The sequence below is a fragment of the Chrysoperla carnea genome, chromosome 1 (genome assembly GCF_905475395.1).
Source record: "Chrysoperla carnea chromosome 1, inChrCarn1.1, whole genome shotgun sequence".
NCBI lineage: Eukaryota > Metazoa > Arthropoda > Insecta > Neuroptera > Chrysopidae > Chrysoperla > Chrysoperla carnea.
In genome coordinates, this window is record NC_058337.1 from 97434630 (window position 1) to 97578808 (window position 144179).

At 29.1% G+C, this 144179-nt stretch overlaps 9 protein-coding genes across 9 annotated transcripts; 6 read left to right on the forward strand and 3 right to left on the reverse strand.

The window, feature by feature from the left end:
- Positions 1 to 784: 784 nt before the first annotated feature.
- Positions 785 to 4302, reverse strand: LOC123292474 (reticulocyte-binding protein PFD0110w-like). The gene is made up of 3 exons (XM_044873157.1): positions 4171 to 4302; positions 3337 to 3929; positions 785 to 2177 (listed from the first exon to the last, which is right to left on the reverse strand). The coding sequence occupies exons 1-3, from the start codon at positions 4300 to 4302 to the stop codon at positions 785 to 787; spliced, it is 2118 nt and encodes a 705-aa protein (XP_044729092.1).
- A 1493-nt stretch (positions 4303 to 5795) lies between these two features.
- LOC123292477 (putative leucine-rich repeat-containing protein DDB_G0290503) lies at positions 5796 to 18053 on the forward strand. The gene is made up of 18 exons (XM_044873173.1): positions 5796 to 5873; positions 6049 to 6225; positions 6293 to 6447; positions 7046 to 7440; positions 9509 to 9933; positions 10240 to 10654; positions 10775 to 11014; positions 11420 to 11703; positions 12742 to 12988; positions 13058 to 13195; positions 13352 to 13734; positions 13963 to 14032; positions 14420 to 14599; positions 15373 to 15644; positions 16258 to 16350; positions 16478 to 16643; positions 17331 to 17510; positions 17950 to 18053. The coding sequence occupies exons 1-18, from the start codon at positions 5796 to 5798 to the stop codon at positions 18051 to 18053; spliced, it is 4002 nt and encodes a 1333-aa protein (XP_044729108.1).
- A 935-nt stretch (positions 18054 to 18988) lies between these two features.
- On the forward strand, positions 18989 to 23822 carry LOC123305338 (interaptin-like). Its single transcript, XM_044887024.1, has 5 exons — positions 18989 to 19299; positions 20252 to 20539; positions 21370 to 21738; positions 22405 to 23343; positions 23619 to 23822. The coding sequence occupies exons 1-5, from the start codon at positions 19111 to 19113 to the stop codon at positions 23676 to 23678; spliced, it is 1845 nt and encodes a 614-aa protein (XP_044742959.1). The 5' UTR covers positions 18989 to 19110; the 3' UTR covers positions 23679 to 23822.
- A 1175-nt stretch (positions 23823 to 24997) lies between these two features.
- Positions 24998 to 28079, forward strand: LOC123292482 (nucleoprotein TPR-like). The gene is made up of 4 exons (XM_044873187.1): positions 24998 to 25559; positions 26373 to 26561; positions 26811 to 28024; positions 28065 to 28079. Exons 1-4 carry the CDS (start codon positions 24998 to 25000, stop codon positions 28077 to 28079), a joined length of 1980 nt encoding a protein of 659 aa, XP_044729122.1.
- On the forward strand, positions 28077 to 32927 carry LOC123303610. Its single transcript, XM_044886295.1, has 4 exons — positions 28077 to 29801; positions 29914 to 30521; positions 30956 to 31127; positions 31945 to 32927. The coding sequence occupies exons 1-4, from the start codon at positions 28085 to 28087 to the stop codon at positions 32898 to 32900; spliced, it is 3453 nt and encodes a 1150-aa protein (XP_044742230.1). The 5' UTR covers positions 28077 to 28084; the 3' UTR covers positions 32901 to 32927.
- A 3537-nt stretch (positions 32928 to 36464) lies between these two features.
- LOC123302126 (integrin beta-PS-like) lies at positions 36465 to 42297 on the forward strand. The gene is made up of 6 exons (XM_044884925.1): positions 36465 to 36568; positions 37097 to 37524; positions 37953 to 38463; positions 38823 to 39210; positions 39874 to 40563; positions 41255 to 42297. The coding sequence occupies exons 2-6, from the start codon at positions 37370 to 37372 to the stop codon at positions 41473 to 41475; spliced, it is 1965 nt and encodes a 654-aa protein (XP_044740860.1). The 5' UTR covers positions 36465 to 36568; positions 37097 to 37369; the 3' UTR covers positions 41476 to 42297.
- A 1726-nt stretch (positions 42298 to 44023) lies between these two features.
- Positions 44024 to 48664, forward strand: LOC123290823 (integrin beta-PS-like). The gene is made up of 6 exons (XM_044871160.1): positions 44024 to 44221; positions 44300 to 44736; positions 45357 to 45882; positions 45997 to 46378; positions 47274 to 47948; positions 48305 to 48664. Exons 1-6 carry the CDS (start codon positions 44060 to 44062, stop codon positions 48508 to 48510), a joined length of 2388 nt encoding a protein of 795 aa, XP_044727095.1. The 5' UTR covers positions 44024 to 44059; the 3' UTR covers positions 48511 to 48664.
- A 728-nt stretch (positions 48665 to 49392) lies between these two features.
- Positions 49393 to 66964, reverse strand: LOC123292492 (neither inactivation nor afterpotential protein C). The gene is made up of 13 exons (XM_044873198.1): positions 66668 to 66964; positions 60528 to 60632; positions 56991 to 57199; positions 56647 to 56929; positions 55979 to 56254; positions 54781 to 55721; positions 54105 to 54397; positions 53727 to 54037; positions 53225 to 53667; positions 53001 to 53167; positions 52752 to 52939; positions 51539 to 51738; positions 49393 to 51188 (listed from the first exon to the last, which is right to left on the reverse strand). The coding sequence occupies exons 1-13, from the start codon at positions 66962 to 66964 to the stop codon at positions 50399 to 50401; spliced, it is 4503 nt and encodes a 1500-aa protein (XP_044729133.1). The 3' UTR covers positions 49393 to 50398.
- Positions 66965 to 76247: 9283 nt separating this feature from the next.
- Positions 76248 to 122903, reverse strand: LOC123292499 (protein Wnt-10a; the record flags this gene model as incomplete). The annotated part of the gene is made up of 3 exons (XM_044873211.1): positions 76248 to 76844; positions 88758 to 89086; positions 122648 to 122903. Coding segments are annotated over 3 exons (1182 nt in total), but the record flags the coding sequence as incomplete, so codon positions are not given.
- Between the last annotated feature and the right edge of the window lie 21276 nt (positions 122904 to 144179).

Sequence of the window (144179 nt, forward strand, 5' to 3'; positions counted from 1 at the left end):
TCTTTCAGTTTAATATAAAAATGTACATATCGCTTATAACAACTTTTGGCTATAATGACCAATATTCTTGACCCCTTCAATGCCGTTATAACCGATTTTCGATCAATTCTAATTTGTAAACTATTATCAAAGTTTTGATCATTCAATACATGTATTTCACCTCCTTCAAGTTTTATTTTCGAGACAAAAAGTAGACTGTCCTTTCCCATGCTCCCATCTGTTTCTATACAGGAATTATTAGTAATATCAAAATTGTAGTGATAGCAGAGAAGCAGGCAGACAGAGTTACTTTTACAATTATAATATTAGTTAGGATTTCTTGGAGCAAATATTAAAAACAGGGAAATTTTTGTTCTTTTTCAGTTTTTACTTGTAACTCCAATACTCTACATTTTATCAAAGTTTTATGCAAAGCTAAAGTAGTGCTAAATTTACTATAAATTTCATGTATAGTCTTTGAATTTAGAGTGAAAACGGGTATGACCTAGAGTAAACTACTTATTATTAAAATAAGAAAAACTATTTATGTTTAACATTTGTATTTACAAATCGTAATAATTTAAGATAATTAATACATTTTCAAGATATATTTTATGTATTCAAATTTTTAAGTTCTAGAAACAAATTTCTATATATAATCTATATCAATTATGTATAATTGATTGATTATACACATACATATAGATGGCTGGTATAATTTATAATTTATTATTTACATATATATTTATAATCTAAAATATGATAATGTTATACAATACGGCTATAATTTAGAAACATTTAACAATTAAATTCCATTATTTCTAAATAGAAAATCAATATTTCCTTCGAAATTATACAAAGGTATATTTGAATTTGGTGTAATATGAATATTTTCAGTACAAATTCGATTCGAATACGGTTCTGCTTTATTAAAATCATTATGGATTTTATATGATGAATGTTTTGAGTAAAATGGATGAAATATTGTTTCAAATAATTGTACAAAATTATCGTTATTGTAAAATGATAATAAACTTTTAGGTTTATTCAAAATTTCTAAAAATATATTGTTTGTATCATTAATTGAAAATTTTTCATACGATTGGATGCCATTTGCATCCATAAATGAGAATTTTTCATCGGATGGGCGGCTGCTTATTATAGTTTCAGTGTGGCTCTTATCTTTTGGTGTTGATAAGACGTTGACATTGTGTATCTTATCTTGTTGTATTTGTACAGAAAATAAATTATTTAAATTTTCACTACTAAAACTACTGTTGTTTTCACTTTCAGTCGTTTCATTTATATTCGAAGAATTTGATTCTCCATCATTATTTTCTAACAAAAATGTAGATAATTTGTTTTCTAAAACAAGTACGTCGGTTTGTCGAGTTGGAATATTATCATCACTTAAAATATTGCATAAATTAAGTGTACTTGTCTCTTTTATTGTTAAACACTCGTCAGATGATGATGATTCTTTGAAATTATCTTTATCAGAAAATAAATCGTTTCTGGAACCCGAATTTGTCGTATGATCACTATTCGTTTCACTTGTTTCATTTGAAAAATTTTCGTCATTAGTTAATTTATTTAATAACAATTCAAATTGTTTGAGCTTATTACAAATCAATCTTTTATGCCGACTATTCCGAACTTGATGTAAAGTTGTTATAAATTTATGATGGTCTTCTAAATGTTTTATAAAGGTTTTTTCCAATTCATAGACTAATGATGGACAATTGTAGCCATCATCCTCAATGTTAGTAATACAATTTGATGGTTTTCGTAAAGTATCTCCTTCGTATTGATTATAAAACTTTTGATGTGAATTATAGTTATATTTTGGAATTTTTGATTGATTTTTCTGTTTATTTTGTGTTGAGATGTTATTTGTGATATTATTATTATTATTCATGCTTTTTAATTTTGTTCGATTCATAAGTAACATATTCGAATGAGTCATTTTACATGTGTATTTGCCACGTTTAGTTGATTTACGTTGACGTTCTTGTAAACACATTTCCAATTCATTTAGAATTTTATTTTCGATGATACGAGATTCATTGATTTGTTTTAAATAACGGTCTAATTCTTTACATAAATCCTGCATTATCTTTATTGAAAATTCGTTTATTTGATGATGTTCATTTCGTTCTTTTATAAGTACTATTTTATTGCTATTAGAAGGATTGACGCTATGAAAATAAATTACATAATATATTACGATAATGATAAGGACATTGAAATTTGTCTTAGTTTGTGTTGGTTTTTTTACTCGTTATTAAAATAAAATGGAATATTTGCACCTCCAAATATGTATAAAAATAAAGAGAGTTTATCAAGATTAAATATAGTGTAGTTAGAAAGCACTCAGTGTAGATAGATATAGACCTATAAATTTGTGGTTGATAACTTTAGTTTATTTGTAATGAATGTAAAATTTGCTGACATTACTTTGAAGTTCATCTATCAGAAATTGCCTTTCTTGCTCCCAAAGTTTTGAAATGCTCTAAAAAGTGACGTTTCATGGAGTTAATGTCCCAATCCTTAGCTTTTACCGTTTATTAATTTAATAATTAATTATTATCTAAAAAATTATTAATCGATTAAAAATATTTTGACTATAGTGAAATTTCCAATATTCTGGGAGTAAAAAAGTAAACTCCTGATGAATAACGCTAGAGCTACAGTGCTTTCAATACAAGCAAAAATATTCTTTGAATCTATTAGTAGTATATTGGATCTACACTATTTTTAACCTTTATTAACTCATATTTATTTCTCAAAAATTTAAAATTGGTAAAAAATAATGGCGGACAAAGAACTAGATATATGGTAATTGGGAAATGCTTATTACAGCGGAAAGTGCAATTGAGACGTGGTAGGTATGGTGGCTTAGTATTTTTTGTGTCAAAATCATTGAAATAGTCATCAGTCACAATGAATATGAATTTATGTATTGAGGTGTTAATTGTAAATAGGGGGAGGGGGTAAGTCGTCTAACATTTTCTAAAGTAAACATCTAAGGGTTTTTTACCAAAATAGTGTCATCAACGCTTAGGGGTAATACTAAGTTTAAAGCAAAGACTACAGTTTAAGTAACGCTATAATTTTTATATTTTAAAAGTTATTTACTAATAATTTATATTAATTACTTTCGTCTTTATTTTTTTAAATTTTTCATTTCCATTCACTTTTAATACAAAACGAAGTGATATAAAAAAAAATTGTGATAAAATTTGTAAAAAAAAACTAAATACGTTAAAAGTAAAATTGAGTTTTTTTGAAAAATATAATATTTACGCCACAAAGTGGAGGATAGCCTTTTGTGATAATTTAAAAAGAGCAAATTACCTCATTGCTTGGCTAGTTGGTAGACCTTTATTGGGATGTTTGGAAGGTGTTAATTGTACTTGGCATTCAAATATTTGTAATTCGTTGCTGATATCACGGATCAATGAATTCTGATTTTTGTTATACATTTCAGTAATTCCATTATCGAGTAATTCATGGTTTTTCATTTTAAAAAGTCGACTTGTGTTATTCAATATAAATAATTTAATTTTTTCGGGCGTATTATAATCGTCGATAATTATATTTGATGCTTCCAATATTTGATTAATTGATTCAATCGATAGTGGATGCCTATTGGGTGATAATAACCCATTTTGAAGACAAGGGAAAGATGAGTAATTGGTAATGTTACTTATATGGTCAAAGCGATTTAAACTTATTGATGTTGTTGGTGGTAAATGTGTCCATAAACATAGAGCTTGAAAAACTCGCAATTTCTTTAAATGTTTTTTTTGCATTACAAATTTTTTTTGCCGATTCAATTCTTTTCTATTTATACAATTTTGTCTATTATTGTAATCTTTATACTTTTCGATATCTTTTAACGCGTTTACAATGACGTCTAATGGTATAATATCTTCAAGATTAATAATCTGTAATGAAAAAAAATTGTGTAGCTCTTAAGTTAGACGAAGTCTATCGTGTAAGTGTAAAATTTTCTACCAAACTGTACAAAAAAAATAAAAAATTCAGCCGTGTCTTGAAATAAACCTTTTCGTGCCGTTGTCAGCCCTCATACCAACATAGGTAATTTGAACAAAGTTAATCTTTTAAAGAGAAAAATGTTCTTACCTCAAAAGTGGAAAAAATAAAAAAACATAAAAATAAATTTACCTTCGCATAATGAAGATGCGAATAACATCTGTCGCCCATAAACGAAGGATCAGCTGAAGTTATTTGTATCGGATAATTTAAGGCATTTTCGGTTAAAAATGAGAAATTTGTTTTGGGAATATATGTCGGCATCGTTATTATTAAGTTTATTATAATTCAAATCAATCACTAAAATTTTTGATCCAATATTCATTTTAATTAACTAATTTTTCAAACAAATATTTCATTTCATACAAAGATTTTATTTATGTAGTATTATTGTTTTGTTGCTAAGAGTTTTTCATACGTACTTGAGAACTTTCGTAAGCTTTGATCCTATGTATAATTTAATTTTTGCGTTTCAGCTAAAATCCACGATAAGCGAATGAGTTCCATTTAACCATTTGTTTATTGAATTTTTTATTAAAATAACACTGTAAATGATTCTACACAAACTTCTATCCTCGCGTTTTGCGTTTTCTTTTTTGATAGGCTTATAATAAGTCGCTACTTAACCGTAAATTAATCGGGAAACAACAAATTTGTATTTTTTTTCATATCGGAGAAAACCCCATACGAAAAAATTATTTGGCAAAACTCTAATGAAAAATCCAAGTTTACCAAAAATTTAGAGCTAAGCAATTGATTCTAAAAAATATTCTCCAAGCAGTAGGTGAATAGACCTTTTTCACATTTTTTTTTCTTTTTTTTTAAATGAAAGTAAATGTCTTGATAAATGGGCTAATTTTTTTCCCCCGATTTTTTTGGAGCCATATGACCGAGAAAACAGACAATGAAAATCACTAAAATTCAAATTGGCGAAAACGATCCGGCAACACACGATGTTACACGAAGGTTGGTTTGACGTCATTTAAAGTTGATAATAATGATATATTAATACGACTGTTGACACTGTTTTATTGTCATTGCTTGTCGGATTGACATCACAGATCACGTGTGCGGTGGAGCCAAAAAAAAATCGTTTTAAATTATTTCAAATATTATGAATATTTTACAAGTTTTTTCATAGTTTTTTTATTGTTAAAAATGCGTAATTTTCGAGTTACAGACTCTACTCGACTTATATTTTCATAAAAAATTAACAAAAGCATTTCTGTTTTCCATGAAAAAGTTCTATTATAGGGATTATAATTCACCTACCAATGGGAATTATTTTAAGTAATACTAGGTGGAACCTTAATTTGACGCTCAAAGCTATCGTCAAGCGTCATCATGGGGTTACATCTTTTCTCATACCTCTGAGGAATAAATTATGCCTATTCCATTCTTGTAAATTATTCTTAATATTCTTTGCTTTATTTTAGTTAATCTAGTACTACTTTTTTAGAAATATGTATTTATATTTGGGGCTTCCCACCTATAGAATTATATTAATTTCTAATACATTCTGTAAACATTATTTGTAGAATTTTAAAAATGAAATTTCTAAATACATGACAATAATGACTGTCATTATGATATTTTTGAAATCTTTTATAACATACTATATTTTATATCTGGTATAAAAAATAGTAACTAATTGAATTTGAGCAAAACATTTAAAAAAAAATTAAATAATATTATATCGCGAAATAATAAAAAACCCAAGAATGAATTGTGATCTTAATAATAAATAAATTTGAAAAATGTCGTATGTACACAAACGAGATCGAGTATTTTATCCGGCTGGCGATGCTGCACAAAATAGTCCACGACCAAGGACAGCGGGTCGAATTAAAACAATGTTGTCTTGTACAGATACTAGAGCCTGGCAATTAGATAAAGAAGAACGCCGGCAACATTTGTTAGAAATTTTAAACAATCCTGGAAAAAAAGTAAATTTTTTATTTGTTTTATCAATAACTCAAATACTTGTTTTTTTCTTATTTTCATTTGCAGAACAATACACAATTAGGACAGTTAATACCAATCCATGTGCTACTTGAAACTTTAATTACGAGTCAAACTACCGAAATTGATAAATTAAAACAACAAAATAATTTTTTGAAAGAAAAACTTCAATTGTATGATAATTTGCAGTTAACAGAAACACAAAACGCTGAAATTGATGTGGCTGTAAGTTTAAACATCCTAAAATTTTAAATTGTGTAGTCATTTGACAGCTTTGTATGCTTGATTTCAGTTGAACCATCTTAACAAAAAAGAGTATATTAATTCAGAAAGCAATCTATCTGATTTAGAAGAAAAATGTAATATCTCTGATCTAGAAAAGTATTGTGTTCAACTTAGCGATAAGTTCCAAAATTATATTGATTCTTCAGACGATTCATCAACTTTGTAAGTAAAAAGTGATTAATTTACTCGCTTCTGCTTCGTATGGTGCTGAAAAGTATTTCAGCATTGACTAAAATGAGAAATAAAGGACGGCGCAAAAAACTACTTGTGATTTTATATATCCATCGAATTTTCTAAAAACCACATGCTTGGATAGATTTAACCCTTCTGAAAATATTATAATATAATTTCAGGTTTCTGAGGTACCTTGGGAGAAGAGGAAGTTCGTAATTATGATAATTTTGGCCATTGGGAAGGCCTTTACGCCAGTACTAAATAGAAATAAAAAAATTATTGACCTTTTTGTAAATATTTTTTGTTTATGTAGTTTGCTGGGGTTTTTTCAAAAAATTTGACAAAAACTTTTAAAATTCCAAACCGCGAAAAAAATCATTATCCGTCTTCGTATACCAATCCAATAAGTGCTAAACGAAGTTGTCGCTTTCCGCCTTCGTACAACAGAAAAATAGTATACATACCACGGAGAAGAATAAGAATGTCGCAGATCTCATGTTTCCACCCTCGACAATGAACATAAGATCTGAGACATTCTTTACTTTTGCTCCCTACATTTGTTATATATTATACTATTTTCTCACAGCTGTCAAGAGAATTTAAATTGTTACATAACTGACGAACAAAGTGTTTTAAAACCTTTACCTATCGATATTGAAGAAATAATTATTGAAAAAGAATCGTTAATAATTGCATTAGAACATAGAATTGCAGCATTGCAATTAGAAATGGAGGACGGATTTATGCATTCGGTAAAAGAATTAGAATCATTAAATAAAGAAATATCACAAAAAGATATACTCTTAAGAGAGGTAACATCATGTCAAGATATTATAAAAAAATTACAAAATGATTTAAATAATTCACAAATTAATCAAGCACATGAAAAACAAATTATTAAAGAAGAGATGGATTCATTAAAACAATATTGTAATACTATATTAGATAAACAAAAATATTATGACGAAATATTACACGAACGTGATCAATTAAAATTAGAAAATACAAAATTAAATCAATTATATAACGAATCGATTAATAAATTAAATTTATTTGAAAAGAAAGCATTTGATTTAGAGCAACGTTTAAAATTGTTAAAACAAGAACATTTACATTTGGATAAAGATTATCATAATATGAAAGATCAATTAAATAAATTAATTCAAGAACGTGATCATTTAAAAAATAGTAAACGTGAATTACGGAAACAAATTGATCAGGTAAGAAAATCTACTAATTCTTTCACTTATAGAAAGCTAAATTATCAAGGAATCGCACATTAAATTAAAACCCATGAAATTGTGAACAAAAGGGCGATACTTGAAAGCAAGGAAATTGAAGGCTATAACAACGCGACAGTCTTGTTTTAGCCTTCAAAGTTTAAATTCCCCATCGGAGCGGGTGGGTTACTGCTAGTTATTTATATATGGGCTGATAGGTTTTAGAATAAACATAATATGTATAAAATTAAAATAAATAATTAAATTAAAAACACGACTGCCCTGTCAAAACAACGAACTGAAAATTTTATTAGTTTTTAAAAGTGTTGCATAGAACGGTTCCCTGACTGCAATGACGATTTTCTTTATTTGTTTATTCTGCGAGTAAATTAGTGACCTTTCGCTCTATATACTATGGATTAACTAATACAACTTGTTTTTTAGTTTGTTTTAAACAGAGCAGACGAGTTTTAACTATTTTTATTGTTAGTTTTTTTTATACAAGGGTCCTTAGTATGAAATTATACAGATCTCTGCGATGAATTTTAAAGATTACAACTTGTTGAATTAGTTCTGACTTCAAAACTACTCCATCACATTTTTTACGTTCTAAAACATGGCGAGATAATTTGTTTCTACTCTTCTCTTTAAAATCCATTTTGAATATTTCAGTATCTATTATTTCCAAGAACATTATTTCGAAATATTTAATCTTGAAAAAGTCCGTTTTTATACCAATATATATTATTCGATTTTCTGGCGGACGAAAGAGATATTGAATAAATCTTCAAAAAATATTTTAAAGGCGGGGGGGGGTTCTGGAAACAAATTTAACAAAACGAGATTTTCAAATTTTGGTGTAATTTGGTGAGATTCAAATTCAGGCAACTGAAATGTAAAAAGAGACGTTAACTTTAAAAAATGAGAAACGAAGACTTGTGCTATTTTTGGGTAGATAAAATCAAATTCTACTAAGTTTTGGTAAAAGTTCAGTTTAGGAACTTTTCATAAAAATGCTCTAAGATCGTCAGTGAAAAAAATCAAATTAAAGCATTTTCTTACGACTTTGTTTATATATATTTTTTAATGTGAAATAGTTGACGCAGCTCTTGCGTTAGCGGATTTTTGATATAAGTATAATTAATATTTACGGCTAGTCTAAAGGTTTTCTAGTATCCCTTAACAAATGGTGAGAGTAAGCTCACTACTTTCAAATTGATATAATGGGTTTTCATAAAAAATACATGAAAATAATATTATTATAAAATTATCCGCTCTTGTTCGGTGGTTCGGAATATGCTCAATTATGTACATAATTTGTTTGTTTAAGGCGAAAAAAGCAAATAATAAATTAGCCTCACAAAAAAATGAAGCCTATCTACAAGATATAATCAATAATATAGAAACAGAAAAAACAAACTTGCGAGAACATTTAGAACAGTTAAAGTATGAGAATTCTGAAACAAAAAAACAATTAGAAATTTCTGAAAGTGATTTAAATGAAATACGCAAGGAAGATAAGAAAAACAAAGAAAAATTAACAACATTAAATAATGATAAAGATTTATTAAAAATTGAATTAAATAATTTGAAACAGCAAATATTAGAATTTGATTCAAAACAGAAGCAAACGACAGCTAAATTTGAAAATGAAATGGACTATTTTAAGATCAGAAGTGAATTAACAAAGACATCAGAAGATAAATTGCAATTAGAACAGCAAATACAAAATTTATTAAAATATCAACACGAAATTGAAGACAAATATAAAGAAATAATAAAGAAAAATGAAAAATTATGTCGAAAAATTAATGAATACGATATATTAGAGGACGAATACAATCGTATTAAACATGAATTAGATTATCAACGTGATATACACGATAAATATAAAAAAGTTTTGAGCGAATGTGATTTGTTACGTATTCAAGTTTCTGAGTATAATTCACTGAAAGATGAACTTAATAGTTTACGTTTTCGAGCTAAGGAAGCCGATTGTTTACGTTTAGAACGTGATCAGTTACAATGTCGAATTGAAAATTTAACAGCAATTGAATGTGAATATTTACAATTAGTTGATAAAACTAATAATTTTGATACAATTAAATTGGAACGGGATATATATAAAACGAAAATGAATGAGCTTTTAGCAACAAATCATAAAAAAGATTTAACCATTTCACAACTGCAATTAGAATGTAAACAATTAACGATACAGTTGGAGTATATGGCTAAAGAGCAGGATTCACAACAAGTAAGTATCAGCAATCAAAAATATGATTTTTCTGTTTATACGATCTGTTTGATAGTTATTAAAATACTTTAAATTGTTAAAATAACACAGGTCTGCAAAAAAAATTTTTTGTCAGCTGCATGAGATATTTTTACTAAATTATATGTTTTAGAATGCGCTGATTTCAGAAGTGATGGCCATTTTTTTTCTATCACGTTGTATAAGGAAATAAAAAACAGAATTTTTCAATTCACTATATACAGCTTTTCGATCGACTATTGATAAAACTTTTTAAAATTCGAATATCTCTAATTTCTTTATTTACAGAAACGAACGATAGATGCATTTAATGAATTACGTGAAGAAATTATTAAAAAAAATAAAAAAATTGCATTCTACGAAGAACAATTGCTTGAATTTGATCACATCAAAGAAGAAATGCACGATTTACAAAATCAAATTGCATGTACAATTGAAAGTGCTGAAATAGAGCATACAATTGACACTGAACATGAAGAGAAATGCGATAAACATTTTGAACAAGTACAAAATGAATATTTAAAACTACTTGATGAATTAAATGAAAAAAACGTACAATTAGAACATACTAAAAATGCATTAATCAAACGTATCAAAAATTTAGAATATCAAAACAGTGGACAAATTATACAAAATTATTTAGATGACTTAAAAAATCTATCACAAAAACAATTGTTGTTACAACAATCATATCTTGAATATGGCCAACAATTGCAATTATATGAGCCAGATTGTATCAATATTATATTAAATGATAACGATAATTCTACATCATTTTACACGAATTTAATTAAGAATTTAAACGATAAAATTAATGATTTAGAAATTTCATTACAATTTCTGTTTGGGAAAATTCATCCACAACAAGAATTATATATAACTGAAAAAGAATCGAATCAATTTGTTGATTTATTAAATAAATCTATTCATATAATTTATGTCAAACGTAAAAATTCCTCATCGAATTCATCATCAACCGGATTAACATGTGGAGCTCAACTTCCAGCTGCATCATCTAGTTCCAATTTTGATTTTTATAATATATTGGATGTGATTAATAAACGTAATTTGTCCATACAGAAATCAATCAAGCATGTTGAAAAAATTATTAATTCTCAATCACATCATCAAGAGAATACTGAAATTAGAAAACATTTTGAAAGAATATGTGATAAAAATAAAGAATTACAAAAAACTGTTGAATATTTTGAGCAACAAATTGATGAACAATTAAATAAAATTTTAAATGGTGTGGAAAAACATTACAGTGAAAAAATTGATGATTTAAATGAAAAAAATCAACAATTATGTGACACAATAATTGAATTAAAATATCAGTTAAATTTAAAAAATACTCAATTGGAAAAAATGAAGCATAAAGAACTAATCATGGAAGCAGAATTAATAAAAAATGATAGTAATAAGCAAAATATATTAAATACTGAAACTAAAAGAGTTACATTAACAGACGAGCAATCAAATAATGAATTCAAGGAATTACTAGAACGAATTATAATTTTGGAAGACAAATTTAACATAAAAAATAACGAAAACACTGAAATTGAAAAATGTACGCTACGTTCAAATAATCAGTTGAATTATGAAATTAAAGAATTAATAGAACGAGTGAGAATATTGGAGTATAAAAGTTCTTGTGTTAACGAACAATTAACATCGAATATTTCTGACATTGAAAAGGCTAACTATGATGAAATTGAATTGAATAATGAAATTAAAATATTAAATGACCGTGTAACAGCATTGGAAGAATTAAACATAAAAAATACCAAAAAACAAGAAATAACATTATATAACAATAAAATTGAAAAAGCTAAAACTTCAGAAGGAGAATATAATTACAATGTTCAAGAATTAATCGAATGGATGCTATTACAAGAAGAAATTAAAAGTAATAATAATAACGATTACTTAAAAAATTTCGAAAATGATGAAATTAAAGTTTCAAGTCAGAAATTACATGATTTAAATAAAGCATTAATTGATCGACTTAAAATAATCGATAATAAATTAAAAAATAAAATTAATAAAGATTTTTCTCAAAATTATAACACATTAGACGATCAAAACAAAAATTCTGAAAATTTTCAGAAAATCTTAAAATTTTTCGAACATAAAAATTTACAATTAAATAATGATCAAGAAAAAATAAATTTAAACAATATTGAAAACCTCTTCATACAAAATTCGGATTATGAAACATTCATTAATTTTTTTATCAATGAAATTCATTTTAATAAAGACTTCAAATTAAAATTAATTGAAATTCAAAATGTCACTAACAATCGTTCTGTTGAACTTCAAAATCAATTTGAACATTTCACTAAATATAAAAATGTACTAAATGAATTATCAAAACGCAATGATGAACTTTATGTAGAAAATAAAAAAAGTCTAATAAGAAAATCGATAAATAGACTATTAAAAAGTGAAAATATTGATAAGATTATTGAAATAATTGAACATTCGCATGAAAAAAATGAAATTATTGAAAATTTAATAGAATTAATAACGAATTTTGAAATTAAGATTGTTGAAAATATTAATTCCATAAAAAATCTTTATTCTAAATTAAATAATTGTTTAAAAACACAAAATAATTTGAATTCACAAATAAAAATTATTAATAAAACTTTATCTGAAATGGAAAATAATTCCAATATTCAAGACTTAATTTCAGAATTAAAAATATTAAAAAATAATTTTAACGATAGTACAGATAGTGATCAAGTTTTATACGAACAATTAAATAAACAAAAAATACAAATTGAGGAAAAAATTAAAGAAGATGAAACGGAGAATCTTTTAACACAATTAGAAAATCAAATAGTTGTACTAAAGAAAAATTCAATAACAAATTTAAATCGATGTCAACTAAATGATAAAGGGACAAATATACAACTATCAGTCAATCGCCGTCAATCATGCGATAAAGGTGCAAATGTTCAATTCGATTACAAGAAATATATTGTAGAATTACGAGAATTACAAAATATCATTGAAAGAGTGAAAGATGATTGTAAAATTTTACATGAAGAAAAATCTGATGATGAAAAATTAATTGATAAATTTACATCTGAAATAAAAGTTTTAACATCAGAAATTATACCTCTACATGTAATAAACACTGCTGAAAATATTGAATCGATTTTTGAAAAAATTAATCAATTATCGTCATTTAACAATTTAGAAACATTTGAACCAATTCTTTGTAATATTTTAAAAGGTTTGTTACACGATAAATTAAGTAAATTTGAAAATGAAAATGATATTACAAACGAAAATATCGAAAATTTAAACAAGAAAGTAAATAAATTAAATATTACAATGAAAATCCATCGCAATCCATCGTGCAATAAACCTACTTCATCGGCTGATCAAGTATTAGAATATATTGACTCATTAGAAACTAAACTAACTAAAATACGTGACCAAAATCGAAAGAAAACACAATTGATTAAACATTCGAAATCGTTAAACGATATAGAAGTTCTATACATGTCAAGCATACCAACAAAACCTAATTCCGAAAATTTTCATCAGATGCTAATCGCAAACCAAAATGATGAATTAAAATATTCAAAACAATGGTTTTTTGATGAAAAATCAACCCTCACTGATGAAATTGTTAAAGATATTTCGAATGATGAAGTTCAAACAGCTGATCCGCAATTTGATGAAAAAATGATTGGAACTGAAATCACATACACAGACAAGAGCTTACAGTTTTTTAATCCAATTATCATTATTGACAAAGAAGTTGAAGTAATTGATGTTGAATTCAATGAAAAATTAAATGAAATTCGTTTATTAAAAGAACAAAATGATCAATTATTTAAAAAACAATTGAATTTAACAGATCAAAATGATGAATTAAAAAATTATATTACACAATTAAAAGATGAAAATGAAAAATTTTTAAATAAATTACACAACGAAATTCATGACTTAAAAAACCAAAATTATTCATTAAGTAAATTGTATAAACCACAGACTATTGAAAGTGGTATAATGGGACCTAGAAAATCATCTACTACTAGTTTACCAGATTCCTATCGTAGAAGTCCTACAAAAATGAAAGTGTTGGAAAATGAATTGAAAAAATATCAAACTGAAAATAAGAAATTAAAAGAATTACAAATTATATCGAAAGAAAATAACGCATTACTTCAAAATGAATTACAAACTTTAAAAAATGAATTTGCTGGAGTACAAAAAATTTGTAAAAAAAAAATGGTCAAGAAAGTTTCTAAAAAATGTCAAACAGAAGAGTTGTTAACACAAAATAATGAAAAAACTTTAAAAGAACAACGAAATTTTAAAGGGCTGTCACAAAAACATAAAACCGAGAGCATAATTGAAAAGGACGAACAAATTTTCAATTTCAGGAATCAAGTTAAAGAGATGGAAATAAAAATTAATTATTTAACTAAAATGCTAATGAAAAAAGATATTAAAAATGCTGAGCAGCAAACTACTACATCCTTAATGGGAACGTCCTTTGTTGATGCGATGACAGGTGTATCTGAAGTTATTTTACCGATACACTCTGCAGTTCAAACTTCAACAATTCAAACAGTTGATAAAATTCAGCAAACTGAAGAGAATTTAACAATCGAAAAACGTGTCTGTATTGAACAGTATAATAAATTACAACAAGAAATTGAAAAATTAACAAAAGAAAATTATAATCTGAAATCAGAACTGGAAAGAACTAAAATTGAAAATACATTCTTAAAAAATCATGAAAATCACAATTTAATACAATTGCGTAACACTTTACAAGGTAAATATTTATTTGAAGAAAATAATTAATGCTTGTTTTTTTGTCTGAAATGTGTGTATATTATGAAGTGTAGTCATAAACAATCCGTTGTGTGGGTCTGGTGCAACCCTTGAATGTTACGAAATTCTTTTCAGATCATAATGCCGTTTATACGCTTCGATCGGCACCTCAACAAAATCGATAGTATTTTTTTGTTCGCGCGTTATCAATCAGGAAATAAAGACCAGGAACTTAAGTACATGCACGCACACCTACACGTACTTCTTCTCCAAATTGATGTTAGTCCCTTGTCCTGATTATAAAACGTAAAGATATGTTGAAAATTTCGATTTTCGGACCCATTACAATAACTTCTATATTCAAATCTTTCTTAGTATCAACCCTCTGAGGGGGGGGGGTTTGGAAATAACCTCAGAAAAAAACAATATATTATAACAAGAAATCGAACATTAATCAAAAAAATGGATGCTTTTGAACAAAAAAATTTTACACATCTTTATAAAGATTATAGACCTTGACTATAGTTGCGTTAAGTGACCTGTTAAAGGATTCCAATTTTAATCGGTAGATAGAATCTTCCTTAGCAGGATTGTCGGATATAACTTTTTATTCTTCAGATGCTGAACTGAATATACAAAAGTTAAAAGAAATATCTGTAGAAAATATTGGATCGTTAAAATCACAATACCATCGAGATCTTCATAATATAATGGCCAAGCATAATAACAGCGTTGCACGACTTCAACAAATGCATGAAGACACTTTAGCCGAATGTGTAAGAGAGCATGAACGAGAAAATGATAATTTACGTGAATATATAAAAGAATTAAGAACAAAGTTAACGAAGTATGAAATTTCAGCTGAACAAGAAAAAATTGATGAATCGGAAGTAATTTTAATACAAAAGAAATTAGTAACAATCCCTACACCTATTTATTTAAATTTAATCTGCGCCGTGTTGCCTTTTTTTCTATTTAATAAACTGCAACGTAATTTATATTTTTTTGAATGTGCATTAACGGAATTTATATTACCAGCATAGTGTTAAAAACGGATTGGTTAAATTTAAATAGAACGAATTATTCTTAAAATTTTCGATCCGATGTACTACTAATGACATTCGGCTTCGAAAATTGTCGTGCTTAATGTTGAGATTTCCGGAAAAAGTATTGGGAAAATTAAATTTTTATTATAAGCAAATTTAGAGGGAAAAAACTTTACTATAATTTTAAATTTTCGCTAGTTTTCTCTATGTTAATACGAAGAGAGTTATCTACATTCAAAATTTGAACTGTGAAACCTAGACACACAATTTTTCGGTGTATTTTTAAATGTGTATTTTTGAACCCAAATACATTTCATTGTTAATATTAAACTTAGAGAAAACACAAGAGCTTTTAACCCCTATTTGTATATTTTTTGCGACTATCTTATTGGTTCTTTTTAATAAAAGCTTTGTTGAAAAAATACGAATGTGACCTTACCAAACATTATTTTTCTAGAAAAGACTTTTAAGTAACAAAGATACTCAACGAATAGTTTCTTCACCTAATTTAGCAGCTATTGTGGATAAAATTTTGTATGAAGGCATAGAGGTAATTCAAACATTTTTTTCTGTTAGAATTAGATACCCGACAACAATGACGCCGGGTTAAACACAGGTGTACTACTTTAATTTGTATCATTTTCAATAAACTAAGTTTGTTTTATATATTATTACAGCAATTAACGATTCAAGAACTTACGTTATTGCATGCAAGAACATGTAAAGTTAATAAAAGGAAAATGACGAATGAAAATGGTTCAAGTAATAAGGATAAATATTTGACACAGTTACAAATTTTAGAACAAGAAATAATGCGAAAACAGAATAACGCCATTGAAGAATGTAAATATTTTTGTGAAACTATGTATTCTAGAGCTATTAGATTTAAGTTCTAGTGTAGCCAATTTCACTATTGTAGAAGTGAAAACTGATAGAAAATCATTAGTTCATTCCAATAGATTCGCCACAATTTCAGCACAAAGCCTCTAGATTAAAATATACATATATCTAATACTCATAGGGAAGAGTAGCCCGGTTTTTCTCATAGCTGGTGATTTTTATGAAAAATCTGACGATCGATTTATAAACTAAATGATAAATAAATAGGTAATATAATAATTACTCGACTATAGAAGTGAATGGGTACTCAAAGACTCGGTGGTCATATACTGAGTGGTCCAGGTTATAACAGCAGGACATCAAATTTTAGATTACGTTAACATGATGTTAATTTTTCAATTTCTAATAGTCGGGAAAGCGTCCTTAAACAAGATGTTAAAATTTTAGAAAAAAAAAGGATATTGCGAATATTGATAAAACATTTGCTTAAAAAATAGAAATGAGTAGAAGAAAATTAATAGCAAAACTCCTAAAGTTGTTTTATTAGATAGTAGTATTTATAACATGTTGTTTTTGTCCTAATAAAATTGACGGAAATGTGAAAAAATATTTGTTCGGCTTGTAGTTATTTTGCCCTTCAATTTTAGTTTCTTTCAAATCAATGCTGACCTAATTTTAATTATATTTCAGTAAAGAATTTAGAACATTCAATGCTTAACGAAAAAGAAGATTTGAATGAATTGAAAATTATGACACAATCAAATAGACGATCGTTATCTGAACATCGAAATAACAACAATGAACAGAAAAACAGTTCATTAAATTCTACACGTTCTTTGCAAGTCCATAATAGTAATTTACCTAATAAAGGTAATTTGAAAACAAAGTAAATGTATACTCTATGACCTTTTCTCTACAAGAAAGTAGAAATCGATTGTTTTTCGCAAAGATGTAGGTCTTTGATATTTCGCTAAAATTTGGGGTGTAAAAATTATGCTTTAATACTTTTGTTGAGTATATTATTATAAAAAATATTGTGCAATAATAAGAAATAAGGGCAAATGTTTGCTTTATGTTCCGACATATCCATTTGCTATATTTTCAACTATAGTAACTGGATGTATCGGAAGATTCAAAGTTACTAAGAATGACTGTAATTTAAATCCTTGATCATATTCTATTGAGGATTGTGCAAGGAATAGAAATTCTTTGGAGTTATAGAGGTGTCTGTCGAACCTAACAATACAGGTCATAAAGTATGCATTTAAAATAATTCTTTAGAAAATAATGAGAATATTTTGTTATTCAGTGACACTGAAAAGAGAAGGCAGAAAACCAAAAAAACTACATAATCAATTAATGACACGTGAGAGTTTACAAAATTCTGCAATAAGGAAAAAAAGAAAAACTTAAATAAGCTTACTACATGGTGTTATGTACTAATTTTGTTTACTAATTTGATCACTGTTGTGTATTTCATTGGATTTACTGTTAAATTAATAATTAAATGTATTTCAAATAAAGAAATTTTTCTATTTACAAAACATTTGGATTTTGAAAAAAATATCCCCAATAGTGGTTTTTTCAGTAAAAAACAGTAAAATCAAAAGTAAAAAGAATTAAAAAAAATACACTTATAGGTACTAGGAATCGAACCAGGGTCTCTTGGATTCATTCCAAGAGTCTTTTCCAGCTGGAAATGAGCCATATACGCTCTAGGCGAATTGTGAAATTTTTCAACTAAACGAATTCATTTGTTTATGATAGTCAACATTAATTAAATGATTATTATTATTTTTTTTTTACTAAATTTTGTATACAAATTTAAACATCAAAGTCCATTTACGATTATAATAAATTAATGTTTATGATACAATGGCGTAAATTATAAAGACAAACAACCTGTTGAGTTAATCCTAAGTAAAGAGAATTGTAAAAATACATGTATACCAGGAGTCACCAGGATCTCCTGGATTCATTCCAAACGCCTTTACCAACTAGGCCATATACGCTCTAGACATACTTTACAATTTTTTGCTAGGATCATATTTGATGGATTTTTCAGGATACTTTTGGAGATGTGCGGAAGGGGGTCCATTATGCCCTTGGATTTTTGTTTTAAAGTAGTTATTGAATTATATATAGAAGAAAAAATGTTCTTTTTGTGTTTTAAAGGGGTTTAGTGAGGAGGGGGCTGTGGTTTATGCTTTTAAATGTCATACTCTTAAGAAAATAAAATAAATCAACAAACCTGTGATCAAAAATTAATAAATATTTACCTGGACAACTCTAAAAACATTTTGTTTTTTTTATAATAAAATTTATAAGGACAATGTAAAAAAGTTAAATGGACGCATCTGTCGAAGGCACGGATTCTTATGAAAAATTCTAGTACGAATAAATTAAATTATTAAAAAAATTAGTAATAAACAAGACAATTAAAAAAATTAATATAAAATACTGATACAAAATGGCATCATATATAAATAAGAAGGATCGAGTATTTTATCCTGCGGGCGATTGTCCACCACTGCAATTTCATAGACAAAGGCCAGAAGCATGTTTAAAAACATATTATTCATGTACAGATACTCGTGTGTGGGAATTAGCCGAAGAACCAAGGAGACAACATTTACGAGAGATTTTAAGTACCCCAGTGGTAATAACTTTTTATAATTTGTATTTATAAGAAATATTCATCATTTCAAGTTATGAAAAATTTCTAAAATGTTAACGTAACACTTAAAAATAGCATTAAGCTTCAGCCTTTTTTCATAATTTCATTTATATTTATTATCAGTTTGAAGATTATAACTTACTATTTTTAAAATGAATAGAAACTGAAAGGGTGTGAGTCACATAAAAGTGGTGAATTAAGTTTTGTAGCAGAGCATTTCAAGTTTTGACTTTAAGCCTCAGTGATTTATTTTAAAAGTTAATTTTCTAGTTTTTAGTTCAGTTCATGTTTGCTAAAAATGATGACCGAATTGGGATTATAGACCTAGTTAGATATTTTGGTGAAATGTTAAAAAACCCCCTAGAACCAACCTTTTTCAGTTCCATTTAAGTTAGAAAGTTCGAGATTTTTCCATTCGACGTGAAACAGTTCTAATAAAAAACTCTGAAAATAGGAAAAAGATCCCCAAAACTATCCCCTGTTCTTCTATACATGCTAGACAAATTTTTCACTCAACGCAGAATAACTAAAACTTAAGAGGATAATTTTAAAAACTACATTTTTTCATCGCTACCTCTCGGATATGGTAATGTAAGACCTTCCTATTTTTTTTTTTTTTTTTTGGGGAATGCGACCGTAGATGTTACGATTGCCTTGTTAGAGTGCTAAACTCTAATAAAATTGAGAAAGTCCTTAAAATTTTGAAATCCACACTTTCTTCATTTGTTTCATCGATAAGTATATATAAGTTATGATTGGAAAGTTCGTTAAATATAGTAGTCTAGTACGAATAAACGCAGAAACCTACAAAACAGCGTCGATTTGATGCTGCGAGATATTTAAAATATTTTTAATGCATCGTAGAATATCTGCCTAGGCATACCCCCTCTGTTTGAAAATTGGTATCTAATTTAAAAACAAAATTTATTTCAAGGGTTTACAATTGGGCAATTATGTTCCTGTTGAGATGTTAATTAATATATTGATGTGCAGTGATGCTGAGGTATGTATTAAAGAAAAAGATTACGGGAGCAGCGTGGGATATCATCGTTCGTATGGCACTAATAACGAGGCATCAAATTGCTTTTGCTGTAATTCTTCAGCATCACGTCAAATAAAAACTTGTGGAACTCAATGTCCTCCAATGAAATCGTACACATCAAAGGAAACGGTTTGTTGTGACAGAGATAAAGAAATTAATAAACTAAATAATCAAATTGAGGTAAGTTTTAAGAATTTTTTGCAGTATAACCGTAATAACATCCAAGTTCAGGCGTAGTATTTCAGTCATTACACAATGGCTGGAAATTTTAGAATCAAGGTCGTGTCTACTGCCGGTTTTTAACTAAACCGACAGTTGAGTTTTTGTTTTTCAACAAAAACAAAACTGCTACAAACTGAAACTGTAATGGTCTTTACATTGCCAGTCTTCAAAAAGTTTGTAAAAAGTTGCAGTTTTATTTTTGCAACATAAGCGTGTTTTGTTTTTGTTTGTCCGTTTATTAAAAAACCAGCTTAACAACTTTTGACTGTACGAAAATTTTTATAGTTCTGTTTCTAGGGGCCTGGAATGGCAAGCTTGAAATTGATTAATATTCGTTGAGAATGATTTTCAAGGTTGTGGACTAAGAACACCCTGCTTTGTTAAATGTTGGATATTCAATGAATATTCACAACCTTCTCTTATATTTCAACAATAGTCTTCTTACATTTTCAGTCGGTTTGAAATGACTGTCTAAAACTACGTTTGACCTTAGATCTAGACCTAATAGTATATCCGCGAGAAATGTTTCTGATAAGGTCTGATAAGAGCTTATATGAATTCTTATCCTATAAGGTCTGATTTAGCCAGATCAGACTACAACACTGATTCGCTTTCTTAACATCAATTTACTTCCATTCTTTGGACAATTTAATAATATTAAAACAATAATTAACGGAGTCAAAAATCTTTGATAGAATCAGATATAAAAGGCAAAGGAGTATTCCTTAATTTTTCTGCTGTTTAATTACCTACTTTAGAACACCTTGTGTATAAAATATTTTTTACAGAAATTGGAATACGATATAAAATGTGCAAAGAAAAATATTTATGATAATGAGAAACTATTATGTCAGATGTCGAATGAAATAAAAGATAAAACTAGAGAAATATCAGAAAAAACTAATGAAATAATATCGATAAAGAAAGATTTATGTGAAAAAACCAATGAAATTGCATCATTAAAGAATGAGTCATGTCAAAAAAGTGAAGAAATCCAATCACTCAAGACTGAATTGTGTCAAAAATCCAACTTTGCCGCTGAAAGCTTAAAAAAATTGGAATTATTAAATAGAAAATTACATGATTCTGAATGTGAACGTAAAGAGTTGGAGCGTAAAAATTGTGAACATCAAAAAACCTTACAGAAACTGGAAGATGTTAGTAAATTATATATATCTAGTAATAAAATAGAAACATTTAACTTTTTACTATTTGCCCTGTGTGAGAAAGTAGTATAAAAAAATTATATAGAAAAATCAATCCCCTGATTTGATTTCATGAATCTGCAGACCATCAACTACGATTATTTTTAATTCAATTTACTTGCCTGCATCACTATAGATCGCACGATAATAGTTTTAGATTCTTCGAATTGGCTCAGCATATTTTTATTCGTATTTTTTGAGATATTAGAGCTATATTTGAGAATTTTCTTCCCACAAAATTTTAATGTTCCAACCACTTTATAGGAATAAATTATTTAATAGCATTCTTCTCATCAAACACTATATGTTATGTTACCATCAGTTTCCACTTGTTCGCATTTTTTGTAGAGTAAATTAATCCTGTTTCCTAAAATAATGGGAAAGAAAATATAACAGAAGTTTCTTTATGGACCTGAATGTCTGAACCTTATTATAAAGTACAAACACACGACTCTGTTTCAGGCTTCATATAGGAAGCTTATAATATTTTTCACTTGATAAAACTAGCCAAAATGTCCCGTTTTCTTCAGGGGAGGCCTGAAAAAATTATTTAGTAGCAAGCTTAATTTTAAGAAACCTGTTAATTTCTTTAATAATTTTTGTATTTGTGTGTAATAGGATTGTATAAAGCCTCAAAAAATGTGTGATTTGCAACAAGAATTGAATAAATTACGTGAATACTGTCAGTTCTTATCAAAAGCTCAAGAACAAGCTGAAAAACATTCAGAATGTCTCAACACAGAAAACCAAGGCTTGAAAAAAGAATTACGTGGTTGTCATCAAACATTAGCCGATCAAAGTGGAAAATTAGCTGAATTACATTCCAATGCTGATAATTTGAAACAAATGTTAATGGAAAAAGATGGTGAGATATGCCGTTTAAAGAAAGACGTTGCATATTTACAAGAAGATATTCGTTACCAAACTTGCCAATTAAAAGAACAACTTGCTAAAGCTCCAGAAAAATGCCAATGTTCTCACAATTCAGCTGAAGAAAAAGCACGAAAATATAAACAAAAGTTTAAAGAATTGGAAGCACAATTACGTGAATTATCATGTGCTTGTGGTAAAAATAAAAAAGATTTGCAACAAATGGAATGCTTGCAGAAAGAACGCGATATGTTACAACGACGTGTTGACGAATTGTCTTCAATTGAACAAGCATACAACTCATGCCGTAATCAATTATGTGATATGCAGAATATAATGGCTGAACGTGATATGTTGCGTATGAAATTATTAAATATGAGTTCAGTTGAAGAAGAAGTTGAACGTTTACGGTCTAAAACAAAAGAAATGGAATGTTTACGCGCAGAACGAAATCGTTTAAAACAACGTAATGAAGAATTAGAAGCAATCGAAGCACAATATATTGAACTGTTGTCTGTACAAAAGGAACTCGAAGGGGTAAAATGTGACCGTGATCGTCTTAAATGTAAAATAGAAGAATTAATGCGACAAAACTATGATAAACAACGACAAATATGTGAGATGGAAACTGAATTAAAACAATTAATTGCACAAATTGATCATATGACTGAAGAGGAATGCAAACAGGTGGGTATTTGTTTTATTTAGGTTATGTTAGGTTAAAACTTTTAGAATTTCTAACTTGCTGCAACTTTCATTAACGTTTTGATCATTGTCCTGCTTTGCCTGAATTATATGGAAAACTATGTTCCATTACTTAAAAGTAGTATTTGAGAACATTTTGTCCATTTTACATTAGCATAAAAATTGCGAACGATCTTGAGGACTGAAATTTTTTTAATATCGCGTCGTTAACACATCAGAAAATAATTCTAATAAGATTATTGCTTTCTTATTTTTAGGATGATTGTAATAATAGAAAGAAATACCATTATCCTCCATCAGGGAGTCGAGGATATTAAAAAACGTTGAAACAAAAAACCTTCATGTTTGAAATATGATTGAATTGTTTAGTATTTGAAGTAATTAAATCATTGAGTTTTGTATAATTAATCATTTTTGTAAATTTTTGGCTTGGTGTAAGAAATAAAAAATAAAAAAATTTGTGCCCGAAAATAAACTCGTCTTTTGATTTATAATGGTATTTTTTTCAGTGCAATCAATTAAAAAATTAAGGTAAAATATTAAAAAAAAATATCGATCTTGTTTAGCCAAAAAAATTAAGCGTTTAACGTTTAATAGGATTTTTTATGGGTTAGTACATTTTATTAGAAAGATAGGACCGTAAGCCAGTATCACTGAAAACAAATTCATAAATATATTTATCTATATGCATCACATGTCCAAAGGTACATGCAAATAGGTCAGTAAAGTGAGCTTCGATGCCGGAAAATGGAAAAGTAATTTCGAACTGTTTCAAAACTCAAAAGAAAAGTTTTAAAGTTAACTAGTCATAACCGCAACTAATGCCAATACCAAATAAAAAAAAGAATTTCGAAACAGAATTATCGAATAGCTTTTTCCAAATTTTACATTTCTCAAAGCTAATAATTAGTTTTTCAAGAATTTGTAAAGAGCGCAAATTGTATAGTATGTATGTTATGGCTATATCAGTTATATATATGGAACATGTATGTATGTGTAATGTGACAGAGTAATCAACACTGTCTATACATGGTATTTCAACAATTAACTTAGTCAATTGTATTGTTTGTTGTCACTTGTTTTTTTTAATGTTCCTTTTGAATAAAATTTTTTTAAATTAATTTATTTACCTGGTTTTTAGGAAATAAAAAAACTGAAAACTCAAAATGAATGTTTGATACGTTGTATAGATGAAAAACAACAGCTTTTAAATAATTATGTGGAGAAATTTGAAATAATTAACAAAACTAAAGATGAATTAAAAGATGTGCAAGAAGATGTAATAAATTCAATACGTGATTTTAATATTCAACAACAGTTAAATGATAATTTATATCAATTATTGTGTACAGAACATAAATTAAATTCAGAACAAACGGAAGCGGTCATCGATTACTTGACACAATTAGTTGCATGTGACTATAAAGATTCATCAATTCTTAAATGTAAACTAATAGAAAAAATATCAAATTTAAAGAGCTTATTAGATAATAACAATCAAAAATTTACTTTAAAAATCAATAATGTATTAAATTTAAATAATTATGTTCATAATGAAAATATTGATGTGTCACGATCGATTTATGGTAATGTTTTGGATGAAACACATCGACAATATAACAATGAAATTAGTAAAATGGAACAAATTATTATGAATTATGAAAATCAAATCAAATCATTACAACAATTACCATTAAAACTTGATCAAGCACAATATACGAACTTGCAACAATTAACGATTGATCGTAGCCAATGTACAAGCTTACAACAAATAGATGAAAGTCAATGTACAGCGGATGATAATAATGAATTCGAAAATGAAATTACTTGTATGTTGTTACATGATATTGAATATAAAACTGTTGAAATTGAGCACGATGAAGAAGAGCTCCAACAACTTAGATCACAATCAATGGATTCAACGTTTAATTCAATTTGTGAACAAATTAACGAGATTGTTATTCGTTGTGAATCAGAACATAATTCAGTTATGCATGTTGATCTTAATAAACAAATTATTGATTTAATAAAAAGTATTGAATATAAACGTAACGAAATTGAATACATTCAACATGAATTAAATGTTTTAATTATAAATAATGAGGATAATGAGCAGATTGAATGTAATATTAATGAAATTATACGTTTACACGATATCATTGAACAAGATTTACATGAATTAAACGATTTAAAAATACGTGTAAATATATCTGAATCAATTTTACATGAAGATGATCAAATATTACGACAAATAAATTTAATACAAAAGGAAATTCAATTAAAAGAGAAGAAAATTCATGAATTACAAATGAATTTAAAACGTTTATATGATAGTAACATCGAAACAGAAGATATGGAAGAATTAACAAAATTAATAAAAACACTGCAAATTGAAATTGAAAATGATCGAAATGCATTGAAAACATTATTTGATTTAGCATCAAATAATGAAAGTAATGATAATAAACAAAGTTTAATGAATTATTTAATGAGCTATTTTAAGAAAACTGATTCAATGGTCACAACTTTATTAAAAAATGAACAAACATTTAATAAATATTTATCAACAGTAAAAAAATTAAAAGAATTTATTGAAAAGAATGAAAATGAAATAAAAAATTTATATCATAAATTACAAGAAAGACAAAATGATCGTAAATTTATGTCACAAATAATTGATCGTATTAATCAATTACAAAATGGTATTAATAAATATCAAAATGATATTCTACGAATTTTAATAAATATACCAACAACGGTTATACATAATATTGAATGTGATGAAATTAAAGAATACATACTAACTGTTCAACGTTTAGCTAATGAAAATATTAAAGCGAATAATGAATTAAATTACTTAAAACAACAGCAATCATTATTTGAACTTAGTGATAACGTTGATAAATTGAATGAAATTGAAAATCAAATGAAAAAAATTGATCAAAGCGTACGAAAAAATCGTGAAAAAATATATACAATTAGTACATTATTAACATTATTCCCATTAAAAGAACGATTACCTGTTCATGGTGGAATATCATCAGTTTCGTGTATTAAAGGTGATAAATATATATTATCAATTCGTACTTTACAAGAATTAATTGAACAAAATCAAAAATATGTAAATCGTATAAAAGATCAAAAAACACAAATATCTCAAGATCAAATGCAATATAGAAATCGAGTTTATCATTTACAAGGTGTAATTAATAAATATATGAGAGAAATATTAAAATTAATTGAATTTTTACCAGATGTCGATATCTTGGCTATGATAAATGATTTACAATCGAGACAGTTGATTATTTTTAATGATTATACAAAGATATTAAAAATATTAGAACAATTAGAAAATGAAGATGACATTGATAAAGTTAATGAAATTCAACATGAAATAACGAATGCACAAAAACAAATATGTTATGATAAAATACAAAAAATAGTACGAGAAATAAATGAAAAATTATCGACTGGTTCAATATCAACACATCTAGATCTTGAGACAACAAAAATTGTTAATGATATTTGTGATTTATTGACAAAAGTTGAATCAGCTCAACGTAGTTTAGAGCATTGTGCAATACATTTATCACAGTTATTACATAATTATCAAACAATGAAACTTGATAACGCTAAAGAAATTGAACAAATGGAGAATGAAATTAAACAATTTAATCATATTATAAAAATATTAGAACGATGTAAAGAAATTGAAGAAAATGATGGTAATGATGTTGGCAAATATTTAACTGAAATTGAAAAATTAAAACAAAAAGTTGATGAATTACAAAAGAAATTGGAACAATCGGGGAATATGGTTGTTTATATGGATGCAATAAAACATTTACATTCGCATATTTCTAAATTAGATCAACAAAATCGTGAAAGGGATCGTATTGAACTTCATCAAGAAATGACAATGAATTATATACAAAAATTAACGCATGCTGTTGATAAATTACATCCATCTAAGAAAGGTGAATCAACATCAATCGCTCAACAAAATATACAAATTGATATACCAAAATCAGTTGAATATGATCGAGTAGAAATATCATCAGATATACCTATTGAAGTGTACAATTTAAGAGTTGATAATGAAGAATTAAAAACAACACAAGAAGATTTACTAACACAAATGAGATCAATTGAAGATGAGAATAGACAATATCGTGAAGATATCGATGCGTTACAATTGAAATATCAAACAGCACTTCAAGACAATGAAGCGTTACAATTAAAGTATGAAAATGCAATACAAGATCTAGAAAGTTGCAATGCAAATTCAAATAACATAACAGCACAATATGAGGAGAAAGAATCAGAAATTAATAAATTAAAAGAACAAATTTCACATTTACGAACACAATTAGATACAATTATCGAAGAGAATATTCATTTGATAAAAATTAATCAAAACGGACAAAGTGAGCAGCAAAATAATTATCCACAAGAAACACTTAGTACTGGCTATGATGCAGAGGAAAGTGTTAAAAAAATTTTATCAAATCAAACACAACATCAGAACTATATTGATGAACTAGAAAAACGTATTGAAAACTATGACTTTATAATACAAACCATTGGAACTGATGGACATTTTACTCATTTATTTTTAATGATCGGTGAATCGATTCGTGCTTTAGAAGGAAAATTACGTGATGCATATGATCAAATTGCAATATTACGTTGGAATGCATTAGTTGATGAGAACCTAACAAAAATGGCGAAAAATTGTTTAAAAGACATGCATGATAAGTTAGATGAAAATAGAAATGAGGTCACAATTCGAGAATTAATGAATACAATACATCAATTGGAGAATCAAATACAGATAATTAAAAAGGATAAAATGAACCCTAGCCATTATAGTGAAGCTCAAAAATCAGTTAACTATCACTTCGATCAATATTCAACAGGTTTAGGTAAAACATATACAACTGCTAATGTTCAAACTGCATCAATTAATTTGGTAACTGGAGATGCTTATATACAAACCGGCAGACCTGGCATAAGTAGTTTATCCAAAAATTTTGTTCTTGAATTGGACATAGAAGCAGATAACACTGAAGGTACCACCGTATCTCAAAGAACAGAAACTGAAATGTCAACATCTGACTCGGTGATGCATGATACGATTACTGCAGCACATGTTCAAATACATTCTGGAAAAATAATGGAAAAACAAAAAGAAAATGAGAATTCAAAACAAGATTTAAGTGGACTATCTCAACATTTATTTTCATTCAGATCTATGATTCAAACTAATTATAAATCCCATGGAAAAATAGCAGATACTGATATATTTCATGACTCAAATCTTGCAGAAAAGGTGTCTAAAAGCTCACACAATACTATTTATTCATCTCCATGTGCTTCTCAGTATATTATCCAACCTAGTACAAGCACTTTGGGAACATTAAATACAGATTCCAGGCCAGTGCGTCGTATTCATCATTTTGGTCGTGGATATACAAATCAGTCAACGCAAGAGGTACCTATGTCTGGGGTTTCTATGCCTCAACGGTATTCTTATCGAGGATCACCACAAAGACATATCATTGGATCACAACATATATCAAGCCAAGTCTTAGGAAATTTGACAAATATATCAGAACCAATTTCGAATTTGTCTGACAGTACACATATTGTGCGTAACCCTTCAAAGCCACACAGAATTTGTTCCAATAAGAGTAGCAGGCCTTCATCAGTCACGAGAAAAATTCCCTCAACGGGCAGACATTCATCCCGATCCATTCATATCCATAGTGACAGTGTTGATTCTGAAAATTCTGAACAAATTGATCAAGTAAATAACTATTCTATTTCACCTGGACCAAGACCAATTAAAAATAATTTATCGACTCTAAGAGGTTCGAGTCTTAATAAACATAATTTTAATCAGCCTGGCTACTCAAAGAATTATTCTTTGCGGGGAGCTTCAACTACTCCCGATGGTATAATATATTATCAACAGCCACATGCATCTCAATCTTTGGCGGGCGAGCAACAACAAAGTACCACTCAAACATCAGTACGTAATTGTGGAGGTTTAAGAGGTACTACCTTAGATCATCAAAATTATCATCAACGTGACTTATATTCTTGGCGTGGTTCTCCAAAAATCGATCATGGGATTCACAATAACGATTGCCGACCGAATACTCTTTCCGCTCAAAGTCATGTTGGAGGCTCAAATGATGATTCTGTTTATTTACAACGATATGTCAATCTCGGCGGCATTTATTCTTTCCCTAAAAAAACTTCTAAAGAACAACCACCCTTCAATGTTGATGACCAACTTCCTCTCAAAGAATCTTTGGCATACTCTGATAGAGGAATGGATGACACACCTTTAAGACGACACAGTTCTTCGCATTTACAGTATCCAGTAATGGATGCACTGAATGAAGTTATGGCTTTAAAACGGAAATTAGCAGGTAATATTTAAATACTACTTCAGAAGTCTGATACTAATTACCGAAAATTAGTATTCGAAATTAATAATTCGAATTATAACTAATCAATTTTTTTTTTTTTTTTTTGACAAAGATTTTGAAAATAAGGCAGCTCAAAATTTAGCAAATTTAAGAAAGCAGTATGAAAGAAATGCAAAAAGCCTTATCCATGAACATAATAAAAGCGTATCGAAATTATCTTTTATGCAAGATGAAACAATTCGACAGTTAGAAAATGAAAATGATAAATTACGCAATCAAGTACATCATTTATTACAAAAATTAACTAATCGTGAAAAGAATGTACAAAGCCTGAGTAGCGTGTCAACGGGAGAGATTGATATACCTCCTAGTCACACAACAATGCACGCAATGCACTTACAAAATAAAAAAGTTTTGGCAAAAACAGAAGGTGATCAGAAAATATCAGAAAATGTGAAAGGCGGTTGTGAAAATGTATGTGATCCTAAAAAAGTACAAATATGCGATAAGTTAATTTGTTATCATGATGATCTTAGTTGTACAGACAGTTGTTTCCCAGATGAAGGATGTGCCGAAACCTTCGGAGATTGCGGAGAAAAATGTGTATGTGTATGTTTTGCAGAAAAAGCAACACAAACGAAACCCACACCACGAGCAAAAATAGCTTCTACAAGAAGCATGGCAAACATATTAACTAAATTTTTATATGAAGGTCTACAGGTAGAGTTTAATTTTGAGAGAACATTGTCAAATTATAATGCAATACTTTTAGATATAAATTACAGTAACCCAGTCAAAGTAAATTTTGAAATTATTTAGATATGGTAGGTATCTTCTCACTGAATATTGTTTTGTTGTATATTCCCTCTCCTTTTATTCGTATATAAATTTTCCGGAAGGAACGAGAAAAACGATACCTACCTTGAAAACTGTTTTGCAAGTTTTCTGACTAAAGAATCAATTGTATCACTTCAAAAACCATATCATCATACAATTCAAGTTGTAATCGAAAAACTAAAACCTTTTTTACTGGTCTTCGATAATTAATTGTTGAAAAACCGACTTACAAATTAAATTAAAATTGCATCCCATTAATTCAAAACAGAACAGAAATACAGTGGAAAACAAGTTTTGAAATACATTAAATTTTTTAGAGGCTGGATATCTACGAATTGTCTAAATTGCATTCCCGTATTTGTTATGCGGCACAAACTTTAATTGAGAAGGAAAAAGAAAAGAAAATGTCTCAAGAAGAAAAAATTATCTACCAAATTAATAAAATGGAAGACAAATTAATTAGAAAACAGAAGAGTGCACAAGAAAAATGTAATGTATTTAAAATAAATTATCCTTAATGAATATTAGCCGAGAGTCCTGAACTTATCTACAAAGCAACAGACTTTTTTTTCAATTTAAAAACGTTTTAAGGCAGTTTTTCGTATCCATGAATTTTTGTTGTCGATTGAATTACTTAAAAATGGACAGGGTGATGCAGTGTTTGCCGCTATTTCTCCCATAAAATACATGTCGAAGCAAGAAAATTGCACCGTGTTAGGTCTGGTAAACGTCCATTTTTTGTACGATTTTCGAAAAAATTTCTATCTATAAAAAACCACCGTTGAATTTAATCAGCCGAAAGCGTTTTTCGTATGTTAGAGATACCTGCTTGCCCTTACTATTAACTTCAAATGTCGCATAAACTTTTAGACCAAACGGGTGACAGATGGGAATGAGTCATGAATTGGATAACGCTTTAGCCAACATGCCCGCCATTATTTGTTTTTTCCGCCCAACATTTTGGCGGAAATGTCTGCCAATCTGCAGAGACCATAGAAATGGCGTAAATTTCGAAAGAAAAAGAAGCTTTTATTATTGCTGTAATAGTAAACAAAGTAATATTTAGAGATGAAAACAAAAGCTTAAAGAAAGTTAAAAACTAAAGGTAAAAAAATGGTTTCAAGATTTTAAAAATTTGATTTTTGTAACACAGACTGGAAATTATAAGGGTTACTTTTTAAATCTTTAATGACGGAGCCTTGGTTCTGTTCATATTATATTGTTTACAATTATAGCAATTTACCTACATAAATCAAAAATCATATATATCCTAGCTCAAATAATAGAGCAGTTTTATAAATTTCAGTAAAACTATTGGAAATGTGTATGTATCAAGAAAAGCATAGAATTTGTGTGATGAGGGCAGAAATAGAAACTGAAAAATGTCTGGCATTGCCTCCATGTTCAAATGAATGCACTGAAGAACTTCATGTATGCCATTCAACGCAAGCTTGCAGCTTCCCGATAGATTGCACATGTAACACATCTCTAGAACCATGTGCGTCAGATCCATGTAAACCAAAATCAATTTTAAAAACATGCTTGGAGCCTACCAGACCAAAGTCAGTTGTTGTATGTCCTGAACCATGCACCACAAATCCCAGCTTAAGTTGTACACCTGAAGCGACTCCAGGATGCAATTCTACCAAAATGTTAGAAGATTCTCTTGAACCTTGTACACCAAAACCCATTTTAAAAGGTTGCGTTCTTTCCTCGACACATGCATTAGATTCGTATGATTCTCCAACTACACGAAAAATGGTTTCAGATCCTTGTAAAGTCAAAAAAATTCAAGAATTTTCTGACCAATGCGGACCTATAATGTCCTGCAAATCAAGTAAATCTACATCTGTATTGTGTCAACCACCAACATTATGCAAAAGAAGTACTGCATCGTGTGGCCCACGATCCACATCAATGCTATGTGGATTAACAAAGTCATGTGATCAATCAACAATAACACCAGATTACGTCAAATGTGCTGGCATTCTTCCAAAAATTCAATCAAAATTTCCGTACATTAGAGTACCAACAAAATATCAAATTGAAGACAAATCGAAAGACGATAAGCCTAAAGAATGTATTTGTATCAAGAAGGATAAATCACGACCAGCTTCTACAAGAACTTGTTGTGGTTGCCGCGACAAAGATAATAATAAAATTTCAGGCAAAAGTAAAAAACCAACAAAGCCAGTAAATTACGATTTTCTTGCAAAGTGCGCTCCAAGTTTATATAAGAAATTAAGTAAGCAGAAATCGTAAGTGCACAAAAAATTCAGTTGGTACGCATTCAAACCAAAAAAGTTTAATTTGAATATACAATATTTTTTTAAGAATCGGCATCAAATGCCAAAAAAATGTTGTTAAAAATTTTTTCAATAGATACGTTGTTAAATTGAAAAATGTTTTATTTTTTACTTCTTCTTACCTCTTGTTACTTCATTTGAAATCACTTAGCTGCTTCCATACTAATGATGATTCATAGTAGTTCAAATACGTATTTATATATCACAAAAAATTTTATTTGAAAAATCCTAGACTTTTCCTTCATTTTCTTTGATAACATTTATAAAATTAGTGTGATCAAATTAACTTTTTGAATATTTTAATTCTGAGTTCGGAGAAAAAAATTGAATTTAGTAGATCATTATGATACAAATTGAAGAAACTAAAATCTAACATTTTTTGATGTTCGGAAGGGGTCCAAAAAAAATGGTAAAGTGGCCTAATCCGGTCTTTCGCGTGAGACACCGTCGGATTGAGTTAAAAATAAAAAAGCGTTTAATAAGCTTAGGCGCCGTAAAAAGGCGAAAAAAATGAGCTGCGAATGAACCCGATTGGTCCATCGATGTCCCCACAAATTGCAAAAAACCATCGATTTTGCTCGAAATTTCAAAACTTCATAGCTCTTGTTGTTTTAAAGATTCAAAGCTGAGATTTAAATGGATTGTAGCTTTTGTGCCCATGAAGTATCACACACAATTTCAGCAAGATCGAATGTATACTTTTTGCAAGTCGTAGCTGAATGCAAAAAACAGGACTTTTGTAAAATGGCCCTAAAAAAGTTGTGGTGCGGTAAAGCGCTATTTTTTTTACGCGATCATATGCTTCAATAGTTAAAGTAATACATACTAAAGTGCCAACCTCTCATCTTTAGTAAAAGTTACTAAAATATTAATTTTAAATTACTATTATTTAAAATTATAACATTAAAAATAGGATGGGAGTAATGGGAGCAATTATTAAGAGACAGAAGTTATGTAACATAGTATGATGCATATGCATTTAATATTGTGATGCACTTACTATATTGAACTTTTGCTGCTATTTAGCTGCCTTGCTGGATTATGTTTTGCTCTTTCGTAAGGCAAGAGTAAAAATTTTATCGTATAATACCTTATTGTAACTGTACTTTTGATCTCGTTCTACTTGTTGTGTATACCAATCGCGACTTAAAACTTTATCACGTGCATCAATGAGACAAATAATATAATCATCTTTTATTTTGTACACAATGATGTCGTCGCAAAACAATAATTTCAATTTGTCTACTAAAAATCGCAATGCAGGTTGTGGCGTGATTGGGCACAGGCTCAAAATAAATTTTAAAGAAAACTGACATTCTTCGTCATGGGTTTGCAAACACTCTGCGACGAAGTCAATAACTTCCGACGACGATTTAGACATGGGACGACCAACAGCTACATTAGCTGGTTGCTTATAATAAAATGAACGTATACAGCGATCATGGTACCTTGCCTTCTTTTCGATTAAATCGAAGGCAGTTACACGCTCTAAAAGTGACAGTGCCCTTGTAGAATTATCTTCTCTCTCTCTCTGACAGATTTTTCAACATTAACTTGAACCATTGCGCTATTAACATATCGTACTCGAGATAAATGTAATTTGCAGCTTTGTTTTACCTTTTTCTCATACTCGGGTGATTGCATCTTCAGTGCAAAATAGACACAGATTTTCATAATCGAAATTAAAGTTCGGCTCGGGAATGATCTAATCGAGATGATGTACTAGCACTTTTCTGCTTCTTCAGGGCCAGCTTGATATTTGATTCACGTAAATATGATGCTCTGCAAGAATTGTGGACGATAATGGGGCATTGCTTCTTAAACTGTAATTATTCAAACTGTTAACGGCAAATGCAACAATTAAATTCACATGCAAAGAATACAGTTACAATGTGTTAAATACAGTTACAATAAGGTATTATACGATAAAATTTTTACTCTTACCTTACGAAAGAGCAAAACATAATCCATCAAGGCAGCTAAATAGCAGCAAAAGTTCAATATAGTAAGTGCATCACAATATTAAATGCATATGCATCATACTATGTCACATAACTTCTGTCTCTTAATAATTGCTCCCATTACTCCCATCCTATTTTTAATGTTATAATTTTAAATAAAAGTAATTTAAAATTAATATTTTAGTAACTTTTACTAAAGATGAGAGGTTGGCACTTCAGTAGGTATTACTTTAACTATTGAAGCATATGATCGCGTAAAAAAAATAGCGCTTTACCGCACTACAACTTTTTTAGGGCCATTTTACAAAAGTCCTGTTTTTTGCATTCAGCTACGGCTTGCAAAAAGTATACATTCGATCTTGCTGAAATTGTGTGTGATACTTCATGGGCACAAAAGCTACAATCCATTTAAATCTCAGCTTTGAATCTTTAAAACAACAAGAGCTATGAAGTTTTGAAATTTCGAGCAAAATCGATGGTTTTTTGCAATTTGTGGGGACATCGATGGACCAATCGGGTTCATTCGCAGCTCATTTTTTTCGCCTTTTTACGGCGCCTAAGCTTATTAAACGCTTTTTTATTTTTAACTCAATCCGACGGTGTCTCACGCGAAAGACCGGATTAGGCCACTTTACCATTTTTTTTGGACCCCTTCCGACCATCAAAAAATGTTAGATTTTAGTTTCTTCAATTTGTATCATAATGATCTACTAAATTCAATTTTTTTCTCCGAACTCAGAATTATCTAAAAATTGACGCCATTTTTTTTTATTTGATCACACTAAATGGTCTATTATTATCAATGGGGATCAAAAAATGACACTTATAGAAAAAATTAAAAATGAACTTGAAATTTTAACATATGGCCTTTTGGAAGCAAATGCAGCTAATTTTTTTTCAAAAGGGATTATAATATCAAGAAACGGTCTTGATATTTCCAGTTTTTTTTTAAATCAAACTATTCTATATTTTTTTGTAGCAGATTGTTTTTTTTTTGTTTGTCGCAAAAAAAGCTTGTATAAAAATTTTATTTCCTAGGCCTAAATTTTTGCCACCTGATTTTAGGTATTTCTAGGTTAAAAAGACATTCCCACAATAATTGAAAATTCAAAGTTGCGGTAAACTAGTAGTTATATGTTGGAGGGTGAAAAAGGAGAGTGTGAATTAAAATTTGGTTAAAGCTCGTAGGTTTAAAACAGTTTTTGCAGTCAAAACTTTCATAGTTTTTCGGAATACTCCAGGATTGCAGTTTCATTTTTACGGATTTTTTGTATTATAATTATAATTTATTGGAAAATGGGAATAAAAGTTAAAATACAATAAATTTTTAATAGTTAATGTTTGTCTTTGAGATATAATTCTAACAGCGGATGTTGTGTGGTTGATTGTCTTAAGGAAATGGTTACCACTAGTAATTTTAATTGATTTCTATAGAAGTGAAATCTCGTGATAAAAATAGCAGCTTAAGGATTTTAATTAATTTCAATTGTAATTATTCAACCATTAAAACTGGACCTTTACAATGCATTTTATGCTATATATTTATATTCATATAAGTTTTGCTTTATTTATTAATTCACAAAATTTAAATAAAAACATTTGCAATAGCAAAGAAACTTGTAGTGAATGTATTCAAGATGGGTGCATTTGGTGTTCGAAAATTGTAAGTCTATCTTTAACGAATATTTGATTCTAATTTCGTCGTAATTAATTTGAAGTATTTGAACAACTCGGCGTTCTTATTTTAGCCATGTTTAGTCATTTACGCATTACCACCCCTGTATTTTCTAATAAAAACAATATTATTTCTATGGATTCTTTTTTCGCGATATTCGTGTTCAGCGACTCTAAAAACCCCCTTGTAATAAGAAATCATTTTCATCATTGTTAACCGAATTGTGAAGTTAGTATTTACGGTCAATTTATGCAATTATAAAATGCATATACAAAATTTCCTGACGCTCTAACGAATCGAATGTCGAAAACCGCATTCAAATCCAATTTACTTTTCAAATTTTTCGAACTTGAACCATTTTTTGTGTTTTTTTTCTTCGTCTAAAAGTAATGTTATGAAAACTGTTATTATCTGCTAGCCTATTATAATAGCTGTCAACTGTTGCTTGAGATGATTACTTGCATTTATAACATTGTTTCGAGTATAAGCATTATTTTATCATAACAAAATTTACAGGAAGATTCAAAACCAGAAAGTACATCATTTACTAGATGCATTGAAGAATCAACAAGATATTCTGAATGGTGTCCAGATAATTTTGTAACAATTCCAAAATCTAATTTAACAATATTAAAAGATTCTGATCTTAATTCAGATACAAATAAAAACGATTCAATCGTACAAATTCGACCACAAAGAATTCATTTAAAGTTACGCCTTCATGAAGAGCAAATAATAAATTTTCAATATTCTCAAGCTATTGATTATCCAGTGGATTTGTATTATTTAATGGATGTATCACTCTCAATGGAAAAAGTAAAAGATACTGTATCAAAATTAGGAGGTAAATTAGCAATTGCTATGCAAAATTTGACCAGCAATTTTCGATTAGGGTTCGGCACTTTTATTGATAAAGTTGTTCTGCCATTTACCGATCGTGACGCGTGAGTATTATTCAACAATTAATATTTAAATTATATCATTATTAACTAATCAAGCAAATAAACAGGTATTTATACATTTATGTATGTCAAAATCCTTGCCAAAAAACTATTATCTACTAAGATCTATGTAAGCAGTAACATAGCGTGAAAGAGCAAATTGCTTATCATGAATGGTAGCGTTATAAACAATTAAACCGAAAACCAGGTCGTTGAAACTCAATCAGCCGCAAAAACCAGCTCAGCGGCCGGAGTATACAGATTTAAAAAAATTTGTTGTACGTACCTATCTCGTCTAGAGGGTACCTAAGATATTTATCGATAGTGTCTAAGATATCTAGCTTCACAAGTTTTCGTAATGTTTTGTCTTTGTCGTTTTGCAGAAATTAATATTTCTGTACGTCTTAAAAACATGGTAATTTATTTTTTAGTGTAAATACTGCAAAATATGCGTCACCGTATAGTTTTCTAAACAATTTACCATTAAATGAAAGTGCAAAACTGTTCACGGAAAAAGTAAAAACAGCGCAGTTATCATCGAATGTGGATCACCCTGAAGGTGGTTTTGATGCCATATTACAATCAATTGTATGCGAAGAACAAATTGGTTGGCGATTAAATGCTACAAGATTGCTAATATTTTCCACGGATGCATCATTTCATCATGCTGGTGATGGTAAACTTGTAGGTGTTATTGAGCCCCACGATGGTAAATGCTATCTAGAAAATGGTTACTACACGCAATCATTAAAATTTGACTACCCATCAGTAGCGTTGTTAAACTATTATGTGAAAAAACACAATATTGACTTAATATTTGCTGTTACAGAGAAAGTTAAAAATATTTATCAACAGTTATTGGATCGTATTGACGGATCTCAACTGGCAATTTTATCAAGTGATACTGATGAAGTAAAAAAATTAGTTATGGATAAATATAAAGTAAGTATTTTATACTGTTCGAAATGATTTAGGAGAGTGATAAATACTTTTCAAATCGGTACAAAAATATTCCTTTTCATTGTCCAAAGTAATGAAACTTTCAATTAGAGACCATGCCCTAATTCTAGAACGTATAAGGTCAAAATTAGAAACTCACAAAAAAATGAATGCCTCTTTTTACCGATTCAATGAGATCTTTCGGAAGTCACAAAGCTGAGTCTGTTTTCTTGATAGCGTCTGTTTAATTCTGCCAATCTTGATATCCTGGGCGATACCTACGACAAGCGTAGTATCCTAAAAGTAACTACGCTTCAACCAGTACTGTATTGTTTTCTTATAAAAAAATCTTTATTCCTTAGAAACTGAAACAATCTGTGCTAATAACAGATAATGCAACATCCGATATTTACATTGAATATTTTTCATCATGCACTGAACGAGCAGAAGAAAAAAAAACAAAAGAATGTCATGATATTCGATACAATAAACCAGTAAATTTTAAAGCTATTATAAAAGCAACAAGTTGTGGAAAGAAAAATCATGTAATTGAGATAAAACCACGATCATTGAGTGAGAGTTTAATTGTGGAACTTGAATTACAATGCGAATGTGATTGTAAACAACCTGAACACGAGGAATATGAAGAGAATTCCAAACATTGTTCATTAAATGGTACTTTAAGTTGTGGAGTTTGTAATTGTAACTCAGGACGATTTGGGAAATTTTGCGAGTGTAATGAAAATGAAGGTAATAGAATATTTTCATTTTTAGAATAATGTGTAAAAAAATTATTATTTGAATAACGTCTCAATGAGGAAATGATATTTTTGTGGCAGAGAGTCGCTACGTTGTTTCAATTTGACAAAAATATTTTTTGGCAGATATCGAAAAATAATATTCCTACTTTTCATCTTATATTGTCAAGTTTTAACCAAATTCACCATCAAAATTGCAAATTTATATTTTTTTATATTTGTGTACTACCGTGCTGATACATCCTTAATTAGTCGGGCACAACGACTTTTTTTTGTTTTTAATTTCCATCTACTAGTTTTGGAGAAATCTATGAAAACATATCATCTATCTCCCGTTTTACCATAAAATCAATCTTATGGCTAGTTTCGAAGTCATTTATTTATTTAAATACTCGGACAACCCCTCCGTAAAATTTTCAGAATTAATTTAGACTTAGTCCAAACTCTTATAAAATAATCAAGCTTTTTATTCAAAATTGCCATGGTGCTTGCCCTTAACTGTGCCGTATGCACAAATTCGTAAATTCTTTATATGCGATATTTGTGTCAGAAATGCCCTCACAATATTTTATGTAAAAAAGTCTACTTTCATTTCTCAATTGAAAATTCACTACTCATGAACTTATGAATACCATAATGTGAAATCTTATTCTAGGTGCAATTACTGTTGATAGTTGCAAAATGCAAAATACAACCGACGAATTGCCATGTTTGGGACGTGGTAATTGTATTTGTGGTAAATGTACATGCGACAAGGAATATTCTGGTGCTTATTGTCAATGTGATAATTTTTCATGTAAAAGATATAATAATAAAATATGTTCTGGAAATGGTATATGTGATTGCAATCAATGTAAATGTAATCCTGGATTTAGTGGATCAGCATGTGAATGTGACACCAGGGAAGAAAGTTGTATGGCAACTGGTTCACAAGATATCTGTTCTGGTAAAGGAACATGTGATTGTGGCGAATGTAAATGCCAAACACATCCAATACGTTACTGGGGACGATTTTGTCAAACGTGTTCAAATTGTCCAGGGCAACGTTGTTCTGAGTTTGTGGATTGTGTTGAATGTCAAGCGTTTTCCAATATGGGAAAAAATACAACGAGTGATTGTAGCATTTATTGTGCAAATATTACTGTGAAAAGTGTTGATAAAGTTAAGAAATATACTGAAAATGAGCAAGTAATCGAATCTGTTGACGATAATTTTAAGTTGTGTGAACACATAAATGATGATGAATGTACCATATTATTTAAGTACACGTATGATTCGAAACAACAAATGACGTCGATTGAAGTCCAAAAGCATAAAATATGCCCCCGTAAAATTGATTTTTTGCGTAAGTACCTATTATCATGTAAATATTAATGACATCATATAAAAAAAAACACTGTATTTTACTTTGTCATATTCGTTGAGCCCATAACGGAGCGTCATATGTAGCAAATTTAGAAATTATATACTAAATAAATTTTTCACTTTTAACAAGAAGTATTCAGGAAGCTGTTAAACACTCACTTATCTTTGCTGAATGCCACAAAATACAATAAAGTTTTGGAGAAATTCATTTCCTTACGGCTTCACATTCTTGCTAAAGATATAACCAGAGTACCAAAATCTTGTTGTTTTTAGTTCTCGAAGTGCATATATGCGTACTTCTACAAAGACTGTTCGCAAATAAATTGTTTAGATTTTTGCAATAATATTATAACAAACTGTTTTTTAATAATGTTCTCAGTGTTAAACTTTAGATCACTATAAAATATAAAAATATTTATTATTATTATGGGAAGAAATTTAATTGACAACTAATATGTCAAACGCTGGACACATTTTCCAACATGTCATTGCAGGATTAGAATACCTCCTTCTATATTACTTTAGGTTGGTGTACATGGTTGTTTTAGCGTGCTTTATGGTATTTTTTTGTACTGCCAAAACAACAAAATTTGATCCAACTAAAAAAACTGAATTGAATATTTTTTATGTTATCTATTTTAATTGAACTAAAATAAATTTTAACCTTCTAGCAATAATTTTATTGGTGAGTGGAACTATATTAATAGGTGGAATGATTATATTAGTTATTTGGAAAATTGTTACCGAAGTACATGATAGGCATGAATATACTCGGTTTGAGAAAGAACGACAATCTTCAAAATGGAATAATGATGAAAATCCACTTTATAAAGGAGCGACAACAACCGTAAATAATCCAATGTTTAATAAACGAATTAGTGTTAATTGTTAAATGTAGTTTGTACAACTAGTGTTTCAAATTCAAAGTTTGTTTTTTCTTATGAGATATGTATACGCATGAGCTGACGCTTATACTTCCTTAAAATAAGTGCACGTGTAATTACAACGCAGTATAAGCGAGCGCGAATGCATTATTCTATAGTTCACAAGATAAGAAAGATTGAGCTATGAAATTTATACAAGATTTACATAGAATAATTCTTTTTAATACCTCGTCTAATACCTAAATTTGTAATACCTAAAAATTACTCGTCAATCAATGTGATTTTTCAATGAAGAAAATTTTAATAGCTAATTAATATATGCATTCAAATCGTAAAGGTAACACCATAGAGCTGCAAAGTCGTCGGACAAACATTTGATAGCAGTATAGAGAGGCAGATAAAGTAGGCGCATATAGCTGTAGAAAAACAGATAAAGTAGGCAAGTCGTAGCTATTTTCACCTCTCTTATATGTCTAGAGTTTATGTGACCTTCTGCCTCTCTCACAGCGGTCATTAATTCGCACTGCTCTATGATATCATCTCTATGATTCAATTGTACGTACAAAATTAATACATAGCGACTTATCTTTTTGTTTTCTAAGTGGTTTGTAAAACAGCAGGTTACATGTACTACTGCAAAGTTATTTTACCGCACGCGGGTTCAAAGTATTTTCCCACACAGATAGGGAAACAAAGAAAATTCAAATTATATTCGTAAATTATACTAAAAAGTCATTGATCACTTTGCTGAGTATATTTTTTGTTCGAATATTATAGTTTAGGTAACGGTATTACAAAAAATAATTCTCTAAAAGGTCATAAAATGTTAAAACAACAAATATTAAATAAAAAATTTAAGCATTGTTATATTATAAATGCTAAGTAAATAAATTATGTATAGAGATGTCAATTGAACCCTGGCTATAACGATAAGTCACTTTGTTTTTTGAAAATAAACCCTTAAAGGTATAAAGGGGTGAAAAATCGTATTATATTGACATTTACAAAAAGTACTTTGATTGTTGAATTTAACTTGAAATAAATAAAATTAAATGGTTTACTTGTAATAAGTGAAATTTACAAAATTTAATAAACATCCGACAATTTTTTCGGATACGGAATCCTAAACTCGCACTTGAAACATATATAAGAACACTCTCTATTAAATTATTTTTTTAAAAAAAAAGTATTTTGAAGATCGTTGTCACTTTTAAAATTTTTTTTGGGGTACGGAACCCTAAACTCGCTTTTGAAACAAAGCTAAGAGCACTGTCCGTTCAACTAATTTTCAAACGAAACTAAAAATATTAAAATCGGTTCATCCGTTTAGGCGCTACAATGCCACAGACATACACACGTAGCGCGGTCAAACTTATAACACCCCTTTTTTTGGTTCGGGGCCTAAAATTTATTGATCACAAGTTTGAGATAATACGTGTTAGCCAGTTTTTGTTGATTAGGTACCATATTTTGAAACTTCGAATATGGTTTGTGTGATGACGAACTTGAAACATTTTATTTTGGGAAAATTATTGAAAATGCTTCGTTTTTTATCACGTTTAAAAGCATACCAAGTTTCAAAAAAATTATTATCAATAAATCTTTTCAGCCATGCCGCCATTGACATTATATAATTAATAAAACCTTCTAGGCTAGGATGTTTTGAAAACAATTTCCTAGACTTCTACGAGAGACTTTCTATTTATCCTATTAGTGGTAGCTTACATTTAAAGCTTTAAGGGTGTGGTCGGCTTCTAAGTTCATCTATAATTGCGGATGGTTATTCATAACACACTTTGTTGAAACCTAGATTAATGTTGCGTATTTAGGTATTATATTATTAACCGACCAAACACCCAAGGAGGAGGTATTAATTGTGATGTATTTTTATTGTATATATATCACGAGGTATATTCGCAATTTTGACCGATTTTTTGAACGAGTAGGAATGGGTAAGTATTTGAAATCCGTTTTATATCCATAGAACACGATTTATACGATTTTGGAGAAAAGGATTATGCGGCGGTTGATTTTTTTATTTTTACACGTTTTAAATGTAGCAGTTGATTTAAATAATTTGTAGGCAATTCAAGGATAAGAATTTTTTTAACAGAGTATCAAAGGGGTTGGGAAAGTTAATACCAAAATTTGGGAGTTAAACGTTTTCTTAAAAGTTACCCAATAGATAAAAATATAAAATAGTTTATAAAATAATATACACAGACTTCAAAAACGTACTATTTTCAAATAGTTCTTTATTTTTTTGTGACTGTTTTTGAAATGTGTTCCATTTTTTGCTATTTATTTATTAATATTTATTTATACATATAATCATATTACCAGAATCGGAAATGTGGTTTATTTTACCACAGTATTTGTCATCAAATTTGTTGCTTAACTGATAACAGAACATATTTGAAGTTCATAAATACATTTTAATTCAGAATATGAATATAATATTATTTTGGGTGGTGCACAGAAAAGTTTTCTTATCTTTAGTAAAACATTTTTATTAAGAATTAGTATTTATTATTAAAAAATTTGTACTAATATTTATTTATCATTTGTATGAATCAGTTGTGAAAATAAAGAATGATGAATAATTTGAAGTTTTTTTTTGTTCTATTCATTGTTGTAAATATAATTTGCATTACTTTTGCACAAAATGTGAATAAAAATGTGTTATGTGGTACAAAAGAAACTTGTGGAGATTGTATTCAAGAAGATGGTTGCATATGGTGCTCAAAATTTGTGGTAAGTAAAAAAAGTCCTATATTAAGCAACGCGTTTTTCGATCTCCGAAATCTTACGTGTCAAATACATTTATTTCAGAAATCTTCAGAATCTGGAACAAGTAATTTTGTAAGATGCATTGTAGAATCGGAAAAAACACCAAACTGGTGTCCAGAAGATTTAATAAAATATAATCCTGAACCAGAATTAAAAGTAATAAAAAATTTACCATTAAATTCAGTACCAAATAAAAATGTCCCGATTATACAAATTAGTCCACAAAGAGTTCATTTAAAATTACGGCGTAATCAAGAATACAATTTGACTTTTCAATATGCTCAAGCTGTCGATTATCCGGTAGATTTATATTACTTGATGGATTTGTCCAATTCAATGGCCGATGATCGAGAAAATTTGTCAAAATTAGGAGATAAATTAGCTGATGCAATGCGTAAATTGACCAAAAATTTTCGTTTAGGATTTGGAAGTTTTGTGGAAAAAGTTACTATGCCATTTGTTAGTACTGTTCCTGAAAAGTAAGTATCTGCCATTTAGTACTCTCACATAATCATCAACAAATCTGTGCATGGGACCATTTTAATGAACTATTCCACATTTTATTTAGAAGTATTCCAATATTTTCACAGCTCCAAGCACTGGTAATTGCAACCGATACTGAATTTCAAAATCGGATATCTTCTCAAGCTCTGATCCTTCGTTAAATTAATTTGTGTATGAAGTATATACGTTGGCTGTTGCCCACACTGTCTTGGGTTTGCTAGAATGTTTCAAAATATTCGTTCTCCAAAACTAGTCAGTGGAAATTAAAAAGAAAACTATTTAAATTAAAGTTAAAACCTAAATAAATTATTGAAAACAAAAAAACCCGTTGTGCCCGACTAATTAAGGATGTATGAGCACGGTAGTGGAGACACAAATTTAAATAAATATATATTTTCAATTTTGATGGTGAATTATGTTACAACTTGACAATAAAAGACGAAAAGTAAGAATAAAATTTTTCGATACATGGAGTAGTTTTAAAAATATCGCGAACTGAAAATATACTTCCACCGTTTTTACAAACACCACAATTAGTTATATATTCTTATTTGATTTAAATATATTTATGTATACTTAATGACCCATTTTTCAGGCTTCAAAAACCATGTTCTTCAGCTAATTGCACCGCTGCCTACAGTTACAAACATCATTTAAAACTTGATTCGGATACATCCAAATTTACAATAGAAGTAAACAATGCCAGGGTATCTGGAAATTTAGATTCTCCTGAAGATGGATTTGATGCCATTTTACAATCAATAGTGTGCCAAAAAGAAATTGGTTGGCGTGAGAATGCAACTCATTTGTTAGTATTTTCTACAGATGCTGGATATCATTTAGCTGGTGACGGAAAACTAGCAGGTATTGTTGAACCTCATGATGGGCGTTGCTATTTAAATGATAAGGGGGAATATACACATGCATTAAAGTTTGATTATCCATCTATATCGTTCATAAATCGTCATGTTAAAAAACATAATATTGATCTATTATTTGCTGTTACAAAAAATGTGGAAGAAACGTATAGAAATTTAGCTAAACGCATTGCTGGAGCTCAAGTGGGAATATTAGATAATGATTCTAAGAATGTTGTGAGCTTAGTCAGCAATGTATACCAAGTAAGTAATAAGTTTATACATTGTCAATGTTTAAGGGTTGATGGGACATGCTGTGTATTCAAAATTCAAATTATAAAAATTTCTGTATTCTAATCATTTACATTATTTTTCTAGAAATTAAAACAATCAGTCTTTATAATAGATAATGCTGGATCCGATATTCAAATTGACTATTTTTCTAAATGCTTGGAAGATAAAGAAGAACGGAAAACAAAAAATTGTAGTGATATTCGTTACAACAAAATAGTGACTTTTACTGCTGCAATAAGACCTACAAACTGTAAAAAACAAATAATTGAAATAAAGCCACGATCTTTAACTGAAAGTTTAGTTATTGAACTTGAAGTCCAGTGTGATTGCGATTGTGAACAGTCAGGACACAAATCATTTGAAGCTGATTCTCAATATTGTAGTTCAGCGGGTAATTTGACTTGCGGTGTGTGTTCATGTAATAGTGGGCGCTTGGGGAAATTTTGTGAATGTGCTGATGATTCAGGTAACAGTATAAGAATCAGAACCAGTTGTCAAAATTTTTACGGACAAAATACATTTAAAAAGTCTGGAAATAGTTTCCACAATCCCTAGTTTCATCCAGATTACGCTGTTGATGATTGTACAGCTAGCTTGCATGTACCTATACACAAATACCTACTCAAGGGAGTTTGTTTTTGTAATTTGTTCATAGAGATCACGATGCCGCAATCTGAGTCTAAAAAATTTAAAGAACTCCGCAATATTAGGTAGGAAAATGGCTTTCTGTGAAACTTTTCTAATCACCTAAAAATGTTCTTTGGATCATTCTGATCAAAAGCTCTCACGGCCACAAAAGTTTTCAGAGAGAAGTTTTTGAGCTACGGGCGATCAAAGCTATACGAATATATTACAGTTTTATTACATGACTAGGAAAATGGCTTTGTGTGAAACTTTTTCAAACCACCCCAAAATATTCTTCAGATTGTTGTGATCAAAAACTCTCCCAGCCACAAAACTTTTCAACGAGTAATTTTCGAGCTACGGACGATCAAAGCTACTATATTATATTTATAGTACTTATATGACGAGGAAAATGGCTTTCTGTGAAACTTTTCAAACCGACCACAAAATGTTCTTCGGATCGTTCTGATTGAAAGGTCTCACGCCCACAAAAGTTTTAACGAGTAGTTTCTAGCTATGGTATAATGTATGTGTACCTTTGATTGCTCGTAGCTTGAAAACTACCCGTTAAAAATTTTTGTGGCCGTGAGAGCTTTTATTCAGAATGATCTAAAGAACATTTTAACATTTTAGGGTGGGTTAAAAAAAGTTTCATCGGAATCCATTTTCCCATCTAATATTGCGGGGTCCTTTTTCGTTGCAATATTTCATGAAAATTTAAGCGATTATGTTTACAGGTTTATCAAATAGTGCGGATTTGAATAGTTGTAAAATATCTAATAAAACCGATGAACGTGTATGTTCAGAGCGAGGTAAATGCAAATGTGGAAAATGTGTTTGCGATAAAGGTCGACAACCTGGTGAAGAATATTCTGGTCCTTATTGTCAATGTGATAACTTTTCATGTAAAAAACCAAACAATAAAATGTGTTCAGGCCATGGTACATGTGAATGTCGTCATTGTATTTGTGATCCCGGTTTTACTGGATCTGCCTGTGAATGTGATTTACGACCAGAGAGTTGTATTGAACCCGGGAAAACAGAAATATGCTCTGGTAAAGGATCATGCAGATGTGGTGAATGTATTTGTCAGACACAACCAATTCGTTATTGGGGACGATATTGTGACATGTGCTCAGATTGTCCTGGACAACGTTGTTCTGAATTTGTCGATTGTGTTGAATGTCAAGCATTTCCTAATACTGGAAAATATTCTATTGAAGAATGCAAATTGTATTGTAATTTTACAACTCACTTTGACGACGGTGATAATAATGATGTTAATTTCAAGATCTGTGAACATATTGATAATAATGGATGTACTATGTTATTTAAGTATACCTATGATATGAATAAGCCAACCGTTTATGTCCAAAAGGAGAAAAAATGTCCTGCTAAAGTTGAACTTTTACGTAAGTATTATTCTTAAAAGTGGCATAGTTTCCCTTTTTTCTTTAAATTATTTCAAAATGTTTAAATGGTTCGGTATAATCACAATAATCAGTTGTATTAACATTTTTGTGCATCAGTTGTATTCACATTTTTGGAATTGGTGAAGGAGGTTAAGGGATATAAAATAAGCTTATGTCCTAGCAGCAAAGTTGGAGGGTGTTTTTGAGAGATGAAAAAGGGGTGGGAAATTGTGGTCAAAATGAAATGTGTTTAGTAAAAAAGTTCTAGATCACGCCAAAATTTAGCCAAAATTTATAACTTAACTTATGGGTAACTTATTGGTTTAAAAAATAATTGTTATATTATATTGTTTCAGCCATAATGCTGCTTGTAATTGGAACAATTGTGTTAGCTGGAATAATACTTTTAGTAATATGGAAAATTGTTACTGAAGTGCATGATAGACGTGAATATGTACGATTCGAAAAAGAGAGACAGAATGCAAAATGGGATCGTGGGGAAAATCCACTTTATAAAGAACCAACGACAACTATTAAAAATCCATTGTTTGAAGAATCGTAGGATATAAACGATTGTCACACTTTCTTCTCAAGAATATTCAATTTTTTCTTTTTAACTGAAAACCCTTTTGTGTATGTGTTCTGACTTGAGTTTTTGAAATTAAATTATTTGAAGTTTTAATATGTTAGAGCAGGTTTGACGAACCAATGATATACGTGCCATTGATGAATAATTAAAAGGAATATACTATGTGTTTTTGTACCATTTAGATATAAGAATATCACTAGTATGACAGAATACATGCGTTAAGCAATGCATCTAAGTGAGAGGTATTATAAATATATATATCTGTTTAGCATGTAATAATCTCTACAAATACGATACGACAGATCTTCTGTTGTGTGCATGCAGAAAGTGGGAGTTTTGTTGCACACATGTATATAATACCTCTCCTCTCACTTAGATGCATTGCTTAACGCATGTACTCTGTCATACTAGTGATATTCATATATCTAGATAGAACAAAAACACATAGTATAAAGGTTCACCACTTCAGCGTTAGAGTCTACTTAGACAGAACGGACCCTAGGGGACTAGATCTATGAATTTGACTAACATTTTATTATTTTAAACCATTAGCAGTCGTCGTTTCACCAAATATTCAAAACATTTTTCTATAAATTTTCCATTCAACAATTTCAAAATGATTTTAAAAGTGTTCTCAATTGACGACGCTGGGCACTAATGTTTTAATACAGTAATATCGTATAAAAAAGAGATTAAATTCGCGTTAAAGTGAGGTTAATAAGAAAGAAACAATAAATTTTAGTTATTTATTTGTTATAAATTTCACAGAAAATAGATTTAAATGTTTAATAAATATAAATTGTAAATAACTAAACAAATATTATCCCTTTTAAGTGTACCTTGAATTCTCTGCTGTAGGAAACTCAGTACACTTTAATATAGAACTTTAAATAATTTTTAAAGTAATTTGGAAAAGTTGATAAATAAAAGACTTATTTTAGTTTTATAGAAATAAAGAAATGTAAATAATCAAACTTGTCTGTTATTCATAATAGTTAAATAAAGTGTCGTTAAATTTCCTATTCCATATCAGCGGTAGTTATGCTAAAAGTAAATTTTCGCACACTCAACGACTGCAAGTTATTTCCATAAATTATCTTAAGTCGCTAGACGTTTAAAGGGCAGCATATTTTCTCAATGCATATATCTTTTCTTGCTTAAAAAATCTTTCTTACTAGTACATACAATATAACGACTTAATCCGGACAACTTAGTTAAAAAACTAGCGGTAAGTTAACAATAATTCGCATACAGCTGTAAATTGGTACAGATGCTGGAAACACTATTACAAATATAATTCCTACATCGATCCTACATCCGCTAAACAATTTATTCATGGTTGAAGATCGATATTATCGGTTGTTTACTTTTAAAACGTTGGGTTCGGGAAAAAATTGTAGATAAGGCAATTATCTAAAAAAAATTTTAAATAAAAGAGATGACGAGACTCTACCTCACAGGTGATGGGGAATTCCGTGCATACGACTTAATTTTTACTTATGCAGGACAAGACTTATTTTTTCAACTTTCACAATTGCTATATCTGAGAAATGGTGATTCTTAGAATGAAAATGTCAGAACAATTTTTGTGGATTGTTGCAGGATCTACAATTTTTACCTGGTCTATTTTTATGATTACCATTGGCTAGAAAAATGCAATAAACCTGTAATTTTGGTTTGGCGATGTAGGATCGATGATACCAATTATGAGCTCTTTGGGATTAATTAAAATGTGTACTTTGTCCGGATTAATTTCTATGACAGCCTGGGTGGCAAGTGTGCGGATGTCCTAGGGACTTTTAAGTTCCTAATTTTTGTCGTTTTAATAAATTTATAATTATAAATTAAACAAAGTCTGCTTCTACAGGTCAATAACAGGTCCTTCAATAAAAACTCCTGGAATTAATTCCATTGAACCAACTACCTCCGATGTGCAGTTTCCATTCATCAAATTTTCTTTAGAAGTTGACTTCACTCTACTTTCATAAATAACAGTATTTAAATTTTTGTCAGGCTCAATAAACTCATCGTCATCATAATTATTGTAAATTTTTCTGGGTGGTGATTTTGTACGGTACTCGTTAATAGGTACTCTAAAATCATTATCATTTCTTCTACGTGTTGGAGTAAGATATTCTTCCGAAGGTTCTTGGCGCGGTGAACGTTTCATTGACTCACGGTTATAATTAGTTTTCCTTAACATTCCTTGAAAGTTGAAAGGTGGGTCGTCTTCATTGAGATTATTGTTACTTCCCGTTTTTCGACCAATTAATTCCAATTCTTTGATTGGATTTATGGTTGGCTTATTTATAATAAATCGTGAGGGAGAATTACTAAACTCGAAATCTTGAGTAGGTGGTGATCTGTTATGAATAGTTCTAGCTGGACTCGATGTATAAATGTTCCGTTTTGCTGGTGATGGATAATATGAAGTAGTTTCTTTCAATTGATTTATTGGAACATTGGGATCACGACAAAATGGTACGTTTATTGGCGGCTGTGATATTTTTTGGCTGATATATGGTCCATGTTGCGTATTTGTATTTGATGTTATGTCAATATTTAATGACTGAGCAACTTGACTTGCTATTGTATTACGCCAGCGTAAAGGTGCATCCCAATCTTCGGTACCATCTTCAGTAGTCGTTGGCCTGTTACCAAAAACAAAAACAAAGATAAAAAACATCACAAACTTTTGTAGGAATAAAAATAATCTTATTTATTTAAAGTAGTGTGAAAATGTAAATTCGGTTCTGAACGGAACGAATAGGGAAGTTATCTCTACCCGTTAAGGAAAAATATCCTAGGTGAGTAATAATTTGATCAGAGCCAATTGGTCTGGATTACAACAGTTATGCCGCCCAAAAGCCATAAAAACGCAGAAAAAAACGGTTGTGAATTTATAACACACTCCGCTCTTCCTCGATGAGCTTTGATACAGTGCATACGTCTACATTTTCGGAGAAAATATAACTAAAAGGCCTAAAACTAATAAACTTACCCTTCGCTTGTATAAGGATCACACATATAACTAGTATCAAAGTATGGTAATTGATCAAATTTGAACGGTAATTTCCAAACAGTTGGTTTTTTATCAGTCAAGAATTCGCATAATATTGCTTTTGTGTTTATTTTATCCAAGTTTATAGAATTATTTGTTATTTGTAAATTCTGCACCACGTTTTGATTAAAAATATGCACCTATAAATTAAAAAGAACGCTCAATATTGTTATTAGAAACTGAAGTATGGAAAATTTTGTTTTCATTTTGTCACAACTATAATTTAAATGAATTTTTTTCGAAATTATTTAAATGTATATTAAATTCTAGCATAGGTATTTAATAATAATATTAAGCTAGCACAATAATAATTTATTGGGGATATCACTATGTGAGTATCAGTGTGAATTCCATACTGTATACTGTATTGAAGAAATAGTAACATCAGCAATAGGTATGGCGCACGAGTCAATATGGGTATGACACCCATACTAGGCGATACCTACAAAACTTCTGGTGGATAGCCCTATTTAATACTGTAATATTACTAATGCTAACATAGATACTAATACCTGGATGACCGACGATCTTACTCGGTATTTTTTTTAGTAAATCATGTGTTGCTTAACTACACCATCTACTGAAATCTAGCTTTAGTTGCAATGTCGATAATGCATTTAGTTGCTATCAATTTAAAAAAATTATGGTATTGCTACTCCCCTATAGATGTGAGGAAAAGGCATTATTTTAGTTTTTCCTGAAAACACGGATAAAACGACGTTTTCTAAAAATGAAACCCAGCTAAATCGATTTTGTGCCCCAAAAATCCCCTGCATGCTAAATTTCACGAAAAACGTTGGAGCCGTTTCCGAGATTCCAGATATATATACAAGAATTGATTGTTTAAATATATAAGATAAGATACGTATCTGTCACTATACCATACCGATATTGTAGTAAATGACATGCATTTCTTACCGTGTATTTGGGCAATGCTTGATTTTAATTCACTTTTCAATTTTTTGTGTGTTCTACAATTTTTAAAACATGTTAGCTTGCTTAATATTAAGTTAGCACATGTTATACTATATTAAAGAAAAAAAAACGTAATTTTTTATTGGATTAACTTTGCCCTGCTAGAATATACTAACTATATGTACAAATAGTTTTATAGCAGTTACCAAGTGCGATATCTATTGAGACTTGTGCATACCTGTTGGGACAAATTCACAATATCTTGAAATTTGGCTGCTCGATAGTGTAATATTACTTGGAACATACTTTTGGTTTTCCATTTATATACATATGGTCGAATGAAATTTGCTGTGTCTTCATTTAATTTACCCGAATGTTCTTGTATTAGTGGTTGATAAGTTTTCCGTACTGCGTAACCTCGATAAGCTAAAAATTGTTTAGTAGGTTTTATTGATTTGTATCTGTTGTTTGTACTTGAACTATTTACCTTTTTGAATAATTAATGCAGCTTGATCCTTATCGTTTACGTCCAAAGTAGGAGCTGGTGCCTTTTGCTTTTTTTCTTTTAATTTTTTATCTACATTTCGTTTTGCCAAAAATGCTCGCATCATACTTTGTACCTTGATAATTTTTTTCACTTGAGTTTCGTAGAGCCTGAAAAATTTTATATTTCTCATCAAAGTTCTACATAACTAGATTTGTTTATTATACCTTGCCAAATATTCCTCATTGTAATATTTAAGAAAAACTTTTGATTTTCCAATAGCCCATCCTTCCATTTTAAGTCGAACTAATAATAATCGACAATTTTCTTTAGAAATATCAACATTTTCATCAAAATCAAATGCTAAAAATTTATATCGCCGAAGAAATTCATTAAAAGGAACACGATGTGGATAGCCATTTTGTCGTGCTTTTGCCGTATCTAACACAGCCAACGCACGAATTTGTTGTCGTACTAAATCAGTTTGAAATCCTCTTGCAATACCTGATAAATCAGAGCGTATACATCGTACAAAATGTGTTCCACCACTTCCTGCACCAATTGCTAATGTCTTTAGTACTTCTAAACCCGTTGTTCGGAATATATGACTTGCAGTACGCATTTTACGAGTTTGGGAGAATATACTACCGGGTACATCAAAATTGACCTTCTACAAAAATAAATGAATTGAGTAAAGTAAATTAAACAATGAAATTGCTATTATATTACCCTAATTTTTTGGGCTTCTTTGACAACAGCTGCACTCCAGCGTGCTTTTCGTGTTGTATTTGCCATAACTGATTTTTCTTCGTCTAACGATAAATTACCTGTTTTAGTTAAAGCATTTGTGAAAAATTGTCGAATTTCAGTATGTTTTGACATTCGAAATACATCAATTACTTCTGGTGGTAGAAAATCACGATTTCGTTCGGGCATTTCTTTTACCGAATATTGTACAGTTCCAGTGTAATGTGCGACCGCGAATTCTCGTGTACTAAGAACTTTAATATGTGGAGTTTTTGATGAATTTTGCAATGCATCTAAAAAAATTAATTCGAGTAATTGTAATGATTTGAGTCCTTGCGATTCTACTGTATTTCATGTTACCTGTAATTGCTTGCCCTGTATAATAATTACGAGATGCGTCATCAATATAGGAAAACAGCCCATATGATTTTGCTAAAAGTTCATCGACGGTGGCACGATTGTCGTAATATGTCATTGGTGGTGCTGGAACATGTTCTTCTTGTTGCTCCAACATTTCCCATGCAAAAACACGTTGAGAATAATGATATTGCATTTGTTCGTTAAAGGAATTGATAAAAAGTTGTTCGAGACGATTCTCTTTATTGCATTCAAAACCAAAAAGATCCAAAACATTGATAATATATTTATCGCCACTAAAAATGATTTACATTCATTATAAAAATTGCAAGGTGTATAGGGGAAGGTAATACAAGATGATCCCATTGGGTTAGATCACTCTATTCAGTCGAATGAAATTTTTTGGTAGATATAAAAATTACATAGCGTTCAATGCTGACTCTAATACTGATTAATTTTTTTCGTATTTAATTGAATAAAATGACTTAATTTAAATTTTCTAAAATAATTCAACATTGTTTGAAACGTAATATGGCAGTACCCAGATAAATAAAATGACATTGAAAAATGCTTTAGGACATGTTAACATTATGTTGAATATTTTTTTATTTATGAGCATTCTCCCTTAAAAGGATCATATTTTACCTTCTTCACTGTACAAAATTTAAAAAATACGTACAAAACTGCACGGCCAAATGATAATTTATAATTAATTAAATTAATAATCCAGTCAACTAAGCGAGAATACAAATTATTCGCTAAATTATCTCTGGCATCCCTAGCTTCATCACTTGTATGTTTTTTTCTAATCGCAGTACCCTCTTGTATACTGCAATAATTTGTGAGTGCCCAACTTAATTTTTTTTCGTCCAACTGCAATAATTCAGCAATTATGGTAATTTCTTCTGGATTATCAATTTCAGCAATTTTATCAGAAGTATCCTTAAATTGCACATCACCTAAGTGTAAAATTGCCGCTAGCACAGTCCAAATTACATCACAATGTGTTTCTTCTATGCCTAAATCTAGGAGATTTTGTTGAATAATTAAAAATTGTTTAAAATTTGATTTCGGATTATCACGTGGCCTAGACGATAATTTTGCTTTTGTATCCGGTAATCGAAAATATCTGTATGGTCTACCAGGTTGTAATTTATATTCAGATAATTTATTTTCGGCTTCCAAAGCATCATAAAAATAGTAGAAAATATGAAAATTGGCTTGAGACATATCTGTTGATGAAACACGCCACTTTTCAAGTTGATAAAGCCAAAATATGGCGCCGCTTATTTTACCAGCACTTCCAAACGTCGTCTGCGTTTGTAAAATGCATCTGGTTGAATTTGGATTTAAAGCTGACGATGCATTGGCAAAGCCATGTATCACTGTTATAGCTTTTAACACTTGCTCTCCACTCTTATTGTTTGGACTTTGCCCCAAGAATGCCAAATGTTCAATTAAGTGAAGAAATGACGTGGTTTTTCCCGACATACTTTCACCAGCCAAAACAATATGTTGAGGTTCTTCATGATGTAATACATCTTGAAATGCGCTATCTGCGACAGCATAAATATGCGGAGCATTATCCGATCGAGATTTACAGCAGTACTTGACGTGATACTAATCAAAAACAATAAAAGAACAATTGTTAAATGCGCAATTAACTATAACGTACTATAACGTTAGTTGTATTATAAAGTTAGTTGTAAGAATAATTGCTTATTTATGAACGATATTTTTTATATTTTCTAATCAACTTTATATGTATCGAAGACTGTGATCTTTCGAACCTAAGATAATGAATACTGTATGTTTCAATGTCGAATCACTTAATGTTTATTGCAATAAATCGAACATAGTAAACAAAATTTACTCACATCGTGGCTATAAATATCTTGTCTTTCATTTGGATTTAGCACTAACAAAACATCTCCGATAAACGTATAAAATTGGCCAATATTCATTCGTTCTCGTAAAAGTGAAATAATACTTTCTTCTGTAAGCTTTTCTAGTGCTGCTAAATCTTCTTCAAGCATTGATTTGAGTTCACCATCTAATCCAGTTTTCAGCTTTTTCTTATATAAAATACATTCGGGTTTCTTCTCGGCATTTGTTGCAAAATCATTTTTTAACTGGCGCAATTCTTGTGCCAACTATATGTGGGAAAGAAATCAAGCATAACATAAAAAAATCAGATGATGGATACCAGAATTCATATCAACTACCTTCAAACTACCCTGATTTTGATATTTTTTTAAATAAAGATATTATACAAAAAACATCGTATGATAATAACTTTAATAATCAAATACATATGTCGGTTAAAATTCTCTAGATAAACAAAACAGTTATTATCAACAGATGTGTAGAAAAGGGTTTAAAATTTCGGTTCACAAATGCGCTACAATTCGTGTTAGATAAGATGTTTTTCTTTATATTCATACATCTGAATATTTTTAATAATTTCTAAAATGGGAGGAAATATTAGAGCAAAGTAGGACCATTTTACGATAGTTTTCTTTTAGAAGTAAAAATCTTTACTTACATAATAATCATTTTCTGGAAGATTTTCAAAAAATGGATGCTCCTGTATTTCAATCATAAATGGTCGATGTTCTGGATTTTTAATTAAACATTCAGACACAAAGTCATTGAAAATAACAGACCAATTAGAAGGGCGTGCAAATCCTGGCGGTGGATTACGAACAATTTGAAACATGGCACGTGTTGGATGATAATCTTGAAATGGTGGTTTACCATCGGCTAGCTCAATTGCTGTTATTCCAACTGACCACACGTCAGCTCGACTTCCGTACCCACTTGACTGTCTAAAGAGTAAAATAAAAATCATTGTACGTTTATACAAAGTGTATGAAAAGCATTATTTACCCATCGCTTTGTAAGTGTTCGCTGGTAACAACTTCTGGTGCCATCCAACATGGTGAACCAATACACGTTTTACGTTTACCTAGAGGTCCATCCAATTCACGGCATAAACCAAAATCCACCAATTTCACTTCTCCATTACTTGTCAATAAAATATTGCTACCTCGGATATCGCGATGCAACACATTCTTTTCATGTAAGAATATTCCAGCCTAAAGAAATGTCGAATTCATATAATATTTTTGTGAATGTTTTTTAGTAATTCAATATCTTTATCAAATGTTAACTGAAAAGCGTTCAACTAATGCTTATTGAACAGACAAATACTTTAAGGAAAGATATTTGAGGCAACCCTGAAAATTCATGGCACATTTTATTACAATCATTGGGTGCAAAATCGGGGTCCTGATTGAAAAGTCATGTCGCATAGCCTCCTTGCACTCATGTGTCACGTTCGCTGATGTGTAAAATTTCACCTGGTGTATAAAATGTCACATAAAATGGTACGTCTTTATCTAAGAGTAAGTATTAATTTTATTCTGTCTGCTTTGTATCCATTTTTGGATATTTACAAGAAACAATTTAAGTATGCCTGCCTAAAATTATGTGACTTTTTAGTTTTTGTTTTCTGGTAATTAATCAAGTCTGAGATTTTATATTGAGGCATTACAAAAGGTTAAAATGTTACTCCAATTTTCCGGTTGCTTCGTACATCTTCCCTAAAATGTTTTACCTCTCTCACTATAAAGGATTAAGAAATTGAATAAAAAAAATTCCATTTGGCGATTCCAAAGAGAATGTGATATACCTCAATATGTTCTTAAAAACCGCTCCACGGGGTAGCGATAAAAAATTGTAATTCTAGCACATATACAGTAATAATCCTAAAAAATTCTGCATACAGAATGTTGTTGATATCATGTTTATTTTCGTCAATTTTAGAAACATACGGTAACAAGTAGACAATATTGACACTATTTCGAAAGGTTGTGCGTTGGGATTTGTCTCTCCTTCGCAAAGGCTTCCGATTTCGTGATTCATATCTTTCTTGCATACACTTATGTACAAACAGAGGTAAACGTGAAACTTTCGTATGAAATGTCGAATTTGTCCCAGTTTGAACCAGTTCCCAGTCTATTCCAATATTTGATAATTTCCAACGGAAATACCTATTTATAGCAAAAATGCTAGATACCGGTTTGTTACCAAACAATGGTTTACCGCGAGAATACTTTAAAGTAAAACAAAACCCTGAAGGTCCAATTAGATTATTATTTAATATCGCAAAGGTGACATCAATCTTAAATAAATAAATTTATAATTTATGTTACATAAATTTTATCATAAGGTTATTAAACTTTTTTAAAAAGACATTAAATAGTTATAATTATTATATTTTTATTGGTTACAAAAAAAAGCTGATTAGTTAATGAACTGGTAATAATCTTTACTGGATACTTACGGTACAAACATTGCTTGGCATTTTAATTGCAACAAATATGTTTTGTTTTTTTTTAACCATTTAACAAACAGAAATATTTATGTATTATAATGAAGTCAAACAAATTAACTAAACACTATCATAGTCTTTTATATAAGGAGGTATGTAAATGTTTAGATTGGTCGTAAAAAAATTTTTAATAAAAAATACTTTTTAAGGGGCAAGCTTTTATTTTACTAAAAAGTAGAAAATAATTCTATAAGCCACTCATACCCGATTATTTGTAAAAGCTTGAGGCGGTTAATTTAAAATATCAAAAATGAAAGGGAACGCCTCATCTAGTCCACATGCCTTATTACTTTTCGATTAATCCTTGATATTAAGCGCCTCAAGATTTTACAAATAGTCGGGTATAAGTGACTTAAAGATAAAATTATTTTCTACTTTTTAGTACAATAAAAGCTTGTCCCTTAAAAAGTATTTTTTATTAAAATTTTTAATTTAAGACTAAAAAAATGTATTTATATAAAATGTAGTGGAAGCGATAGGAAAATCAGGACGGCGCAACCTTACCATGCGCCAGCTCAATCGGTTGAATATATCTACTTCAAAATTGAGTTCAACGAATCCACCGTAACATACATACATTGCAAGTTAAATAAAAGCTTTTAAAATAGCATTTACAGTAGTACGTTTGCAATAGACCAGAGAAATAGGAGAGTACGAGAATAAGTGGACGAGCTGCTAACACTGTACGACAAATTGGACTTTTTACAGTAGGGCTGACTAAAATAGCTATTTTCCATCGTCATACTCACGAAATATAACGCCAAAACTATTTTTGATCTCCTACATTTGTTCTACGAGCTGATTTTTTGGTTCAAGGCTTCATTCTAAAGTTTAGTCTGAGAAACTTAGATTTTTACCAAGGCAGATACTCCTGCTGTTCTTAAACAGCTCCAAATGGTTCATGGAGTAGTGGCCGGGGATGGGCCAACCTCGTTTCGGTATTATAACGGACCCTATGGTCTAAGGCTTTCCCACCCCAGGACAGCCACTCTAACCTAACCTAACCATAAGGTACATAAAGACAAAAGGTTTTTGGCCTCCTAAAATTATTCCATAAGCTGATTTTGGTTCATGGCTTCATTCTAATAGTGACTAACAGGGTAAACAACCTTCGAAATTTTGTTTTTCGAAGTATGTCGGCGTGAACATAGTCGGTTTGAATTTCGTAATTGCCTAGCGCTATGAGTTGTTCTCGAATTGAAAATGGAGGGTTATCATAACTCAGAAACGTCACATAATAGAAAAGTTTAGTTGCGACATTCGATTCAAGGGAGAGGAACCCTTTGCGAGCACAGCGGGTACTTATACATTCTAAACTTATGCCTGTACTTAATTGAGAGCCTCTGTGGCCGAAGGCCGAAGACCGCCTTATTGTCAAAAAGATGCAGTGAAAATTCAGTGAAAGTGGAGGGGGGGTTTGGTTAAAAAGCGGCAAGTGAGTTGAAAATAGTATGTGGTGGCTTTGTTTTTAAAGTTGAAATTTCTATATTGCGAGGGCTGTTGAGGGGAGATAAGTGAGGACAGACAATAATCTTCTTAATGAATCAATGATTTTTTAAATGAATCATTTATTGAGTTCATTGAAATGAATCATTAACGCGGACGAATCCGCAGATAAAAGCTAGTATTTATACCTAACTAAAATCGAAAAAAGTGTATGGATTTGGTAATTTGACCCTGGTATTACATTTCACACAAAAGGGTATAAATTACTAATAGCTCAAAAATTTATTTGATATGGAAAATTCTATACGTAAAACAAATCTGAAAGTGTATAGACTGTTTATTGGACCACCGACAAGATTATAGCGAAGCAAATGGTATACCTACCTATAAAGTCATTATTATCATAATTATAATATAGCTATTTAATAGCTGATAATTTGTGTTTAATAATAGTTAATTGTCATTTATGGTTTTTACATGTATTTTAATAATTAAAAACATTTAGAGATAATTTTTTTATAATCTCATGTATCAATTTTATAGTTTTTATACTTAGGTAAATTTATTATAAAGAAATTATTTACCTTGATTACTTCACGTAAAATATATGCAATATGCTCTTCAGACATTCGACGATTGTTGTTTAATAGACCATGCACAACATCCGTAATTGGTCCACCTTCACAATACTAAAAATAAAAATCTTCATTAAAAACAAGTGAAAATAGCAACTAACAGAGTTAATTATTTGATATTTTGTTTGTGTTTGGATCAATGTTTGAATTTCACATATTCTTTATATTTGAGATTATAATTATTAATATTTTATTTAGGGACCATGTTATGTCCATATTTTAAAAGCTCAGTTCAAGATTTCTGAAGTCATAATCTTTAAAAAAATCCCCGGTCGAATTTATTCCATCCTAACTACTTATTATAATTTGACAAATGATATATCGTTGAAAACGTCTTGATCGTCCGCTGGTAATATGCTTTATGACGAAACATTAAATTGAATATGCGGCCCTCTAGAGGGCATAAAGTTGTGTACTAAAAACAAATTTTAATTAAGTAATACCGTGTTAGGTATCAAGTGAAAAGGTATAACTAAGGCACTGTTTAGTAAGCACCAAAATAGTTTAATTAAAATAAAGTTCAAAAACTAAAATCCCTCCGCCTAGTTCTTAAATGTAGGAAAACAAGAAAATATTTTCATCTAAATTGTTATGATAAGTATCTTAGTGGTTTCCTGACTGTAATGACGATTTACTTATCATAACAATTTCAGATGAAAATATTTTCTTGTTTTCATACTTTTAAGAACGCGATTTTCTAGACGGAAGGATTTTAGTTTTTAACTTTATTTTCTTTAAACTATTTTTACTTCGTAGTTTCCATATGAATATGTCTTTTTGGGTGTAATTTTCCACCCATTATCACTACATTTTACAATATGATATTGTAATTATATACAGAATGTTCGATTTACTACTAGGCATATAAATATCACGAGTATGACAGAAACATGCGTTAAGCAATACATCAAAGTGAGAGGTATTATATACATGTGTTGAATCTTCGATATGCGTTGAGATAGTTGTAAGACAGACGCTTGGAGAGTGGGAGTTTCTAAGTTGAATAGATGAACTACAACAGATAAGTCACGATACCAGTCACTTTTGCAATTTTATAAAACACCTATAATACCTCTTATTTAGAGGCATTGCTTAACGCATGTACTCTGTCATACTCTTGATATTTATATGCCTAAATGTAAATCGAACATTCTGTATACAACTATGTGGACTCTTTCTCATTTGAAGAATGCTTTTCTGACTTCCTACACTGATGTTTAATATTTATGATGATATTAATTATAGCGAATAAAAATCTGGATGCGTTTAATATACAAAAAAAAAAGCTGTAACATATTCGATTCAATAAGATTAAAAAGTTTTAATACACACACGTATTAGTGCAAAGCATAACATAATATGAAGATGATTTACAAAAAAAAAAACTTTTTGTTGTTAATATTCTGGTAGTGTGCAGCATTTCATAGTATATACACAGGCTGGTCCACTAAAAACGTAAAATATTTAATCATGTACTTCGGGATAATAAGTTTTATGACAAAATTTTAACGTCTAAAGATTTCTTTCAAAAATATTCTATTCAAAATATTCAACAACTATACATCTAAGCAGAAAATAATTGGCACTAGCAATGTCTAATAATCTGTCTAATAGTATATCGTACCATGCAAGAATATCTAACTTAGAAACATCAGCGACGTCAGTTAGATATATGTGCATAAGATACTTTTGTTTGAAGATATTTTTAAGATACTTTTGTTTGAAGATATTTTTAAGATACTTTTGTTTGAAGATATTTTTATATACGCTTATTCGTTGATTTTGTCTTGATTTTTCAAATGAATCACAAGGCCAACGTTCCTTTAAAAGACGTACTTCGCTTACCCCTGGTCCATCTAAAAGGATTTCAAGAGTCATAGTGTCGTTATAAATTTTAGCTCTTTATCTTAAATCGTTTGGTAGTAATTTGAGGGTTACATAATTTTATCCAGTTGAATTTCTAATCAAACATTTCATCAAAACCAGATAATCGTCAAATTTTTTGATTTGCATTTTAGCCTAAAAAGGTTTAAAACGTTGACATCTCGAAAACGGCGAGGTAAGGTGATATAATTTTTATAACAAAACTGTTATGAACTAAAAATTTCCAAAATATAAGATACAAATGGTTTTGATCAAAACCACACAATACTTAATCGTTATTTTTGTTAGGACTAAATTTTCGTCGAAATAACGAATTTTTTGAAAACGGCGAGGTTTAAGGAAAAATGTCGGAGGACAAAAAATGCTAAGAATAGTTCAAAATATGACATTCAATAGCTTTTTTTTCTATTTTCATGATTTTTCCCGTGACGCTCACCATTGTTCTTCGAGCTTCATACCAAAACGGTCCTGATTTCGCAACTTCAGTCGGTTTATATTTATATATGACTTGAACTTGCCGAGAAAAAACAGGCTCTAACACAATGGAGGTCGTGTGATATGGATACCCAAAACTTTTTGCATCAAATTCCAAAGTAGCTCATTTTTGATAGAATTTCAAAATTATTAATTAATTTCGAAATGCAGACCATTCTGTATAAAAAATACATGTAATGATGTTGTAGTTGTAACACGGTAACGCATCAGTGCACTTTTAAAAACTGAAATACGATCTGGGAATCTTTCAACGAACTCAGCATGTGTCCCATATTACATACATATCATCATATATACACTAGATACGAGGGTATGAAATGTATAAATATATTTAATACCACTTATTTTATGGGTTTTATTGTTTTAAAGTGCCCATTACTAAGTCAACTTTTAAGTATAAGATTTTATACCCTTTGTATATACTATATATTGTAAAGGAAATGTGTTAAAAATATTCTTAAGTGTGAAATACATTTAGATTTTACTATAAGTTACTAAATTATGCATTTTGAGTCAAAATGCCCAGTACTTGCGTTATGAGCATATTTTCGAATTATGAATTTCTCAAATTTTTTCAACCTATTTAGTTTTAAAAAATATATATTTTTTTCAAGTCCTTCAGAAATCGTGAGAACTTCTTTCATCACCTGAGTAAAGATGTATGCAAAAAAATAGTAGAAATACTTTTTAAGGCTTTGAAAGGCTATATAAGGAGTTTGCTCTAACTCGACATTCGTGCATTTTCTGCCCATAGTTAAGTGGTCAAATTTGTTGCAAATGAGCTCTGATATACCCCTCCCCCCTTCTCAGGTTGGCTATCGATTTCCTAACTACTCTGTATATAGTATTTGTGATATATTAAAATATATTGAATCACACAGGGTATAATCAATATAATTGGCTTAAGTCAATTGTTATCGTCGACCTGTTTTTTATCACTTTTTTTTGTGTAAATATTATTCTACGCTTTTGGAAGTAAAATGATGTTATAAAAACTATTCAAAATTTGTAAATTGATGACGGTATACAGTAATATAAATTTTAATAAATACTTCAAGAGACATTATTTATCTTCTTCCACTGGAATAAATTTTTACATTGTTGCGAATTTTTTTTAAAGCTAATTATAAAATTTTTTTTTCTTTAAAATCTTTTGGGTATAATTTTGATTTTGATACTTCTGTAAAATTTAGATTAATTTTTTTGATTATTTTATTTTTTACAATTTCGGTGCATACTTAAAAATGAAAATAATTATTGAATTCATTAAACTTGAATAATCAGCAGATTCCGAGCTCTAAAAACATGGTAAATAGACATACAGTAGTAATTTTTGTCAAAGTACTTAAGTAAAAAAATTAGTTAGCCTTATATCTTGCAGTGTGATTAAATTCTGTCTAAAGATCATCATAGAAATGCAACTTGATTTTTATGACATTGTATTTGTGAAGCTGACAATCACCAACTTTTTAGTAATATAATACAATTTCTCTTTTTAGCAAAAACCAAAGTGGGACTTCCGGCAATGTTCCAAAATCTATTGAAGTTATCATTTTGCATGAAATATTTTCATTGACTTAAAATATTCTTGAATTTATTTTTGGATCTTTTCCTATATTCTAGAATATGGCAAGTAAAAAAATCCACGAACCCTAACTTTCTGTCGCGTGGTAAATAAGCTAAAAAATGTGCATTGTGGAAACTATTTTAATTTTAACATTATTAAGTGAGTTTTTGTTTAAATAATTAGATTTCTCTTTTTCTTAGATACTAAAAGCTATACAATTTAATAGAAAAACTGTTTGTGAGCATAAAAATAAATTTGAAGAATTATTTATTAGCTCTAAATCCCTATCTTCGATGAGGGCTATATAAAAGAGTAAAGATTTAGTTGCGTTCAACTGTATCATTTCAAAACAAAGTACTAATTACAAACAATGCAAATGCAGTAAATGTTCTCTTATGTTGTGGATGTTAATTAAATTAAAAGAAACCTTTATAATCAACTAAATAATTTTAATTTAATTACAAATATGTTTAATAAGGATACTGAAAAATTATATTCTTTGACATTAAAATTGCACCTGTTAGAACATCTAAATGTAAATTCATCACATATAACATTATATGGTAACAACAATTTTAGATTGTTTTAACTAATGCGTTTGGTGATATAAAGTATTCAGCATTCTTATTATACATATTTGTAAATAAATTAAAATTTTACTAATATGAAGCATAATATAAATAATTACAATTTATAGAAATTAAAATTTATTTAAATGGCATAAAGAGACGAAATTTTTATAAAAATATCTTTAAAAGGTAAAATGAAAGTAAAAAAATTTTAAACGTTTGATAGATTCTCTTAAATCTATATATTTCCCCTGGCCACCCTAAAACTTGAGAACGGGTGGAACAATTTCGCTAATTCTTTCTTGTGTTGTGTTAATTATTATGAAAGAAAAAATTAAGGAAGTTGAGCGGAATATTAGAAAATTTCAGACAAAATATTGAGTGCAATAAATGGTGGAAGCGCATATAAATCATGCATTATATTAATTTATTATGTACTTATGTATTTATTTGCGCTCCGATCATATACATCTAGAACGGGTATTTATGGCACGCCATTTTACTATTTAATAGGCTAATTTTTATCGAGAAAAAAATTAATTAATTATTTTTTTTCAATCAGAAATTTTATATTTTGTAAAATAAATCTTAGTAAAAGAGAGGTTGATATAAGATAAGATGAGAAAAGAGAGATGAGAATTAAAATTATGATGATAACATAATAAAAATGTATTATTATTATGTATCATCATAATAATAATGTATTATTATTATGATGATACATAATAATAAATCAGTTAATTTTATTCGAATTAGATTAAAAAAAAGTGATTGAATTAAAATTATGTACATAATGGAAATATATGGCACGCCGTTTTACTATTTAATATGAATTAAAATTATGTACATAATAAAAATGATTGAATTAAAATTATGTACATAATGAAAATGATTATTATTATGATGATAACATAATAATAATATATTATTATTACGACCATTTTTTTTCGGACATTAAATAGTAAAATGGCGTGCCATAGGTATTTGAATAGTATTAAGGTAGTATTTATTATTATTCATAAATTTTGAATAGGTATTTATCAGAGCTATATCCGAGCACAGCGAGGTCCAAGGCCGAAGGCTTCAGCCAGGCCGAAGGCTTGTCTAAGAGACAGTAGTAAAATTTATGTTTAGCGGACGAGGCAAGCAGAGCCTGGGGTTGTGGGTGGGCTTAATGGACTTAGGGCACGGGCTAAGCAAAGTATAGCAAAGTATTAGCTATTAATCCCTAAAATTTTTGAGCTCAAAATCTTTATTTCTTCTGCTATTATCCAAACCACCTAAATTTTCTTCTTCCAACAATCTCGCAGCAAACCCGGAGATCAATGAACTGCCACATGACAACGATAATTTGGCCCTAGTCTAAATTGTATATTTTCTTTTAGGGTAAATTTAGATTGAGTTAAGTAAATCAATAGTTTTTGTAAATTTATTATATTTCTTAAACGGTGTATTCAGGTTTATAAAACATGATTTAATTATATGATGACACTGTTTTCATATTGTAGGTAAAGTATAGGCTAGCAACAATAGTTTTAGATGTGTTGTATTCATAAATAAAACTTGATACTTACTTCCATTACAAACCAAATCTCATCGCATGGTTGGCTATTTTTCTTATACACTCCATAAAAGTCTGGTAAATTGGTATGATCTGAATAATCACGCAATATTTTATACTCTTCTTGAATAAATTGTGAATTACTGTCAGTATATTTTTGTATTTTTATGGCAACTTTTTTGTCACTTGCTTTTTTATCAATTGCCAAGTGTACTTCACCAAATACACCACTTCCAATACATTCTTGTAAATCATAACGTTGTGTCGGATCTTGTAAGTTTGATATACGCAAGGGTGATTTTGAAGCCATTTTTTTAATATCTTTAATTTTGAAGTAAAATTTTTCTGAAAAAAAAAAATACAATTTATATGCAGTTAAAAATAGAAAGTAATTTATTTGTTTACTAGCTGTGAACTACTCGCTTCGCTGTTAATTTTCAATTTTAAATACAAAGATAATTGTGTTAAAACCTTCACTTCATATGACGTCACTTATCGTACTTTTGTTCACAATTTCGTCGATTTTTTTCGCTAGTTAAAGTGCAATACATCTTTTTAAGTGTTTTATCACGTGCATGTGGGGACTCTTGTAGCCCTATTTGTGGCCAAGAGGGAGAGAGCAATCCCGCCTTTCTAGAGATTCACAAAAAAGGCAATTGAACGTTTACTAAAAGGCAATTGAACAGACTAGCACATCATTAATTAATATTTTGACAAATCATTTAAATCATATAATTAGAGAAAGCGCGAAAATGGTAGGGTTTTAAAATTCGATCTATTTTACCATTAATTAATCTGAAATCAGTTCTATCAATATCTACTTTGAGTGTGAAATTAAATTTTGAAATCACTAGAACTTTACTTTTTTAAAGCAAATGAGTGGAATTATTTTTCACATGCCTACAAGAGCCCCTTGATAAAGCATTCATGTGATAAAACACACGATCTGCCAAATAATATTTACCATCAAGTTCAAGTTCGATTTTTATTGTTTTAGCGGGATGCTCGGTTTACAAAAATACCAATATCTCTCCCATTTCTCCTAAGGAACACAGAACTACGAGAACTTTCCATGTTAACGTAACACATCTCTTTTATTCAAAAATTTAAAACATGAAATAGTGAATATATATTAGACACGGATTTTTTACAAGTTCTAGACTTATTGGTTGTTACTTTACATTTAATATATAAAACGCAATTAATTGTATTTTGGGTTATTTCTAAATAACGCAACTTAGATCGCAAAGCTTTCCAAAGTTTTTCTCTGAAACTTTAAGAGAAAGACTGTCTATTGTTTATCATTTCATACCAACGATCTGATAATATTTAAGGGGTAAAAACGGGGTAAAGTTGCATTAATTTGATAGAGACTTTGTAATATTATCAGAATGGACGATGGTGATTAATTATAGGGAACAAAACTGTTTTCAGGTTTGTTAATTACTATTTCTACCATTTCAACATTACGAGACAATTTAGAAATGATATTTCAACAATATACCTTATTAGATAGAATAAATTTTAAATGTCAGAATATTAAAGATTGTTACATGCAAATGATTTTTCACTTAGTACTCGTTGTACTAATTCAAATTTTTTACAATATTAAATTTTTTTTTTAAAAGTTGTCATTTGAGCATGAAAGATTTTATTCCAAAAACTGTGCTTAATTTTTTGATAGTTAACAACAAAAAAAAAAAGATGATACTTACAATGACTTCATTAATATTCACACAAACAAAATGATATTAAATCACCCACAAAAAAACAGTATGCATAGATTTCACGTCAGATTGTTACAACTGCAACAATTCAACTAAACAGAACATCTACAATTAGAAATACAACTAATCTGTACAGAAAAAATACTCTACAATGTCAGGTCATAGTGAATCCTTAGAAAATTATTTTTCCTATTCATAATATATCGAAAAGGTTTCTTAAATCGTTTTATATACTTGCTCTATATGTATGTATCAAGTGTGTTGAGATATTTTTCACACACAATGCCCTTTCATTAAACAGAAAATTGTTATGGTCTAAGAGACGGCATAAGGTCGATCTTCACCCATTTGATAACAAGATTAGACATATTTATTATGAAATTTTTTTGATTTTTAGACATGCTTATCATTGTTTTTTTATCGAAATGTGTTCATGGCTAATTTTAATTTAATTAATTTTTTCCATGAACGGTTTTTTTCAGGCCTATACCATTAAATTATATTATATTACCTATACCATTCGTAATTAAATTATCTTTCTTCTGATACTAATTTCGATTAGCTAATAGACGGGCGAAGTTACCTCATCAAGTATGAACAGATAAGTCAATATAAGTAACTACACCGATCTGTTAGGCATTCGAAATTTATATCAGAACAAAGACAAAAATAAGAAATTTTATAACGAAAATAATGGCATCGGCTGGCATGAAAAAAACCGCTCATGGAAAAATTTAATTAAAATTAATATAAGCCATTAAAAATATTATTAAAAATAGCCATGAACACTTTTCGATAGAAAAAATCTGTTAGACATGTTTAAAAATCAATAAAATTTTATAAAAAATATGTCTTAACTGGTTATCAAATGGGTGAAGATCGACCTTATATCATCTCTTGTACTATTATAAAATTTTCTCCTAAGTAAATAGAGCTATTAATTTTGTATTGATGATGGACTTTTGCATCCTACTAATTTCCAATTTAGTAAGGTTTAAGTAATTCACGATTAAGTTTTATATATTACACGGCAAACGAACTACGGTATGTTTGGATTTTGGAGACTCTATCTACTGTATAAACGTTTATGTGCCTCCGGACTCTTTAGCCTCCACAATTCGAGTCCTATTTGAATGATATTTGGTATGTAATGAGTCCCTTGAAATTTTGAATTTAGGGCTTAGTTTTTGAAAAAATATATATATATAGGCTTGTTCGCGCTATACGCCACGGAGGATTATGGTTAAGCGGCTTGATTTTAACAAAATTTCTTTCAGGAATAGATAGACGGTTATTGCTTGTACATTTTAAAATTATTTTCGTTATATACAGGGTGGCCGGAAATGAGGAATGTATCAAAGTTGTGTTTTTCATCAAGGTTTACTTCACTTTAACTTTTCGAAATATTCTGTATTTACTGAAACTATAGTAGCAATTTTAACGTATAATTTTTCAAAGCTTATAGCAGTTTTTCAAATCAAATATAATTTGCAGTCAACTAATCGATTGAACTTCTTGTCGCAACTGTGAATAATTGAATAACGTATACAGGTTGTCCAAAAATTATGAATAAAGAATTACAAGTTTTAAACGATAATAATTTGTTTAACTTAAATACAACACAGGGTTTATGTCAACAGAAAAATGATTGTTTTAACTAAGAGAATGTTTTAACAAAAATGGAACTCCGGACACATCGAGTTCCCTTCTATCATGGGGTGAGCATGTTTGTCAAAGAACCATTGAAGAGTCTGATACTTAGAAAAAGCTCAGAACATGCAATAATTTTGTAAATAACCATTTTTTCTAAGTATTTATCTCTTTGAAATGTGATAGAGATATTTAATCCGACTTACAATTAATATTCACTTAAATTGTAAAATAGGTAGATTTAAAATGGATCGAAATGGAGGTAAGTGATATGAAAAGAAATTTTATTTTAAATTGTGTAGTTAAGCCCATTTAACACGGTCAAGCTAACTTTTCAAGTCTTTAGATGTGTCCATCAACAAGTTTTTACATGTAAAAATACAAAAATTTTTGTTTGTATGAGACCTACCGGCAATATAATTGTTATCAATTGTTACAAATAAATTATTACGCTTGATTTATGATATAAAATTTCGAATGAGAATGGTAGCATGCTACTTTAAATTTACCTTTATGGTATTAGTCATACTTATAGATGATATTTCCTTATTGTAATAAACTCAAGTTGGCTATTGTACATAGGGTATATTTATTAAATGAACCTTTTAATGAAAGTCTTAATCCGTTAATAACTTATTCCTCCAATTAGTTTCAAAGTACCACATACTCCGTTATATAAGATGTGGTAATACTATCTCCGTTATATAAAATGTGAAAGGTTTTTATTGCTTTAAACATCAGTATATTCTTTGCAAATTGAACTAGAAGGTTGAAAATGTATGGTTAATTTAGCTATTCAAAGATATGGCTTCAACTTTCCAGTTCTTTTCTTGCTTCTTTATACGGCAATATTTTTACGGTTTTTAAGGATTTTCACACATCCATAGTAACTCCAATTTGAATAAGGAACTTAAAATGCTTTTTTATCACTCTTGAATCACTCTATCTATTAGAAAAAACTAGATCAAAATCCATTGCGTAGTTTTAAAGATCTAAGCGTACATAGGGATTAGGGACAGATAGGTGGAAGCGACTATGTTATAATAATGCGACTATTGATTATATAAAAGAATAACTGACTGATTGACATATCAACGCACAGCCAAAACTCCTGGGGTTGTATATGGTTTTTTTGACACTACAGATTAGCCTAAGAAAAGATTTTAGAAAATTTGATTCTTAAGGTGATGGAAAAACATATGAAAGTTTTTGGATACATTAATATAGGTGTATATTTTATACACCTGCAGAAGGCTACATTATCAGCAAGTAACATGAGCTGTATTTTAAACAAATTAGGGTTTCACGTCAAATAATTAAAACCCATCAAACTAGCGGGGATAAATGGTGGCAAATGAAGTGAAATTTTATAATGAATTATAAGTCTTTGTATTTAAAGTTGCAGTGACCCAACGAACGGGTGGGTTAACTGCTAGTTTCATCATAAAAATAATATTTTATTTCGATTTTTGGTATCTTGCCAGTATGAGAATTATGCTTTATCTTTTTTGCCTAAGTAAATGTTAATTTAGAAATTTGTACAATTAATTCATGTGTAACAATTTCTTACAACACAAAAAAGAACTTCTAGATTTCTGATCTACAAGGTAACTTATATATGAAGCAAAAAAACGAAGCTCATTACATTATTTTGAACAATAAACTTTAAATATTTTAAATAAAGTACTTATTTTTGAATTGTTTTCACAATAGCAATACAATCTATCCATTGGGGCGGTACATTTAAAAGGATATTTACGAGCTATAATGTTTAAGATCATTTTTAAGATGAATTTAAAGATAAAATTTTAACAAATTCACTATTAGAATCCAGTAAGTATAATTCTTTTACTTGTTATAGAGACAATTCAAGGGGAATAATAAGATTACATTGTCATATCAGTCAAGGCAGAAGTTAGACATTTAAGTGAACATTGCATCGAAGAATAATTGAAATAAAACATGCATTTATGCAGAAAGTAAACATGACAAATGAATATTACAGGTAACTGAGTTAATTGTTTAAATATCGTATACATTTTTAAGTAGCATATTTTATTACCAACAATTTATTATACATAACCGTGATTGAATATCATTGTTTGAACCATTATATTGTAAATTTAAAAAAAAATTGAGATAAATAAATCAGCGGCCTATTTCGGTGGACAATTCCCATTTTATCAACAAACTTACCCTCACTTATGCCCCCTTTTGTTTACAATTTCACCAGTTTGAATTTTTTGGCGCAGGACCTTAATTTAAAAAAACAAAAAAATACAAGCCGCATAACTTGCTGATAATTTATATAAGAAGAAGGTAGCTATTTATATAAGAAGAATTTTTAAAATCGGTTAAGAAGTTTTTAAGTTTATTCGTAATAACATCCTTTCTTTTTCGCCACTTAAAATTTCCAAAACTTGAGCAATTTGTACTTTAAAAAACAAAGATTACCGCATAATAGCTTTCAGTTCACATGCCCTCACCTACCCCCTCCTTAGTTCAAAATTTTATGGGTATTCATTTGGAATAAATTAAAACCCATCAAAGAGAGATTGCAAAAAGGTAAGAGACGTCTCTTGCCTCTCGCAAACTTGAGAAAATATTTAGAAAATTTATCCCCGCAGTCCTCCTGTAATTTTGGTAATGAAACACTTAATGTTTTGTCAACATGGTAACATTTAATTTCTGTAATATGTAGTAGCAGTGACACCATATTGACAGATAAGTTTGGCCAAAAAACGGTAACGCCACCTGCATAAAATGGTAAACAAACTTTATTGATAAATGGTAAGTAATCAGGTGGTCTAAATTGATACTACTGAAAAAGTGGTCTACTTCTTGTTTGATAGTAAAAATTTATATCGCTAGTTAGCGGGATTTATGTGAATTGTATTGCCATCTGGTAGTCGAAATTGTAACTACTGAATTCGGGTCTACTTCTGATTTTAATTAGTACGAATTATTATCGCCAGTTAGCGAGTTGTAACTCTCAGTTATCAATACAAGTGGTAAAGCAACGTCCTACTTGTTTCTAAAATTCGATTGCTGACGATTTTTGAATGTCAAGAGCTTCAATAATTTTTAATGTTCTAAGTGTCAACTTGACATTTATTTTTTTATTTTTTAACATAAATTTAAAGTTTCTAAAAAGGGTAGATTAAGTAAAAACTTTAGAATGGAATGCTAGAAATGATAAAAAATGTATATCTACGGCTTAAACGGTAAATATGGCAGAACTGTTTAGTGGTTGTGTGTATTATAGAATAAAATTTTTAAAGCCAGGCGCATATTACCAGTAAGTTCTTAATCTTATAAAAATTGCTTGTAAAAAATATAAACATTTACAATACGTTTTCATACATATTTACAACATCAAATTCTGTTCATATAATATTAAATGTATATTCGTTTCCCATAGGAATTTCTGATAATATACTGCCGGTCCAAAATTTTTTTCTTATTAAATAAAGTGTACAAACATTTTTTTATTTAATTAGTTTATTTTATTTATTACATTATACATAATTTTTTTACATCAATTTTTTCACTAATAAATAATTAATTATTTTACTAGAGCAATCACTATTAAATCAGTTAAAATAATATAAATAATTTTTAATAAATAGAAAAAATAATTTACAAAAGTATATAATAAATGAAAATTGAACAAAAAATTTAAATAATTATTAATAAAAATAAATAATTAAATAAATAAGTATCTAATATGAGTACATTTGGTCTCCGTTTGGTAGCTTATAGAAACTTATTGAAAAGGAGCTAGAGCAATGTTTTTAAGAGAAAATTTTAAGTACATGATTAAATTTACAGCTCGTTCGCTGATCGAAACTTTGAGTTATCAAAGTTGTCCACATATTGCCTGATCGATACGTGTGCAAATTCATCAGGCCTGTCAATAATTTTAATTTTACATTTACTATATTGCATGTAAAAAATTGAAAATTAGTCATAACAGCCTCCTTTAACGTCAAAATTAACCACAGCGCAGGTGTCGGTTTGATTGTCCCTACTATGACTACGTACCCAACGAATCCAACACATAGGAGGAACAAAGTTATATTCATTGCCTAGATTTTTCATTAAATGGGAATTATATTTAGTCGGTACAAAAACATTTTTTAATATGACATACTTTTACCGAAATTCTTTAAAAGTAAAATTTAATTTTTTAACGAAATTGTGCCTAAAATCATTTGAAAAATATTACCAAGTGTCGACTAAGTTTTCAAAGTAGAAGTAAATTCAAAGTCTCTGATCAGCCAGGTCGCTCGCATGCATAATGGGGTATTAAAAGCGTGAACATGTAAAAAAATTAGGCTACTCAAATTTTTTTTTTGATGACGTTTCCCTTATATAATTATAAGCTCTTTTCAATTTTAAATGATGTTTTCAACTTTGGTGTATGCAATCGAATAATCGTTCTACATCGTTCACAAAAAGTTCACGAAAAGAATAGTGGATTTTTTCAAAATCCATTTTATTCGTCTTGAAAAACTGTTTTTAATGAGGTATCACTCAATCCCATCAAAAAAATGTACTTTATCCTCTTGAACTCATATTAATTTCAGCCCCATATCTCGAACTGTTTGAAAGTAATTACGAGTTCTATCAGCCACAATTTGAATTTTGGTATGTGATATGCTTTTGATGTTTAAAAGATTTCGCAAATTAGCAAAACATGGATCATAAACAAGGGAAGGGCAGAGCAATATTTTTTCAATCAAAATATTTTTGATTATTTTTTAGTAATTTTAAACAAAAAAATGTTATTGTTACTCTTCTTTCATGCTATTTTTCACGCTTATAATTTCCAAAAATTATAAACATTGAAATGAACACATAAATAATGTGCTGATTGGCCTTATTGGAAAAATAGTTTTATGACAAATGTAGTTAAATATGAGTTTGAGCCAAAGTCCATCGTGGCGTATCATGAAAAAACGAAACATGACTTATAGAGTTTTAATCGGGGGTCAATTTGACAGCTGACAAAAGATTTGTGCTCAGTTTGTTTTGTTTTTTTATGACAAAATGACCAGGATAACCAGCATCAAAAATATTACTATTTACTGCATTTGTAAGAACTCACGCTTATGGATTGTTTCCTGTGAGAATACGTATAGTCGCTAGATCGGTAAATTATAGGCATTACTCACTAGACCTTTTTAACTTCAAATTTTGCCATTAAATTGTCGCATACGCTCCTAGTGGATTAAGAGCTATTCCAAAAAAATCGTTGAATTTACTAAAGCTGATAATTTGAGGATTGGTTATAGTAGTTGAGTACACACACATTCTACGGTCAGTCAAACGATAGAACAGGGATCAGATATATACTATCGAAAAGTTTTACGTGGTACTGAAATGAATTTATTAAAGCTGGAAATTGTTATACTGCTTGAATATTGCAAATAGATAACAATTATGACAGTCAGTCAGTTAAACATTAGAACAGGGATGGTGAGTCAGCCCTTATTTAAGAACAATAAATAGATAAAATTAATTTATGATTTCCGTGTATATTACCTGTATATTGCTGTACAACAATTTTCAGCTTTAATAAAATCATTTAAATACCACGGAAATCATAAATGAATCTGATCATATTATTTTTCATAAATAAGGGCCGCCTGACCAGCTCTGTTCTAACATTTAACTGCCTGACTGTCATGCAATATACAAGCTGTATAACAATTTTCAGTTTTAGTTCATTCATTTTAGTACCTTGTAAAACTTAGCCGTTTCAATAGCATATATCTGACCCTGTTCTATCGTTCGCTTGACTGACCGCAGTATATGTGTGTACACAACTACTATAACCAAACCTCAAATGAGCAGCTTTAGTAAATTCAACGAATTTTTTTGGCCTGGCCCTTTCATTACAGCTGCAGGATTAAAAATAAATTAAAAATACGGCTTCCTGATTATAAATACTTTTAACACAAATGGTATAAAATTAATTTTCCAATAAAGCTAATGTCGCGGAGACTGATATTATTTTTATGTGTTTAATTTTATATAAACATATAAAAACACCCGTTATTATCTAATATAATACGTTAAATATTTATAGGATAAGTATACCCTACTAAAGCTACAAATCTTGTACAGTCAATGTTAGCTCCGGGCTACTAAAATGCTACAATATATTTACAATTACAATTACCTAGATACTTGGTAATTTCAATTAAAAATTTATTTACAAACAGTAATCCATTCTTCATATGTACAATTTTGACATTCAACAAAACAACACCAATGAAATCGACAATGACAGCGTTCAATACGTCTCTGTCGGACAATATTATAGCCACGACCACAACACAAAGACGCACAACCGTCACCTCCCGTACTCGTACGGTTACATCGTCGCCCAACCGTACCTGGTACATCCACAGATACATCTTTTTCACAAAAATTTGGTGAACGTTGATAATATAACAAATCACTTGTTAAATCACGTTTACGATGTAATTTCATTTTACGTGATGTTCCACCGCGTGGTTTTTGTCGTGGCCTTTTATTTGGATGATTATTATTGCTATTAGCACCGCGTTGATTTTTTGGTGGGCGTTTTCCACGCCGCGTACCACGTATTTTATTGTTAACATACAGTAATGGTGTACCATTACCTAAATTTGATTGATCCACTAAAATGGCTTGACGAAAACGTTCTTTTAAAATTTTACCAACAACACGAAAATCTGGTGCAGATTTCCAACACGTTTTTAATTGACAACTGCCTGACATTCCATGACATTTACAGCGTACTTGCATGTTGTTCGCAACTGCCTGAAACAAATAAAAAAAAGTTTGTAGTTCATAATTAAATTATAGACACTTCATCCATCGTTTACCAAAACACATGTGATCTTTCGGGTAAGTCATTCTACGAAATGCAAATAACTTGAATTTTGATTTCGTCCAAAGTAAATTTCTTAACGATAATTAATCAATTTTCAAAAAATTTGTTTTATAAAATTCTCTGTGAATGGCTGAGACTTGCGTAAAGGCAATTAAGTTAGGATATAAGCTGTTTTCAATTTTAAATACAGAAATATCCTATGTAATTATTTGATTGAAAACTTTGTTGCTTGATTACCAAAATTGCATTCATTTAGACATTTTTTTATCTCAGCCAACCCTAGTAAGTCAGTTGGTTAAAGGGTAACCAATTCCGTTCGCAGTATGCCTCGTGGGTTCGATTCCCATCGTTACAGCAAAAATTAATTTTATTAATTGGTATATGCATGATGGAGGGGCACTCAGCCTCTTAAAATAATTGAGCTGCTAAATAAAATTGCTAAAAGAAATTGGAAATGTGGTAAAACACATATATGGTATCGCAATGGCTTCTATAGCCTAAGTGTAACCATATAACCATCTACGCAAATATCACAACTTGATCACTCGACTAAATGTAAATCTCTATTACAAAGGGAAAGTGGCTGTATGGCATTCAGGATGTTCTTCTGAGGGATTATATACATATTAAGTACTTTAATTGAAGCGTCCTGATTTTCACATCGTTTCCACCATATTTGATATACATGCGCGATATATACACTCATAAATGACTATTCGTAAAAACTTGAGGCGCTCAAAATAAATCAAAGTTGCAACATTGTTGATATTTTATATTGAGCGCATCGAGCTTTTAGAAATAGTCATGTATGAGTTACTCATAGAAAAAATTATTTTCTACTTTTTAGAACAATAAAAGCTATGCTCTAAAAAGTATTTTTATTAAATTTTACCATTTTTAAATATTTCCTATTTTCAATTTAATTTTATAGGAAATTATGGTACTAGCTGGTGGAAAAAAATTTAAAATATTTGATAAAAAACTGTTCCGTGACAATTTCTGTAATATCTGATTGAGCTATTAGTTATAAGTTTATTAGTTATTAATGCACACACAAACACAAACATGTTATGAAGTTTTTAAACAAATTTTTTAAAATTTCATTCTTAATGAATATAAAATATTTTTATTAGAGCTATAAAAAAACCATTTAAGTTGTTAATAGGTCTTAAAAAAATATGTAAACAATGTTACTGCTGCAGTACATTACATATTTATTTATTTATTTATTTTTAATGAATAAATTTCTATTCAAAAGAAAAAAAAAATTTGAGGATTTGTTTGCGGTTTGAGTATCAAATTATTTTTCATATATTATGAATACATATTATATATAGATGCATATATGCGTTATTATGATTATATATGTGAGGTGTTAAGGTGCTCCGCCCTTTTGGGCCACTAACTCTCTCTTCATGTTTGTAAGGTAGGTGGCCACTGGTGCTTCTGGCAATCATCTTTTCTGTTTTTGTGGGCAAGTCTGTTGTTTGTTGGTTTGCTTGCTTAAAATATATTATCGTCTCACGATTTATATTTATAATCGTGACTATTATATTTGTACGCGTATATAATTTTTTATATGTGTAATATATTTTGTTTGATGACGGATTCTTAACAGTTTGATTTTTTACCTATCTCCAAGACAGATTTGCTAATTCAACTGCTTTCCATTAAGAGCGCTCAAAATTTAAGTCTAAGGTGAAATACCCTAGTCAAATTTATTTTAACTGTGACACAAGCAATGGAATATTTTATTTGATAAGTGGTGGAATAAACCGTCAACGATAGATATATAATAATTAGAAATTTTTCTCAATTTTTACTAATTTGATGAAACACCCCCCTCTCTATCTCGAAAATGGCCGCTCTGATTAAGTGAGACATCAAGGGCCTACAAATTTGTTTCACTTATAGAGGTATTCCATTTAACCAGTGTCTCAGATATCCAAATATAAATAAATATCTGTCTCATTTACAGAAGATTCCATTAATAGAGGTTATTATTATTAATAAATAATAATAAGGTATTATCAAAATCATTGTTGCTACAAAAATTACGAATACCGAGCTTCCGAGCGAAATCTTGTGCCTTGTTTTTCAATCATCGGTCCACTTAACGGAATGTTTTTGTTAAGACGTTGCTTGACCCATGTTAGCAAACACTGTTCAAGTTCAGGGTATTCTGATAAACGTACACGTTTTAGTTTTCGTTGTCTTTCAGAACATGAACATGTGATTGAATTTATCTTTATTCTGAATTATTCTACAAAGAGCAGATTTTGGGACATTAAATTCAACACAGACTTCATCGCGTGTCTTCTCACTTTCATAAACGAATATTAACTTCAGCTTTTCACGTACTGATAACAATTTGAGTCGTCGTTTCAGCATTTTTCAAATAAACATTCTTACGATAGTAATGCAAATCTAAAACTGAGGGTCTTTGAGGTTTAAAATTAGTGTGGAATTTGTGGGTAGAATAAGAATAAGTAATTAAACATACAACACCGTATGTGTTATCTCAGTTCTCAGTTACAGAGGTTAATGCATAAAAAATTTGCTCGCTGACTCAGTTATAGAGGTAACGGTGACGATATAATCGAAAGAACGAATACCAGATATAGAGGTTTGCTTCGTTTCACTAACAGAGATATATAACAGTGCTACAGTGTTGGTACCTCAGCATGAGTTCCAGTTATGGAGGTTTCTCACTTATTCAGGTCCTACTTAACCAAGTTCCACTGTATATGTCCTATGAGAGACAATGCTCCACATTGACACAGAAGCTTATTTACTACGCGATAGAAAGTTAGGGTTCATGGGAAAGTTAGGGTAAAAGTTAGTAATCCCACCTGTAAACGAATTAGAAAACTGAAAACAATGTAAATGACTTGATTATTCACGAGTAATAATATTGAATTACAAACATATCTACTTTTAAAAATTTTAGTTTAATTGAACATCCCTACGTTTGAAAGTAGATATAAGAATTATCGTAGAAAAGTAGATATTATCATTTAACTTGACCTGGTGTTAGAACTACAATAATTCTAGTGTTATTTTATGATACATATGTATAAAAAGAAGAAATCTGAAAGTACAATACAAAAACAACAATAATGATAATAATTGTTAAGCTTAAAATGTTAAGCAACTTAACTCATTCATAATATGTTTCTATTATTATAGTCTTACTAGCGGCCCCGACGGACGTTGTCCCGTAAAAACGTAACTCCAATTCATGAATACCTATACTACGTTTAGCCTGTCCGCTAAACCCATCCCGCTAAACCCCAATTTAACTCCTATTTATTGGAGTGGCCTGACCTTCGACCTTTGGCCTGACCTTTGATAGTAGAGCTCGCTGCGCTCGCATATGGCTCTAATAAATGCCTATTGACAATACCTGAATACTATTAAAAATACATAGTACATATAGTATACATAATGTGATATGATTTATATGCGCTCCCACCATTTAATGAAATTTCATTTTTTTGGTACGGAGCCCTCAAAAACAGTTGTACTGGACCAAATTCTCTAAACCATTCTCGAATCTCCACGAACACACAAAAAAAATTTCATCAAAATCGGTCCAGCCGTCTAGGAGGAGTTCAATTACATACACACGCACACAAGAAATATATATATTAAGATGTATATATATTATATATCTAAATATTTTTGTGAATATCTGTGTAATACAAAGTGGTTCTAAAGAAATTGTGTATGAGAAAAAAAAATTAAGGAAGGTAAACGGAAATTAAAGAAAAAAATTAAATGCAATAAATGGTGGAAACGCATATAAATAATGCCGTATATTAACTTATTATGTACTTATCTATTTATTTGCGCTCCCACCATATTTAACTAGAATCACTAACAGGTATTTGAGTTGTATTGAGGTATTATTTATTATTATTAAGGTATTGTGAATATGTATTCATTAGAGCTATATGCGAGCACAGCGAAATCGACTGCCAAAGACTTCAGCCAGGCCAGATTTATCTATCTTTTCTGAAAAGTTTCATATCGATTTTCTGCTCGGTTTATGAGTAATTAAATATCAAAGTTAGAGTTTTCACCAAAAAGGCAATTCCTTTTAGCAAAACACGTGTATCGGCGCATATCTACCATTTCTATATTTTGTAATTTACTAAAAAATTTATTTTGTCAATATCTGTGAGGTTAAATGAAATTAATTCTTGAAAAGGAAAATTAATTCTTGAAAGAATGATATTTAGGAAAATATGCGTAATAAATCAATAGTTCAAACCTGCTTACACATTTGAAATCTTTGAAAAGCTTTCTAAAAAATGGAGAAATCAAAATTTACGTAGTAGGTGAACGCTAGAGAAAATAAAGCCACGATTGACTATATCGTGTGCAATATATCTTTCGGCTGTACAGCAATATGTTATCTTTTTGCATTAATCTGCAAAAATGATGAACATATGAACACCTGAGCTAAGAAGAAATACTTTTTGTAACATATTTGGATTGATGGAGCGAAAAGAAAATACAGCAAGCATTAAAAGTAAATAAGATTTAAAAAAAAATACAAATCAGTTCAGTTTCCTTTCCTTTTAGAAAATATGTAAACTTTAATTTGGTTTACATTGTAATTTCGTTTTAAAATATACATTATAAGTTATTATATTTTTATTATATATTCATATATATACATACATACTTTTCGTACTAATGATAAATAGAGGCAGCAAATATAAAAAGTACATATTAAACAAAGACAAAATTATTATATCTAAAATACTGCAGCGTATTTTAAAACCTAAGACCACCCATATTTAATCTATGTATACCGTGCGTTTTTTAAATCATTTTACATTGATAAGACACGGGCCAACGTGTTCTTTATCCCCAGCTAGGCAACTTCTTACATAAGATGTTCTCTTTCACAGCTCCTCGACTATTTATTTTTGGCTACACAAGCTTGAAATTAACGAATATTGGGTTTTTGTTCTGTTATTTTCACAGGAAGATCATTGAATAACAAATGGAATACCTATTTTGTCCGGCATTCGTCAAAATCATTGACCGACACATTGAAAATTGTATTTTCGAAGTTGAATTTTCCCGGGTCCTAAGAAAGGACATTCCGTTACCTTGAATGTTCTATTGAAAAATTTTTCCCAGCAGGACATAAAAAAACTCATACAACACACACAACCACTAAGTTTTAGGAGTGGGCTTGTGGTCTAGTAGAGATGCATTTGCTCATTCAATTCATCATATTATACTTTATTTTAAGTAAATTACAAAATAAATATCTAAGAGAACATAAGATACATGTTGTATTTAATGTGATAGAATGAATAAACAATAAACGTGTATATATATGTATACATAGTATAAAAGGAATTCACCTTCCGCGTATGTCTAAACCACGCAACAAATTTTAAAGCGTTTTCATCATGTAGATAATTTTTTCCGATAGGTTGATATGTATAAAACATCCAAATTAACATTTCGTAATTGTAAATAATAAAGATATTTTGGTACCAAGTTTTACTTCCTTTTTTACTTCAAAATCTAAATTGTACCCGTCCGAAGCCGAATCGGGTTGCTAGTGAATTTAGAAAAAATTAGAAAACAAACGGTATATATTTATAAAAATTATCAAAATAATTTTTGTAAATTAAAATTTATTATGTTTCAATAAAATGCGTACCCTTTGGACACTTAATATATACAACTAAAGCGTTGCTGAAAATGTCTTTAGGCAAAAGGGTTTTGTATAACAGCGTTTTAAAGAGTTTTAATCAGCGTCTTAAAGGAAACCGTAAAGTGGTCATCCAAACGGTTGATCGTTATAGAGAGGGACCTGAATAAAGTACACTGTCTAGCTGTCTTTGTCTTCTTATATTACTTCTATGAGAGAAACAGACATGCACGGGTTTATACAAAATATTAATATTCGCGCTTAGTCAGGCTGCAAGACAATGAGGGAAGATGGTCCCTTATTTCGGTCTATTTTTTAGCGGTCAATAATTCACTTATTGCGTTTTCTATGCTTTTAAGCCTCAATGTTATATAACCATGTATAGAGTGCGCGAATGCCCATGCTAGCCATAAGTGAGAGTGTCCGCAGGTAAGAGAGGGAGGACGCCGCCGAACTACCAAATCTCTCTGTATTATATGATGACGTCACATAGAGGAAATGATGTGGCAACTCGACAGCATTCTCAATCTCACTGTTCTCATGCATAATTTATTAAGTATCGAATTTAATAACTTATAAACATTCTACACGTTACAATATTTTGTAACCTGTTGATCGGAATTTAGACAAATAAACAGATACAGTGTTTCACCGACACTACGAGGCAGCCTTGCCTCGCCTCGGTGTCTTGATTACGAGACACGAGTTCATAATAATCCTATTCAATAAAATACAGAGGCTGAATGGGAGAGTGAAAGTTTTCTTAATAAAAAATTTTGTCTTCAAATTCGTTTAAGAACACACAAATCCATTACTAGAATCCTTTTTACGTGGAAAAAAGATGTCAAAAGGGAATAGAAGTTTGTGTGGAATATTTGTAGTGTTTTTTTTAGATGAGATTATTAGGTGTATATGATGATTAATAATAATGATTAGGTTTATAAATATTAGGTGATATACGATGTTATGATGTTAGATATATATATAGAGACTAGTTAGATATATGTAATATTCACACAAAGTTATTGTTTTTTTTTGTTTTTTTTGTACCCAAGGAAGTCATTTGTGTCCGCATCTAGTTTTTAAAGCTAATCTTCTGTATATACGTAGATTGTAATATTAAAATCATGATGTAGTATTTAAAACAAATTAATAAAAAATTTAAAAAATAAAAATACAGAACTTGAAGAGAGATAACTTATTAAATTACTTTTATAAAGAAGTAATCAAAATATTAAAATAAGTGAGAAAACATTATACGTTTGTGTACATAGTATTTGATATTATTTATTCATTCTAATAAGTAGATATGGAATATTTCACGTGGAATGGACGAAATGACTCAAGCAGTTTCTAGCGAAAAACAAATATCTATATTATACGTTTATATTAATAACGACTTACTTTGCAAATAATGTATGGTACCCAAACAGGTTTCTTATGATGGTCACCTTTACGATTAGCTTATATTTTTCTTCTTCCTTACAGTACAGACGTACGGTTTAAATCCAAGTTACGGCTGGATAGGTGAAATATTTGGATGCCATGCTTCCACAATGTATCTTGGGTGGTATTTCGGAGAAGTGATAATACTGCTTGATTTTTTTTTATAGCAAACATATCCTGCGAGAAAGACTCGCTACTAATAATCTTACCTATGTTAGGATTTTGAAATCGACACTGCTTGAATATGAACTTTTTCTTAAGCAGCTTCGTCTTTTGAAGAGGGTTTATAGCCTTGTGTTCGTACAGTGTTTTGTACACGTCAATTTATGCAAATTCCGAAGGCCAGCCTAGCTTCCGAGTCGTCAGTTGGTTTTTTTGATCGATGGTCAAGTACAGCTTCATAAGCAGCCAGATTGCAGTTGTCGCAGTTCTTGTAGAATATCAAGGTATGTACTCCGGTTTGGATCTCTTTCGAAGCTATGATTTTACGGGTGCAAATGTTGGAGCTTTATATTAGACTCAATAGCGGAAAGCTTCCTGGTAAATGCGAACAAAAAGTTCTAGAAGAAGTTACAGAATGCATTTCTTCTTCATATGGTAGACTGGCGTGGGATCCATTTCATATTTGTATCTCAGAAAGTAGTACAGCTCAGATAGGTGGTACGCACAGAAGTAGCGTTTCCTTCTGTGGTTAGCCCGTTCTGCACATATCGATGAAAACTTCTTGCTTAATTACATGCATAAGCTCTTTGTGAACTTCGAAGCTCAGCTGATCAAAGGAAGGACAACGTGAGATCAACGGAAAGCCCACAGGAGTCAAGATGATGGTAGAACATACCCCGGTGATCACGATTACGATCATATTCAAAGAGAGCGTATTTCAGTTCTTAGGTTAGAAGAGCCAAATTATTATCTAGTTTACGATTAGTCGGATCAAACACAAGGTGCAAGACGATGCATATTATTATTATTATTATTATTATTATTATTATTATTATCATTATTTATATTATCTATCATTAGTTAATATACATTTCTTAATTATGTTTTGTTATATGGTTTTTGAAAAAGTGTGGGAAATATATTTTACATTTTAGACGTTATTATAAATTTTATTATATGCAATTATATATGTGTTTAGTTTAGTGTTTAGTAGTACTAATTTTATTTTATAAAATCATAATTTATTATTATTTTTATTCATAATTAAATTTCATTGTTTGTAATTAACAATTGTAGTAATTACAAATTATTAACTGTTAATTTTTTTTAAATATTTTATACATTTGAATGAGGCGAACAAAAATCTAGTTCAACGTATTTAAGTTAAAAAAATTTGTATTAAATTCCCAGTATTCCCATTATAGGGAAGTTCGAATGAGTTTGTAAGAGCAATGACACAGGGCATTTTTTTATACCCTTTATGTAACTCTCAGAAATGTTGATTGAAACACCAGCATTTTGATATAAAAGTCTCTAAAACCACCTAATCCGTACATTCCGTATGGGCATATGCGTGTATGTCCGTGACCATGATAAATAAAAAATAAGACAAGAGGGCAAGGGGGAATTTTTATAGCGAGTCGCGATCGTTCCTTGGGTCACGCGTCCACAGCAGCCAATCGTATGTGATAGAAGAAAAGTTTAGTACATGACTTTAGCTTTACTGAAAGCCTCTAGTTTTATCTTTCAAGGTATTTTTTTCGGTCAAATACTTCCGGTAGTGAATAAATTTTGTTTTTCAAACGAATTAAGTTAATCGTCTCTATCCCATTGTGTCTATCCCATCTAGAATTATTATTTGAAAGAAGTTTGAGTTTCGGGGAGCTAATTCTTGAAAAAAATAAAAAGTTAGATCAAATCCCTTTATGTAATTTTGACTAAAGTAGCTAAGACTATGTATAGAAATTTTTTGAATGATCAGAAAATAGGTTAGGTTAGATTATATTGGCTGTTCACGAGAGAGACACTTAGGCCATAGGATCGATTGTGATCTTGAACTTTTAATATTGAACTTTTTGGTCTCATTTTAATAAAAGCATATTTTTTGAAATATAATTTTCTTCATTTATCTATATTGCAGTTTTATACCATAAAATATACACTAATTTAAAATAAAAAGACAAAGTGAATATCACAAATTATAAAAGTAATAAGATATTTTGTATTGTCATTAAAAATAAATTACGAGATTTGAGTGGCGATTCTAATTTATAAATTTATGTGACACTCAGTTACTAGAAATTATGTCATTATTAATAATAAAATATAAATAATATACCTTTAACATAATGAATGAAACAAGGCCGCAAAAAACACTTATTTTGAACGGATATATTATTTATATAAGATACAAATTAAATGGGATATATCTTTAAATCTCTCATATATTATTATATGTGTTTATATACAATTTTATTATGAGTCTTTTTTGTACAAATTATTATTATTTTGAAATAAATTATTGTCCTTTTGGTCGGATATAGTGTGATTATGTCGAATAGAAATAATTTTTTGTTATGATTTTCAATTGTATGCTTTAGGTATAGTGTTTTTTGGTATTCTTTCTTCTATATAAACTACTTATAACGTGTAAGCTAAGTCAGTACATTTTTTAAACTATTTTGACAAAAAGATATCATGAATAATTTTAATCGAGTAAATAACATTTTAAAACTCCTGCGAATATCTTGTTAATCGTTTCAAAAGACGTAGAATCCCGGACAAATTATTCCGTCATAAAACTATACCAATATAAACAGTTCTTGTAAAATAGTATTAAAAAAAAAAAGATTTCAAAATTTCACCATCTAGCGTCTAAGCGAAGCAATTTTGTACTAAAGCAGACTTACATTAATCGAATAATTTTACTAAATCTGGTGGGGAATTGACCTTATAACTCACCCTTTGTATTTGAAATGATTTGTACTATAATTGGATTTGATCCATCTGATTCATGAATTAAAAGAGATTAATAATAGTAGTTATATATACAAGTTATATATACAATTATATTTATCATAAAGGACTCTTATTTAATATAAATGTTCAATATAATACCATATTATTTTACATACGGAGTGCCCATAAATTCCATGTTTTTTGCTAAAGTAATCCTATTCGGTACACCTTGTCCTTATGTTTTACAATTTTGATCTCAAGTTCATACGTTTGTTACTAATTTTTTTTGTTTTTTTGTTTCTGTAAAAGCGACAAAAATATTAAAATGGCTGCTTGATAGAAGTCTTAACTTGCCCTAATTATATTTGTATTTCAAATGAAAAGTTCCTACTAGTTTGCAGTTTTGCGTGCTTAAGCTACCTCAAAATTGGTTAAGACATAAATACGTGATTATTTGAAATTTATTATTGAAGTCACTTGATAGATATAACTAAAATGTGAAATAATGCAATTCCTAAACAATTTAGTTGAGTTGAGTGAAATCACATACAAAATAAATAATTTCTAAATAAAATTTTACACCATGTTACTTGTGCGCTTCAATTATTGAATCGAATCGAACCATTTCTGGGTCCATGGATCTCAAAAGAGAAGAAATCAAAATAATATTACTTTTCTTAGTTTGAAAAGATCACTTTTTTGATTCAGCTTCCCCAAATTGAGATAGGATTGAAAATTTAGTTTTTAATATCGCAAGGCTTTGCACACCTCTGCGAGTGACTATACAGAAATATTTCCATTATTATTCCTTGCATCTTTTACTAAAATCAGAAATGGAATAAAAAATTACACTTTCATCTATAGTTGGAGTTTTACAATCAATTTTTGTCAAACTTATTTGATTTACGAAAGTCTGTGTCGAACAATAGATGATTGTTTTTTTTAAAGGGATAATATATCTAATTTAAAGTTTTCCTCTCAAGAATTCGAGATATCTAGAAGATGCCTCCCTTTGAGCTCAAAATATATTATTCGCAAATTTTTTTTTTTTTTTTTTTTTTTTTTTTAATTTTAGTTAACCTACAAAATTTTCAACCTATCAAGTAAAATAGTTCACTCTGTATGCAATATAAACTAGTATAATTATTTGCTAACGCATATGTTTTTAAAAATATGTTTTGCTATACATTTAATTAAAATAATAAGATCAAGGCTATAAGAAGGCTTATATAGTATTATATAGTTCGGAGATTATTCAATTAAATATTTTTAATACAAATGCTTAAGGGGATCCCTTCATCGCTTGGAGGAAGGCCATATGTTTACCTATTATTTTGATTTGGTTCTAACTAGGCTCATTTTGTGAGCATAGCGGAAATTTCAAAAGTTTGAATATATCGGATACTCAAAATATTGTGTTTTTTTTGAAAACTGAAAGTCTTTCTTCAGGTTCTTCTTACTTCAGGTTTCATGATTTTTTTAAATTCTAATTTCATTCATTCTGTATGACTTAACTATTTAACTGAGAATCAGACCAATCAAAGTTTTGTCATGTACTGGACTTCTTGCAATAAATCACGAATATCTACAACGCAGGCAGTATGTATTTTAAATTTTTGTGTCTTCAAAATTTCAAGTAGTTAATCAAACAATCGTACTTGAAAAGACAGCGTTTTTCATCTTTTCTCGTTTATAATTGAGCTAGTCAGCCAATCTGATATCTATATATGTACAAATCCAAGAAGTTTAGAACACGATTAAAGTTTCACCGATCTAGTTCTTGGTATTAATTCGTATTTTACAAACTTACCAATCTTCCAGCTTGATTATTGTGTAAATTAATTTGCGAATGTATATCACCAGCTTGTTCACGTGTATCAAGGAATAACTTTGAGAATTCAACACCAAAATGTAAATTATGTGAACATCCTCCCCACTTCCATCGAGATGCTGCTGAAACTGTCCGATGTGGAGTAGTTGTATCAGGTACATTGCCTGATAAAACACCTTGTGAATACATTCTTCTACCAGCTGGATCACAGCCACATTCCAATAATTTTCCCTGACTACATGCACGTGCTACACTATGTGCAACTCCCGCAGCAGATATTGCGTAAGCAAATGCTGTTTCACGATAGCCTGTAAAGGAAAGTTTAATTTTAGAATTTTGAAATAAATTGTTTTCCAATGAGTTGACTTTTTCGTCAATGAATCTAGGGTGAACAAACGATCAATATACCGTTCTACCAGGTACAGTTCGAGTCAAAATAAATCAATTGAGCTTTAATATTGTTGATCTTAAATAAAATTTTGCATGCTGACGATAATTTGTCAAATAAAAAATTATATCTAATGTTCAAGTAGGTACTGTTGTAACACATGGAGTCTGGTAGCTTTTCGACTTGGCAAAATGTTTACTACAAAAAATCCACTTTACTAAAAGTGGATTACTCCACTAAAAGTAATTCGATTAATTGACATTATTGACATTGTTTTGTCAATTCAACTTATTGACATTATTTTGTCAATAAGTCTCTAATTAAAACTTGTGGATAAAAGTTAAGATTTTTAGAGATCTTAATAATTTCGAAGGCAATCTTTAAAATAGCTCATTTTTTGAACTTTGAATATCTATAATTCGATTTGATGATATATTCAATCGTAGATCTTAATGTGGTCCACAGCAAAAGGTTTTATTTTTAGTTTTTCAAAATTGAGATTTTTTGAAAAACAAGTCATAAATATTTCAACTTCAAAATAAAAATAGTTAATTTGGACTTTTTGATCATTCTTTTTTCAGGTATAACTTGACCAATTAATGATTAAATATGAGCGTGTAAGTTTCTCAAAATGTGAGAAAAGTATTGATTTTTATTTCTCTTACATATTATTAGCGAGAAACAACGTGTATGAATATCACAATACGTAAGAATTAGAAGATATGCGCTAGAAAAATCTAAAGTTTAATTTTTAATAAGCACATTGTATATGCTTGTATGGTCAGATTAAATCACCGGTTATACGGCGTATCCCTACATATGCCCTCCACACACAGCACTGCTCATATTAGAATATTATATTCATCAAATAATAGTAATATTCATTACACCATACTTTATACAAATAGAATTGTAAAAACTAATATTATAGTAATTATAAATTATTAAATGCAAGAAGCATTAATAATTAATAAATATTTAATGACTTATGATGATATGTTTATTATAGTTTCACAGTACGAGTCCGATATAAAGGTGACTCTGAGTTTTTTCTTCTGTTATTGGAAAATGTCATATAGGTATATGATATCTGGACACAGAATTATAAGAGTTGTTACTCAAGATATTTACACTTAGAAATTAAAAATGTTTGCCAATATCAAAAGCATGTAATATAAACGCCACCACAACAGCTTTCCTTTTACAAAAAAAAGGTTTCTTCTTGTTAAAGCTGGATAAAATAAAAGTTGGTTTTGTTTTTCGCGAAGAAAAATGAATCAATTCACTAAATCATTCAAAAAGGCAATATATATATCTACCATACGCTATCCAGTATCACTTGTCCCGCACAGCCAGTCTTCTTAATTCCAACTTTATACCCCCACCACAGAAAAAAAAGCCAATACGTAGGTATAGAAGAAAAGTGTAGTTTTGGAAATGTTTTCCCTATTCGGGGGATCTGTTAATAGTTAGTAGTTTTCTGCTCACTAGACTTTACTACGCGTCAAATGAAAACACTGTGAAAAACCAATCCCTAACTTGAGATATATAAACTCTATACAAACTTTCATCTCCTATTTTATTCCTTCAAGTTTTATTTTTCGGACGAAAAGAACCTTATATCCTTTCTTTAGTTCCCATTTATCTCTCAACCGGAAATCAACAAAATTGAACGGTTTAGGCGTGAAAGCGTAACAGACAGAGTTAATTCCACATTACAATATTAGTTAGGGTATTGACACGTCGCAAATTGATGATACATACAAAGAGAATAATATAGTAGGTTAGATTAGGTTAGAGTGGCTGTCCTGGGGTGGAACACACTTAGACCATAGGGTCGGTTGTGATATCAAAAATGGGTTGGCCCATCCCCTGTCTACTCCATGAATCATTTGGAGCTGTTTAAGAACAACAGGAGAGCTTTGACGTCGACGGACTTTTGGTCGGAGAGGTCGTCAAAGAAAGGCTGACTCAAGTAAGTCCATCTCAACAATATAGTAAATCAAATCAAAAACTGAAATACTTATTGATTTAGTTTTAATTTTTATGCAGAAAATGGAAAATCTAAAATAAATATTATTTTAAAATTTGAAACTTATTATTATGTTTTTTCTCAAAATACTACAGGTTTAAGTAAATATTCCTTGATTCAACTTAACTTTTAATTTTTTTAATAGAAGAGATGATGTTATAAATGACTCTCACTATTTTGTTTTGGTGAGAGTTTTTCTATTAATAAACAGTTATATATTTTATTTGATATTTAAAATTACAATAAAATAATGTTTCTGTCATCATGATAATTATTCATAAAATATTAACGCCTATTGTAACTAATTTTAATATAATAATAATATGTCATTTTATATTATTTAAATTGCTTACCTATAAATAAAAATCGCTCCTTCTGCATGTAAAACTAGTAAATCAAGGTTCAAATTTCAGTTATGAAACATATTATTTTAATACATAACGAATTATGCCTAAGAGAAATCGTCATCTTGTATACAAAAATTAATATGTAAGACATTTTCGAGTGAACTATAGTTTCTGACTCCAATATGGATTTAATTATTTTTATTTGAATCCAAGATATAAGCGAAAATGGCTATCTCCCGAAATTGTTTAATAACTTTTATTTTAATTAATATTTCAGAAAAATTCATTCCATTTTCATTGGTAAAATTGCAAAAATCATTACCTAGTATGACTGATGGCTTTATAAAAAATTAAATATTTAACAAGTTACCCGACCATATTTCGAAAGAACGACTGGTTTTGGAATTCAGCGGAAAATAATAAGTCAAAAACCATAGGTCTTTTTCGTGGACCTCAATCGGTCCCGAAAACTCACTCAGCGGCCCATTAATTCTAATCATTCGTTAAAACAGATTAATCGTGGATAAGAGGCTTGGCTAAGAAATTTAGAGCCACAATTATAATTAAATTCGATTATTTCCATTGCTCTTCCTTTCCGTCTTGATAAAACACAAATCTAAGACAAGCACTTTCTTTCCAAAATATATATTCATTAAATGGAATAAAATAGACCAATTAAATAAAATAAGACATTGGTTGTAAATGATATTGGTTTATTACAAATGTAACTGTAAAGTTCTTGAATCGTTTACAGCATTTAAATTAGAAATCAGGAAATCATTTTAATATAAAATAAATTAAACTCATGGATAGATATAGGTATGTATATTCTTAATGTAGTTATTAGATTTCTATATAGAAATGCTTTTAGAATTTTAATCAATTTATATTAAATTCTACTTTTAATTAAAACACCTGATAATTTTAATTTACAGGCCTTCTTGTTTTATATACGCAGTTCGTGTATTATAAATAAATGAAAAGTGAGAGAAATATATGCAGTATTTTGAGAGTAAGTTTTGCAGTTACAGCTTCGAAACTTGCAGTGGTGGTGTTAGCCACGTAGCATTGCCTCAAAAATAAATACAATACAATCTCCTTAGTTCAACACTATTAAAAATCAGAGGCTAGTGGATTATTGGAATGTTCAGATTACTGGATTGTACAGAAAAATTCATAATAAATATCATTACTGGAACGAAAATTATCTTTTTTGGAATTTTTTTTCTAAAATTTGATTATCGCGAGGGTGCCGGATTATTGGTATTATATTATGATTTTGTAGTTTTTATCATTCTAAAATTAAGCTATAACAGGTCCATGATTCTAATTCTGCTAGAAAAAACTGTTTCTTTAAGTTCGAAATGATGCAAAAAAATTCTTAGCGACATTTTCTTTATGATTACTTAATGGAATAACTCGAAAATTTTAATCCATTCGATAGTGTTGAGCTGGTATATACATTTTAATCACTACTTAGGCTTTAAGATCTCTCACCATATGTAATTTAAAAGTAATTAGTGAATTTTTTTACTCGGTTTTGGTAGAAATAGTCATTTTTTAGTTTTATATGTAAACTTGACGTATTCCTAACTTTTGCGTATAAAAATATGACCTCTTCCGAAGCTACAGGTGCTAAAAATTCTACCATTTTGAATTTTTAACTAATCCATTGTGTATCTCGAATAAATAGCGTTTGGAAAACTGTTAAAGAAAAACTCAATAATAATAAATATTTCTTACAAAAATAAGAACAATTTTCTCAAGAGTTTTTGATACTTCTCGTTAAGTTATGGTTACACGTTTACACACAATACACACTGTATTAAATGACGCAATTTAAAAAAAAAATAAAACGTACTAAAATAATTTCGAAAAATGTATTAACGTACATTCAATTATAAAATACATACTCGTTTAATAGGTTTCATACAGTAATAAATATGTATATTATATTGGAAATGTCAACCTGACCGGCGCTGATAACAAAAATCAGAAAGTAATATGGCCGGTTCCGGCGAAATTAATTTTCAAGTATAAATGCAATAGTCGGCAACCTATTGCAATAAAACCTATTGCCGATAGTATCACATACGCACACATCGGATTTAAAATTGACTCCTTCATGTCTATCTTTAGGAGAACTAAATGTACGTACGCTCGTTTCAAAATTAAGGAAAATTACCGATATTTTAAGATGACCATTTTCAAGGTATTTGCTCCGTGCATGAATTTAATTTCAGGAAGTTATCCTAGTAACCGGACATATAAGTCTATGGTTTATATATACATGTTTTACATTTAAAATTTAAGACTACTTTCCAACTTCGTCTCTTATTTTACAATTTCTAAAGCAACAAAATTAATTAATATTGGTAAGTATGGTAGGGACTTGATTCAGAGGGTTATGTTTGTAATAATAGTTGATTTTATGACGCTATACTGATACAATACAGAATTTTTTGTTAACTGGTTAGTGAATTCTACTACTGGTGACAGGTTAAATTATTGCAGGCGCTGGTCCTGTAGACATTTCCATATTATATTGTATTTATTATAATAATACATGGTGGATTTTTAAATACGTAAACATGTGAATAAATAAATAATACAATTTATAATAAATAAATAAATAAATAAAATGACAAGAATTATTAATGTAATGTAAGTAAGTATATATACATAACTTGTATTAATTTGAATAAAGTTTTGGTTTCATGACATTTAATTAATTTTCAGTTAATTGACTCACAGATTAATTAAATGATTATTTACAAATTATTTTGCAATTTTAATTACGTGTAGGCTTTATTATTATAAACATGTTATATAGTACAATATTGGTACAAAAAGTAACTGTTCAAGCAAATTTAAACTTATGATGACGTCTTCAGTTAAGTTTCTGCATTGTAAGCTAAGAGCTTTTCCGATAATGAATTGATTGCGATTAAGCTTTGAGATGATAATAGAACTTTTTCACATTGTTTTTGCTTTTTTTTAAATGAAAGTAAATCCCTTGATAAAGGGGCTTTTTTCCCCGATGTTTTTGAAGCCATATGACGGAGAAAACAGACAATGAAAATCATTTAAATTCAAATTGGCGAAAACGATCCGGAAACACACGATGTTACACGAAGGTTGGCTTGATGTCAGTTAAAGTTGATAATAGTGATATATTGATACAACTGTTGACACTCTTTTATTGTCATTGCTTGTCGGATTGACATCACAGATCACGTATGCGGTGGAGCCAAAAAAAAATCGTTTTAAAATATTTCCAATATTGTGACTTTTTAACAATTTTTTTCATAGTGTTTTTATTGTTAAAAATGCGTAATTTTTGAGTTACAGGCTACTCGATCTATATTTTCATAACAAATTATCAAAAAGCATTTTTTGTTTTTCATGAAAAAGGTCTATTATGTTATTCCACAAGTACGATTCATATTTTTGAACCATAAATTAAAGATTACAGTAAAAATTTAAAAAATGGTAAAAAGTCAAATTAAATTAATTTTTTTTTTTTTTTTTTAATATATGTTTATAAATTATAGTTCATGTGTTATTCTGATATATCAGCTATATTGCTGTACACTTTCATTAAAAACCATAGTTTTAGCGGGAAAGCGTAACAAAAAAACAAACAAATAAACATGCTTACTTTCACATTTATAATATAATAGGTATAGAGATTTTAAAACTAATTTTTTTTTCATAAATTCTAACAATTTATGCAAATGATAAACAACAACAAAATCAAAATTAGGTGGAGTGTCCCACTCGGTTTTAGCAGTAATTTTTTCAGAGTTAAATTTTAAATATTTGGAAGAAGAAAAACACAAACATTGCTCGAAAACACTTTTGTTTAGTAGACATATGCTTCTTGTCAAACAAGTTGTTCCGTTTTGTAAAAATATTCGCAAATGAATATTCAATTAATTAAAAATAATTTACTATATTTGGTTAAATACAAATCAATATCAATATATTATTTTACATAAAAAAATAAAAAGTTTAGTAAATAATAAAAAAAAATCAACATAACAATGAATATTTATGCAACGAACATAGTAAAACTTGATCACGATAAATAATACATATAAATATAATTTTTATAAAAATTTCATTTATCCTTTTTGATGGAAAACATAGCGAAAATCGTTTAATATGAATTATTGACATAATATTTTTATATTATAATTCTTTCTAAGATATAAGTCAATGTGATTTTCGGTTCACTCTAACAATACCATCACACAATCTTAGCAAATCAATTCTATGATCAACACAATCGAAGTGCGACAGTTAATCATCACTCCAATATGATCAAAAAAATATGATCTATATAAGTCGATATTTTTATTAAAATAATTGCCAATTATTTTAGGCAATTAGAAAGGACTTTTAGGTTTGGTGTTGCACACCACAAAAAGCTTCGAGAATGTTTGATTGTAATATATATAATGCGTATAGTTATCGATGCCCTTACTAAGGCCAACATTTAAAAAAACAAAGTACGTTTTTAAAGCACATAGTTTAATTTATGAGGTTCAACCTTTTAATTCTGCACTAAAATAACTAAACTTAATAAAAATAAATTTCTATTAGACTCGAAAACCCACTTTAAAGTTCAAAAAATTGGCCGCGGTAAAATAACTCAAGTATAGTTACATTTTTATACCGTGTATATATGAAATATACATAGTATATTAAGCTTAGTTCCAAGTTTGTAACGCTTAAAAATATTGATACTACGAAAAAAAATTTGGTATAGGTGTTCATAAAATAATCTAATTAGTCCATTTTCGGTTGTTCGTCCGTCCGTCTGTGAACACGATAACTCAAAAACGAAAAAAGATATTAAGCTGAAATTTTTACAGCGCACTCAGGACGTAAAAAGGCCGAGCTCGTAAATGAGCAACATAGGTCAATTTGGCCTTGGGTCCGTAGGACTCATCTTGTAAACTGTTAGAGATAGAACAAAAGATAAAATGTAAAAAATGTTTCTTATCAAAAAATAAACAACTTTTGTTTGAAACATTTTTTTGTAAACATAACAGTTTAATCCCGAGGGCACACATAAGATGCATATTTTATAGTAGGTATGTATTAATATGGGATTATCAGTTATGTATGTGTGATATGTATAAGTAAATGTGTAATGTGATAGAGTAATCAACACTATCTATACATGGTTTTTTAACAATTAACTCAGTCCATTGTTTGTTTTCACTTGTTTTATATTTAATATACAGAATGACTACTGTTTCAAAATGAATTTAGTATTATATACAAACAATTAAGCTATGGTCATTAATCGATTAATATAATACTAAAAATCATTTTGAAAGTATTTTCATGCATGAAATTACATGAGATGACACTTATTTTTAATTATCCCAAAGAAAATTATGCATTTAAGGTTTTTATTGAGCTTTTACCGCCAAAATTTATTCTTTTTTAGATTTTTCCTATAAATCCTTATGAATTAGGTAACGCATACCTTATGAATTACCTTATGAATTAGATAACCTTAACGCATCCCTTAAATAGAAGACCCTGTAAAAAGGGTATTTCAGAATAGTAACAAAAATAATATTTAAATGGGCTTAAAGCACACACTTCTAGTGTATCGTACATAAAAGTCAATGGTAATAAATAAATATACAATATATCAAATAATAAAAAGAATAAATAAATTATTATCCTCCAATCCACAATGTATGGATGTACATTCAACAATGCCGTATATAGTGAGTTGTCCTCAAAATTTTTATCGCTCCCACCTATGGTTAACCATGTATGTAATATTAAATACACTTGAATATAAATAGAAAAGAAAATGTCTTGCTGTCAATGTTAATTCAAAGAATAACTCACTACTTTAAGAAGAAGAAGAAGAGAGTGACCGATGATTATTTTACTTACAATTATATGTACGTACGGTTTGGTTTGGTTGGTTGACTAGGCTGTGGCTTCTTGCTGTTTGATGTTTTTTAATATTGCCATATTTACTAACACACAGTCTTATAACAACTCCTGTTTCTTGTAATATATGTATGCATGTATGTTCGGTTTGATCCTCATGCTCAATGACATATTCAATTTTATTTCGATTTAAATCAACAAATAAATATACAAATAAATTTACAATTGAGTTATTTTATTGAATGGAATGCGCTATAAAGTCATCTAGAGCCACAATAGTAGGTATGAGCAATGGCCTTGGAGTAAATTCTTGTTTTGATTCGATTTGGTATTTTTGAGTGTCGTTTAAGTGATGGTTGGCTATGTAAGAACTTCAGATTCTTTGACATTCAGAAAGTTGTTTTGGCGTTATGAGTTTTTTGTCGTGATCACTCCTTGCTCATATAAAAGTTTCCAAGTGTTTGTCACTCATATCGATCCTGCGTTCTTTTATCTAGACTCATCAAAATATCTCATCAAAAAAGAACACTAAGAGTAGGGCGAAGATGTGAGGCGAAAGAACACTTAAGACGGAGCAATGTATTCATTACAATGGATTGGTATCTGGACCTGAACAGAGTCTATGAATAAATACAAGCATTCTATAAGAGCCACATGATACAACCAGTAAATTACGTATTTATTATCGTGGTTTCCAGTTACATTTAATGTGAAATTGAATTTATATAACGGAATTGAAAAAAGCGTATGATCCATGGAATTTGAAAAATTAAACAAACTGTAGACGTGAGACATTTAGCTTTTAAAGTTTTGAAATTCGGATGATTGTATTTTGAACTAATAGACTACAAACCCATGCTAAAATTTTTCGGATGAAATTATTTCTATTCTTTTATGTGATTCGCTTCAAATACTTATACAGAGTTAGTATCCAGCAATGCCGTACATATTTGTTGGTGCAAGGGTGACACCAAGGGGTGTGACATTCATATTTTCACCTGTACTCACATGTACCGCGCAAAACTGGCGCCATGGTGTTTAAACTTACTTTTACATACAGAAAGAAACATCTTTTTCAACATGATTCCTGGTGGGTCATTTCACTCGAAAATTTTTACATGGGCTTCTAGTCTATAATATGTGAATGGTTCAAAAATTAAACCAAAAATTATAATAAACCTATGCAAAATTTATAGACATTAAGTCTAATAAAAGCAAATAAAATATTGATGATATTAATTCTTTTATATATATTTCTATGTATATGTTAGAACTGAACTCCTCCTTAATGGATGGACCGATTTTGATGAAGTTTTTTGTGTCATGATGGTTTAGATTCACAATTCGGTCCGCTACAAGTGTTTTCGTATGTTCCGTACCAAAAGAAAAAAAAAAAAATAAATAAATAAATAAATAAATTTCATCAAATGGTGGGAGCGCATGTAAATAATATAATTCATTATTATTACAATTTACTATGTATTTTTAGTAGTATTGGGGTATTAATTATTATTATTCAGGCATTGCTAATAGGTATTTATTAGAGCTTTATACGAGCGCAGCGAACACCACTACCGAAGGCTCCAGCCAGGCCGAAGGGAGGGTGTTCAATTGACTATAGGGTCCGCTAGTAGTTATTAAAATTTATACATCATTAAACTTGCTGCATCGTGGAACTCGAAGCAAAAACGCAATAAAAATTTCAATCGGAGGTGATGAGAAGAACTTTCTAATTGCAGGTGAGTGCGAGATTTGAAATTTAGTATATGCGTCGCAATAAATATCTTTTAGGAGCGCAGAATATTTTATTGAACTTAAAAAATTTTAGGTAATCAAACTAAGAAATACTTTGTAGAATTTGATTTCAACTATTGAAGTTATTGTTTAATTATTTATTGTAAATAAATTACATAATATATCAACCACCCTCGCGTTTATTACAGTAAAATATTGCATAACTATTTTGTACCTTTTCGACCACAATTGAAGAAAAGCGTACTCTAGCCTAATAAGAAAAAACACAATCCTATAGTTTAAAAAAATGTATATTTATTGAAAGATTATTTTACTTGGACTTTTGTACAGAAATATACAACTTAAAAGTACTACACAACTCTCAGTAACTGACTGACATGTGAGCTAACAGACTATGTAATGTAGTACAGTAGCTAGTTACCTGACTGATGAACTGACACATTGCAAATATCGTGGTATGTTTTTGTTTTTTAACTTGGATATTATTTTGAATATACAGTGATGGGAAAAAGTTTGTCTACCATCAAATTCCTTACAAACATCTCAAGATAAAGAGCTGGAATTTCCAATTTCAAGAGGATTATAAAAGGGATCTTTTTACGTTAATACCATTCCCGCAGCCCCTCCAGGAGTGTCAGGGAGAGCCAAAGGAAGGTTTTGGTTTTTAAATAGAACTAGAGTTGAGAGATAGCTAATTTGTATTAGTTTTGCAAGACGAATACAAGGATCTCTAAAGAAGTCGCTTTATTAGCTCAGTTGGTTAAGGTGTAACCAATTCCATCCGTGGTATGTTTAAGGTAGCGGGTTCGATTCCCGCCGTCGCAACAAAATTAAAGTAATTATTAGTTGTGATGGACTGGTGTATATGCATGAAGGAGGTGCACTCAGCCAATATAACCTAACCTAACCTAACCTATGTTTAAAAAAAATTCGAACGTTTTTCGCTGATTTATGGTGATTTAAAAATAGTCGGTTTTAGTTTTTTGTTACATGAAGCGAAAAAAAAAAACACACATATGCATATCAGAGGCTGTTAATATTCAATAGTTAATGTGGAATTCAATGCTAAGCTTCATAAATTACGCGAAAAACTCATGTTTGTATGTGATGACTCGTCACTTCCATACTATTTATTTACTGTAAACGCCCTCTGGAATGCGCGTAAATCATCGTGGGTAAAGGTCGAAGCGAACTTTTTCAAAATCTGTTGCCTTGAAGAACTCGTTCAAAAGAGTCATCATTCGACCCAACGTTCCTTGCCTCACCTACTAAAGAGGTATTGACCTAAAAAATTCATATTTCAGTATTCTGTAACTGATAAAAATTTCAGGCCTTTATGTTGGCCCGTTTGAAATTAATTTATGGGTTACCAAAATTTTTACCATCACTGTATAGTTGAAGTTGACAAGTTTTAATAAAACAAGCTTTAGAACAATTTGTTACGTATCACGTTTATTTTTTACGACTGACGATTACGATTATATGAGTGACTACTATTTGACTCACCATGTTGTGTGCCTACTTATCTCTCTGTTTGTATAATATAACTAACGAGTAAAGATATAGAAAATCGTACGCAATTGAATATATCCGGTGTCTCAAAACATATAGAATTACCCTGACTTGTTATTAGTTGATGTTTTCTAAGACAACGCATACCTACCTATATTTTGTATCCGTTTTATGACTATATAATACGACTGATGACTGATATCATAAAACAACTGGTGTCGTAAACAATTAAGAGTGACAAAATAGCTCTCGTAAAAAAGAACTTAATGATGACTTAACAACTCAAAATAAGTAATTAGCCACTAATAATATTGATTAAGATTATTTTCTCACCACCCTTTCAAAGTTAATTCAAGCCACAAATAGTGAGATGGCAAAACAAAACATTTTTGTACTTTGTGATAAAAGCATACAAGTAGACTCTTCCTTCTTCTTTGTGATAAAAGCTCATAAGATGTGAATTCTTATGGATAATGGCTTGTGACTAAAATGGCTGTAAATTAGATGGAAAGTAGTTATTACATTAGTATGCTGGTTAAAAGTGTAAATGGGTGTAAAGATCAGTACGCAACAGCTTTTTGAGATATTTCAAGTCAAAGGTGCCTAACTCTGTGTGAACTAGATTTTACTAGTTTCTAAAATTTAGATAATTCTTGTATTCAGAAATGAGTAAAAAAAATATCACGTTGGAATATTACGTTAAATTCGATGCACATTCAATCTTTGGCACTAAAAAAGTTTTTTCAAATTCAAATTTAAAAAAAAGAATGTATGTTATTGAACATTTATTTTCTAGTGGAAAAAGAGGAATATATGAGTTGGTAATATTGAGGTTAATTTACTGAATCATTTTCGTGATTAGGACGTTTCCTCTTCACCATACCGAATGCGAGTTAGTTTGAATATTATTATTTATTTTGACATTTAGAAGTACCATAACTTTTGAAAAAGATTAATGAGGAAGAGTTTGAAAAACAATTTATGACTGTATACGGGAGCTTTCCACATCAGCAAAAAAATATGTAATGGTCCATTTGATAATCGAAAGTTGGATGCTGTAAGATGATATCTTACGGTGATTGACAAATTTTTTTAATGCTGAAAATAAACAAAATTAAATACGAAATATGTCGTACATTAATTTTATTTTTCCTAATCGTTACCCTAAGCAAGAGCAAGGGTTGGAGCGTTCAAAATTGGCCACATTGGAGGGTTCGAAACCAGGACGCTAAACCACCCTAGGTGTTTCACTGTTATTAATCTGTTTCCATTGGTAACGAAACTGTATTGTATCACCTAGCTCATTCAATGGTCACAAGTGTGAATCCTTTCTCAATTAGATGTCTGTAAGTACTACAGTGGTTAAGGGCATTCAAGGGGGTTCAATAAATGTTAAGCTCCAGGAAGTTATAAATATGGCAGTTTTAAGTCAATTTTGGGATACCCGATATATTTGTTTATATATACATATTTTATATGTAACAGATATTCTACAGACAATTGACGACATATCAAAAGGAATTGTATTGACAGTCATCAATAAAATACAATATTATTATTGTAACTTTTTACCTTTACTGTTTTTATACTTGTTAAACAAATATTGACAAACAAATATTGATAGCTTGGAATAAATAACTTTGATAAAAAAAATTGAAATTTATTATTAGATATTTATTTCATTCCATTTTATACCAAATATAAAATAAATTTCATATGATTTATATTGACTATGGAGGTGCATACTATTCTATTTATGTATAATCATAAAGTATTAAGTTCGATAATGAATGACATAAACAACGTCAAGAAATGAGTAATTTTGAAAGCGGCAGTTGTAAGATTCATCTAAAATCTTATAATTTTTGTTGTAAATTCAAACTCTTCAGCCACGTTTTATTAGATTTCTGTGAAAATTACAAATGGTCATAATGACTCCGGTTAAACAGCAAGATAAAATTGTTTGTATGATAGATGATGTACCTATGTAAAAAATACAAAAAACTTTTATATAGATAAAATTTAACATAAATTTATATATTTTTCTTATGAAACGAAATTGTAACAAATTCGTGTGCACTCGATATAAGTCACTGTCCTTCATGCATGATATTTTTAATACCCTTTGTCATACTAAGACATTACACTATATAGCATATGGGGACAAGACTGTATTTACTTCAATTCATAAACGCAAATTACAAATTTGATGACGTATTAATATGTGATCTGTCAGTTGGTAACAGTTCAATGTACTGTTTACTACAGGTGTAATACCCACGTATGTAGTAATTATAGTATATATTCATGGTAATACCATACAAAATATAAGTAATTAATACCATACAGTATGTCAACAAGTCTGACAAGCTACATATTATGAAGTCACGTCCGTTTTAAAATTTGAATTTCCGGTTTATAAATTTCATAAATATTTCCTATTCACTTCCAATAATTTCCTGAGAGTTTTTGGAAATTTTGCAATCTATAGTTGGAATATTTAAAACATGTTTTTTAAAGAAATATAAATAGCGCTCATAATTATTATATGCCATAAGATGTTAGTAATTTATTCCGTTTAAAATGGCTAACATATGATTTTTGATACCCAAGATTAAACATGAACCGAATAATTCTTTTTTGTAAAATAAATATTCGTGAAAAATCTGAACATTGTCCCCATAAAATAAAATTACACTAAGCTTCAGTGTTATGATCATTTTACACACTTTGTCAACATGTCGATTCCATTTCATATCTTCATCCAAAATTATATCTAAAAATTTCATTTCGCTTTCTTGCGTAATCAGATATTTTATTGATGATGCAATAATAGATCCATCAACAACTTAAAAAAAAATGTTGTCTTAGTCATATTTATAATTAAATGATTATTTTTGCATCAATCAGCAAATTGTTGTATTACAATATTCATTTCATTCATTAAAGTATGTATATTATATCTGAAGGTAGAATCACAAAGGTGTCATCTGCATACATCAATAATTTACCACGCTGAATATAGGACGGAATGTGTCAAGAATAATATTGGTCCAAGATTTGAGTCCTTTGGCATCTTGTGGGGTTAAAATCCTTAGCAAATGATCTGATTTGTTTATTTTTTTTATTTTTCAATAGTTTACTTAAAAAAAAATTACAAGTTGCATCAAAGATATTATTGACAAAAAAAAATTTTATATGTTTGAAAATATAGGGGTTCTAAAGATACCACTACCCTCCAGTCAGGTCTGCATTTTGTATTATTATATTATGGGACAGTTATTTGACGAATTTTCAGATTGCATGTCTACCAGCTCTCCTACAATTTCTGCTAAATCACAGTTTACAAAAAGGGATGGCGCAAAGGTCATCCGTCAAAAATAATTTACTAATATAGATGATATCTATGATGGCTTTAGCTGATAGCTTTCAAAAAAAAAATATAAATATAAAACTAATCCATGTAATGAAAATACTCAATTGTAAAAAATTCAATAACTTATTTTTTATTCTCATTTACACCGTACATCTTAGAATCTTCACTATGGTAAAAAAAAAAAAAATTCACCTTTAAACATATTTTCTTATACGATAAATCTATATACTTACAAATAAAATGCTCGCAATAAAACCCGAGTCGTAATAAATTGATTTAGTTGAATTTTATTAATAATTTATTATATTATTATTATTTATATCAATTTTATTTATTATACTATTAGTTGAAAGTTAATAAAATATTTTTTTTTATTTAAATTGCAAGAAGCAATTTATATCATCTATATTATATGCATTCTTTTGTTTTGATTACTTCTGTCAGTTAATTGAATATTCGAAAATCTGTCGAAACCACAATTTTGTTACTAATCAGTTACCCAAGTAAAAACACCAAGCTAGTATTACATAAGTGGCATATTACACGCCACTCAGCGTTTTACACGTAGATAGAAGGTGTTTGGATGTCACACCCGACTTCCGACTTGGTTCTAAATTTATATAACAGTCAGAATTTATTATGATTTTATTATGCCATAACTGCCTAAAAATTGCTACCATCACTGTACTTAAAACAATACCTCCGTTAAGAGGACGAAGCACTTTGTACGATTAACTATTTTTTTAGTAAAGTCTTGACTGTGTATAGACTTATAAAAGCCCTTATATACATATTATAATAGTAGAAGAATGTTCTCGTATATATACATTGATATGTATAGTACAAGAAATAGAGATTTTGGAAAATTTAGTCTTCAAAATTTTAGAGGCTCTTTGAAAATTTATTCATATTTAGTTAAAAACATAAAGAACAAGTGAAAACAAACAATTGACTGAGTTAATTGTTGAAATACCATGTGTATACAGTGTTGATTATGCACTCGTTTGTTTTCTTACGTCATAAAAGAAAAGAAAGATAGCCGCTCTTACACACAAAGTAATAACATACCTGCATATATAATGGTCTATATAATAGTCTAATTTAATCTACACCCTCACGGGTAAAGGGTGATGTTTACGAAAAAATGTTTCAAACAAATCTTGTTTATTTTCTTAGTATACCTATACCTAAGCTTAGTATACCTTGATATATTTCAAATATACGTGGTATAATAATACGTCTTAGTGGCTATCACGTACAGCTTGAGAGAAAATGAAAAATGGATGGAAAGTTTGAGAGAAATTGAAACTGTTCATTAACTATTACAATGTAAAAGTTTGCGGATGGTTTTTATTTTTTATACAACTTCCTAGCATTCCAATTACATGTAATCTATTACTTTTTATGATTATAATTTTTTCCCCATGTAATTGGCGCGTATAAAATAACAAAGATTTAAGAAAAGCCAGAAAATTGTACAAAAATGTGTGCAGAATGACATCAGCTACATCTTTTAGAGTCTGTAAGTGACTGCAACATTGACAAGTTATTCTGCATCTTTTCAAGTAACAAAAGATGAATTTTCAGTCCCCAAAGTTTCTAAGCTCAAGTTACTTTTTTTCTCTATTGTTTGTGCTAATAAGATAGGTAAATATTTCAGTATATACATATACAGGACTTTCAAAAAGTATCGGATCAGTCGAAGAACTCGAGAAGAACTTTAAGTGAAGTTGGCAGGAATACAAAAATAACCAAGTGACAATTCATAACCGATAGAAAATGGAAACTGGAGATTATTCATTACTATGGTGTACACGTGAAACAAAGAATTTAGTTAAGTATATTTTATAATTATTATTGAATAATAATTTGTTTTGTGGTGATTTATGTTAAATGATAATTATTTAATGTATGAAATATTTAATAATTTCATAGTTAGTTATTATTAATAAAAACCAAAAATACACCCACAAACTCGTGTCCAATGTTTTTGAAAAACCTGATAAAAGATCGAACCCCAAAGTTCATTCTCTGGACACTGTAAGGGATCAATCTTAAACGTAAACCAAAAACCCCAACTTTTTATTATAGTTACAGATTTCTCATATTAAAAACTATTAGTTTTATTCGAAACATTATTTTCGATTCGCGTTATAGCTATAACCGCAAAAACAAATTATTTTATTGTTTTTGCGAAAAATATTCAAAGTAATGAAAAATTGTTAACTTTTGTATCATTTACCTGAAATTATCATTTACTTGAAAGATGTTTATTTGAGATTTTTTCCATTCGCTTCGGCGCATTCCGTGCAGCTGTAAAATAATTTTTTCATGCAGCAGTTCATTTACTTGAAATTTGTTTGCAGTTGTTCGCAAACATTTTTTTTTTCAATTATAGCATAACTAACGTGAATAAAAAAAATGTTTTCCCTGCCTAGGCGATGAACAAGGGGATTCGATTTTCATTTTACTATATTTGTTAGGAGTGGAAAAACTATGGAAGGAGTGTTTTAACATTTTTCAAAACAAAGTATTTTTCTAGAGTCCTTCTACTGTTCCCATACTTTTAGAAAACCTTGTATACATATTGTTATTGAATTGAAGACGACAACGATCAACTATCGACAGTAATTTATAAAGGCGATCGAATATGTTGTTTTCAGAACGTCAGACAACAAACTAAATGTTATCCCATCTGATTTATTGTTTATTTTAGCCACTGTCCTTTTTTTGTAATTTTATTTGTTTATTTGTTTGGGCTATTTTTTATATTGTATGTTTATTTTTCTTACATTTTTGCATTGTTATTCTGAAATCATTATTATTGTATTATTATTGTGTCATTAAAGTAATTTTTTATCGATCATATTATGTCATGGCTTACGAACAGTAATAAACATTACTGACGTAATTATTGAAACTACAAGATTGTGTAGGAGTATTGGAAAAAATAGCTGTAAAATAAATCCCATAAAGGAGGGGTATCAATAAAACCTCATTTCCGCCCCGGAATAACGAAAAACAAGTCAAGCGATTTGATGTTTTCTTTATATATTCTGAAAAAAGACTGTGTGCCTAATGAAAGAATGTATTAAATATATAAAATAATTAAAAAAAACTACAATTAAACTTGTTTTTTTTGACAAAAAAGGAAAGATCGCATATAAGTTTTATAACAAAACTGTTTTTACATAGTTTTAAAAAACGAAAAGCGAAACGAAATAGCACGAAGAGAAATTTTTCGTAAAACATCATTAGACGTAATAATTTTTATTTAGAATTGTATTATATTCTCTATAGAATATTTTGAAAAAATGCAATAAAAAGTTTGAATAACTTTGCTCCCGAGGGATGTATATCACGAGATACAAGTTAGGACTCATTCCGCTCTAAAGATATTCAAAAATTGGCAGGGATTTAGGTCTTATTTAAAACCATAAAACACATTAGGCATCTTTGAATGAAATAACAGTCAAAGAAAAATTTTTGTACACTTCCAAAAAAATAGATAATATTTCTGATATGAAACAAATGCACGTTGACAATCTTTCTCTACGTACTTGCTTTCTAATGAGAAAACTTCGTCTTTATATTATAGTTGCTTTCTTATAGATACTAATATCAATATCCTTCAATTAATTAAAAAAAGATTCAAGGCATATTGTCTCTAAGATGTACACCTTACCCTAGTTATATTATTTTTATTATATGGTATATGTACATATTATATCTATACAGAGTGTTTTAGGTTTATATAAGAATTTGAAAGCATTATTATCTCACAGAGAGAGAAATTTTAATTAATAATTTCTCTAGAACACCAAGCCCATAAAATACTAAGTCTTAAGAATCGACTGCGATACGAGTCATCTAGTGTTGTGAAATAACAGTCCAATAAACAGAGACTATTTACATTGTTATATTTTAAAAAATGGCTTTAAAAACACATTAATGTAAATTTCGATCCCTGATACTACACTCTCCCCTATATGTATGTATATGTATATGTATAAAGATGAGACAAGCAAAAGACTTGACAATGGTTACATTTGTGACAGGATTAACTTTAACAGTAGCTACACATATCGTTGTTTTTAAAACAATTCGAGATGACAATTCAACAAAGTTCTTATTTAAGTATAAAATTAAGTAGACACATACAATTACAATATAGTCAAGTTGCAGAATGCATACATACAGAATCTTCAAAAAAGTATTCTGATGTTTGGAGTGGGTTATATTGTTCAATAATCTTATCACAAAAGTCATATTAGAGAAGATGTTCTTCTTTGATATTAATATTAATTATATATGCTGGATTTCGCGCATTTTTCAAGGTAAATTAATCTTTTTTTTTTTAAATTTACAATTTATCTCTGTTTACAAAATCACTAAATCGTGTTAGTGAATTATGTATCATATTGACACGTTTTCACGTTATCTCTTAAGGTTTATTAAAATTGTTCAGTATCTACTGACGTTAAATAAGACTTGTTATTATAAAAAAATATTAGGTAGCAGCTTTTGATATAATTCGATATTTTAAATTAAAAATGCTTTAGGTGATAACAAGTGACACACACTATTTTTGTTACAAAAGCGGGATTCATTCTTCCTTTGTGCAAGATTTATCGTATAACGACAAATAGATTATTGTTTATTATTCGTTGTGTGCGTAGTCATGGTAGGGATAATAAAATCGATGCCAGCGTTTCCAGTGAAAAATTTTGGCGATAAAGGAGGCTGTTATGACTAGTTTGCAATTCCATGTTAATGTTATAGAAAATGTCAAATTAAAATTATTGAAAAACACTAATTAATTAAACTTATAATGCATTAAAAATTGTGAAAATAAGAAATCAAATTGCACAAATATTATTTTTCAAATGTAAATTATCATAATTTTTTATTTAATGTAAGTCATAAATGCAATCCATACAATTATATATACATCCATACAATTCTATAATTAAAGTAGTGTTTCGTTACCATGGAAACGCCTCCTATAAAACTCACGCATGGTGCGAATAGCAAACGTAACTTGTCACATGGAAATAAAAATTTACCAAGTGCACGGAATGAGCATCCATCTATTTGTTGCCTGAAAAATAATAAAGAAAGCCAGTAGTTATCTCGCTTTTTTTTCTCGACCAATGACAAAAATTGACATGGCCCTAGCGATAGTGATTTAAACAATTATCTGACCGATATTAGAAGAATGTTGATTTTGAAGACCCAGTATAAGAAAGATAAGATGCATAAATACTTGAACTACGAAAGTGTTCTTCTTTGTATGAATTTACGCGGATAAAAAGAATTAAATATAGTCGGTATAATAAATTTTTATAATGTAATAATAATACTCTTATATCACATTATTTTACATTAAATAGATTTGTTTTTGTTTCGACTGTCGTTTATATTACTTTAAATAATACGTCATAATGTTAATCGTGATGCTGTTCATAGGCTATTGAACAGCAAGATTAATATTAATATCATAATCAATACGTCGTGAAACTATAGTACCTAACCTAAATTGCACATATAATACGTCATCTTAATTATATACATCCAAATATAAAAATGATATATCTTAAAACTCAAAGAAAAATAAATACAATTTAGATTACACCGAATCAATACCCATAAAAATGTAAAACTAAACTTGAAACCATAACAAAATTTGGAAGTTAAATTAAAATTTATTAAAAAACGAAGAAGTTATGAGCAATCAAAGATTGCATTCAATGGTTGTCCATCTTTTTTCAGTAATTTTACATGAATCTCTATGGCAATATCCACGTATGACGTCACTAGTAGGTTTCTTTGTCTTTGTTTAATTAGAAATTTTAAACGTTCATATCTTGCATATTAGTAAAGATTTTTAAAAACGAACTTCAATTTTCTATTCGTGAAGTGAGAATTCTTCACCTGAAGTGATAATAAAAATTTAGTCCGATCCCCTATTGTAATCGACATAATGTGGTATGCAGCATATTTTCCTTTTTACTAAACGGCGCCGTTCAACTAGCAACTTGAATATATTCAGCCATTGAAGCGACCAGCTAGGCAAATGATTATTATCGATAGCGTTTAACTATTTGCCTAATCTAGTCATTTAAATTTAGTTCTACTTGCTGCCATCTGACGCTAAGACCCAAATTCTGTCAAGACCATACATTTATAACTCATACTTTGTCTTTAACTGTGGCTGACTTGATTAGGTAAATATTTAAAGGAATTTTAATAACAAACAGTATACCTATATATGAATATTTTATGAGATTATAAACGATAAGACAAAAGCTCAGGAGACCATGAGCACTGGACAGCGAATGACGATTATGGGTTATGACTAAATGAATAAATACGATATAATGATCACTAAAAATGAAAACTATTTAATTTTTAAAAGACTACCACGGTACGTATATTTTCCAGCTCCACGGTACGTATTTTACTGTGGGTGAAGATGGTTATGGTTCCAAAGTGCTGAGGGTTATGGTTTCAGGGACAATGCACACTACTACATACCTTAGTATATATCTTTAAGTTTAAGGATGTATCAGTTGGATTAATTGAAATAAAATATAAAAGTAGATACCTATTCTTAGTTTTTAATTTGCATTATATTGACTAAAGAATTTAAAATAACGACCTATGTGTGTTTTATATGTCTTAAGAATATTCGATTTATTGTTTCGTTTAATTCAATTAAGTAAGTAAGTAAGCTCTTAATATTATACCATAAATACAGATTACTTTTATAATACTCTTAATCTGTTATTAAGTTTTTACTATATACGCTATACAACAATTTTTTAATAATTATTCTTTAACTCGAAAAACATTTGTTGTTTTGATAGTATTGCTTTATGAAGGTAATTATCAGCATCAAAGTACTCGAATGAATGTCGCTACTAGGTTTGAAAATTGAATATACCAGTAGTCGTCAATAATATCTGATTATTGTAAAAATTAACTACATTTTGAGCCTTGCACTTTATCTCCTAAAAGCACCACCCTTTAAGTATTTAATGATATACAGGATTTATGGATTTTTGCTGATGACGGTCTCCTTTAGTAAAATAGCTGAAGTAAAAGGTGCTATAAAAGGGACCTCATTTCAAAAATTTGAGAAAATTGTCAGAAGACAATAAAAGCTACTTCATTTCAAAAATTTTGACACATTTTGAACATCTTTGCAGCCAGTACAATTCCAATCAAAATGGTGTATTTAGTAGGGTAAGAGCCAAGGATGTGCCTTTTGAAGGTGTCTATTTTCCAACCCCATATCTTTTTTCATGTTGCAATAGTAAGTATATTTTTTCGTAGTTTAGTGGCCATTCACATTTCCACCGCCCTATGCAAATTGAGTAAAAGAGTTTGAAAGAAATTGAGTAAAAGAACATTTGTACATACGTTAAGTTTGCATTAGATATGTATATCCAAGGATTGTGAATGATCAATACGCAGTAACTGGCTTAAGAAAATACTTGTTTTATAAAAGTAAATTATGCCTGCTTTGGAAGCTTCAATTGGTGTGTTATATTTTCAAAATGTCTAAAAATAATGATAACCAAGTGAAAATCCACAAATGACTGAGCTAATCGTTGGAATACTCTATATAGAGAGAACTTATATTTTTTATATACTTATATGAGTGCTTATATTCTTTTCATAAATAAGATAAGTTTAAAAAACAATTTTTTTTTTTTTGAATATAAATGCTTTGAAACGAATTTGTCCCCGAAAATTGACCTATTTGACCTTCTTATATAATTGGATGGGTTACTATGAGATTAAATCAATGGACTCTATTTTACTTTACAAATTTTCAACTATTTTTTATAGATTTGAGACCATGGAAAATTAAGTTTTACCCTTATTTGGTACCTAACGGGAAAACAAAAATATTTACACTAAAATGTTTCAACCAAAGTTATTTATTTTTAAATAGGGAACATTTTTTGTATTTAAATTTTTGCTCTATCTGCTACGGTTTAAAAGATAATGCTGATGAATACATATAGGTACATAATTTGATTTAAAGCATCAATATTTCTAAACGTTATAAACTTGGAACTAAACTTAATATACTCCGATATTTTTTATATGCAGGGTATAATGTTAATTCTCACAAAATTTGTTAAAAGATAATTCAGATAATTTTCTTTTTTATTTTGAATGTCATAAAAAAATATTATTTTTTCTAAGTAAGTATACAGAGCATAAAAGTTACGTGAATCTGATAAAATGGTATTAACATAAGTGAAATTAATATTCTGAACACTTTTCAGTTCAAGTATGTGTGAAGTTAACCATGTAAATATTTTTATGACTATAAGTAAACTATAATAATTGATAAAAGTGTCTTTGTAAGATAAAAAAAAACACTTTATAATACACATAATACACATTACATATTAGTGACACTTTCCTTTGCTTTTTAAAAGTCATATTTTGTATTAAGTAAAATTATCGAATAATGATCCCTTTTTTTTTAAAAAGCCTGGAAAGTTTTCCACTGCCTCATATGCTTGTAAAAAGTAAACAATATGGACTAGCCTTGCAGAAAAATAATTGAATGATAAATTCAAAAAAATTTTCGAACCAAACTCAATCAAAAATTACAGATTTTTGTTGGATAATGGACGACACTAAGTTTAAAGTATTGATAGTTTCTCAATATACTTATATACTTATAGAAAAAATGCCAATTTTCGGAGTGTTACCAAAATGGGTGCTTAAAATAATTGAAATTTTTTCATACAGTATGACTTAAAGATTTTTCGAAGTGGTGATAAATTAGAATATTCTGCGGTGGAGATTTGAATGTACCATAATCATGAAAACTTACTAGGGCTTAAAAGTTATTAACACAGATGAATGACCTTTATTGCCCTTGATAACCTTTGCTTTAAAAATTTAAAAAACACTAGCATATTTTCTTTCGATTAAATGCAATAATGACATCTATTATAGTCGCATTATCGCTGAAAGCTTGATTTTCGAAAAATGTTAACTTTTTTCCCTTTTAACTTAGATTTTTTTAATGCGGGTTCTAAAGCAAGTATTAACACAAAAAATTTTCTATCTTTAAACCTTCACTTTTTTTAGTTTCGTAAAAAGCTTCTGGAAACTAATCTTATATGGAATAAGGCACTTTAGACCAAGCAATCGAAGCATATTGCATACTGATAGGCACCTTTTGTCTTTCATAGCTTTGTGAAATCTCTATGGAAACTAAATTATTCCGTTTGGAGGGAAAGTTCCAGTTATTGGTTTAATTAAACTCTTTTGAATCCCTTAGTATTATCAGATAGGGTTGGTATGAAATTAGGCATTATTAACCAAAAAACTTCTATCCCGTATAGTTTTGGAGAAAAGCTCTGGAGACCTAAAAATCCCAAATTTGAGGGGAGGATAAAAATTTTCTTTTCATAGCTCGATTAAAATAACTTCTCTTTATAATTTTTTTCCAAAAACGGGAACAGAAGTTAAAAATAAACGGAAGTCATAGCCTGTAAAAATGTAACTATTGTATATTATCTATACAAGAATATTTTGAAGATAATAAATATATCGACTTGTCAATTTTAATGAATATATATTAGATACGGCTACTGTCATCATTGTCATGAATAATAATTTGTCATGGTTGCTTAGTACACTCTGTATAAGATATCATGAATAACATTAGTTCTACTGAATATTTGTATAATATGAGATTCTTTTCTACAGTGAGTAGTATTTGAGTGATGAATATGTCACTAGGACAATATAAGGGCTGTCAACGTAACCTGCAGGTAACTCTCTCAATTCCACCTGGTAAGTGATAAACTTCTTTCAGTATACCTAACGTACATATTTATGTATACTACACAGAGAATATGTATCTTTGTATTTTTATTATACATACACAGACCTCCAATGATGTTTTACAAAAAAGGTATTTATTATTGTGATAATTCAGTATTCTATATTATTTATTAGTAATATTTTGTGTTAATTTTGACACACTAAAAACATAGCAGAACCATAATAATTAGTTTTAAGAATTTAATTTTGTTCTTTTAAGAATATGAAATGTATTTTAAATTTGAAAAATTTACGGTTAATTATTATTTATTAGTTTTTATAATTATGTAAGTTTTATGCTTCAAAATTGAAAATGCGAATAGTATTATTTACTTTATGGGGATAATCATTGTTCACCTATTCTTTTGACCTAAAACATCTTTCCATCACAAGATTTGCTTTTTAATAATACTTTTTCGTTTCCATTCTGATTGAAAGTTTGTTTCAAAAGTGTTCGGTAAGGGATGTAATTCTCGTATAATAAAATACTTAAAAATTTATATGAATAACATAATTTCATATACTGTTCAACTTAAAGGTATCCACTAATATGACTAACTAAAATCTGACTGATTATTCATCTCTCTAATTCAACCACCTAATTAAAATCTGACAAATCCATCAACATGACTAATTAAAATTAAATCGCCTCTCCATTTTTCAATAATTTACATTCTTTTATATAAAAACACGCTTCTTGATTATGGAAATTAAATCGTTTAAGAAACCATAATTTTGGTCTTCTCATTAAAGCCCTTCGTAGATGCAGTTTATTCGGTTACTATTTTTAGAATTATATTAAAGAATACCAGGAATATTTTAAAATTATTTACAGAAGTAAGTTTTTTCCAAGTTTTGTTAACAATTAACAGTAATTACACTAGGTTTTTACCCTCTTTTTGATTATAAAAACTTATTTTGAAAAATCTACTCTTGAATTGATCTCTTGAAATGATGAATTGATTTCGGAGGTTAAATTTAGACGATACGTTGAGCGTGCGTCACACTGTGGTAAATAGACTTCAGACTGTCGTTAATTTCAACGCACGTAAAAATATTGCAATTCAAATATAAAGAATAAATATTACAACTATAATAAAACTGATGAAAAATAGCCCGGAGGCTAAGGATTTTTGGATACATTAACGACATTAAATACCTGAATTTATTCAACGGCATACTTTTCGAGCTAGGATTTAGTGTCAAGGTAGGCACAAGAATGGGCATCCCATGAAAAGATCAAAATCTGTTTCTAAAAAAAATTCTGAAAATGTGATAAAAGACCGTAAGTAAAATTCTTTGTTAATTTTTTCGTAATTTTCTCAGAAATCGCGTATAGCGAGATTGAAAGATTGTATTTATAAAATTTCCGAATTCTCTGAGATTTGACGACTTTGTTTAAAAATTACTAGTAAATATTGGGACGGGAAAATTCTAGTCTTTTCATAAACATTATTCATGGCTGTTATTTTTTTTTCAATATTCGATAGTATCCATGAATTTTTTCGAGGTAACTGTTCCCTGAATATTTACGAAATTGATACCAAAAAGAAATATTCAGAAATTAATTATAATAATTAGAAACCAGAACAAGACAAAAATAAATGCAATTTTAAGTCTAACATGCAAAGGGTATATGTATCTATTTTTGTGTAAAATGAGAAATTGTCTTTTGTGGGCACACGAGCCCAGACCAAATGCCAGATGAAGCTTATATTTGCCAATTACCTTGTTTTGAATTCATAAATAATCAATCACTCCAGTTTTTTTTTTTTTCAAATTGTCACAATAACCAATTTATTTTTGACGAGATATGATAGCATATTTATAATATATTTATAATTGGAATGCTTGTGTATAATGAATAATGGATATAAATTTCATTAACCGGAAGTTTAATTTAGCTTAAGTTATTTGCAAATAATTAATTAAATATTTATGTATGTTTATAAAACTTAAAATTTAACATTTGAAACAAAGCCAAAAATGGAAAATTAATTCAATTCGACACAATAAAAAGAAAAAATAATATTTTTTTTTCATAAAGATGCTAGTAATTTTAAATAATAAGACGATTTGGAGGCATGAACATCGAAGTTCAAACTAGCGCCCTATTGTCCAGTCAACAAGAACCACATTGTTGACCGCTTACCATATGAAGAAGAAACTGAATATCTGTGTTTGTTTCGTTCTCAACTTATTCAGCTACTTCTTTTATATTATTAAAACTATACGGTGTCAATTTTTCAATGAAAATTAAAGGTTTTATTATAGCCTGATCACACATGTACCAAAATAAATCGAGGAATCGGTGAATATTATTCTGAAATATTTTATAACGTGTTCTCTATAGAGTGTTCCTGAAAAATAATCGTCATTTCTACCATTTTTGATGGATTGTATTACCTACACCAGTAAAATCTTACAAATAAAAAACCTACACCATAGAGGTGTGTGAAACTAAGTTTTCCTAGCAAAAAAAGTTGTGCTACTTACGTAATGTGTGAAAAACTGCAAAATTTTCAAAAAAATTACCATGTATTTTCTAGAAAACTAGTTGAAGTTATTTACAAATTTTTATTTTTCTATCTTTTATATTTTTGGAGAAAATGGATATCAAAGTTTTGCCTTAATTTGCATACCAAAATCAGAGCTTTATATTGCCTTTGCGATTTTAATGTAGCATATGACTGGCGTAATATGGTTAATATTGAATATTAAAAATTTTTTCTATACAAATTTTTATGTGATTTATAAATATATTATAGCAATTGCTTGAATTTTGCTTAGAAAAATATTTTAGTTACTTAAAAACACTTTTAAGTCGATTACTTACATATTTCTTAAGTACAAACAAATCATCTTGTTGATAAAAATGTAGTTTTATGAAAAGATTTAAATTAACACACTATATAAACATTTATTTATGTATTATCGATCAAGATGGCATAAATAAACAAACAACGTGATATTGTCGATATTCAATGTTTACTCTCAGCAATCGATATTCGATCATTGAGTATGTTGTATACTTTAAGTAGCCAAAGATGTAATGCGTACCAATACTAACGTTTAGTAATATTAAAACTCAACCATATAATAATCATAATAAACACAAGATGCGTTAATATGGCCTTTAGAGATCAGGCCAATGACTTGCTGATTCAGTAAATTATTTTAATCATTTCTATTTTATGAATACCAACTGAGATATTCCAAATTTTATTTATCAGAAGAAAAAAAAGTAAAATTATAGTTATTTGACACACAGAAAAGATGATCGCACCGAAACTAAATGCAAACCTTTTTCTAGAGATATCTTTAACTATTTACAAATATGTTTCACTAAATCTATGGGATTGGGATTCATCCCGACGTGACAAAGGAAGACAAAGCTATTTTTTTCTTTTCAATTGAAATGAAACTATTTTTATCGAAGCCCGTGAGACAACAAATACTTTTCTCAATCAGTATGTTTGCGAAACCGCCCTAATGCGGTAATGAATTTATTACCACACTCTAAATTACTGTCAAAATGTAAGCTAAGAACAATTACTATAGTAACATTTTAGAGGCGATATACGTGCTGTAACGCATTATTAATGTTTGCAAAATTCGCTGGCGTACGTTAATAATACTGTTATGCCATAATGTTTATTTACAACATATTTTAATTATATCCCGAACCGGTTCATAATTAGAAGAGATCTTTGGAAATTTAGAGAGAATGATTTTATTTCTTATGTTATTCATGTTGTACGAAGCGGGGACTAATGCTACATTTTAAGATAAAAGTAGATTGTGATAAAATTTTTGTAAGTAAAAAACAAAAATAAAGAAAATCGAAATCGTAAAACAAACTGCAATAATGATATTTAATAGTTCTACTATATTTTCTTCGTATTCGCTTTGGGTTGTAATTTACAAAAAATGTTTAGATATCATTATTTTTTTACCTACAGAAAACATGATTGAATGTTATAATTTCCTGGCAACATCAAGAAAAAAAACTAGATTTTGGATATCTCATTTCTTATTGAAATTAGATGGGGATAAAGTAGGGCTGGAACCTGAGAGCAATTACACTAACTAGATTTTCGTGTGGGCCTTGAAAGAAGCTGCGCGAATATCTGTTTTTAAAATAATTTTAAGCTATATTTTTCAAAATATTTTTCATGTTGTTTGTAGCATAATAAATGATATTTTCCCGGCAGTTTTACCGTTGCTGGTAGTGAGACGGTAATTTTAATGTAAATTTTAGTTTGGCAGAAATTAAGTTACTTCAATAAGGAAAGAAATTTCCACAACCTAGCATTATTAAAAAAAAAAAGAAACTCTCAAAAAAGTTTTAAATGATATTTATTTTTGAATAAAGCATTAAAGTTCATTTTCGTATAAAATTTAAATTTTTAATTTAATAATAATATACACTGTTTTTTAACATAAAAATATTCACAGCGTAGATGCGACACGATTTCGTTTTCGAGTAGTAAATATATAACAAATAACTTTTTATGGGAAAGTTTAAAAAATAATAAAAATAACAACAATCATTAGAAGAACAAAGCAGTTGCAAGAATGTTTCTTATTACATTACGAAACAATGAGTACCAACCAAATATTTGAAATGTTTTCATTAATTAATCTAAAAATGTTTAACACGAAACAATTCAAATTCATCATTGACAAAATTAACTTATTATACAGAATGTATTATAAATCACAATCCATCTCGGGAGAATTAATTTTCAAGTAAAAACAAAGTCCTTATAATACTTCTAACGACATGTACTTCTAAAAAAATTTGTATACAAAAACTTCCAAATTTTTACGACCTTAAAAAAAAATTTGGGACAAAAGTTCGCTGGCTAGAAGTATTTACCAACAAAACTTTGCATAACGACGTTTAATTTTTGCAAAATACGTAAAGTAACTTAAATAGGCTTAAATTTCTCCAGGTATGTTCTGCTCAGTCAATGCCTTAGACATCAAGAGGATAAATTAAATAAGAGGCCTTCCTGTTTTCTATTTACTTAGAAAATTTTCTAATAATTTTTGGGCTGTTTTCGAGGGTCTTTTCTCAAAACTCGGATTTCGGTTGCAAAAAAACTTGGGTGAATTTGCAAACCTCAATTAGTCACGGGTAATCCCTTAAGGATAATATATTGTATCTTATAATAGAAAAAGATAATAATGCAAGGCGCAGCTTTGGCTAATTTTCAACGAAACTTGATTTTATTCACCTCCTTAGCTTATTCGTATAATATTAACTATACGACAGGTTCTTGGATTATAACACAGTTATATTCAAATTTTTTTTATTTTTTAGAAATTAAAGTGGAATCATTATAATGAGTGCATTGTTGAATAAATTCACTTTATAAACGAACATAACAATAATCGCATAAAAAAAGCAATAGCAAACACCATTAAAGTATCTATTATTGAAAATATCTAATACCTTTTAGTATAATACTAGCTGATATTCGGTACTCAAAATCTAAAGAAGCAGGCTGATCATAAGATAATTGTAAAATCCTGCTTTCTAGCTAAATGTTATAAATTTCTATTTTCACTAGACAAATTTCTTAATCAAATCAGTGAATGATCACACTGAAAATTAATAACTGAAAAACGAAAAAAGATAAGGTGCTTAAAGATTAGGAATTTTTATAGTGCATTCACTCTCTCAAGTTTGAAATAGGGGAAATAGTGATTATTCACTATTTGCTAGTTAGTGTGAGAAGTATATTTCATTTTCAATTTTTAGTGTTTTTCGGATACGGAACCCTAAACTCGCACTTGGAACATATCTAGGAACACTCTCTATTAAATTTCCTATTTCCTCAAAGCCTTGTCCAAGCTGAGCCAATTTTGAAGATCATCGCCAATTTTTAGTTTTTTCGAGTTTGGAACCCAAAGCACGTCCTTGAAACATAGCTAAGACACTCTCCAAAACGAAACTTTTAACCGAAACAAAAAAATCAAAATCAGTTCATCAGTTAAGGCTCTACGATACCACAGACAGGCAGACACACACACATAGCGGTCAAACTTATAACATCCATTTTTTTAGTTCGGGGGTTTAAAAATTTGCTAAAAAAAACTTTTAAAATATTCAACGCAGCGAAGTAAAGTATGTATAATTAAATAATTGTGTTAATGCAATTATCAATATTAAAAATATCAAAGGTTTTTACATTTAGTTTTAGTTTTTTTCAGAGCCCGTTTTTGACATAATTAAGGATTGTTAATCAGTTAACATATCCAAAGGAAACAATAACCACCTTAATAGCTTTACCCATTTTCATTAATAAACGCACATATAAAAACTGTTTAATTTATTAAAATAATACCTGTATATTAAGTTGATTTTCTTCCTATTCATTTAATCAATACTTATAGTAATATATAGTATAATATATATAGTAGTTTACTACAATCAATAAAATAAGTAATAAACATTCCTATAACGGTTCTATGAGAAACAAAATATGATTGCGGCTTTATTAGTGACATTATAAATATTTTTTATTCACTGATTACGTTTTATTCACGTCTTCCGAAAATTGTGCAATTTTTAACTGGAAATTCCACTTTTTGGTACAAAAACGGCAAACTAAGTATTTATAGTCCAAACTATTCTCTATGGGGTATTTTTAGTCGCTGTTTACGAATTCGTTGTGTCAACGCCAAATTTTTTTTTTTCACAAAACCGTTTCTAAACATAAATGCTGATTTATCAAAAGATTTGGCCAACGCAAAAAAAGTTTATACTAACGAAGATCATGGCAAACCTACTTTGAACTGTAATTATAGAGGATCTGACTCTATCTTACAGAAATTTTCGAAATTTTTTGCTGTTGAAGTAAAAATACCTATAATTTATTTTCAAATTATATTTTTCAAAATTACAAATTGCTTTTGGCCCTTGTTTTTTTCCTCATAGTAATATCGTTTTTTTAATATTTTTATTTGGGGGGGGGGGGTAAATGTAACGGACACTTCGTTCTATTTACTACTAATTATCCAATACATAATGGCACGTATGGCCTATCATTTTATGGTATGGTATGTTTGTTTATATGTGATACTCATTCTAGGAATCGATTCCGTACCAGTAGATTTTTATGGTAGACGGTGAAAAATGTTTGTCTGAGTGTACTCAACAAAATCATATCCATGCGAACTTGCTTTTTCGATTTACGCTCATAAAGTGAGACAGAAGTACCCTGCTTTCGGGATACAACATTCTTTTTATTTAACATTAAAAAAAGGCAGATTTTCTCTGAAAACTCGTTATTCATTGATAAAAATAAAGATTATTTTGTGGTTTCGGTCAAAGATTTAATTTCACCGATTATTCAAGTAAATTAGAGCCCAGATTACTTGTATGCCTTTATATGTAGGTCTGTATATTTTTAGGTAATCATTGAATTACAAGACAACCAGACCAACAAAACGTACTATTGTAACTAAATCATTTTGGTACGGCTACATATTGCATTGAAACAATATTGACAAGAACATCAATAACTATTTACACATTGTCCACTACAATTTAATTGATATATGTCAAGTGTACTGTTTTGACAGGTCATAAATTCAATATAATATTTTATTGAATTTTTATTAATATAACTTTTTTGAATTTTTTTGTTATTTATACTATACACAAACTGTACCAATTATTGAGTTGATCATTGTTTTAATTATGAACAACGTTTTATGATTTTTAGTGCTTTAGCCTTGCACCCAAATAGAGATTTATCTTGGACACCCATTTTGAGCAATTGGACTTTAAATGAGCTACCAAATTTTGGGTACACATGTATATATATGTTTATGTTATAATTAAAAGTTTCTCAAGAAGTTGAGAAATAAAGTAAATAAATAATAGTATAAAAAACTAAAAAACACGCTTTTGTAACTAGCTCAAAAGCATGTTGAAAGAAAATTATTTCTTTATATTCAAAAAAACCTTTTATCGTAAGACAGCGCGAAGCACTCCACGCTTTTTGACGATAAAATGATTTTTTTTTTGAATTTAAAGAAATTATTTTCTTTCTTTTAGTCCAGCTAGTTACAAAAGCGTGTTTATAAGTTCTTTTAAACTAATTTATTTTGTGTTTTTTAGTTTTAAACTATTATTTAGTTATAAGTAATTCAGTATAAATATGGTGGGAGCGCAAATAAATGTATATATTTTCAGATAAGGAAATCGTTATTCCTGAAATTCCTGATGAAGATAAACAATAAACTTATTAAATTATTGTATTGTCAAGGTCCTTGATAAGTATGCCAAATTTTGAGTTAATCCGGTGTTTTGAAGGGTTCAAAATCTTGTTCAAAATTTCCGTTACAGGCTAACATACGAACATACGTATGAACTAATAGCTCTCTGCGTGGTCCGAAATTTGTCGCACTCAAAATTCTATTTGTGGGCGACAAGTAAATTTTACGCATTCAAACGAAAATTATTTGTTTTTGTGATTAAAAATATCTCATTTTCTATCTCCCTTTTCGTGGAAAATTGACAACTTTCCACAATCGTACAATCTATTATTTTCAATTTCTACATAGCCTCGAACATTACCTGGTATATCTGTATTGAATTCAACTATTTTTAATTATATTTTCCGTAAGAAATATTAACAATTCACTTACCTTTTTGTAATAAAACACTACTATGTGGATTTTTATTCTTTGTACTCAATGACGAACAATTCCAACGATGCCATTGAAATTGATGCTGACATTCATCAATTGCCAATTGTAAGCCCATTAATGCACTCTCAGCAACATCCGCATGTCGATAACACAATTCTAACTGTGATTTTGTTAGACCGCCAACTGTACGACATACAGTGGTACTACTTGTTGTTACACCCTGTACTACCGGTTGTACAGGTATTGATGAATATATTATATTATTATTATTATTTGTAATACTATTTAAAGTAGTTGAACTTTTTAATTGTTTTATATGGCGTTGAACAAAATTTGGGTTAAATGATGTGCTAAAAACAAAGATAAAATAATTATTAGATCGTATAGTTGTATAGCAGAATTATTTTAAAAATAATAATAATAATAAATATCAATTTCAATAATGGTTAAAAAGCTAGGGTAAATTTTTCGGAACTATGAACATGTCAAAATTGTGGAAACTTTTTTCGATAATGATGAGTACATGGTACTATTACGATAGCTAGACTTTTTAAGTGCGAAGCTTAGAAATTTATTTAATAGTGCCGCCAATTTAAAGTTGATGTATAAAGTAGTGGAATCGATGAATCTAAATAATTTAATTTTTCTTGAGCATGCGTAAAAACTATCACTAATAAAAAGACAACCCCACCTTTATACTAATAAAACATCATTTTAAAATTGGGCTCTAGCTTTCAGTGCCATAACAAAGTGAGTGCATATTTTCTTTCTTAAATTATAGCTCATGTGTTATTCTGATATGTCGGCTACATTGCTGTACAGTTTCATTAAAAGCCATCCGCTAGTTTAAGCATGAAAACGAAACAACAAACAAACAAACATGCTTACTTTTGCATTTATAATATATAGAGATTCATAATTTCTCAACACTCGTCATTGTTGTTTATTATATAAATATTAATAAATTATTAAATATTCTAATATTACCTATTTTGATTAAAATAAGCATTAATACTCAATCAATAGAAATTTAATAAATTATCAACAAAAAAATACGTCGATGGCAAAATAGTAGCTTGAAGCTAATCATATAAAATGTTAATAAACTCGTTACACAAAGATCTAATCTTAATGGAGTATTACATAAAATTTATCTTGTTAAAGTAATTATTGCTAGTTTTAACTTGCTAATACTAATCTAACTTTTCATATTATTATTATTATAGGTACCTAATTACCTATAATATGTTTACATACTTAAATTGTTCGTTATGTTTCATGCTAAATAGTCGCCCTATTAGCTTGACTTGCATAGATAGCGGGTTCGATTCCCGCCGTCGCAACAAAATTGATTTAATTAATAGTTGTGATGGGCTGGTGTAGTGGTATATGGATGAAGGAGTTGCGCTCAGCCTCCGAAATTGAGGAGCTGATAAATGAAATTATCAGCGGAAAGATGGTAAAATACATGGTATCACAATGGGCTGTATAGTCTAAGTGTGTCCTTCGTGGGCACCCAATATAACCGATCCTGACCTAACTAACCTTCATGCTAAATTCTTTTAACGTGGGTTAATTCAATAGAGCTTTTCATTATAAAATTACAATTCACTTTTGTTTCGTACACAATGATTGATAATCAATGTGATAAAATGAATAACAAATATCTTCTATTATGGTCTTACTTATTACTACCTGTATGAAGTCTGCGCTTGCCCTTAAGACAAGATGAAAAGCACTATTAAATTCAGTTTAAGTAATAAAAAATACCATGTTTAACAACAAGTTTTTTTAAAACATAGCTTTTTTAAATTTTGTTTGGCTTATTAAAAATACAAATATCTTGCTGAAAGGTTGAAATAAATGTATAGTATCAGATAAATAAAATGCAATAACAAAAAATGTCGTCAGAAGAATGTTCTTCTGAAACGCTAATTACAAATTGATTACAATTTAATTACAAATATCAAAGAAACAAAAAATTAACAATTTTGTGAGAATTTTGCGGTATGAAAATAGCCTTGTTATTTACTTTTATGATTCGTTTATTTACATGAAAATATTCCTATCTCTATGTATTATAAATGTGAAAGTAAGGTTGTTTGTTTGTTTATTTATGACGCTTTCACGAAAAAACTACTGAATTGAATTTATTGAAACTAAAATAATATAGCTCATACATCAGACTAACATATGCGCTATAATTTAAACAAGACATATTAAAAAAAAAAATTAATTAAGAAAAGTTAGCCTGACAAATCACTTCGGCATATATGAGCATCATTTTTAACCATTAATTAAAGATGTCTGTAAAAATGGTAAATGTAATAATGTAAAAGTGGTAAAAATACAATGCATGGCCATCTATTCTGATATACTCAATTACTTATGACTATTTTACATTTAATAAAAAAAAACTGTACATATATTTTACATGTGTAATTGTGTGTGATTAGACCTTTCCCTATCCTTACATCCCTATCCTTAAAAAAACAATCCCTATCCTTATTTCGAGTGTTATGGAAGGGGGATACGTAAGAGCAAGGAAGGTGTAGGCTATAACACGATGGTCTTTACCAGTCTTTATTATTAAACCCAGCGAAGCGAGCGGGTATCTAGCTAGTTTTTAAATAAAAATGGTTTGGTTCAATGTCTATAATTTCAAAAAAAATTATATAGATATATCGCACCGTTTTGCTTTCATTTCAAATTAAGAAAGTATAAACCCAATATGATCACCCCATATTTGGGAGCTTGGACTATAAGCACTTATAATGATAATTCAATAAAATTGTCAAACTTGATAAATGTGTACAACTTAAAAATATAAATTTTATCTTTCTAAAAACTAAATAAAAAAATCTTTTGACATAATATTGAATAAAAAATAATTTGTATATAATTATTACCAAACAATAATAATTTATTTAAATACTAGTTAATATCAATCAAGTATCGGTTGTAGGCTTTTTTTTATCAACATTTTTATCCGTTGACTTTAAATTCCTTTCAGTCAACCAACAACATTCAGTCTGCACTAAGTTTTGTACACGCAGATCACACTTAACTAACTAATTGATATAATTTATCGAATAACAAACTTAATCGTATATTAATCACATATATTACATATCTGGTATATTAACACAATAATACGTGTCTTGTACAGATTTCACCTCTATATAGACAAAAAGTGCGCTAGTTTTTAAGAAAACAGATAGAAGTGGGTATTTTACGCCTGTCAAATTCAACATTAAAATCGCAAAACGCCATGTAAAGCTGTTGTTTTGGAATTTTATTTTGACTCCTTAGGGGAGTGTGAAAATACTTTTTGCAAGCAAAAAAAGTTGTGCTACCTGCGTTATCCGTGAAAAACTACAAAATTTTCGGACTTTTTTCAGTTTCTGCAGTTTAATTCAAAAACTATGAGCTTTTGACATTAGTTGCGACTATGATTTTGAAAGTATATTAAATTTGCAACAATTGAAGTCAACCCACTGATCCGTATGTCTAATTGTTTGAAGATATGATGCTTGAAAAATTTATATAGTTTTCTATCGAAATGTTAAAATTTTGAGTTTTGCTCTTGTTAAGCCGTTAGGAACAATTTTTCGTAAACATCATTGTTTTCTCACAAGGGGTCAAATCAGGGCAAAATTTTGGAGTTCATTTTCTCCAAAAATATAAAAATCAGAGTGATAGAAAAGTTATCTCATAAAAAATAGTAAAAACGGCGGCCGGTGATGTAATTCTTGAAAATGTTTTACACCTATTACGCAAGCAGCACAAATTTTTTTTGCATGGAAACGTCCAAGGTCCAGGTCCAAGTACATACCAATAAAGCAGTTTTACAGCATTGAATCTCGTATAAAACGTCGTTGTAATGTGTATACAGAGGTAACGTGGGCTTTAGTACTAAGTGTTTTAATTGAAAATTGATTTGATATCAATTAATGAAATGTGATCGTCTCAATCAATTGATTCTTTTTTCTTTTTTTTAACGACGAAAAAGAAGGTTCTTTCTCAATTCAATCCGCTTTTGATTTTTTGTTTTAATGTATCAAACGTATATCTTTTTACAGAGTAATACGATTTCGATAGTTCTCTCTTTATTGGATAGTATACTTCGAAGTTGAAACAGTGAAATTAAAAAAAAAAATTCACACCAACGGTTTGAAAATAGGTAGGTAATGATAGATTCTTCAACCACTGAATTTTCGCCTTCGAACCGATTCCTATGTTTATTCACCCGTTTCTTCGACAATTGTGGACCGTTGTGAAATTTTTAAAGGAAAACTTTTTTTGGCACGTTGAATACTTTTTGGGTAAACAAAAATTATGGAACTCGCGTCATCTGTGTTTCTAATTGAACTCCTCCTAAAAGGATGGTCCGATTTTCATGAAATTGTGTGTCCGTTCAAGTGGATGCGAGGATGCCTTATATTCGCAAAATTTTGGTCCACTACAAAAACCACACCAAAACATATTACATTACATCTTGCTATTCAAATGTCTTTATTTGCGCTCCAACCATATTTATGTAGCATTTTGAACAGCTATTGCAATAGTATTGAGGTATTTATTATTATTCAGGTATTGTGAATAGGTATTTATTAGAGCTATATGCTAGCGCTCTAAAATTGCAATATTTTGTCTCATAGAGGAACTTCAATAATTATGTTCTTCCGTAAGTTATGGTATTTATGGAAAATATTTATCCAAATATCGATGGATTTGTATTGGAAAATGCGGAATAACAACCAGCATATTATATTGAAATTAGTTGCTTAAAACCTACATTTTTTAGTTGTCACATGAATTTAAACATTTGTCAATCTCAGATCAATATATTAAGATTGAAACTCCTTGAAAATTCTTTTAATTTCATTTCAAGTTCAGTTTTTTTTTTAATGGTATATGGTATATTAGACAACATTCTTATTTAATCTACTGAACAAGGCAAAGAAGCTGACAAAATTTGTCGCATTCTATTGAGTTTTAATGGCATTTGGGCAAAAATTATCAGCCATATTTTTTATTTCAGTACTTTGATTGCAAAAAGTGGTAAGGAAGCAAATTATAAAAAATTAAATTCAATGAGCATGATACAATTTCATGGGCGTTATCTCGACATACCTTGTATAAAAACATTTTTATCCCATATTTTACATATTGCAAAAATTACTTTAAACAAAATTCCATTCCATTTGTTGTTAATAATTTACCCTACATATAAAGTATGCATTGTACATAATTTCTCCATCTTTGTTCAATTTCGTGTATTTTTATATCTCTTTCTTTCTTATTAAGCGTAAACGAAGTATCAGTTGTTTGTATCGTTGGAATATATAGTACTATATTTTTATTGCATATAGAAGTTTTGTTTTCCCACGGATTGTCGAGATATTTAAAGCACTCATGGAATTTCTCTAAGTTATGTGTTTGATTGTAATATAAGCTATACATATAATAAGTAACATATACATGCATATAGTGAATTGTAGGTAGAATTAACAATGATCAATCCTTTTACACGCAGGTTGATTATAATTTTAAAAATGTCGATAGCATATCCTCATCCATAAATAACGTCTAGCAAACCGTGGCTGAGCTAGCCCTAAAACTCCTATACGAAAAGAGTAGCCTGGAGTCGTTTGGGGTTTCAAAAATTTGATTATTATGTTAAAATATATAAAATATTATGGACGGCACAACAATTGAAAAAAAAATTTTGTTGAATCCTCTAACTGAAAGATCGACTTTTGTGGCTTGATAAGTTAAAGCGTGATCTGATTTTTGTGACTCTTTAGCAAAGCAACACTTTATTAACATGATCTGTCAAAATGAATTTAATTATATTAATTTAATAATTTTGAATTCCTTATTTTACCGTGTTAAGATGTAAATTTCCCGAAAACGGTAGGAAATTTTTACATTCAAATGGGTGTTTTTCTCTTACTCATGGGTTATTTATGAAATATATCAATTTATTTTAATCATATGTTTTTAAAATCAATCTTATGGTAGGGGAGCTGGTAAGCTATGGGTCTTCCAAGTCGGTCTTGCAGAACGTATACGGCTTGATCTAATGGAAGACGATGATTTTTCGTTTACCGATTACGTAAGCTATTTACTGACAAAAGCTCAATCATGGTCAATTTGTTTGAATGTTTGTTTTTGCAATGTCTGGAAAGACGCATAACATTTTACAACATTTTTCGCATGGAAGACTTGCATGGGGTACTCATGTATAGGGTCTGTACAATCGTAAAAAAGGTCGTAAAAAAAATACCTTGGTCAATTTGTGTCACTAGCTCATCTACAATTATAATTATTAAATCCATAGTAACATTTACTAGAGTAAACGTGATATTTTGTTGTTGTTGTAAAATAATTTGTATAGAGTTTACTATAGAAATTTCAATCGTTATTTAAATGATTATTAGACCATACTTTCGGCTTGGAGATACAGAAAAATAGTAAACAACCCACGGCCAGAATGGTGGAGGCCCTGGTGTGTATAATATAAAAGGCTTGGCTTTGCCTCGCTGTTTTTATCACACACGCCAGGAAATCCACCTTTTTGGCGTAGGGTTGTAATATACTATTGGTATAGGAATAAGATTTCGCAAAATTTAGTGTATGTCACATATCATAACAAAAGTAATGAAAGAAATCCTAGGATCAAGCGTTTTTTTAAAGACAAAGTTGAAATATTTTTCAATGCACATTAATAAATTGTGTTTGACCTGATAAAAACATTAACTCTTTTTATGTTTTTGAATTTTATGCACGATATTCAATTAATTGTGTTTTAAAAAGAACAAATCCATTTCTCACATAAATCAAATTCTTACATTTACAAAAAAAGAAAAAAAAAAACTAAATATTTTTTTATATCAATTCGTATCTGTGTTATTTTTTCTGGTCTCTGAACGGTGTACATTATAATTCCAATTAGGAGGTGTTAAAAAACTTAATGACTAATCACTACATAAAAATCACAACAGACGAAAAAAATTTTTATATGTAATATAAAATATATATAAGAAAAAAAAATTTAATTTATAGATAACGACAAAACATGAAAACTCGATCTTGTTTTTTATAAAAGTCACAAAATAATTTGTGCCTCTGCATTGCCTCTTCTCTTCTTTTATTGTATTTTAATTTAACTTCATTCATTGATGTCATGGTATCGAAAATTTGTCGTTATTCATTTAAGTTCAAGTTAATTTATTTATGTAGAATGTTTAGGGCACAATCCATTCTGCTCACTAAACTGATTTCGTTTTTTGATAATAGTTACAAATAATTTGTATCTAAATGACATGTTGCTGTATTTCTATACTTTGTTTATATGCGAATGTATTTTTAAAAATTATATAAATAAAATAAAAACTATAGAATTCCATTTTTATAAATTCAAATAAAATACTAAATATGATGCTGTGTTAACGTTTTTGTTAAAATTACAAACTTTGAGGTTAGTAAACAATCGTTTTGGTTTTCAATAAATTTTCACTTTGCAAGTGTATCTCTCTCTAAAACTTTGAATGCAAACATCTTGCACTGAAAGAAGTAAAAAATTCCTGAAAAGAAAATAGTTGTTTTACCGATTTAAAGAAAGTTGTTTATTTTTGAAAACACGTGAATGGAAGATACTGGGATGGCGTGTGATACCTTACGGCATAATGATAAAGTCTTAGTAATATTTTAAACACGAAAGTAATTGTATCTGCTTTATAAGAGTAAAATTTTTTAGACGTTTTTATTTCTTTGCACATCTTTACAGCTCCTACAAATTGCGCTTGAGGGATACTAATTTTCAAGTGTATTAATATCAAGGAAGTACCCCACAGGTTCTCCAAATTTAGTAAAAGAATTGAAAATTGTATGTTCTCTTAGTTTAAGTCATGGAAGTGCCTCTTTGGAGGGGAATGGGTGTGTTTTTTCCGCGGATTTTAGGGCTTTTTTTACTACACACTCACTCTGAATTGACTTAAAGAATTTGCATATAAGTACATGTTAAGCCTAAAAATATAGAAATTACTCGTTTGAGTATAGTATTACTAATTTATCCTCAGTGTGATAAATTCCTTGAAATTTTTACTACACTTTCAAAAAATAAAATTCAATCTGCATAATTGTATGCAATCTGCATAATTTGTTTGTCTAAAATTGAAATGTGATCATGTAAACGTAGTAATTAATAAATGAAATAAAATCATTAAATTAATAAAAAAAATATTAGATAGTGCGGACATAATTCAATTGAAAATGGAGAAAAAAAAAATTAAAACTTGTTTTAGTAATTAAATATTTCAAAGGATTATACGTATAAATTTCAGATAAAATAATCTAAGAAATATTTTTTTTTAAGTTATGTGTAACAGAGCTCCAAGAGTAGAGTCACATTTGCTCCTTATTTTACAGATAGACCATTTTTATTGAAATAAAAAAGGCGAAAGAAATATTTCAACGTAAGAACGGGGAAAATAATGGCTGAGAAATAAACCTAATAAAATCTCATCCTTGCCACTAACTAAACTAACAAACAAATTTTTAATTTTACTGGATGGGGCTATTGGGGTTTACAAAGCTCTAAAAACTAGGCAAAAAGGCAATAAAATGTCAAAATCAATGGTTTATATCCTAGGAACTACCTGCAAAAATGCTGAACAAAATTGACTTGATAGAGACACCAAAAACCAGTATTTCCAAAAGTATCTAGTATCTTCAAAAACGATAAAAATTATTTTCTGATCCCTCTCCACATTGACTTACGACAAATTTCATAAGTCTACATTCTCGGAGAAAATATGTCTAGAACGTATAAAAAATAATCCTGACCTTATTTATATATGGATACTATCGAAATGAAAAATTAAATTCTTTAGATTTTGTGAGTATTGGTATAAAAGTAATATTCATTTCATATAACGTGTGTCAATCTTTTAATAAATAATATATGCTATAAATAAGTTGTTATAATGCACAGCGGGCTACAAGAGAGCTTTAGAAACTTTTAATTCTGCCTGTTCGGTACAAATGCTGTATTTGAAAACTTAGATATGTGCTTCCCGATGAGAAAATAATAAATATAATATAAATTAAGTTTTTATTGAGCAGTACCATTGTGACCTAGAAAATGATACAAACATGATGGAATACATATGTACTTCTTTAAAAAAATCATAGTAAAAACTTCTATTGCACTAACAGTAAAAAATATTTAGAAAATTTGTTAAAAAAATGGGTAAAAGGCACTTAAGATCAGGTATTCATTAGCATACTTTATACAAAATCAAAGCTCTATTTTATCTATAAATTAACTCTTACAAAATAATTTTTAACCTCTATATACACTATATCTAGGCGAGGCTAGAAAACCAGAGATATCACTTTGCAAAATGGAAGAAAATATCGACCCGAGAGTTATGATCACTTTTTTTTTATATCAATTACAAAGTTTATGTTTTATTTACTCTTGAAAATCAAAAATTTAAAAGATGGAAAACATACTCCTGTGTGGAAATCTCTTGATAATTTTTTTTAATGAGTACTAAGTACACTGTATTCGGGAAAAATTCTTCAAAATTACGTATTTTTTAATGAAAAATTGGCATTTGCAGTATCACCATTCCATTAAAATAATACAGAACTTTTCTAGTTAGAATATATTGCTCTATTGATTTTTGTTGAATTGTCATATAAAATAGTGTTAAATTGATTCAAATCACCCAAAGTATTTAGCTCAAATAAAATGTAAAATATCTATTAATAAGTACACAGCTTTTCTTTATATCTATTATTTTTTTGTAATGGTTTAGTGACTATTTAGAACTTACAATACGCAAAGAAAGTATTTTCTGGCTCATTGAAAGAGGGAGAGCGAAAATCAGGGAAGTGAGCTACCTATATCCTTATTATAAACTAAATAAAAGGCCTAATTGTGTGTGCATACTTATACCACTCTGTCACTACTATCACTACAGAAAAAACGTAGATATAGAGGTTGTGTGAGACCTATACATTTTATTCTTTGCTGGTTTTTTCTATGTTACAAAGACATTGGAATTTTTACTAATTGGTAATTTATTTATTGAAATTTTTATTTGAATAAATAAATAAACAGAATTTTAATAAATAATACAACACAAATAACTAACTATCAGTTTTGAAACAATTTAATGATAAAATTGTTTTAAAATTTATTGTTTCTATTATCCTGTACTTTCAATACAAGATTTATAGTCTAGTAGCTAGCATACATTTTTTTTTTTGGAAAAAATTCGAACCGCCTGAAAGTTGCTAAATAGATAGTTGGTGATAAGGTAATACTTTTTTCTGCGCTTGGGTAGACAGCTCGGCATTTTGGAAGTATTGGATCTTGGGATTCTGGAAGGATTTTCATATCATCATAACTGGATTGAAAACATCATAAATATGTTTGTTTACAGGCCTGCAGAAAATAATTTTAATTTTAACCCATCTCTATGAGGTTAGAAATCTATATTGAAAAAGGGTTGTTGGAAGATTTTAAAATGAATTTTGTTTTCACAGACCTGCTGTCTAAGTAACAGGTTCCATAAGTATTCAATGACACTCAGTGATTTGTGTGTGTGTCAAAAACATTCGCATAGTTTGTTGCGTATGTGAATGTTAAAAAATAAGCGAATATTTGCGAATGCGATTATTTGACACATTACTAACTAAATTCATATGAACTTTTTGGCTCCTTTTGATACAAGGAACCCATGGTGAAGTGTGTCAATTTACTATTATATTAGTACTTTGTTTAAGTGCATTATTTATAAGGGGTTATTGAATTTGAGTTTAAATTTGATGATAGAAATACATTTTTTGATAGGTGTTCATGAAGAGTTACCTTATTAGTCGACCTTTTCATTTGCCAGTGATCTCGCTAATTCAAAAACAAAATTTTTATCGATATGGCACTTTTATAGCATGTTATGGATTTAAATAGTAAGGTGAAAATTTTAAATACAAAAATTGTTACTTTTGATAAAAGAAACAACTTTCGTTTGAAATATACATGCAATATATGCAATATTTGAATTTTTTCTGTACACATGTATTTTGGGTAAATGAGCAATATTGGATATTGAGTTCGTAGGATCCATTTGTTAAATAAAAGAGAAAGAACAAAAGTTTAAACGTAAAAAATGTTCCTTATGATAAAATAAAGCACTTTTGTTTAAATACCTACTTTGTTTTTCTATGAGAATGAAAATTAGGAAGTTTCAATTACCTCAAAACTATAAAAAAAAAGAGAGTTCAAATTTATAGGTAACTTCATATAGTGAGTTCATTGATTCTTATTTCATATCAAACCTAATAATAATCTAATAATAATGGGGGTTTAACCTCCGTTTTTGTGACGCATGCCTAATCACAGAGGCCACCCACATCATTATTTGTTAATCTTTATTTAATCAATTACAAACATATACAATTACATTTTTGATGTGGGTGGAGTCGGTTACTTCGTTCTTATACAAGCGACGACAATGTGATCAAATCTGCACTCCCATTAATTATAAATTGTTCACACTGCCGCTGCCTGGTTTCGAACCCGCAACCTAAGTCTAAATAATCCTACGTTCTAAAACTAGCGCCTTAGACCGCTCGGCCATTTAGACTCTAATAATCCCATATATTAAAAAAAAATTCGCAAACATTGTCAAAATATCATTTGTGGTGGAAGCGCAGATAACAATCCATAATATTAGTAACTTAAAAGTAGAAAATAAATAATAGTTTTGAAAAACTAAAAATCACGCTTTTGCAAGTAGCTGAATTAAAAAATAATTTCCATGAGTTAAGCAAAAAAAAAAAATTGTGTCATTAAGAAAAAAATCATTTTATCGTAAAAAAAAGCGGGGTGCTTTTCAAAATATGTTATAATGACTTTAATTTTACCAATATCTGTCAATAAAATATTGACATAATAATTAAGATCTTGCACCCCATGCTTTTTTAAGAAAATTTGTTATGTATTTTGACAACAGTTATCACATTTTAAACAATAATATGTTATATTAATAATAATAAATTGACAATATATTATACACAAATTGACAATATATTATACTACCAGTTTTTAAAAAGATGTCAACTTTATATAAGTAAGATATAACATTTATTATATTCATTTATGTAAATTTAAAATAATAGGTTTACCAACCTACTACCTTTTATAAATAATATGCAGTAGGTATACACCTATATGTAAAATGTATATAGAGAACCAAACGACCTACCTACAAATGTAAATAACTACCTTATACTTTTATAATAATCATAATAATCATACTAATATGTCAATCACTTAAGTAAATAAATGTTCTTCAAGTCAAAATAATAAGATGTATAAATATATAATTTGTTTGTTTAGAGTTGAAATAATATTATATTTTAATTTTAGTTTATTCGAAAATAAAACCACATGTACTATAGTAGAAATAGTATTTTTCCCCGAAAATATATTAACTCGTTAGATTTGATTTGTATACGGACTCAATATAGTCGAATATTGAGTATTTGTGAAGTTTATTCAAATAACATGTTTTAGACAGATGGGAGCAATAAACTTCTTGTGATAAAAAAATGATAAAAAATATCCCAAAAGTAAGGAGGATACTTTCTATGCTAGCCAGATAGTGTAGTTTTTTTAGTTGAGAAAAATCTAATAAGGGCATCTAATTTGGGAAAAAATTAAAAAACTGTTCACATAAGATTAATTAGGAGTGGCCTTTGGTTCTATCTTTTTCAAAATTCTATGAGTTGCCGCTAGTCCATAATGAAGGGGTATTTTGATCTATGCTGATGGTCCTGATATATTTCTTTAAATTTCATCCTTGAAACAAACTTGCAAGTTTCAGTTCATAATCTGGGAGGGCGGTCATCCCTTTTTTTGTACGAGATATTAGAACTCAAGGGGCCACCGACTCCTAGTAGTAACTAAACTGTTAATATAACAATTAATGAGCAATGAGAAATTTTCACGAAAAGGGTGAGTCACGCCACGATAAGGGTAGGGTTCCTTGGTAAAGTTAAAGCATACCACACCACAAGTTAAGGGTAGCAAATTCAATAAAATTGAAGAGGAAAACTGACATTCAGCAACTGGTGAAAACGGAATTGGAAAATTCCATTACATTAATAGAAAACCACAAGTATAAAATCGTGTTAAAAATTATTTTACCAGTAAATATTCAGGTTTTTTAAACCAACAAACAATTGACTGAGTTAACTGTTGAAACACCATGTATCGACAGTGTTGATTACGAAATCGTTTGTTTTTTTTTAACGTAAAGTAAGTGAAGAAAGGTAGTCACTCTTAGATACGCAATAGGCATACATACATACAGGTCACACACACACACACACACATAACTGATATTCTTATATAATACATACAATATAATTTGCTCTCTCACGGGTAAACAGTGATGTTAACGAAAAAGTGATTCAAACAAAAGTTGTGTATTTTTTTATAAGAAAAATTTTTTACATTTAAACTTTTGTTCTATCTCTAACTGTTTACAAGATGGGTCCTACAGATCCAAGATCAAATTGACCTTTATCTTTTTTCATTTTTGAACTATCGTGTCGAGAAACAGACAGACGTATAACAACTGAAAATTGACTAATTAGGGTATTTTATGGACACCTATACCATAATTTTGTTCGTAGCGTAGTATCAATATTTTTCAGCGTTACAAACTTGGGACTAAATTTAGTATACCTTGATATATTTCATATATAAGTACATGGTATAAAAACTCTGAATTAACATTCTAGACCAATTCAATTCATAGATTAGACATTAAAAAAAATCACTAGACTTCATTCGTTCTTTGTCGTTGATTTGTAAATTGCTTGAAGTTTAAATATCTTTTGTTATGTAGGTAGGTAATATAAACATTATTTGTATATTGTGAAATATCGGCCACCTAGTACGATCATTCGTCAAAATGTCGTTCGATCAACAGGCAACACACATTTCACTTAAGTTTACACATCGCATCGTTTGTTGTGCGTATTTTGTTGTCAAATGGTGTTTCATTTCAATGTATATTTTGTTTGTTTGTTGTTATTTACTTATCACATGTATGTAGTACCTATATAACTCTCTTGTTGCACTTCATCTATGTTTATATTCTTCTGAGGTGAGCTTTTGAGTTTTTATACCATGTATATATGTAATATATCAAGGTATACTAAGTTTAGTCCCAAGTTTTTATACCATGTATATCCCTATCCCTAAATATTATAAATGCGAAAGTAAACATGTTTGTTTGTTTTTTTGTTTGTTACGCTTTCACGCTAAAACTAGCGAATGATTTTTAATAAAATTGTACAGCAATATAGCTGATATATCAAAATAACACATGAACTATAATTTATAAAGATATATAAACAAAAATTTTGAAAATTAAATTTAATTTGACATTACTATTTTTTAAATTCCTACAGAAATCTTTAATTTATGGTTCAAAATGATGATTATAGATGGAGGATCATCATTTTGAACCATAAATTGAAGAATTCCGTAAAAATTTAAAATAGTAAATGCGAAACAAATCATGGTCAACTATTCTGATTTACTCAATGAATTATGACTATTTACATTAAACAAAATTGAAAATTGTGTATATCAAGAGAAGGTGGAGGCTGTAAAGCGGTGGTTTTTACTTTTAAGCCCAGTGAAGCAGGAGGGTATCAATCTAGAATGTAATATATATCAAGGTATACTAAGTTTAGTCTCAAGTTTGTAACGCTTAAAAACATTGATGCTACTTCGGTGCTCCATCCGTCCGCCCATCTGTGAACACGATAACTCCAAAATGAAAAAAGATTTCAAGCTGAAATTTCACTCAGGACGTAAATAGTGAGATAGAGTACGTAAATGAGCAACATAGATCAATTGGTTCTTGGGTCCGTATGGCCCAATTTGTAAACCGTTAGAGATAGTACAATAATTAAAATGTTCCTTATAAAAAAATAAGCAACTTTTGTTTGAAACATTTTTTCGTAAACATCACTGTTTACCCGTGAGGGCGCATATTAGGCGCAAATTGTATAGTTTGTATATATGGGAATATTGGTTATGCATGTGTGACATGTATGTATGTGTAATATGGTAGAGTAATCAACACTGTCTATACATGTTATTCCAACAATTAACTCAGTCAATTGTTTTTTTTTCACTTGTTTTTTACAGGCTTATATGCAGATGTGTGAAATTTGTTGATTTAAGTTCTCTCTTGGATGGAGTATAAACACAATCATTATGACATTATGTATTCAATAAGTCATAAGATTATGTATTAAGTGTAAATCAATTTCACACGAGTTTATTTGATAAATACCATAATCATCAGATATTTAACTTCTTCGATACATTCGATTATTGGTGAAAAAAGATGATTTACATTGATTGCATGCAATTAATTATACAACGACGTAATGCAATTGCAATAATCATTGCGTGCCAATAAGTGTCGATTTTTCCGAATTTATTACCTTTTTATCTATGTTTTATCACTTGCAACGAATGGACTATTTTAATTATCAGTATTGTTATAATCAAGCTCACTTCATTTACATAATCTTAATTTCTAGCTTTCTTTCTTAGTAAAAGCATATTTTGTACCGTTGATGAAATTTCGTTGATGAAATTAGCTTAAACAAAAGTTGATGTGGGACATCATGTTTTGACATCAGGTTGTACCTAGTTCTTCGGGTTTCTTTAATATTCAATTTAGATCCTAAACGGTAAGAGATAGAATAACAATTTAAATTAGAAAATTGATACACCTTAAAAAACTAACAAATTTTTGAAACACAAGTTAAAACGTTAGCTTTTAGAAGAAATGCGATTTAAAAGTACGATAGCTACGGTAAAACTCTTAAGCCAAAAGTTGTCAAGGACTATGGAGGACATTTGTCTGTGTGCATGACTTTAGCCTACAATAATCGATTAACTTTGAGATATTTTATTTCTCTGAAATATTTTAAAGTCACATTTCCTCCTAAAGCTAACGTTTTTCGAAAAAATGATCTAAATAAAAATTGTTAGTTTTTTATGAGGATAAACTTTCTAATTTAAAGTGTTATTCTATTTGTTACCGTTTAGAATCTAAATTGGCTCTTAAAGAAAACCGAAGAACAAGATCCAATTTGATATCAGAACATGATGACCCCAATCAAACTCTGCCAATTTTGTTCAAGTTATTTTTTGATTGGTTGACTGAAAACGAGATATTTAATTGTATACATGAAATGACTCATTCTGTATGTATATACAATACATACAGAGTGTTTTAAAAGTCGATTTAGCAAAACTTGCCATAGTACCATACCAAGTTGTTTCGAGTGTAAGCCTGATAGTCCTAAAGCTGAAATTTTGAAATAGTTTTTGTAACTTCCCTCTATAAACGCCGCAAATTGCTAATATAATAAATATCGGACAAAAAAACACAGAAATAAAGAAGTCTATCTTCAATCTACACAAGTAGAAAGTAGGATTTTTAGATTTCAGCCGCTCCTTATTTCTATACCCATGAAGTTCAGGGAATGAAAGTATTTGTAGGTATAATAAAAAAAGATACCCATTGTAAAAGGTACTGCTGTGTTTCTCATTCGTGTAAACCATATGAAAATTGCCATTTTTATAAATTCTTTACATCTAAAAATATCGTTGAAAGAGTACTTCGCTTCAATCTTATATTCTTTGGTCTAATTCAAATAAGAAAGATAGCTTAAATAATTACTTTAAGAAAAACTGGACCGTGTAAATCATGGTTAAGTACAAAAGTACAAATTTGGTAACATAACTCTTTCTTAGTAAGCTTCTTAAAATATAAGCACGCACATTCACAAGCTTGTGACTTGAGACAGACATTCTACGTGAGATTCATATAATATACATTGTTGTCGCCCGTTGTTTGTTGATTGTCGTTTGTCTGTTCAACGTTATTCAACTGTCACAGATCTCAATAAACAACAATCGATTTAAGAATTGAATGAAGCCTATCAAATCAACAACAACATCAACAAAAGTATTTACCCATTTTAAGTGAATGAGTGAGGTTTTTCGATGTTTGTTGAATTATAAACAAACTACATTAAGTAATGTTTTTATATGTAGGTATATAATATGCAAAGCTGGTTGTCTTTATTATTATGCCAAAACAAATGATTGAAAATATGTTTAAATAAGTCAATTTAGTTTCTTATTATTTATTGATTGATTTTGAATTATTCAAATTATTTGATATTTTACAATCTATACAAGTTTCAATATTATAATATTACTAGTTATACCATGTTCATATACATAGTATATTAAGTTTAGTCCCAAGTTTGTAACGCTTAAAAATATTGACGCTACTAAACAAATTTTGGTATAGGTGTAACATAAAATCACCTAATTAGTCCATTTCCGGTTGTCTGTTGTCTGTCGTCTGTCCGTCTGTCATCACGATTACTCAAAAATGAAAAGAGTTATCAAGCTGAAATTTTTATAGTGTGCTTCAGACGTAAAAAGTGAGGTCAAGTTCGTAAATGACAGAATGTTTACCATTCTAATTGATATTACTATAACAGTACAATAGCTATATCACTTAGAATGGTAAAACTTGTGCAAATTTTGTGATGCAGAGTATACATACATACGAAGAAAGTAGGTATCTTACGTAAGTAAACTCGATTTCCATAAAATGTCACCAGTTAAAACATTCTTAGTGTACTTATTACAAGTAATGTTATAGGAATTGCACTTATAATGTGTTAACGCGTGCGTTTTTAATGACATAGAGTATATATATAATGCATACGTACGTACATAAGTGCAATTGACTTCTGTTAAAACATTTTCAAGGATCTGATATTTTTGTAGTTCTATTGTTTGATAAAAAATAATTTATTTTCCTTACAATTAGTCCACCAATTTAACATTCTTTTTTTTAAATTTTTTTGTGAATTGGATTATTCAATTTGTTTACGTCGAATTTTTTTTTAGTTAACGCAGCTTCTGCGTTACCGGATTGTTCTTATGTTTCGGATTCAAAATGCAGATTCAAAAATGGATTTCATTCATATCTTTATCTAAGATTCATTGAGGATGTATGGTACCTACTTCAGAGGTTGTTGAAAAGGTTGCGCCAAACCACTTTTTCCTGAAAGAAAATGAAAACTACCCAAAACCTTAAAGTAGATATGAAGGAAGGATTTACGTCATACATTCTATGTCATAGACATTTGGGAAAGGTAAAAAATAAATATACGAGTGAATGAACGTGTGAAAATCAATAAATTTATTATTTTTCACTGATATTCTCTAAAGGTTGCAGTTTGCTATTATAAATTAATTTAAAAAAAATACTGAAAGAACAAAAGACCTTGATGAGAGTTCTTGACGAAGTCACGAGACTAGAGCACTTGAAATTTCGAGCTAGAGCTCTTATATTATAAAATCAATACCAGCTAAGAGAAAAACTTCGTTCTTTAATATTTTGTTTTCATTATAACGAGACTTGATAAGGATCGTTGTTACAATTTAATAAATTTTATAAACATATAATTTTATTTCCGGCTTTGCAGAAATGTTGTTGGCTGTTGGTGTCGGCGCAGGGAAGTAAACACCATTTTTTTAAAGTGTGCATTTTTCAGTACCCATCGCCAATATTTACGGAAAAATGCTTGAATTTTGATATATTTCAATCACGAACTTCTTAAAGAATTCTAGATAGTAATTAATTAAATTTCTATAAATCTCTTTGAAATGAATTATTACTACTAATGATTGATCATAAAAACATCCATAACGCCCTAATTGTTTTATTTAAAAGTATAATAACCATTACATAATAGGTACATATAATATATAATGTAATAACACAGACATATTAGAGCTCCCTAATATTTTAACTAGTTTTTTCAAGGGGGTGATTTACATTACATGTTGCTTTATAAAGAGAAGGTATAGAATTCGAATTTAGGTACAACATATCGACAACCAAACATAATTAAATAAACCCTCAAAGCTTTTTATTTCAAGTATAACCTTGGTCAAATTGACATGTGAAATAATTGAAGCTCGTTGAAACGTCACTCACTACTTTTTTTGATTAACATATCCTTTTTTAATTTATTGAATATCCTAATTTCTTAAAGTATTCGATAGTCAAAAATGTAAATGTCGTTGAAATGTCACTCACTACTTTTTTTGATAAACATATCTTTTTTTAAGTAAAAAATTTATCGTGGTAAAATATCTCAAAAACAAAACAGCTTTAATTAATTATTAGTATCGTAAAATATCGATAATTATGACACAATCAAAGCCAAAGTTGTTCGGATTATTGGAATTGTTGAAATTGCGTGTGTGTATACCTACATTTATTTTTAAATAATAATTTTCTCATAGGGGTAGGGAGCGATGTGGAAAAGTGGATGAAAAGTGCTCAAATTATCGATACTCTGTTGTCCTGAATATCTTACTATATCCCTGCAAGGCATTTTACCGAATTATGTTACTATCGTACTCATAATTCCAGTAAATATAATTCTATTTTTAACACACTTTTTTTGCTTGATATGTATCTGTGTATCAATATATCTATATAACCGAATCTTTAAACGTGATTTTTACACACTTCAAAAAGTCGGATTGAATTGAAACTTCGCCCACTAATGAAGAATCGAAGACAAGATAATAATTTAGGGAGTTTTTCCGATAATCCTGATCTGGATCTTCACGATTAACAGCAATTAACTAAAATATTTTGATGGTGGAAGCGTAGATAAATAGCAATCCATAATTTTAATAATTGATACTTTATAAACTAAAAAAACACGCTTTTGTAGCTAGCTCAAAAAAATTTTAATAGCTGTCGTATCAATATATACACGTCTTATCGATTCGGTTCATTAGTCATCTCTAGCTTGTAGGGAGGAAATGCATTTTAGAGAGTATGCTAAAACAATAAAACTTATTTGTTTCGATCTCATAAATACTAACTTTTCTTTACAAATCATATTTAAACTTATTTTTGGGAAAAATTTACTGTTTTAACAATGCAATTCTTAGTTTGGTTCATTTGTTGCATCTGTTATTACCTAAAAAGTTACATCACGAAATGATTTGCTTCGGGACTATGTTACATCACCATGTTTGATGTCATAAATAGAAGAATTTTTTGAAACTCATATTTCAACATTTTTTTTGTAGCCTTCCCCCACCGACATATAGCCTGTGTTAAAGATATTTGATAATAAAAATAATCTGAAGCGATTTGGTTAATTAGAAACGTTTAAAAAGAGATATATCGATAAATGGAATATTTATGCTAGTTTTTAGCCATTTGTAAGGCTGTAAAAACATCAAAATTGATTAATGTAAGAGTGGTGTATGTAAAAACATCAAAATTGATTAATTTTAAAATTTTGGTATTTATTTACCTACACACCTTCTCTTTAGAGGGAATGTGAGAAGCACAACTGAATTTTGAGGGTCTCATCTTCGTCACCTTATTTCTGTGATGCAGAAGGGTACCATTGTAGGCATCGTTCGTACATTGCGATTGTATTGGACTCTCTTCTCGAGTCATATTGGACCGTTTAGTGTTTGGTGTAAAATTTTCATACAGTTTTGACATCATAAAAAAATTTTTTAATTTTATGTTTTTAAATTGGAATAATACTAATTTTTCATTGATTAAATGAGGGCTTTTTAAATGAATTTTAATAATCTCTGGTCATTAAGAAAAATGTAGTTTTAATCATGAATCGACTGTCAAATTTATAGAAATCGATTTTCGTAATTGGGTTAGATAAAATAACTACTATTGATCAAAGCACAATAATACTAGCGATTGCGGAATTCCATCGATAGGGAAAAGAAATATTTTGTTGAAACTTATGAGTCTCTATCGAGTGTTTATAATAGTTTTAATTATTATATTTCGCTTATAAAATTTTCTAAAAATTTTATAATTTTTTAACTATATAGATTTGTAGTTAATTTCCCTTGTTGATATATTTATTTTTAAAGGTAAAATCATGAGTTTCAAATTAGTTTTCGTTGAGATTCAGAGTTGAAACTCACAGGACTAAAGTGCATCGAATGGCATGGTAAAATTGTAGAAATATGAAACTGATTTGACAGGTTTTTAAGTCAAAAATTTAATTCAAAATATTTTAAGTACAATAAATTAAAGTTCTTTATTTTTTATTAAATAGTAAACTAGTTTTTCCGAACAAATAAATGAGCGAACGTCAGTGTCCAGTGTTTTTATAATATTTAATACTATGTTCAGAACTTGTTGTTACTTTCAATGTAAGTAGTACTTAAACATCTACAGTTTTAACACACTTTTTACAGCATTAGACTTTTCTAGTTTTCTACTGCATCGAAGGATTATTAAAATTAATTGAAACAAATTGATTTGACAGGTTTTTATTCAAAAGTATAAAGTGCGACTTGAAGTTCATT

Coding starts and splice junctions, on each gene's coding strand:
- LOC123292474 (XM_044873157.1), bottom strand. CDS start 4,302: ATGCCGACATATATTCCCAAAACAAATTTCTCATTTTTAACCGAAAAT. Junction 3,930..4,170: donor CGCATCTTCATTATGCGAAG/GTAAATTTATTT, acceptor TTTTCATTACAG/ATTATTAATCTTGAAGATAT. Junction 2,178..3,336: donor CCAACTAGCCAAGCAATGAG/GTAATTTGCTCT, acceptor TTATTTTCATAG/CGTCAATCCTTCTAATAGCA.
- LOC123292477 (XM_044873173.1), top strand. CDS start 5,796: ATGTCGTATGTACACAAACGAGATCGAGTATTTTATCCGGCTGGCGAT. Junction 10,655..10,774: donor ACAATCATATCTTGAATATG/GCCAACAATTGC, acceptor TTAATGATTTAG/AAATTTCATTACAATTTCTG. Junction 13,735..13,962: donor TTATTGACAAAGAAGTTGAA/GTAATTGATGTT, acceptor TATAAACCACAG/ACTATTGAAAGTGGTATAAT.
- LOC123305338 (XM_044887024.1), top strand. CDS start 19,111: ATGGCATCATATATAAATAAGAAGGATCGAGTATTTTATCCTGCGGGC. Junction 21,739..22,404: donor CCTTACAGAAACTGGAAGAT/GTTAGTAAATTA, acceptor TGTGTGTAATAG/GATTGTATAAAGCCTCAAAA. Junction 23,344..23,618: donor CTGAAGAGGAATGCAAACAG/GTGGGTATTTGT, acceptor TCTTATTTTTAG/GATGATTGTAATAATAGAAA.
- LOC123292482 (XM_044873187.1), top strand. CDS start 24,998: ATGGAACAAATTATTATGAATTATGAAAATCAAATCAAATCATTACAA. Junction 25,560..26,372: donor ATTAAACGATTTAAAAATAC/GTGTAAATATAT, acceptor TCCCATTAAAAG/AACGATTACCTGTTCATGGT. Junction 26,562..26,810: donor TCGAGTTTATCATTTACAAG/GTGTAATTAATA, acceptor AAATAGTACGAG/AAATAAATGAAAAATTATCG.
- LOC123303610 (XM_044886295.1), top strand. CDS start 28,085: ATGGCGAAAAATTGTTTAAAAGACATGCATGATAAGTTAGATGAAAAT. Junction 29,802..29,913: donor TTTAAAACGGAAATTAGCAG/GTAATATTTAAA, acceptor TTTTTGACAAAG/ATTTTGAAAATAAGGCAGCT. Junction 31,128..31,944: donor GAAGAGTGCACAAGAAAAAT/GTAATGTATTTA, acceptor TATAAATTTCAG/TAAAACTATTGGAAATGTGT.
- LOC123302126 (XM_044884925.1), top strand. CDS start 37,370: ATGGATGTATCACTCTCAATGGAAAAAGTAAAAGATACTGTATCAAAA. Junction 38,464..38,822: donor TAGTTATGGATAAATATAAA/GTAAGTATTTTA, acceptor TTTATTCCTTAG/AAACTGAAACAATCTGTGCT. Junction 39,211..39,873: donor CGAGTGTAATGAAAATGAAG/GTAATAGAATAT, acceptor ATCTTATTCTAG/GTGCAATTACTGTTGATAGT.
- LOC123290823 (XM_044871160.1), top strand. CDS start 44,060: ATGATGAATAATTTGAAGTTTTTTTTTGTTCTATTCATTGTTGTAAAT. Junction 44,737..45,356: donor GTTAGTACTGTTCCTGAAAA/GTAAGTATCTGC, acceptor CCCATTTTTCAG/GCTTCAAAAACCATGTTCTT. Junction 45,883..45,996: donor TAGTCAGCAATGTATACCAA/GTAAGTAATAAG, acceptor TTATTTTTCTAG/AAATTAAAACAATCAGTCTT.
- LOC123292492 (XM_044873198.1), bottom strand. CDS start 66,964: ATGGCTTCAAAATCACCCTTGCGTATATCAAACTTACAAGATCCGACA. Junction 55,722..55,978: donor AAGATATTTATAGCCACGAT/GTGAGTAAATTT, acceptor GTTTTTGATTAG/TATCACGTCAAGTACTGCTG. Junction 51,189..51,538: donor GATCCTTATACAAGCGAAGG/GTAAGTTTATTA, acceptor TTTTGGTAACAG/GCCAACGACTACTGAAGATG.